Below are 118,857 nucleotides of genomic sequence, written 5' to 3'. Positions count from 1 at the left end.
CTCCTTGGTATTTTGGCAGGAATCACTGAGATAATCACACCAGACAGATATTAACTGTTTTCTTCCAAAAAAACCCACCTCTAAACCCTGGAGTAACACAATGAGGACACAGAATACAGAAAAGCACAGGGGGGAAAAAGTTCCAGATAATTGCACTAATCTAGAAAAGTATATGAAATTTGAATTCTTTAACCAGTATGAAAACTTCCTTTGGCTTTCAGTTAAAGTAGAAAACACTCCTGACTTCATACCATCCCACAGCAATCCACAGAAAAAGCTAATGGTGCATTATTGCTACATTATTACCATATGAAGTTATTCCAGTATGAATGCCAGCTTGATGTATGTCAGAGAACAGGCAACAGTTTTTGAGGTAACCTGTGCTGTTAGGCAGGGGTTCAGTCCCTCCCTTTATATTTTTTTAAAATAAGACAAAAATACCAATATCAGTATTTGAGAGAAAAAGAAAAATCAGTATCTCAGATTTTACTTGATAGTCTAGAGACTGTGTGTGCAGCTACCAACAATCCAAAGGTAGAGGAACTAGCTTCTGGCATTTAAAGCATTTTCATTTCTAAAACCAAAAAACTATAAAGATACCCTTTGACAGCAGAAATTATCCGTGTCCTTTGCTCGAGTCTTACAGTTTTGTGGCTACCGTGAAATTTAGGGAACTTTAGTATCTCAAAGTAGCCCTAGAAACTGTAGATAAGAAAGATCCAGGGGTGCCTCGCACTGACAACATGCCTATGTTACAAGTTAAACTGGTTACACGACTACACTTGTTTCAAGAAGAGATTATCCAGCTGCTTAAAGGCTGTGGTTGGTATGCCCACAGAATCCAGGAGACAGATTTATCATGCCAAACCTGCTTCAAACCAGTCCCGGGGGTGGAGGGGTGGGGGAGGGGTGGGGTTAAAAAAAAAAAAGGAAAAAAAGAAGCACGTTACTACCTGTGGACACACACAATTACTACCTGCTGTTACGGGCCCAAAACGCTGGCCAATCCCACCACATGGCCACACCCGTATGGATAAAAAAACCTGGAAGGAGCTGCTTAAAAACATACGCTTTTGCCTTATCTATGTTTTGTAAATTAAGTGCAGCTCTGCTAGCATTGTGGTCAAGAGTGTTCCTACATTGGCTATGGTGCACCAAGAAAATCACTGTGTTGGTTTCTGAGTTTGGACCTCTTCTGGAAAACTGTCACTGCAAACAGAGGAGATTTATAACAAACTGTATTTTCTTCTTATTCACCCCAGTAGCAAATTTCACCACAATCACCAGATAAGTCAAAACAATCTTATTAGCTCAGATGCAGTCTAGTTCCACAGAAGGAATAGTTTTTGAACCTGTGCAAAAGAAGCAGACGATTTTATTAAATTCTGCTGGAGAAAGAGAATATTTTAAATTTATTATTCAGCAACCTGAACAAAGCTTTGAATGTGCATGAGTTCGCATACTGCTAGCACCCAGAGAACCAGTCAAAACCGGCATTTGTCATTAGTTCAGACAGTATTTGAGCATAAAATGGTTCGTATACTAAACAGTATCAGTAAGATTAAACTAAGACTAAACTAAACCCTTCTATAAACAAATGTCACAGGACTCTTACAGACTTCCAGATCTGCTGAAGGTATATATAAAGTAGGTGCAAAGAATAACATAAAGGTAACTTGGTATGTACACATCTTAAAATAAGAGTCAATTGCCTAATGCATAAGTTTAGCAATATTTCAACAGCACCTCTTTTCTGATCTCTTCTACGTACTCCTGTTGCAGCCGCGCCTGCTCCTTTTAGTCTTCTCACCTTTCTAAAGTTGTGCAAGTCTTGAGCAGCCTGGCAACCCGCCTCCCTTTTTCAATCAGCAATCATTTAGGTGTTTTTTCTGTAGCCTGACATATAGGTAGAAATGTAGATAATGAAACCGTAGGGCTCACTTTTTTCCTGATGCTAGTTTGTGCATTAAAAAAAACAACTCTTAAAGCACAGTATACATTTTACTTCAACGAATTTTAATACCCTTCTGCAATCAGTACAATTAACTGTAAGTTCAATAACTTACTTCATTGCCTCAGAGCCTTCTTTTCCCATTAAATTAATCACAAGATGGAAAGGGTCAATATTCTCATCAAGATTCAGCAGATAGTTATGACAGGTAGCGATTGGTAGACTCAGTCAAACCACTATAAAGATGACTGTTATTAATAACCTATAATAACCTAAAAGAATTGTTTTCAAAATAGTATGACCTGAAAGAGAAATTAAACTAATCTTTCTAAATATTAATAAGATTTAAAGATTCTGACAAACATCATGGCACTGTTTCCCAACTTGTTCTGAGCAGGAAAACAGAAGTCTGCTTGAGTGGGTACTCTGCAAAAAGTTTGGGGTTTATTTATTCATTTATTTAAAAGTCCCTTCCTTTGATTGAAATCTTTCACTGACACAAGAGAGGCTGACAGTCCATTAATTAAATCTCACAACAGTATATTAATCCCTTCCATGAATACACACCCTAAGCAGAACTGTACACTTGATACCCTCCCCCTGCGTTTTTCCTCTATATTTTTTATATTTCACGATTGTTTGCTATTTTTATTTCAACAAAAGACATCATTTCCAAAAATAGATATTTTTCTTCAATGCCCTGATACACAGGGAAATATCTCAGGAACATGTTCTGTTTTAAACCTAGTAAACCTAGTGTCAAGTTTCTCATTTGCCCTTTAACTACTCTTTGCTTTTCCTCTGCACTTGAAGATCTAAGTCTAGTAAAAATGATTCTTCACACCATCTCCCAATACCTGAGCACAACCACTTAAATCCTTGCTCTAATTATCAACAACAGGCATTCAGAGATTACTTTAAAATCCAAGGTTCCAGTGTAATACCCGTCTTTTCAACTGCTCTACCTCAATAAAACTGTGCTCACTTCAATTTTTCCTCATCGTAGTTTTGTTGTAGTGAACAGAATTCTAAGAACTCAAGGTCAGCAAACGTAATTGAAGTATAAATACTGAAAGCTTTGCTAACACATAATGGGTTTTCAAGATTTCTGTAGAAACAGCCAAACTGAAACTACTGGATCAACTAAGCAAAGGCACATGCCCTACTAATACTTTCGAGTACTTTTAAAATAAAAAAGAAAAGCTATTTTAATGATTAAGACAAGATTTCACTATTTTATCCATTGCTCTAACCTTCAGAAGCTCAACATGTTATACATATATACTACAAGGAAAAAACTTTTAATTATCTCTGCTTCAATAAAAAAAAAACCCAACCCAAACCAACTTATTTCAACACAGAATTCTCAAACACCAATATGAAGAAAATACGAAATACTTTGAATAGTCACGTTGTTTTTATGGCTTTTGATAAACCAAAGCCCCCAAATTTTATAGGCAGATGCAAAATCTACCACCTGAAAGGCAGCATAAAGAGCTAACGCCAAGACCTTAGCTAACTGAGACAATTAAGCGAGAAACTTTACTTTTTCTTTGCCACTCAAATTACATTAAACTTCCCTCAAACCAATGCTTCCCTACTGCACTAAAAGGTAGGATAGATATTTTGATATTTGTATAAACCCAATAAAGAAGAGAAATAAGTTGAGATGCAGGTGGCAGTTGATACAGACTATTGATAGGCAGTTAAAAGGCTACAACACAAAACGGCTAGGAGGGATGCCAAGTTTACCACAGAAGGGAATGACAATTAATAAGTGCGCTGGAAAGTGCCTGACTGCAGGATACCGTTTATTCTCATGTTCTTTTAATAAACAAAAGAGAACTGGTTAGAACTACTGCCAGAGCCTCACTGCTCTTCCTGGTAAACTGTATTTCTCCCCCCTGCCTCACAAGTCCCTTTTTAGTAAGAGCCAAGGTCTTTATGACAGAAGCCCTACTTCTTATGAAAAGCAAGCAACTTAGAACTTCTAATGATTGAATTGCGTCACCTAAATCTCTTACAATTCTCCCTCCTTTCAGGGGGAAACAATACATTATTACTACTGTGTCGTTTTGGAGGACATCTCACAGAAATCTACCTTCCTTTTGCGCATCTATTGAAGAGGCCTCTTGTCAAGCCGACATTCTAATGAAGACTGGACATTAATCTCAGACATCACCAAGAGTTTGTCTCCTTAACAAGACTAGGCCAGCATACCCTATTTTTTTCTTTTTGTTTGCTTTGTTATAAATGCCTCAATTCTCCTTGTCTCAAGGTCTTAGAGTTGCTGCCAGGGGCTTGGGTAGAATCACTAATATACAGCCTTAGGTGAGTCAAAAATAAATACGACAAATTTAAGCAATCATTTCGCCATCCCTTCATAAATCAGCAGCAGCAGTAACTGGTACAGACCCATCAGAGTCCCACTACAATACAGATTTTCAACAAACCTTAAGTTTTATCAATAAAGCACAGTTCAGTTGCTTTGTTGATCAAAGTGCATTAGAGTTCCTGTTTCTTTCCACTAACCACAGTGGAGTCAGACGCAACAGGAACTTTATTACTTCCAGCAAAAACAGAATCAAAAGCAGCTTCCTGCTCCTCTAGAGTCACAGCAGCAGTGGATCCTCTAACAGCTGACCTGGTAAAGGCTGGCCGTTTCTCTTTAATCCTTTCCAGGTCCACTGTTTTCCTACCTCTTCTTTTGCCCAGGATTTTGATGTAATTAGCTGGCACAAGTCCTGTTGTTTGGCCATCAAAGCTAGCCAAAAGCCAACCACGGATCTTGGGTTGTTGTTCTGAAGAAGAAAATGCAAATGCCTTAAGTTACAAAAGAATTCAAAACATACCGCAGCTGAGGCACAAATATACCAGAAGGTAGACAACACAACAGTCACCCAGAGAAAATAACTCTGTGATAAAAGGCAAATACAAACTACTTCACAAGAGAAATGACCAGGATCTGCACTGGTGAGGTGAGCTGAGGAGTACTGTGAAGTACAAGTTGTTTTGAAATCAATGACACCACCATATTGCAAATGCCTAGGGATCTTCACAGTGTGAGGAAAAGGTAACCACAAGGGTAACCACAAAGCACACCCTGAATAAGTTTAGGCTGTGTCATATCTTAGGGAAATTGAATAAAACTACTCAGTAAGTTTTATTACAATGCAAGTAATAACTTATGGAAAAAAAAAATCAGTGTGGATGAGGAGTTTGGTCAAGTAAGGTGGGGTTTCTTTTTGTTTTCATTTTCAGACTCTAACAATATGACTTACTTCATGTGTGATTAGAAAATAGATACAAAAGTAGAAGTTTACCTTTGGGTGCTAATCTTAGCATGTCACCAGCACGGAAAGAAATTTCTTCGTCTGAGAGAGCGCTGAAATCATATTCTGCCCTTCCAACTACATGATCATCTTCTCCACTCGCCCAGTTACTAGATACTGTTTCCAAAAAGAAATTAAAACTGTATCTGCTTAGAATTTAAAGCTTGGTGTTTTTTTTAAAAGGAAAATTAAGAAAACACCTTAACTTCCTTGCTAAAACTTCTCCAACAGAGAACTGACAGGAGTTACACAAACAAAGCACCATTTGTTGAGACAATCCAACCAATACTTTTCCTCCCACCCCAGCTGCCACATCTAATACAAAGGAAACAGAAATAGAAAGGAACCATGACTTTGGAATCACACAAAGCTTACTAAACTGCATCCTGACTGAACAACAAGCTACTTAAACAGGTGCTACTTGTATCACACGCATGAAATTGCACCCTTGTATCTATTAACTTGTTACTTCAGTGTAAGATTAATCACTCTACATTTGATAACAAAAGCAACAATATATACTTCTCTTGTGCTGCAGATCATCTTTACCTGTTTCTTCGTCACTGTATGTAGAAAGCAGTTTCCAGATCAGATAGGGACCTCCCATTACAACAGCAAAGAACAAGAAAATGGGCCAAGATTTCGCAGAGTTAGCCACCTTGTCTTCAAGGCCAACACGAGATACTGTCCCCTCACTTTCAGCCCACAAATCCTCATTCTCAGAGCTCTTCCGCAGACCTAGTAATCGTTGTAGACGTAGGTAGAGATATCTTATAGTTCTCACTAAAGCAAAAGCTGAAAACACCTTTGTGAAGTGTACTTTGAGGCGGGAGAAGTGGTTGGCTACATCCAACACAGCTCTGAAACTGTTGTACACAGCTGAAAAGGTAGCATCCATCATCATGCTGACCGAGGCAAATGCATGCACAATACTTTCAATGGACTGAAATGCACCTCTGCTGCTCTCTTCAGCCTGCTGAACAAACCTGCTGGGAGGAATATCATCTGTACGAAAGCGGTTATAACCCAAACCACCATATCCATAGCTGTAAGGACTATAGCTTCCATAAAAAGAGGTTCCATGTGAACCATAGCCTGGAGAAAAAGAGCTACTATATGCTGGCCTAAAAGTGCTCAGACTGCTGCTTCCTGTTTGGTGTGATGGTCTTGGCAAAATAGGTGGAGGTATTCGTGCAACTGTGGGTGGTCCAGGCCTGGTCAGCAGGTTGTCCCCCAAGTCAGCAGACCTAAACAAATGCAAACAGACAAGATCAATACTCATAACAAGCTTATATTTTCATTTCCCCAGAGTTCTTGGTTAACTTTATAAACATGAGGGCGTGTTTCAGTAGGGCTAGGATAGGGAACCTGGCAGACAAACACTCACTACGTTGCACAACGTTTGTGGGAAGTAAAAATTTTCGTCAGAAAGTACATGTCTTTCAGGGGAAAAAACCATAATGAGATATTCAGTGTAAATGTGGAACTGCAGCATATCTGAAACAGAATGAAACTTTTTCCATGTGTTTGTTTATTTTATTGACTGAGAAAGCATGACATGGTACATTTAGATCCATCAAATCTGATGCTGTAACACCTAAGTAATTTTTCTGCACACAAAAGCCTCTCATACACACTATCAGGAATATTTATGAACTTCACAGTTTGAAAGCTGCAATGAGCCAATGATACAGAAGGAAGGAATTTTGAGAGCTCCTTTCAATCCACCCTTAGAGAAAAGGGTGATGTGATCTAATTGGGAGCCAAGGAATTATCAACAACACATGCAAGAGCTTTGGGCCCCCCGTTTTCCCTCTCTCCCCAAACTATCTAATTACCTTTATGTAGCACGTGTATGCCTACAAATTTAAGTCATTTTACCTATGCCATTCACAAGTACTAGACTGGTATTTGAATCCTGTCAAGCAGTTGTCCAACTTCCACTGCTTCATTAAAAAGTTAATCACTTTTATTATCCTAAAAGTCAAACATTTTGGTCATTTCCCATGTTTACTGCCTCATCCCATGACTTCCCACTTCTGTAGTCCATTAAATTAAAAAAAAAAAAAAAAAGGAGAAAAGCCAAGTTTGAATTGCTACGGAACTGCTTCCTTCTGCACTGCTTTCACTGTGAAGCATGCTTGCCATTCTATTTCCGTATAAGGTAGGGAACAGATTCCTCTCAGCAAAACTTCCAGGTTTCCACAGCAAAGGATAATATTTATATCTTTACACTGTTTGGCTTTTCCATTATAGGCTTTAACTCTCTTAGCAGTTAAAAACAGAAGCAAAAATAAGTTGTCATTATCACAGAAAACAGAGGTACTGTAATTTATTAAATCACAGTACAACCCCCTCCCCCATAGTCAACTTTGGACACCTCACTTTAAAGCTGCTCGAAGCATTTTAAAATAAGCTAGATAACACTACCAAAAAAAATTAACATCAAACTTCTTGCTCAGCAAGCTTCAGCTTGCAACGAAAGCAGAGAAGTCTGTTGAATGTTTAGTTTTGAGGTAACCTTTTGCCCAGTTTCAGCTTGCTGCAATTGCAATCGCTAGTATCAAATGAGAAACAAGACTGATCTTCAACGGCCAAGCTTTCCTACACTTCTGGTAAAAGGGAAGGAGTTTACAAACACCAGCTGTACAACATCCTTCTCCACGAGCAGGTTGGATTTCCTGGAAAAACTCAGACTCCCGGGTGAACACAGACATGCATCCTTCCCAACTCCTGGGGACGACGGCACCCTGCAGCTCCGCTCCCAGAGAGGCAGGCACAGATATATAACTCCCAGGAACGGGCACCCGCACTTGGCCCACCGATGGCCATACGTACAGCTTTACCTCCACCGCATTAACCGCGCAGCGTGCTACAGACACTCTCCTCACTTAGAAGGGGGATCCACCAGAGACCCCACCCCAAACAAGCCCTCGGCAACCCCCCCCAGCGGATAACCCGCCCCCTTGGGCCACCCAAACCGACAAACCCCCCGCAAGCTCGGCTCGGCTCAGCCACAGCCCGGCTGGGCCCAGCCTTTGAGCCCGACTCGGGGGAGAAGGCCAAGGCGGGAGGCCTGAAGGAGAGGGGGACTCAGCCGCCCTGAGGGAGGAACCCCCAACCCCGCCACAGGCAGGGGAGCCCGGGGGCCCGGCGCACGCACTCACTGGAAGGCCGGCGCCACCGTGCCCACCAGCCGCCGGTTCTCCCAGGGCTTGGGAGGCGGCGGCGGCGACGCCATCTCCGCCTGGCTGCGGGACCCGCTCTGCCCCCGCCCCGCTCCTCCACCCGCCCACTACCAGACGCGGGAGCGCCGAGCTATTCACCAGCCGGCGTTCTGAGAGGGCTTCCCGCCTCGATGGGCCATCGACGCGCTCTGCCTTGCCTCTAGGCAAGCCTGTGCCGTGCTCGGCACAGGGAAGGGGCGGGAAGGGAGAGCTCCGCCCGGCGCGGAGCTGAGGGGCGCTGGGAGGTGATCGCGTTTCCCTGGGGAGCGGGGCGGTTGACGGGGCGGCGGCAGCCCCGGAACCCATCTGCGGCTCCACCGGCCTTCTGGGAGAGGGCGGGCCCTCGCTTAAGCGATTCCCATTTCTGCCGGTTCAGCCCGCGCGAGGCGCCTGGGGGGGCCTGTAACGGTTCTAACGGTCGGGGCGCGCGCGCGCTCTCGTGCGTGTGCGTGTGCGTGTGCGTGTGAGGGGGTGGTTATGAGATTCCTTCCCCGACACCTGAGGTGTTGAGCTTCCCTTGGGGCCGCCGGGCCGGTCAGGGCTGGCCTCGCCGCGATTGTGACCCGCCGGTGGCCGTGGGAAGGACGTTGGGTCCCGGGTGTCGGCGGGGGAAGCGGGTCTCTGGAGAGCGTTGCCTGCCACGGTGGCCGGGCTGAGGGCTGCCGGCCTTCGGTCCCGCTTTACATCCGCCTCTGGAAGCGGGAGGTTTCTTACAGAGCTGCTCAGTGATTTTCTTAAATCCCTTGGTTCAGACTATGGTAATGTGAAACGTTATTGTGGCAATAGTCAAGTCTCATGAAGCTGAATTGAGCTAATAGTTGCTTAAAAGTATGTTCGTTTGTTTTTTTCTCTTTAAAAGCAGGTTTGAAGTTTTCTAGATAGTCCTTGGTTTTTACAGCTTACCATAAAGACTCCAAATCTAGGGGAAAAACTAAATTGATCAAATTAATAAATTCTCCCATTTTGTAAGGTTTTCCACAGCTGAGATACTAATGTGCAAGGTGCTCCTGAGTAGGATAGGACACTAGAGGTGTAGCAGATTGTGGCTTACAGAACACCATTATATCCTGCCTCTACACCATCCCATGCAATATAAAAACTAGGTGGATATAAAATGTTGCTTACAGGAGCTAAGGCCAAAACAATATCAGGTGGTTCATCTGTCAGTAGGTACTGTGGAACTCCTTGCCAAAGGATCTAGAGGCAAAAGAATTTCAAAGAGACACTGGAGAAGGATTAGAGGAAAGATCTGTTAAGGTTAACCATTAGGAAAACCATGCTAGGTCAAAGGAATCCTCCAAACCATAAATAAGTGGAGGCAGAGAGCACTTGGCACAGGTATATGCCCTGCACACACATATTTTCCTGTGGCATTTGTTTTTCCCCGCTTTGGGTGACAGCAGACTAATTGGTCTGACCAACTGTGATTATTCTTATGAGCCTCCTAAATTTTCCTAGATACCCAGTAAGGGTGAGCCTCTCACTGGGAATCTTGTGTTTTAATATTTTTCTAAAAATGCAAGAACTTCAGTTTGTTGAGAGTTCTGTCTATCCCATTATTAATTTTTGGCCAAAGAAATTAGTCTGCTCTAAAGTTCTGGGCAGACAGAGCAATGGGAAACCAAGTTAGCCATAATCTTTTAGGGGGAAAAAAAGCATTATGAGATCTCTCACAAAAACAGTAGTCCTATATTTGAGATAGGAAGTAGGAAATCTCAAAAAATTGGAGGGGCTAATGGGTAGAAAAGACTTCTTTTGCCTTTAGGGCTTTGTATGACAAAAGAGGATGGTATCTGGTTTTTTGGTTGTTTGGGGCTTTTTTTTCCCCCCCATGATTTTAACAGAATGATTCTTCAGTTGCTACAATTTTAGAAGGAATTTCCATTTTACATGTGGCTTAATATCTTAGCTCCACCCACCTTCTCTATTCAGTAAAGAATAATGTGTCATGTTATGCACTTTGTCAAAGATAAAACTGGGCAAAAGCTCAGGATACCTTTGTCAGAACTCTTGACTTCAGATTTTTCTAGAAAGTACAGAAGCTTTTCCCCGAATCAGTGGTATTTTTGGGTTGGTCTTCCAATTCTGTTGTGCCTTTGATGTAAGACAAACGCATATCCTAAACTTTAGAGGATGAAAAAAAAAATCCAGTGACTCTAAATATGGTGTAGTTAACTGAGACCTTTTATTGTTGAATTGCTGAATTATGTTTATTCTAAACTTTTTTTCTTTTCTGTTTCTAATTTTAGCATTATCCAGGATGTCTTCACTAACAGAAAAGGACAGACCAGTTGTTCAGCTGTTACTGAACACTGGCACTTGCCCACGATGTATTTTGAGGTTTTGCTGCGTGGGATCACAGACACTTTATAGATGTCCATACAAGGTTTGTTCTTTGTATTCCTAATTAGAACATGTAAACATAGGAACACAGTGTTCTTTGCACTACCTCGAAGGAGAAGGCTGTTGTATTCTTAGGCTTTTGCCTGAGAGGAAAATGCTTTGCAAAATGAGTTATGAAAAATGACTGCTGCTACACTGTGCAATTTTGAGAGGTTACAAGAATCATAGAATATGACAATTGTTGTGGGTTAAATGTTAAGTTTGCCATGAAAGTTGCTATGTGTTCCCTGAAAGCACCAGAAAACAGGGCATGTTAGCTTCTGCACAGCATGGCTCTGTCACTTTTCAAGCAGACCAGCTATGACTGTTCCCTCTGTTCTTTTGCCTTTAATGTAGTAAGTAGTAAAGGGGTAGTGGGCAGTGCAGCTGATGCAGAGGAGGAACTGTCTATACTACAAAGTTTTTTGCCTCATCTTTCCTTCTTCTTTCAGTAGAATTGCTAGGGGGATGTAACGGAAGAACTGGAGAGCGCAGGTTAAGGATGAATCTTCCTTTTTCAGTCAGTCGAACATGCTGTTATTAGGCATCCTTTTTAGCTGACCTTAGTGCTGAAATTCAGCATTCTTCAAATTTTTCCTAGTTGTGCACAATCACTCCTCCCTTTGTCCTTGTATTTGATACTCCTCAACTTGGTTTTGGCTATTTGCTCTTCCTCCATATTGGTTCTTTGAGACCTCTCTCATTGTGTGGGCCAAACAAACATCTCCATTTACCTGGTCGAATCCCTTGTCTTTATGCTTGCATCTTCTGGTGTCTGTCTTGATTGTTTCACCTTTGTTCACGTTTAATCTCTCTGGAATTCATTTTTAACATCTTTCTTCCTTATCCTTTTCCATTTTCTTTCAATCATTTGAGAACTGTTCATTCTGTATGCCATTTTTTACTCGATCGCATCTCTACCTGATTTTCCTCTGAGCTGCAACAACAGAGTAAGTGCTGTCTTTGTACTGAACACCTTATAATAAATCTTCCTTTCTGAACTATGTCTTACCTCTGTCTCTTATCCTTCCTAAAATTCAGACACATGCAGGTGATTCTTCTCTCTCCTCATGAGCACATCCTTTAATTTTTGTAGGCTTCTCTCTTTATATGAAGTTCTTCCTCTATGTATTTAATTTCACCCTCACCTGTATCTGCTCTCATTTCCTTCTCATACTGTACTAGCCAACTGTCTTCCTAGTCATCTGGGCTAATGGAGTTGGAGGACTTAAATTCTAACATAATCTAAATGACAAAAAAGCAATAAACATCTATTTTCATTGAACAGCGATGGGACCAAAGATAAATGCATTTCTGCAAGTCAGGTCTGTAAAATGTTTTACACTCTTCTTGGATGATAAAGAAGTCTATTCAGGAAAATTCAGTTTTCCTGAATTACATTTTGAGAGGAATACAGCTTGGAGGGTTTTAATTGTGTACGTGTCTTTTGGTATAAATCAAGTTATTAATTACATACACCAAGGCTAAACCGGAATGGTTAGTACTACTTTTTAGAATTTGTAGATGTTTGTAAGTGCTTGTTACAGCATTGGAGAAAAGAGGAAACGACAACAACTATACATTTCCTCTGTTTGTGTTAGGATTTGATGAAGGATTTAAAAGAATTTCTGAAAAATAATCAAGAAAGAGAAGGTACTGTTTGTTTTGATGTAGCTGATCCGCCTTGTAAGAGAATCAGACTTGAACATGCAGAAGAAGGGCCTGATCTCAACCACAATGGAGCACTCCAGCAGATTCCTTCGGTTAATGATGGAAATACTGCAATGGAGAACTCGACTGTGAAGGTTTGCAATGTGTGTTTGGGAATCCTTCAGGAGTTCTGCGAGGCCGACTTTGTTAAAAAGGTAAATAACCAGTTCTTAATCTTTGTGTGTACTTTTATTGGAGTTTGTGTTTGTTGGGATTAAATCACAATGCAGTTAAACAACTGAGAGAAAGATACCGGAAAACAAACTGAAACATTTACCTATTCTGAATATTTGAAATGTAGATGGCGCCATTCAACTATGTACTGCTCACTGACAGTGTTGGCATACCTCCTGTGCAGCTGGGAAATAAAATTTGTCGGTGTGACCGTATTTTACCCAGGCCATGTCATAATGTAACTTCAAAAAAAAGAATATCAGTGCAGGTGCAATGGAATGAATGCTAGGAGCACATTTTCCTAAAACAAGGACTAACAGATATGTGCTGGCATGAGTTTAGGAGGTAATCTGATGTTCTGCTGCTTAGATTGCAAGGAAAACCTCACTGGAAGTGGTGACCTCTCTCACTTTTCTTATGTGAAGGGAAAATGAGGCATCAAATTCTGTGCTCTTCAGCTTAACTAAATGTTCCTAATACAGCATGATTCTGTCTTTACAATGTACTACTGTTTAGAAAGCCACAGAGGAAGAAAATATTTTGGTGATACAACAGATTGTAGGTAATGAAGAAAATATGAATTAGGAGAGAATATGGGCATAATGAGTGTTGCAAACATCATCTCTGAGCAATAAAATTGCTTACGTGACAAACTGAAATATCAGTGAGAAAAATCACACTTGCATTTGAGAAGTTTAACAGAGTTTTAATAGAAAAGAATTTGGTTTAATAGCATGACTATATCTAAAAATGAGACTAAACAGAAGGTGTAGTGTATAGTTTCTGTCGTTGCAGTGCGTGATGTTTCTTTTTTGTTTCCATTGGCAGAGTATATATATTTATGCAGAATCCACTTCTAAGACTTATTTCAGAGTTACTCTCTTAAGTAACGGAAAACAGCAACGGAAAATCTGACAGCATTTGTTATGGCACCACAAAACCTGATTATTTTATAAGGAAATTTCTGAGATGTTGATTTCACCTTAAAAGCTCAGAATTGGTCTTTAACATTTATTAAAGTCACTGACATTTTGGATAACTTCTCCATGTGTGTTTAAGCTTACTTCCAGTAAAGACATCTAGCCATCAGCTCTCACTAGCCTGCTTTAAAACGTTTGATCTGTGTTTGGTTTCTTACTTTATCCAGTGAGGAACATGATTTTTTACAATGAAGAATGATTGTGAATTAATACTGTGGGTACCTGTTTGTTCCTGTTTTATCCCAGGATCTTAAACATTTTTATTGTCACAGAATTGTATCACTGCTGTGAAGAAGGACATTCTGAGTCAGCTGTTCTAGCCTTTGGTCACTGCAGTGTAATTCATTGTGCTAAGATTTCGGTATACTATTGGTCTTAGCCTTAAAATGGCAAGTTAGGTTGTTTCATAGCAATAAGGATACAGTTTATTAGTAACCTCTTTTTTTAACAGAACAAAAAAGCTTATATTTCAATAAGTCGTTAGGGATTCCTCTGGTTTATATATTTGGCATCTATCGGAATGTGCATTAACATGGATTTACAGTGATTACACTAGCATAAAGAATATCCTAAAAAATTACCAACTTGCTTCCACTGCTATGGTTTAATATTAAAGTCCTTCTCTTACAGGTGTGCCAAAAGGTTAATTCCGCTGGTTACCAGTTCACTAGTTTTGTATTTTCTGTGTCGCTACCCCCACAGCTGTCTGTTAGGGAGGTAAGTGTTTACAGATATTTCTTCATAACTTAAATGCATATTAAAGAAAGTAACTGTGGAATGTACAAGCTGGAGGTGGTTTCATTTTTAATTGCCATTGTTTAAAAAACCAAAAACACATGCTAGAAGCAAAGTCTGCTCTCCCCTTCTTTGTTGGTATTAGTTTAATTAATAAAGTGTCTGAGTCATCCAGTTTTCAGTTAGCCCAGGAGTTACTTTATATCTGAAAATCTAAAAGGAGTTTCTTTAAACCCTTGGTGTATTGTTCCCTTTGGTACAGATGCCAGCTCTGCTTTGTGGATCTTCTCGGAGAAGGAACTGTACAGCTGGTGCCTTCCCTGAAATAAATGATAATTGGTAGTGCAGAATACAAATGAAGGAATTTGAAGATGAACTCTTTAACTGTTCAGCATTTAAAATGATGTGAAAATACCCATTTTAATAGTCACCTGTCTTGGGCATTGTTGAAGGTCTAGATTTGTAAAACTACAGTTTATAGGAGTTGTAAAACTACTGATTTTGTTGGCAATTTTAATCAAACTTAAATTGTTTGTATTTCAGTCATTTAATTACAGAATATAATGAGAACATGGAGAGATGTATAACCCTGGTAATTATTTGTTTTTAATTGAGGGAAAACACTAAGGATAATATAGCTTGATCAATAAAACACCAATTTTTGCTTAGTTCTGAGATGTTTTACGATATTTCCCTGCTTTCTGACAAAAAAAAAAGATGCAACAATACTATTCTAAAGGGCAACATGTAGATCTTTATGATAGATATCTGCTGGGGTAAGATGTAGTAGAAGCTTCAGTGAACATGGCAGAAAGAAGTGTGGGCCTTCTTGGATTTACATGTAAACCTATGGTGAGGTCTGTTCTCATCCCACACCGTTTGACTGTTAAATAATCTACTACGCTTCTAGTGTTCATTTGTACTGTTAGTTCTCACATGTCGGGCCAATGCCAGTGCAATAGCTGTGCTGTGCTAACGTATATGCTACTTCCAAGTCTTCTTGAATGTAAGATTCTCTAATAATTAAGCACAGTTGGTGTGCTTGCTTCAGCTGTCATGGTGTCTGGTAAAATAAAACCATAACAAATTGCTTTGTTCTTTCTGAATGGATGAACTTTCCATACTCCCATTTGATTTTATGGTCATCCAAAAAATGAGATATGTCAAAAAGCCACTTTCAGGCTAGGTGAGTATAAGAATGAATGCATGTGTGCCTGTGGTACTCTGTAAAACTCCAAATGTAGGTCAGACTCACTCTAGCTTTATGCCTGGTATAAGCTTAGGTGTTTAAAAGAAGAGGAGCCTGATTATTTTTAGGGTACTATTGATCATGTCTTTTCCGTTTCCAGCCTACCTTTGCAAGTCATTACTGAGACCTCCTTTACTCTATTCATTATAGCCTCAAAGAGCAAAAACAGAGTGATGCACAGAATCTTTTGGCTAAAGTCCCAACTGCAATTCCCACTTTACCAATTTCTTAATACGTTTCCGTTATGCATCTTCAGCTTGACAGCTGTAGTTTATCTAGCTTAAAAATAACTACTTTTTTTTTTTTTATAGCATAGCTATATAATGATGGAGGCGAGGAAATTAAAATTCGACACCACTGTTCTTCCTTGCCCTCCTTGTGGGTCTTTGCCAGAATGCCTCGGTAGAGGGTGTTATTGCATTGCAGTTCTAGCTCAGTGATGTTGTCACACTAACCTGAACAAGCAGGGCAAGGATTTCTGTCTGGGTTTGAGGCAGCCTTGGATGTAAATGGAAGCAAAAAAAATAATAGTTTGCTTCAGAGAGTTCCTCTTGCTGATTGAGGTATTGATGATACACTAAGACTGCATTGACTGGGAAAACTGACTGGGCAAATGCAGTTGGTAGAAACTCAGATTTATTACTTTATAGTAACTTTGTTTTCTAAGTGCAATAAGTTATTAGTTTGAAAAAAGGGATGAGGTGTCATTTTTTAACCTGTCCGTCTGCTTCATTCAAAGTATCTTGTCCTTATGTTCAAACAAACAAACAATACTACAGTGCTTGGTACAACCAGGGGAATAAAAGTTGTGGTGTGGGTCCAGAAATGAATAGGTGGAGTGAGATGAATGAGTAGGAAGCTCCAAAACCGGATCTGTTCTCTTTGGAAACAGTTTTGGTTCGTGTGGGAGCAGGTCTACATTAGGAAGTTCCCGCTGTCCCTTCTGTTCCCTCCCTTCACTCTTGCCAAATGCTAAGCCAGCTGTTTGTGTAGCTGTGCTCTAACGGAAGGGGTGAAAATGGGTGACGGTGGAGAAAGAAGCACTTTAAAATCATGGGGGTTTATTTACCACCCTCTCCATTTGTCGCTTCAAAAAATAATTGGTAAAAACAGTTCCTGTTTTACAGTTACAGAAAAGCAGCAAGTAATGCAATATGTCAAAATATCTCAAAATGCTTTGTGTTGAAAAGAGGTCTTTTGTTAAATTCTTTTTTTAATTCTTTGAATTGCACTGTACAAGAACATATGTAATTTTATCATAAAAGGACACTTCAATGACAGCCTCCCTCCCATTGACCTTTTGCATGACACACAGGTTTTCTCTGACTTCCTTTTAACAAAAAATCAGAAAGTGCCTTTTAATATTACCTTCAACTAATTTAATTATGACAGTTGTCATCCTTCCAAGTCTAAAATGTACGATAGGAGTTGAAGAAGAGTGGGATATAAAATTTACATTTGCATAGTATTTGTATCTGTAATGCAAAGAAGCTATCACCTCTTTCCACAAGTAGGATATTTGATTAAAATAAATCATAAATGCAGGAGTCCCAAGTTTATGTCAGACTGCTATGTTAGAATATGAAGTGAGTCATGCCCTTCAAAAGGGTGACTGTTAGCTATGTCTGTAATCTCAGTTGTGATCCATCATCCTGGTACTTGCTACAAGGACACTGATGCAAATAGCATCTGTAGTCATTACTCCCTCTAGGACCGTGTATACCTCATTGTGGAATTCCCCATCTCGAAGCTCTTTTCTAATACAGTGAAAAAATGCTGTGGCTGGGATTGCACATGGTATTTCAACTGTTGCCACTGTGATCCCTCAGATAGCATTAGAATAATATCCTGCAGCTTGTAATCAATATAGTGCCTGAGCTACTGTATTTCAGAAATGTATTTGCTGTTAAGCATTGCCCTGCAGGCTTGAGCTCTGTAATGAGCATTTTTCATTTTGAAACCACTTCACAAACATAAAGTAATTACGAAGTAGAGGGCTCTGATCCCCTGCTTCACAGACAGCTGGGAGAGAGTAGAGGGGTTTGGCTGCCTTGGTCGTTGAATGGGATTTGGAATTTGGGATCTTTTGGCTTCTGTGCTCACAGTACCCTAATCTATTGTTTCCCCTTAATTGAAGGGGAAAAGTAATTTCTTAAATTCTCTTTCAATTTTGAAGTCAAGAGAGAGGAGATGAAATTTGACCTGTGGTCTCATTTTAGCGTAGCTACTAACATCCAGAAGTTTTCTTTATTTTGTAATTGTACCCCTGTAAAACCGGAAAGGAGTGAGACTAGCCACCCGACTGAGTCCCAAAACTGCATGTGCTTTAAATCAAGGCATATGAGATTTTTTTTAATTGGTATTCATCAAACAGATTTCTAGACCACATTGTATGGTTGTCATATTCTCTAGTTCAGAATGACATTCAAGGAATTTCAACTGGAAACTATTTTTATGTATGATTTTATCTGGGTTATTATACAAACAAGATTACAATATACTTCATGGTGTTTTGTCTTACAGCAGTCTTACTCATACTCTCTACATATGCAGGATAATGAATCACAGTGAATTTGAATAAACAGTACTCCATCAATACAACTATGTTTATTTTGTTCAGTAGTGTGCTGTTTTGTGTATCGTGTATTAACAAAGTTTGTGTTCTCTCTCTGCCATTGCTCTTTCCCCTTAGTATTTCTAGCACTGTTTTTAGGCTTCCCTCATTCTTCTCAATGAACTAACAGAAGGATAAGAGACATTTTTTAAATTGAGTTCCTCTATTAGCATGTAAAAGAGATCTGTGATGTGGTTACTTCTGATATCAGTGAAAAGATGATGTGATCCTGGCTCTGCTCCTTTAAGTTTGATGCATGTTTTCAAGCCTCTTCATTAAAATTATTTCCTTGACAATAGACGGTAATTCTTTCGACAGAGTTTGGGGGAGTTTATTCTCAAAGCACCATATACGAAGAATGAAAGACAGGGAAGGGATTTAAAATTCTGAAGAACTTAAACCAGTGACGTTCATTGCTTTTGAGATGCCATCTTTTTTGGACATTGCATATGTATATATATGGTTGTATGACAAGCATATGGAGTCATCTTTCTCTGACACTTTATCAGTAGTCTGCAGATTGAAAATTACTAGTTTCGGTATTTTTTCATTATAGTTGTTTCAAGCTGTGCGATAAATAATTGTTAGTGAACTTGAGTGTTTGTATGAAAAGCTCCCTCTGATTTCTAGAATTATTTCTTCTGTTCCTCAGCTATCGCATATTCAGCCTAAGTCTCCTAAACTAAGTGATGTGCTTTAAATAAAGGGGCAGTCTTCAGGGAAGGGGTTCGTGATTACTGTAAGGCCAAGTGTGTCTTTTATTTCATGTTTATTATAATGGATGATAACAATTTTATTTTTTTTAACTTATATGTGAAATCAGTTTTCATATATCATCCATTTAGACACTCCCCCCTGCCCCCCCTCCTATTTCTCTGTATGGTGGGTAACTGTTGTCAGTTAACTGTTGACTTAGGCTGTCAGAGTCTTTTTCTAGTTACAGTGTTAATAGCAAGTTTCAAAGTGTGTTTAATACATCCTAATTTTTTTTAAAGCCAGATAGGACTTGAGGTGACTTGCAAAATGACATCTTACAAAGAAAAACAAACACCACTTCTGTCTTTCAGCTTCTAAAGCAAAAACTAAATTAAAATCCTAATACTTCCTTTTTGTCCTGAGTTTTTAAAACATTTTACCTTCTGCTAACAGTCTTTCAAATTGTTGGGCATTTTGACCCTTAATTTCATTTAAATTCTTTTTCTCTTTCTTCTTCCTGGGCATGGCTGGTGACCTATAGCGTGCTGCTTGGCTGCTGGTAAAACAGGAAATGGGGTGAGTAATTTCTTTTGGCAACCCTCATACCACTTCTGTTAGAGAGTTCTCCAGATTTAGAGAAAGGAGAGACACTCTTACTATAACTTTTTTCCAGCATAGTAGAAATGAGAAACCACTTATGCAGTGGCCCTGCTGAGACATGTATGTTAAGAGAAAATTTTAACCAAGTGATTAATGCTATATTTTCGAGGTCAAGATTGTTGTTTTCATATAAAGGTACTTCTGCTAACAGTTGTGGAATATGTAGACTCACTTCCTATGTCCTTGGCCAAGATTTTAACTTTGTACCTTCAAAACTAATCATAAGGAAATTCATAACTGGGATGTGCTGTCATTCTATTTGGGTTTTTTTTAAATTATTTTTTTATTATCCATAGCTTTTGCTCTATGTCTGACGAACTCTTTTTATATAGACACCATTTGTCTATATAAATGTTGAGCAGACAAGAAGTTGATTTTTTTAGTCTTGTTATGATCCTATTGTCCAGTTTACTTGACGATTATGAAGGATAAGATGGCAGCTGGTTTGGTTTTTGGTTTTTTTTTTTTTTTGTTTTTTTTTCTTTCTTTTTTTTACCTGGTTTGACCTTAATTTGTGTTTCTTATATCTTTTGCCTCATAGTGTGATTATAGCTAGGATGTGGCATTTCAGCTTGGAGTGCAGGCTTTCTGTCCAACTGGACAGCTCTGACTTAGCTTAATGGTCCTGAGAGGTTGCCATGATACCATCTGTAAGCCAAAATATTATTGTATGTAGAAGACATAATGAAATGTCAACCTTTTCAGGTTTAGTTTACGTTAACAAGGACTGAAAATTGCTAGTCAGATAATGGTGAAAAGTCAGTAGTGTAGCCTGATTCTTTGTCTGCTCCAGGATACTCCCATTTCTGGCCAAATATGAACATATTAGAGCCATTTTGAACAGATAAATTGTCTCTGTGGGCTAAAGGAAAGAAACCACTTGTCTCAAAGCTAGTTGAGGATTTTGAACTAGTCTTTGGTGGAAGCCATCTTGGCTGGAAGTAGCATTTCAAGATATTAATAGAAAGCTAGACTAAAAGCTGCTGAATTGCTTCCTACTTTGACACTAATTTAAAAGCAATTGTTTCATCAAATTGCTTGATCTCTCAAGATGAGACCCTGTAGGGCAAATATTGCCCACATAGCCTACCATTGGTGCCATTTGTATAGAAGGACACGTCCTTTGCTCTGTAAGTTCCAACTGAGTGGTTTGAAATCATATGCTGCTCACCTCACAGACCTCTGCTCCGTTTAATTTCCATAGGCAAAGACATAGGAGTCAAGGCCTGGTCTTGTACTTGCAGAGGTAGTTGAGCCTGACCCAGCAAGGTCAACTAAGGTTGTCATCTTGGCTTTTCCTTTTAGGAATTTGTGCCCACTGGAGTTCATGCTCTCCTTCTATGAAGGACTGGGTCACCCTTTTAACAATAAGTCTAATGTTCGGGGTGGATTGTTTTGTTTTGTTTTTAACAAAGGATTTTTGTGCATACCTCTTCCTCAGCTCTTCTCCAGGTAGACTCTGGAAAGACTTCTGTAACTTTTGATCAGCATGGAGCTATGGCATGCGTTCCCTCAGTGCATAATCTTTTACACAGGAAAAAAAGATTCTATTTTTAAATGTTAGTGAAAAAAACACTGGCAAATAGAAACAGGGCAAAACAAGATATTATTTAGGGTGGAAGCTGGACAGGAGGCTCCCTAGCAAGTAGCACAGCTGCACAAGCTGCCCTGCAGGATCCAGATACTCAGTTTACTTAGGCTGAACTAGGATCTTGTCTCCATCTGCGTGTACCTTCTGTCTTTCTTGTGTTAACATAAGTGCTTTTGTGACCCAGAGTGCTGATCATCTCACTGATCTGGCTGAAAAACAAAACTTTTTTTGGTGGATTAGGGTTTGCTATAAATGGGGTCGATGGACTGGTATTACTTACCAGGCTGTGTAGTGTCAGCATGCAACTGCTGGCAGGAATGCATGGCCAGAGGCAGGGTGGAGGCAACACAGTCCTAAATTGGCTTGAGCTGACTGTAGCTCAGGTAGCTACACCTTTAGCTACTCCCTGCCAAACCCTTATGTGTTCATTGGGAAGCATCTTACCTGGAATCCCGATCTGGCCTTAATGTTTCCTCAACACTTTGTTAATTCAATACAAAGATTCAGTGCCATTATAAGAGGTCTTGGAACAGCCTTTCATTCTTTCATGCCATGGTCTGTATGCTTTTGTCCATTTTTTATTCGTGCATTGTTTGTTTACCTGGGACTAGTTACTTATGTTTGTCTTGAAACGCTATATGTGATGTAACTATCTTTGACAGACTCCTGTGCAAGTTATTAATTCTTTGTGTATGTGATTCAGAAAACTGGGCCTTTCCTTGGCAAAGGATGACATTGTTCAGCTGAAAGAAGCTTATAAGTGGATTTTTCATCCCCAGTTGTCAGAAGAGTTGGGTGTTCCTGCTGATGGAAAGGTGTTGTATAAATAAGAACACACTTTTTTTCTCTCTGTCTGGGGTTTGTTTTTTTTTTTTTACATGTGTTTGTGCATGCATATATACATTTACACACTTACATATATGAGGGGCAAAAAAGAAAAAGATATACTTTTTTCCCTCATTAACCGATAAACAAGTTGCACTCTTCGTATATTGACTGTAGGGGAGAAGTTTTTTTAACCAGAGATCTCCAAGTCTCAATACTGAGGGACCAATCTTCATTTTTGTACACATAGATCATTGCATGTTATGGAACCATCGTAGTGGTTTGCTGTCTCTTGCTCTTGGGCTGCCAGTTTCGTTTTATCAATGATACTTTTTCAGTTTCCTCATTTTCTAGGATCTTTCATTTCCAGAGGCTAAGGAATGCTCATACATTCCTCTTTTGCTCTCCTGTTACTGCCAGCACCATTGCTGTTCTGTGAGATAAATTGTTTGGGTTGTTAGCGTGTTAAATTCTGTGGATAAAATATATTTCTGAAACATACTGAAAGAGGAAAGACTGGTCCTTGTTCACTTCAATGAATGCTAGAGGTAGGCATGTTGGAACCTGCAATACCTCTAAGTAGGCAACAGAAATGTTTTTTCAAATCCTTTTTTCAACTTTCAGATTCTGACTAACATTCTTAAAATGTTTCTGAAATGCATTGACTGAACATGACATTCAGATGTTGCCAGATAAATTGAGAAACACCATCATCTTGAATGTAAAATTTCTGCAAACATGGCTAAAATTCCCGCTGAGGACAAGGCAGCCTGCAGGTTTTACTTGTCATCAGCCATAGGACTGACCCCAGGACTAGACTCGCTTAGTCTGTAGGTTGGTTTGTTGGCTTCCATAATAATTACAGATTGTCTTTTCCCAGGGGTGCTAACTGAAAATATCCCTTTTATCTTAGTGAAGAAAGAAACGCTCAGTTACCCTGAAGATGATTCAAGAAGAAACAAACTTCTTACATACCAAGTTAGAAAAAGCTCTACAACAGGCATGAAGACACTCCAGACATCATTGTACCATAAAAGTTACTTGTCTAGTGCTCTTTATCTACAAGGCACTTGAATATTAGCCAATCTTTTCAATAGCCCTCTTGAGGTATTCTGGTATCTGAATAACAGAAGTAATGAGTGTTGTTTGCCCAAGGCCAAAGAGGGAATTGGGGGTAGAACTGAGATTACACTAGAGTTTCTGGTCTAGCTGTCAATCCACTAGGATGTGTTGCCTTTCTTTGCCCCAAGGCCATCCAGTCATTGCAAATGAAGCCCCTGACAAAATTTTACAGTGGTGACTACTACAGGGTTTTTATCTTTATCCCACGCTATGCCCTGCTCTCCCAGCAGGTTTGTCAAGTTTAGTGACCGTAATAGGCTTTGAGCATACCCAGTCTCTGACTCGGTTCCCCCTGTGCAAAATGGGGCCGGTATCTATGATGCGTAGGTCACTCACATTTTTGAAGTGCTCTCAGATTGTCTTTGGTTACTTCAGAAATGCAAATGCCTTTATGGCACACGTTTTTAATGTCTTTAGATGATTTGTAGAACAAACGGGTTACTTTCTCTTTTGTCTACCTCGTTACTGTTTTCCTAATATTACAATAAGGATACTTGAGAATATCCTCCCTGTTTGTTTAATAAAGTATTACCTTCCTTTTTTCTTTCTTTTTTTTTTTTTAATTTAGAGTTTGTTTGAAGTTAGCGTGGTCTTTGCTCACCCAGAAACAGAAGAAGAGTGCCATTTCCTGTAAGTTTTTATATAAATAACAAAAGATCTTTATCTAAATATTGTGCAACATTGTTGGTTTGGATTTGCTACAGATGAGAATATGCAGTGTTTATAAACTAGAATGGGGCCTGCATCTAAGCTTCCTCATATTCAGAGTTGCAGAGCTTAAAGTTACGCCATCTCTCTCTGATTAGTTCTGTGCTTTAAAGCCGATAAACAAAATAATCCAGAATTTTGATTTGAAATGGAAGGAGAACATTCATATAAGTTGTTCAATTTCAGCTCTTTTCAAAGTCACTACCCTCTTCAATGTAGCCATATTGTTTTAAAAAATAAATTCAAACCACGTAGTTGCAGGTGGGGGAATCTTCTGAGGCCATGCCTAGCTTTTCCTGCTCTTATAGGAGACATGGATGGGAGGGAAGGCTTTGAAGTGAGTTAATCCAACTTAGCTGTTGATGAAAACAAACAGAAGTTCCCTGGCCACTATACATAGTTTTTGGTGTGGCCCAGTAGAGCATTTGCTATACACAAAGAAGCAAAATATTTCTGTGAATTTAGCTACCATTGAATCTGATTTCTCAAAACCTAGCAGTAGTATATTCTGGATAATTATGTTCACTCTTCCTGTTTGCTGATGCTTCCTGGAAAACTTAGGTTTCACTCAGTTTCATTACTTGCCCTCCTACTGCAAGTTAAATCTTAGCATAGAAAGAGGTTGGGCATAGAATTTCTGATTTCCCGGTTGCATAGTGACTTCATCTCTTGAGGCTAGAGATTTCCTTCACAGCCTTTATATATTACCCTGATTTTACCCCTTCTGGCAATTTGTGGTCTTTGATTGCCTAAGCTGCCACCTTCTTGGTTTTCAACAGCTGCATCCTTCATTTGTCTTGGGGTGGGTTGTGAGGGAATGCATGCTTGGTGACAGACTGGGTATTAGGAAGAACTGATTACCAGTATTTGCTGAACATCTTTCCTTTCCAGCTTCTTCAAGACTGGGCAAAAGGGTGAGAAAGTAGTAGGGCCAAGCTCCAATTCTAGATAATGTTATCTGCAATCAACTCAAAAAACCTCAAAAGTTTCTGGATCCTGCACTCTTTCTTTCTTATTTATTTAATTTTACTTGATCAGTTCTTGTTTTCTGTAGTGCTCTTCCTTCCTCTGAAACCTCTCAGCTCTTATTTGCAGCTCATCCTTCCATCCTTTTTGTGACGTTTCAAAAATATTGATGTTGAACGTGTTACAGTGCTAATGTTAGCACTCCAAGCAGAATAGTTGTAGAGGTGAAAGCTGTAAAGAAGTTCCATTCCACAGTCCATCTCCTCAGGTTTATTCCATGTGACCTGACAATATCTCTTTATTTGCCTTCTCTTTGTAGCATACTTAAACAGCAATTAAGGTTTTAGACATTTTTCTGAAGTCACAGCATATTACCTAATTTAATTACATAGTAGTTTCTCAGGCGCAAAGCATTCTGCATATGTGAATGGCTGGCTCTGGACATATTCTGAGGCAACGGTTTGATTTCAGTGTAAACACGGTAAATTTGGCAATTGTCACAGCTTTAGTAATGACAGTCATGCTTTTTGTGGAAGCAGAGCAGGACCTTGTCTCAACTTGAAGGAGTCTTCCAGGTATGCTTTTGGGTGGGATTTCCAAGTATGGCATCTAGAATTTCTCATCTCTCAAGCTGCTCTTACACAATTATCTGTAGGTAGATGTACTAAAATGAAGCTTGGTTTGACACAGAAGATTGAATTGACACTTGTTACTTTATACTTGGAGATTTATGTTTAAACGCAAGGTGATATTTAAATTCTGGAAGAGAGAATTTGTGTTTTGTGTTACAAACTGGCCAGGCAAGTTGCTTTTATAGAAACAGCAGAAGGTCAGATCTGCTTCCTTAGAATCTAAAGTAGTTATAGAGGTGTTGAAAAGCACCAGCAAGAAATGATAAATTGAGTTGTAGGCTAGAAATAATCTCTAACTGCATACATAGAAATCCACTAATAGGAACAGCAACTTCCTCTACGGTACTCAGAAAAAGTGTTTCACTGACTTAGCTTTCACTTTCGTGAAACAACCAAGAGTTTCCTTTTGAAGAGGCAAAGCACAAATGGTATCGAACACCTGGGGTTACTTTTTATGTAGTAAATTGGATTTTCCTATCCAGAAGCAGCGATTTGAATCTCTAGTTTACAGTGTACATTGTCTAAGAACAGCAAGTGTAGATTTCAAGACGTCAGCAAACTTTGTACAGAACTTACACGTTAATCATTACCTTTATTGAGAAGGATTGGAAAGGACTGAAAGCTAAACTTCTTGTGTGCTTTTCCATCCCATCTCAAAGCTGAGACACATTTGTGTTGGTCAGAGCAGAAGAGGCTTACACAGCTTTATCCATGATTTCTCTCTAGATCAAGCAATGCACACCTGCCATTTGTGGCTTGGGATAAAGTTAATTTTAAAATCTGCTCTGTGCTAAGCTGTGGAGTGAGATATTGGGCATGTTGGTACAAAGGCCATGTACATGCCATGCTTATATGTCTGTCTGTCTATTTCTTTTTCTGTAAGAGTAGCCGCTAATTTTTGTTTCTGTATTTAGAGCCACAGCCTGTCCAGACTGTTTCAAACCAGCGAAAAACAAACAGGTAGGATCTCAGCATTGTTGTATTTATCTTCTGACATTCAGATTTTCTCAGCAGTAGCTGCAATGAATAATTTATCTGGGTATTCAGTCAATGTTTAATGTCTGGTTTCCCTTCATCAAAAATCTCTCCAGTTTTCAGTTGTCTGAAAATAAAGTTGTCTCCTTTATTCAGTTAACATTTTTCTGCTTAGGAAAATGAAGCACTTAGTGTCTTTCTTTAGGTTGTTCATTTCCAGACTGTCTAAAGGCTATAATTTCAGGAACGTTCTCTGTAAATACCTCCCTTAAGATCTAGGAATTAGATTGTCATGTGTTAAAAGTAGCTTAAAAGATGATCCTCAAGCTCTCTGTGGGTGAAACAGTTCAGATAAGTCACATTGTGAAGATGAGGCTCCACAGCTGAAAGAGAATTATCACACTGCAGTTTTCATGTCCTCTGATCTGAATGAAAGACACAATACTTGCAGGATGGTTTTATCCTGTCTGCCTCTGGAGGGGGGGAAGGAAAGAAAAGGGACCTTGCCACTTGTTGCAGGCCCTGAGCACGCACACAATCATTGACAGAAAAGAGGACATATAAGAATAATAAAAAAAAACAGTTGGAGAGAAACTGATATAAGTAGGACAGTGGATGTGATCAGGAGAATAAGTAACTTCTATCAGAAGCCTATGCAAGGCCTTTTATTCTTTCTTTTTTACCGACATTTGGCTGAGGCAGTCTGACCCAGGAATTCTGCCTACTCTACTCCACCTGACCAATAAATGCAAGTCTTTTTTTAGAAGGATTGTATTGTTATAACTCACCGCTTGCTGCATTGCTTTCCTTTAAAAGGGGGGAAATCCCCCATAAGGAGTTAAACCAGCAGGGCCTGGCTGTTAAAATCATATAGGCAACAAGATGTAGGGGAATCTAAAGGAAAAAATACCAACTCTGAAGAGTCATCAGAGGTTTATCCTGACCAAAAAGCTGTGCTTGAAGCTAGCTTCAAGGGCTGTGTTAATCAGAGAAGCAGTATAAGAATGGGGTTCTGAGTGAAAATTTCTGTGTCATCTGCTGTAGATACTTACTTAAATCTGATGCTAGTTTAAGGGTTTTCCACCTCATCTGTTCAGTGAGGAAAGGAAGTGCTAGTATCTCTAGTTCATGCTTAGAAAGAGCAGCTTTCCTGAAGGCATCCAGGAGCTCTGTGTTAGAGCAAATTGTCCCAACATGTGATCTGGTATTTTTCACTGTTTTTTTTCCTAAATCTCCAATCCAGTTTGCAAAAAAGACATAATTAAACTGGAAATTCAGCAGATGGCCACCAAGACAGTCAAGGGGTTGGAGCATATGCCCTGGGAAGAGAGGCTGAGGAACCTGGGCTTTTGTTGAGCCTGGTGAAGAGAAGTCTTTGTGGAGGACACAACTGAATCTCCCCCTAGTACCAGCAGAAAGGTTACTGAGAGCAGGGAGCCAGGCAGTTCATCACAGTGCATGGTGAAAGGGTGAGAGACAGTGGACATAAGCTGAAATGAGAGGTTCAGAGTAGATTTTTACCATGAGGACAGTCAGACAGTGGAGCAGGCTATGCAGAGAGGGTGTGCAGGCTCCATCCTTGGAGGATTTCAAGACCTGACTGGAGAAAACCCTGGACAACATGGTTTGATGTCTTAGCTGACCATGCTTTGATTAGGATGTTCATTTGGAGACCTTCTACTGTCCACAGTCTTCCTAAAGTAGGATCCCATCTCACCTGTTAAAACACTTGTTTCTCCTGTTCTAGGAACCTAAATTCTGTGTTTTCTGCCTTAGCCCCACTGGAGTTATCAAGAGCAGTACCTGGCTATGCATGGAGGATAGCAGTCGTGGCTCCTGCCACTATTGTACTATTATTACTACTTTGACTCTCGGTTCACCCTGGTGAATTGATGTAGCTCGGGGCACTGAAGTTTCTTGCCTTCCTCAGTTTGGGAACTGCCAAGCCCTACCATTCAGAGCCCTTCTGAGCGTGAATGAACTTTTGAACTTTATAGACTGATAACTGCTCAGTAGTATTATTTTCAGAAGAACTAGCTGCCTACTGTCACTGAGATAAAAGCTGAGGCTTAGGTATACTTAATTCTTGAAAATTGGGAAGCTGGTTTAGGTTTCTGTTCATTGATTCTGTTTTTAATCTATTTTGCAAATTTAGACCTGAGCTCCCAAGCACTACTTTTTTTGTTGTTGCTTTTGCACACTTTCATATATCATCTGAAATAAGATAGTTTCCAAAGATATGCTTAGCATTTCTTTCAGCTAACCAAAGGGCAGACTTAGCAATTGAATACTCCAAGGAGCTGGACTAGGTTTATTTGGAAGTGTGACAGTAACTCGAGACCTGCTGGAAGTCAGTGGCACTTGTTTTTTTTTTCTGTGTAAAAACAGAGTGAGGAAACATACTACTGTTCGTACGTGTCTTCTAGAAAGAAAGGGGCAAGTCTTAGTTCTATGACTAAATAACTGTTATGTTCCAGTCTGTCAACTCTATTAGTTGTATTGCTTTCATATTGTGAGTAAAGTTACCTGAACAGAATTTGGCAAAATTACCTATTGCTCTTTGTTGCCCTATTAAAGATGGGGTTAAGATCACAGTGAGTTCTTGCTGATATAGAGTTGCTTTGAGGTGTAAGACAACACAAAACACAAGTGAAAAAACTATGTTGTGAGAAGCGTACGGTGTGTATGTTATAGGGGTTTTTTTAATTCCTTAGGCATATCCTTTCTTAGCTTCTCTTAGTTCTTGACTCATTTTTTTTATTTCACTCTGCAGTCTGTTTTCACTAGAATGGCAGTTATAAAAGCTCTAGAGAAGATAAAAGAAGAGGATTTTCTCAAGTAAGTATATACTGAAACTAGTTCTTAGTATTGTGCTTTTGTATAGAATTAGGATGGAGAGGAAAATATTAGGTGGGTGAGTAGCGGTTGTTTAAATTCTGCTAGTTTACTGGTTAAAATGTGTTGCGTTTTCCATTCTTCTGGTAATAAAATGTCATTCCAGATCTTTTATTTAAGGAGCAATATTAAAATGCTTGAATTAAGCCACACACAAATGATGGTCTTTTTTCCCATTTGTAAAAGTGCTGCATTGGTTGATTTTCTCAGGAGCTGCACAGAGGAGAAACTGGATTCAGGGAGCTGCAGTTCTGCTCTGTGCTTTTGGCAGTACATCACTGCAGATCTCTGGGCTTGCATGGGATTTGGAATGGTTAGAAGTGAAAACAGTTTGTTACAGTATTGCCAATCATTTCCATTCAAAAATCTCAATCAACATCCCCAAAACCCCAGAAGAGATTTAGAAATCATAGAACTTCCTCCTGTATTTTGAACCTCAGAGTTTGTAAGGCAAGCTTCTCTTTACAAGCAAGACTTTTTTCCATATTTCCAAAATGTTGAGTTGAATTTTAGGAAAACACCAAGTGCTGCAATATGGTAAAAATCACAAGCACTGGGAAGACATCAATAGCCACCTTCTCTGTAGTTCACTGTGCTTAATTGCCCTAAGTCTTTCAAGCTCTTTTCTTTGATTACCAGCAAAGATTTAGCAGTAGATCCTGAAGATACTTTTCATTCAGTATTTAGTTTCATTATTGCTCTAGCTGTAGTATGGTGCATCTTATTAGCACGCTTTGGAGTGTCATACATTGATAATGTTCGATGACAGACTGAAAAAAGTATTTGCAATGCAGAATGCAATGTTGTTGATTTGCTTAATGTTTATCCATTTCTTGGTGTTCCAGCTTTTAATGTGAATATTGAGTTTATACTGTAGCTGTGTTTTGTGTGACTGAAACAATCGTCTTTCAAGCCATTATTGGTATGGTGATGCTCCAGCATGCTCTGGTATTACTAGTGTTTTTTAATCTTTTTTTTATACAGGTATTTTCCATGTCCCCCAAGTTCACCAAAGAACCTCTGTGTTGCTCTGGAAATTCAGTGCAATAATGGTGCACTTTTTGTGGCTGGTAAAATGATCTATTTATTTGCTGCTGTGTTGTCTTAAACATTACTTTATCATACTGCTGCGAGACCTAGGAGATTCTTGCTATTTGTTGATTCCTGCAATTAAGTATAAGCAAAGAAACAAATCTGGCTGTATATAAGAGTGGACTTTGTTTGAAAGGGGAAGAAACTGTACTTGACTTTTCTGAAGACGTGATTTTTGTCAAAAGTTAGAAATTACAAATTAACGTGCTAAAATCAAAACTTTGCCTGCTCTTTCATTGTGAATTTAAACTTGGAGACTGTGTGGTGGAATGTGGTTGAAGGGGAGTGGGAGCTGCAGAGAGCTGTGTCGGGGCCAAGGTTGGGTTCCCGTGTTAGAAGCTGCAGGAGGGGAGCATGTCACTTCTACTGCTCCCAGCATGCACACACCTCCCTTCTGGATATTTGAGAAGATTCTGCTTTTATTTGCTATTGGTTTTGGGTTTTTTTGAGAGGTAGAAGAGTTCTCTCTTCTAGAGACAGCACAGGATAATATGGAGATTTAAAATTACTTTCTTTGTGCCCTTGCTTATTAAGGGGGTTTATCCAGAACCAGTTTATGAAATGAAGAATTTTGCCCTGTTGTCAAAGCTTGGTCTCTCCTTTGGAAAACCTTTATCCCTGCAAATCCTGCAGGTGTAATATGTGCCCTCATAATAAGCACAAGGTTTGGGAAAGGCCCTTCTGCGCCAAATAAGCTCCCAGCAGTGCTGTTCACTTGCTTGGATTTTGATCTGGATTCAGAGGTTTTCACCATCTGGATTTACCTGCATATTGTTCCATCCAAAACTGCCAATCTTAATGGGATTTAATAAAGATTAAATTCTAGAAAGCTTAGCTCTTGCAAGTTCCCCCCTCCAAACCGAGAGATAGCATCTGAAATAATTGGGTGAGACATATAATGCAACAGCTTTCGATGTCCCTGAGTTGAGACGATTCAACTTTTCTGTCACCTGCCTGCAGGAGTTATCTACCCTTCCCCTAGTCCTGTGTATAAACAACCACTTATTTAAATATATGCAACAGATTATTTTTTAAAACCCTGCAATTTTAATCCAATGTACTATGTTTAAAAGGATGGTACGAATCTTGACTAAAGGAAAATGTTAAAAGAGAAAATGCAAAAGTGATCACTCTCATGGCAGGCTGGTTAGTATTCTAAACATACCTGTTTCTTATTTTTAATTCCTGATTAGACAGTTAGATGTACCTTTTCATTAATCCAAGACATACAGTGTCTTTTAGCCTTTTCCAAAAACACTGGGTTTTTTTCAGTTGCTTTGTTGGATGGTTTTAGCGGAATTCATCTGTACAGAGAAAGAGACAGAGGGTCAGCTTTCTGCATGTGATTTAACACTGGTTTTGCAATTTATGGTTTAAAGCTTGTTCCAAACAAAACGCAAAAAACCCTGGCAGGATGACATCTTTAATTTTTGAATAAATAAATCCAGAATAGAAGAATTTATTGAGTACAGTGCAGCTATTGTGTTATTATAGCAGTTTAAATGAGATGGGATCTTAATTTGTAAGCACAGTTTCAGAGCTGGTATTGCCCTCTTGACCTTATCTTTGGCATTCGCCGAACAATTCCCCCCCAACTTATTTTAAAGGTTCAGGAGAAGCTGTCAAACCAAGAAACACCTTCTGTTTTTTTTTAACCCACTCTTGTTCAGATCAAAAGCTAAAACAATTAGAATGGGGAGTTGAGAGAAAAAAATCATTTTCCTTTTTCCACTTTACGGAAAGAGAATTTAGCAGTGTGAAGCTGACTTCTGAATGATTAGTCATAGTACTTTCATTATTTGCCCCAGTGAACGGTATTAGTCAGTTTCCCCATTTGTTTGTGTGAGTTTTTCTGCAGATCAAAATGCAAGAAGGAAACATTGTTAGAAATAGGAAAATATGATAACTGAAAACCAAAAATTTGAGATGGCAGAGGTATAGTATAATATACATAGCTACTTTGAACTCCTTTTTATTTTCTATATGCAAGGTTTCAGACTGAAACTTGTTTGTGCAGGGGGGTAACTTATTATTTATGAATGAGTTCCTTGTTTTGTGCATATTTTCACTTATAAAACCTGTCAATAAGAAAGCTCATCGTGGTCACCTGTGTCAGACTTGTTCTTTGTTTATAGCAGTCGTGTCATGGGAGACAGCATGCTAGTGTGACATAACACGAGACTATGACTGGAATCAGTCAGAGGATGGCAATCTCTTTACATGGCAACTTTTCAAGGTTCTCAAAATTTGTACTAGTTCATTACTGAGACATTTTGCTCACACGGTTTTCCTTGTAATGAGCCAAAGCATTTAAGTTTGGGTTTCTTTTGTTAAATGTTCAGACAATGGCAGAACTTGGATTGAAACCTGAACTAATTGATACAAGGGGGTGTGGGAGCTTCTTCACTTGTGACACGTATACACTGGTGGACAGGCATATGTATAGCCCTTCTCTGGTATATGGGAGGCTGGTTAAAGACCACGGTTTAAAAAAAAAAAAGAAAGAAAATATTCCATTTGGGATGAAGTTGTGTCAAACTAGGCACTTGAACCTCTGGGTTTTCATTCCCAGTCATGTCAGGCTATATAATTTTGTTTCTATGGGTATACCTGAAGCAACTGGCTCTCCAAGTCTACCTTTAAGCTGGCCATCTCGGATACTGAAACTCTCATAGGTGCAGCAACACACATTTCATACTGTTGCTGTAACGCTCTTGCCATAAAACAAGTTTAAGCCTGTAAATTTATTTTCACAAAGTTCTGATGAAAGTTAAATGTGTTGTGCTGTGCAGTACTGGAGCTTTTGTCCATTGCTTTAGCATGATTATGGGTAACGTAGTTGTTTTTTACAGGAAGATACAACAAATATTCAAGGAATTTACCTCAGACTCCCTGGATTATTGATGGGGAGCGGAAGCTGGAATCTTCAGTGGAAGAACTGATTTCAGAGCATCTAATTGCAGAATTCAAAGCAGATAGTAAGTATCTAGGAGATCTTTTACCACAGGTATTTTTCATCATTACTAGAATATTTTTTTGTAGTAGCTACTAACAGAAGAATGTAATAGAAAAAATTGTGTTTCTTTATCCCTCTAATCTTTCCAAGTCCAAACCTGTAAACTTTTTTTAGCTATGATCTGTGAGAAATTAGATGACTGCTTTGTTTTATCCAGTGTCTTTTATCCTTCTAAAATATTTCCTCAGTTGATCTGATGATGCAAATATCATGGTTTTATGTGGCAGTATTTCTGTCTTGCCATACTTAATGGTTAGCAATTCATAAAATGACTTGTAACAAGAAGGTTTTTGCCATCAGTGTTCCACAATATCTGCCTGGCCTTCAACCCCTTCATGTTTCTTACCTTGATTGATTTATTTTCTCCAGTGCATAGACTTCTACAAGCTAAAGGCTTATCCAGATGAAATAATCACTTCCCATCATTTGTCATTATCTAGACATGGTATTAGAGACATAGAAGACCCAAGGAAAAATAGCAGTAAATATTAGTTTGGAAAAAACTCCTCTCCTCCCTCCTCCCAGTGGATATGTTAGTTTGAGGAAAATCCTCAAACCATGTGTTTAGTCCAGGTACTATGTAACACCTGATTCCAGCTTGCAGAATTACCACAGGTGACCACCAGAAGTGCATGTGCAGTAACGTTGAGAAGATATATAAACGAATAGAAAGACTTATTGCTAGTAGATCAAGGGAGGTGATCCTTCCTCTTTACTCAGTATGGGGAAGATATATTTGGAGTACTGGGTCCAGTTGTGGGCTCCCCAGTAGAAGAAAGACCTGTTCGTACCAGAATGAGTCCAGCAAAGGGCTGTGAAGATGATTAAGGGTCTGGAGCATTCCCAACTAAGAAAACTCTGATAGCGTCTGACCAAAATAAAGCTTCATGACTGTGGAAGATGGTTATATAGCTGCCATAATATTAGCAGAGAAATGAGAGATAACAAAAACTGAGGAAATATTTATGCACTCTATATGTTCCCTATGGAGGAAAAATTTTGAAACCATCAGTTTCGCAGAGATGCTTTGGAGTAGAACTGCAAAATTACCTCTAGTGCAGGGTTTGGTCCCCAGTTCCTCCATCAGGCAAAGCTTAAAGGCGGAAGGGCTATGATGAAGGAAACTAAATACCCAATAGTGCATTTTTGTAGCTTGAAAGATGAGAAAACCAAATACACGGAGATTACTTTTCAGTTTGGACTTGAATTTTCTTCCTCTTTTGTCCAGGTGTGTGTGACTTGCAGAAATTTCTTTGAAATCTTTGGAAACCATTGGATGTATTTAGGATAAAAAGTTCTGTTTTGGAGGAGGACAGCTCAGTTTGATTTTATTCATAGACTTGAATTAGCTGGGTAAGAAATGAACAAAATTAATAAGTGGAATTCCTTTAGGATGGTACTGCTTTTTTCCAGCCATTTCCAGGGTTGTCGCAGTCACGTTAAAGCCAAGGAACTAGGAGTGCTCTTCAAGAAACTTGTGAACCTGATACAATGAACCATAACTATCCCGGATTTTTTTCAAAATCAGTGCAGGCTTCATTTTATAAAGATAGCTCTTCAAAGTATATTTGCAAACAAGTTTAGAAATAAAATATTTCCCTCTTTAAAAGCTGTAGAGAGTATTGAAAATGCAAAATAAAATCTCACCTCCCTTGTTCAAATCTCTTACAGGCTTTAATTTTTCTTCTTCTGGAAGAGAAGATGTGGATGTAAGAACACTAGGCAATGGTAAGGCTTGGAACATCCCATGTGAAACACAGAAACAAACAAAATGGTTAACTGAAGCTACCCTAATAGCTCTTGCTGAGTGCTAAGTGCATAAGTGTGTGATTAGGCATGCTTTGAAATTTTATCTCGGAAACGTTTTAGTGATATTTATGTATTTATTCCCAAAGACCGAACAGTTTCATCAAACCAGCTGAAAGAGGAGCCCTTTTTCAGTGTCTTTGGCTGCACAGATGCATGGAAATGCATAGCTTGTTAGGAGTATTTTATTTTATTCACTTCCTATTTTTAAGCTATTTCTGTCAGACTAATTCCTGTCTTGTTTTCTGTTGGGTCCTTCTACTTTGCCTCACTGTCATTTGGGAGTGGAAAAGCTTTATTTTCTTTTTGAACTTGGGTCCTTTAAAAGTCAGTTGCTTTCCAATATGCTGAAGCTACTACAGCCAAAGAAAGAAGGGAAAGAAAAAGTCAAAATGAACAACGATGTGTTCCAGTTGCTGTCTGATTTGTAGTGTAGTTCTTGGCATTGCTTATACTGGGGATCATCCCTGGCCCTGAGCGCAGAAAGTGCAGCTATTGCAACAGATGTTTAGCTTAGGGAGCGGGATTTAACATCATCTTGCACCTGGGCATTGCTGTAGGTGACAGAAAATAAGCTAATTAACTTTTTTCTTATTTTATTTTTTAATTAGCACAGACTTGTACAAGATGTCTTCTGGGAAGTCGTAATTTGCACTTATTGCTGATACTGGGGTTTAGTAGCCAAAAAAAGTCCCTTGTTTCTTTCCTTCCATCTGATGCTACATCGCTAAACCCGCAAGTCCTATCCCTGTTTGCATAACGGCAAACAATCTTCACACCTTCCAACCTTACTGCATAAATTCAAACGTTAATTTAGAACAACATGTTTTTATGTTTTATGACTGTGCATGTTGCCAGGAAGGCCCTTTGCAATTGAGCTTGTGAATCCTCGTAGAATACATTTTACTGCTGAGGAAATGAAGGGACTTCAGCAGGTAAATTATTTGCACCTCATGGAACTCATAAAGCATGCGTTTCTTCTCTAACTGAGCAGTTTTGCTAACTGATTTTTTTTTTCTAAATATCACAGACAATTAATAACTCTTCAGACAAAATACAGGTTCGAGATTTACAGCTTGTCACCAGGTCAGTATTTATCATCACTGGCAAGGGATTTCAAAGGGATGCTTTGGGAGTTTTGCAAACATTCTTGCTCACAGCATTATATGATTATGCTTATGTTATGTGAGTAATTAATTTCTTTTGTTTAGAGAGGCAATTGGTCGTATGAAGGAAGGTGAAGAGGAAAAGACAAAGACCTATAGTGCCTTAATATGGACAGACAAAGCAATACAGAAGGAAGATATTGCATTTCTAGATGATATCAAGGTATCTGTAGGTGTTTTCGCTGATTTATATAGTACCTGGCCTGGTGTCTTAGGGGAGAGTTTATATACATTCACCCACTTTGCCATTGTTGTGCTAGCAATATAGCTGGCTGGCTGTTAGCCAAGACAACTAATTATTGTATAACGTTGACCTTCCCATGGACCAAATAATAAAAAGTAGTGAATGTGAGAGGAGGAAATCTGGCACCCCCACCCCTTTCTTTACCTTAGTGTTTTGCAAAAGTGAAAAGAGCAGAGGAGGTCTTTTGTTTCTGCAAGCTCTCAAGCAATTCTTCCACAGCTGCAGCAATTAAGAGTTTGAAATATCCATGGAAAATAATGCAAAGAGGCCTTATAAAGTGCTCGATGTAACAAGCACGCAGTGTTAACGAGAACTTTCTCCAAATGCTGGCTGGAGAAATACTGTTGCTGGAGAAGTGTGGTCAGTTTTTGTCGTGTTGCACCATTTCCTTTGGGTCTTGGCCATGAAATCATTCTCAAAGTGAGGGCTTGAGCCATTATGCTTCAGGGAGATGACTGTTGTGAAGCTTTTTTATTTGAGCGTGCCCACTCACTTCCTGAAAAGTTGCTTTCAGACTGCTGCATCTCATTTGGGAAAGGGGGTGGGGAATGAACTTTTTAAAAGACTGTTACAAGATCTAGTCTCATTTGGGTTTTTTTTTTTCTCACTTTTATTTCTAGGGGGATGGCTGTAGTTTAGACAAAGCATATTGTGGGTGGGATATTTTTTTTTTATTGCCCTGAGGCTCTCCATGAGCTTCTAAATCCTGGAGTCATTCCAGGAAAGGACTATGGAGATTTCAAGGTTATTCCTCCGTATTTGTGATTCCATTACTTTGTGTTCATATGAGGCCTTCTCATTTAGCCTGTGAGATGGCTGTCCTTTTTTCCGTTAATAAACATGGAAAAAATTGGTCTTGCCTCAAGAAGATTACTCAACTACCATAATACAATACAAAAAAGATGCAATTGGTTGACAATACATACAACTCTCAAAATCTATGCAGTATGTTGCACATTTCCTTCCTCATTTATTTTGTTACCTCTTGTAACAGGAATTAAAACTTGACCAGAAGACACCTCTGCGGGTTCTTCACAGAAGGCCTCTTGCTGTAAGATGTCGGATTATTCATACAATGAAATCTCAGTACATAGATGAGCATCATTTTCGCCTGCATCTGAAGACTCAAGCAGGAACGTATCCTTAGATGCCGTTAGACAATGCATTTATGAAACAGGTTGCTGATTAGACTACTTTGGGGAATGGGAAGTTTCCTGCTTTTTACCACTGCGGTGTTTCTAAATCCTTGCTCTTTAGCAGTCATATGTTGCTGCATAATGTTGGCTTTTATGTCAGAATTTCACATTCAGGCTTTCATTCAAAGATGCTTCCTGTGTGTGTATTTTTGTGATCACCAGTCTGATAGTTTTGAAGTATGTGATAGCTATAAAAGTGTACTAGTTAAAGACACATTTAAGCTTTTTCTAAATTAACTGAAAACTTTTCATTTTAGAAAATAAGCTTTTCTGCAATATTTAATGCACTGCAGTGCATACTGTAGATTGCTGCTACTTGAAAGTTAACAGTCTGGTCATAAAGTCAGTGCTCACTTCGGAATAAAACAGAAAATGTAGGTCGATAGTGCAGGCTTTAGCATTAGAATCAAAAGCCAAGAATTAGGATGTCTTCTAAAGGTGGGTATGGGCTTAACAGGATGTTCACTGTAAATTGGCTTAGGAGTAGAAAGTGATGCAATTTTTGCTTTGAGTGTTTTTCCCTGTGCTCTTTTTTTTTCTTTTGATTTCTTTGTGGTAAAATACACCTTTCCTTAGCCAGTATTTCTAGTTACATTAAAGAATTTGTGCATGGAGACTTTGGAAGAACGAAGCCCAATATTGGCTCCCTCCTGAACAGAACTGCCGACATTCTGGAGCTGGATGTAGAAGTAAGTTGTTTGCTATTTATCTTTCTTGGAAATTAGTAACATAGTTGCATTTGTGAGATGGTTTCAGTGGAATTGCTCTAAACGAATCAACGTTCCTTACCACAGTTAATAGAAAAATTGTGTTAATGCACAAATAGCAGTTTGTACCATGCTGCTACATGTGACAGGCTTCCTCTGCTGAATTCATGTCAGGGAGGGACAGGAGGGCATGCCATGAATTGATGACACTTACTATTAGCGCCCACCAGAACAGAGCTTAGCAATGTTACATGTACCACATCACTTCTTCTCAAAACAGGGTTGGACGACAAATATGAGAGATGTGACAACTTCTCTCAGTGCTGGTTCAAACACAGCAAGAAGTTGTATCTGTTCACTTGCTGGAGTCAGAGGAAAAAACCAAATTTGTTTTGGTTATAAGAATGCATGTGAGGATATGGATTTAATATTAAATCTTGTCAAACCATGAAGGTTATTTAAAACATGTTTTAATTTCAAGTAGCCATTGATCAGCATACTTGTTCTCATGTATTTCTCGAAAACTGCCCATGTGTAACATTTTGCAGAACAGACTTGCAGGTTTTTGCATGTCTTGTAGGATAATACAGGAAGAGAGCTTGCAAAGGGCACTTCAGTTACCTCTGAAAACAGCAGCAGCTGACTTGGGGGTCAGGCTGATAAGCATTACTCTCATACAGATAGGTGTCACTACAGTTATTGGACATAACTGTTAAAGATCTCTAGGGACCTGACAATAATTAGTCATCTTGCTAATAAATCTTGCTAATAGGCTCAGCCCAAGAGCCTAATCCTTTGATGAAGTTGTGGATTAGGCAAGGAGTGGGTATGATTAACGCAGGCAGCCTTGAAGCCAAGGCGTTTAACAAGCTTTGTGGCGATGCCTGTGTTGTGATTGCAAATGGCGATACTCTGGTAGCGTAGGGTGTTGTGCTTATGGAAGAGGGTGAGCAAGTTCATGCCCAAAGGGAACTGGAGATGTGGCCTTAGGGAGGCCGGTGAAGAAAGACATAATCCAAGTTGTAGTAATTACAACGTTGCTTCTAATAGCATCAGGCAGGTTTTGTCCCTTTTGACTAACAGTCAGGATGACTGTTCATGATGTTGCCTAGGTAATTCTTGCACATCATGCTTGACAGCTTATTCTTTTAGTCTAGTTTTCTTTGCTCAGGAGGCAGGTTTGGGGACAGGTGATAGTTTTCTACTCTCCTTGCCTGCACTGCCCAATACCTTAATATTTCCCAATACCCAGAGAAGGGCCACCAAGATGATCAAAGGACTGAGAAGCTGCCATACCAGGATAGGCTGGGAGAACTGGGTTTGTTCAGCCTTGAGAAAAGGAGGCTCAGAGGGGATCTCATCCCCATGTACCAGTACTTAAGGGGTAGTTACAAAGATGATGGGACTCCCTCTTTACAAGGAGTCACATGGAGAGGACAAGGGGGAATGGACATAAGTTGCTCTTGGGGAGATTCTGATTGGACATCAGAGGGAAATTTTTCACAGTGAGGACAGTCAACCATTGGACTAATCTCCCCAGGGAAGTGGTTGACTCGGTCACGTTGGACACTTCCAAGAGTTGTTTGGACAGGGTGCTGGGCCATCTTTTCTAGACTGCGCTCTTCCTAGAAAGGTTGGACTAGATGATCCCTGAGGTCCCTTCCAACCTGGGATTCTGTGATTTCTGTAGCATCAATCAACAGGTTGATTGTTTTCATGTCGTAACGGCCCATCTGCAGGATGGGTAGAGGATGAAGACTATTCATGTTTTTAATGGCTCTGGACATGCTGTAAATGCAGCACAACATCAGATGTTGCTGGGAAGTAGTAGTACAAGGACCTGTGCTTCTGCTTTATGGAGAAAGCCCAGCTCCCAGAGAGCTCTCACCAGGCACTCACAGAGCCCCTAGAACAAGGTGGCTGTTTCATGCCACTGACTCCTGCTTGTCTTGTCCCATGTCTCTTATTTTAGTGTCCTTTATTTACCATTTCTTTCCACTGTTAGCCTATAGCTGCCAAGCATAGAGTTCTGAGAGTGAGTTTCTTTACATAGGTAAAATACCAAGTCTGGGGTTTTTTTTTGTTTTTTTTTTTCTCTCTTTCCCTGCCTGCTCTTCTAGTCTGTTGATGTTGACTGGCCTCCAACCCTGGATAATTAACTTTTCAAGTTGGGACGAGGAAGAAGCAGCAACTCTGTCAGCAGCCAGTTACTGAACACCATACAGTATTACAGCTCAGTTGCGAAGTATTTCTGTTGAACATTTGGATCATGTTGATCTGCCCAAGGATACTGTTACTTAGAATCAACCTTAAACACTCTGGACCAGGTAGTGTTCATTCAATCTCTAGCCTTACTTCAGTTTCTTCTGTGCATAAAAAGATTTTGGTAAGCTAGTGTACTGATAAGAAGTCTTTTCAACGAACAATTAAGATAAACGGTGTAACCTATGCAAATGGTATACTGAGCCAGTACATCAAATGCTTTCTGCAGTAGTTGAAAATGTTTTAATTAAAAATAACCCTCCCTCAGCCAGATTTGTTTTTAAACTCTCTTTATATTGGATGGTGCAGTTTTTCTTGTCTGGATGCAGGTAGCACTGAGTTACCTGCAACCCAGTCCTAACTTGTTCTGAGTGCTATTTGTGCAGGAGTATTTCCCAGAAGTCAGAGAGACTCTGAAACCAGTCGGCTAGTGCCTGGAATGAGGGAGGCAGCTCTCTGCTGACTGCTTTTTGGTGTCAGTTTTAGAGATGGGGAAATCTGTCTCCCAGACATCATACTTTTCAAAGGGAAAAACAGTTTTCAGAGGAAAACGTTCCAGTTAAACCCAAATTTTTCTCATTTAAAGCCATCAGCGATGCTTCCTAGAAACAGCAGTTGAGGTACTTGAAGCCTCAACAGCGCTCTGGCCTGGTTACAGTCCTCTTCAGGCCTAGGATTTCCCCAGCTGAGTCACCATATATAAAAAGATTGGGAACTCCTGGCAGTGGTGCACAATGGAAATCTAATGAAAAATAGGAATACAAAGAACCACGAAGCCAAGGCAAATAAAAGATATACTGAAGAATGTTGGTATTGAGAGAACAAGTCAGAGAGAGAAAGCTTTCGTTTTCTTTCTAGCGTCCAGCCTTGGATGGATGCCTGGAAGAGTTGAACATTGTATAGGCACTTGCCTGGAACAGGGAAGAGCTGAGGTATTCTTTGTGTTATTTTAAATGTTTTGCACAAAGCAGGAGCTGCGCTGCAGGATTACTATGTTTATTAGCCAGATCCCACCACCTACATCTTTAGGAAAAAGCACTTTTAGGCCTCTGTCATGTTAATCCATTAGGAAGATGCTTCTTACCTGAAGTACAGAAGAGAGTTATTGACAAGAAATTGGGGTTTGGAATGTAATTTGTTAATTAACATTTGAAAAATAAAGAGGGTAATATTTGCCAAGACAAACCACTGTTTGAAGAGGGGGAGGATTACTGCTATGTCTTGCCTTCAATTCAGTGGTGCCAGGACCCCATAATAGAACAGCTGCATGATAACCTTAGCTGAAGGCTCAAAAAAGCATTAATAAATTCATCTTTCAAGGAGGTCCTAAAAACTGATCTTGAAAAATTGTCTCTGCCTGTGATGGGCTGTCAAAACTTGTCTCTCATTACTTGTTTTCCTAGTCCACTGTAATGTAAGTACAGCGGTAGTTCAGAAGCTCCTGTTTTTCTAACACAAAAAATAGGAACATGATTCAGACAGCAATATTTTTTTCTTTTTAATCTTAAAGCTGTTATGAGCAACAGATTCCAGGAGTAGTTGTCTCAGATAATCATCTGTACCCAGAAAGGAAGTTTCATGAATGATGGAAAACTTAAACTGAATTCAGAAAACAAATAAAAGAGAATTTCAGTCTCATATCGATGTGATTTCTTGAAACTCAAAGTAAGCTTAAATTCCATAAACTACTAGGGTGGGGGGGAGGAATAAACAAGCCTGCACTGTGGACATGTCAGACATGAGAAGAGCTGTTCCAAGTGGGAAACAGTACTAACAGAGCAGAAGCACAAGGGGCTCCTGCCTGTCACACTGCAAGGATACTTGAGGCACTCCCTGCTGCAGCTCTGTCTGCAATACACTGTGCCTTATCATGGCGACAGGGAGATCACACGAAGAATCAAAGTCCAGATAAACAAGGCTATAAAGATTACGCTAAACATGCTGAGTGTAATTGCTTCTCCGTACAATGTAGAGGTCCGCCAAAAATTCCCAAATCACTTTTTTTTTAAATGGTAAATGTGAAGTATCCAAATTGGGGGGGGGGGAGAGCTGATGATGCAAATATCTCTGCAGCTCTCTAGAGAGTTATTGTTCAGTGATCATGTGAAAATAGGAAAGTGAGAGATGTAGTTTGGGTTTTTTGAACTTTAAAGCCTGCAGTTTCTAACACAAGGTAAACACTTGGAACTATCATAATCTGTAGTGAATATTGCAGCAATAATATTTGTTACAGCAAATGCAAGCAGCAAATACTCTATAGGTTGCTTATCCTGGGGCTTTATAACCTACCTTCTCCCATTTCTCTGGCTTTCCTGTGGTCAGGGATGTCATGAATCTGAGAATGTTGCAGAAGCTGAGTACTTAGTATAACCAGTTTTTTAATTACCAAACCAACTCGTTTACAAAGGAAAACAGAACTTTGAAAAATATTTAATTATACAGTAAAAACAAATTGTACCATAAAGAGCTTTCTATGAAGTAAAATGTTTATATTTAATATATTTAAAATTGAGAACTTCAAAAAAAGAACTGAATAAACAACACATTTCAAGGTTTCCTTGTTATTTCTTTGGCCTTTCTATTACTTAACGACTACAGAGGACCTATCCACAAGTGAGGCAAAACTGCTTTAAAACGTGGCAAGCCAATTAATTGCATCATGCACCTAGAGTCAGGGGAAGCAGTTTTCCCAACTTCACGTATTCTATGCGTTGTCTAAGGAGCGTATTCTTTCCAACCTGTGTAACTGGTGTAATGCATTACAGCAGCAGCACCTGATTGCTTTGAATGCAAGGAATTACTGCATTTAAAGAGTTATTGCCTCACTAGAAACCACAGAGGACTTCTGGAGTCCCCTTCTGCCTTACGTACAACTATACATCTCAAGTGGCTTTTTTGATTTAGAATTGTGTTGTTTGTTCTTTATCTATCAGAATGTGGGTTTTTTCCATTTCTTCTTTCCTTGGTGCAGTTTTACACTTCCAAATAGCAACAATTAGATTCTTAAGCCTTATATCTGCTGTACAAAGCAACTGTATAACTTAAGAAATAACTCATATAGTTCATGCTGTGTTGCTTCTTAAAAAAACCCAAAAATAATAAAATAGCAAAGCCCTATAACGCAGAGTAGAGTGTCTTATCTAAGCCAGTTACATCCACAAGTTGCCACTGACCATCGCGCAACTCAGGCTAAGAAGGAAGAGTGGGAAGGAAGCAGAAGGGAGGAAGTGCTGGTTTCTGATACAGGGGATAGAGGAGTGTTATTAGTACTGATTGAAACGGTCTTACATTGTTAACAGTGTATCTAGGTGAGGCTGCACTAAGACCACCTCCCGCTTTGCCCCAAAGCTTTCTTGGGGGGGAAGGCAGGATCTGCGCCTTTGTTTAAGCAGTCACTTGCATAGCAGGAAACTGCTGGGATACCTGAGGAAAGAATAGATAGATGCTTTGGCTCAATGTATTTATGCAGTTCAAAGTAGCATACACACCCACAGCTACACACACACAGAGAAAAATAATAAGAGTGTCCCATTCCTAAAGCAACGGGGGTTTGTAATTTAAAATAGTGCACTTTGGATGAAGTGCAGAAATCCTTACTTCCTGTTCATTCTTTTGTACAGCGATTCATTTACAACAGAACTGCACTATTTAAAAACTAAAACCTTCCGGTCTTTTAAAATATATCTAACAATGACATAGTCATTAAAAAATTTTAGAGTCAATTTGCCTTCAAAGCAAATGGAGTGTGGTGAAAATGTGAAAATTCAATGTACGGCCTTGTTTTAGGAGAAGACTATTTTATATGAAAGAGGGTAAGAAAGCTAAACCTTTCAAGTAAGCTAAGTAGAACTTTAACATCCTTAGGCGAGTCTGAACTAGAGTGCCCACATGCAGGTTTTTTTCCCCCAATTTTTGTCCTTTTGAAATTTTAATTTAACTTACCTAGTTATTTTTCTACCAATTTTAACCTAGTAAAGTACAAAAAAGTTTATCCCTTCTGAAGATGCCAGCTTTTACAGTCCCCAAATGTAAGGAAGATTTAAGTGTTAACACTTCCCTTTTCCAACAGCATTAAAAATATGTATACAAGGTACTTTTATGGTACAGAACCCCAAACCCTACTCCCACCTCTCTTCTTTACGGGCACCAGTCTTTGGGCTGTAACATACAACCTTAAGTTATATATAATGAAACTTGCACAATAACATTCTGAAAGAGAAAGCAGGGACTCCAAGCAGGTAAGTTACTCCTCTTCACACAGCTAGCCATCTGAAAAAGCTCTACGTACCCACTTCCAGCACAACGCTGCTGCCTCAATGGTTATAGCTCTGTAATATGTTATCAAATGGGAAAGACTGATAAAGCTCGTCATTGTGGACAGTGTCGGTGTCATAGTACTGGTTATCTGCAATGCTATTCTGCTGGTTTGGGAGCGGGTTGGTGGATAGTCTTGATTCGCTTAAAACTTCTTGGTCTATGAAACTGTAAACTGCTGGATCAGCTAAGTTAGACTGCAGCACTCCCGTGCTGCCCGGGGCTGCTACAGACAGGCAAGCCGGAGGCACCTGATGGAGCTGCTGCCTGTGATTGCTTGCATTTAACACTGGATTATATTTTTTGAAGTTTATACTAGTGCAGTTCATGTCATCGGTCTCCATGTTCACAACGCTGGCAGCAGAGGCGCCGGCAGGGTGCGTCTGGTGCACGATGCTGTTACTAGAAACACTCTGCATGTCTGCAGTCGACGACGACGCTGCTCCCATCCCGTTTGTGCTGCCAAAATTCCGGTAGAAGCCTGAATCCTTCTCATCAGGCCAGTTCAGAGAGTTGTCATGGAAAGCTGGGAGAGAGCTGCTGCCCTGAGTGGCGGGCTGAGGCACGTCTGCCGCGAAGTTGTTCTGTGGGTGCGCGTTGAGCAGGCTGCCAGCTGAAGAGGGGGTGCCGTACAGCTGCTGCCAGCATGAGGAGAGCGTGTCTTGCTTCCCTGGCCCCACCTGTGCAGTGCCCTGATGGGGAATCTGGTTGCAGACGGGGTATATCTGACTAGTGTTGGGCAGGTTGCCTAGCCCTGGCATCATCAGTGTGGATGGAAACATGTTTGGTTCTATGAAAAGGAAAGACGTGACTGCATTTTAATGCCGTTTTTTATAGCTTTTTTAAAATTACTACTGGTAAAAAGCAAAGCAAAACCACTGCTTCCGTAGTAAGGTTATATCTGCAGATGTGCTTTTGTACTTGCTTAACTGCTTTTCAGGGTGGACCCTACCTAGATTTCTGGACAGCAGCAAGGCAAGACAGTTATCCCCTCACCCTGCTACAGCAAATACTGAAGGTGACGGCTACATTTTAAGTAAAGAACTGATGGTTTTAGTTTGTACAGTCAACAGCAGCAGTATCTTAAAGAAAAAACCCTCCAGAGAGTATTAGAATTTCAAGCAAAAAGGAGGGAAGGCCAGGAACTGAGCATATGCTTGAAGGGCTGTGTATCTGAGCGCAGAGTCAGTAGTTATCAAAATCAAGGCTGAAAGATGAAGGCGTAGCCCTCTCCTGTGCGAAGAGGAAGCTGCAGCATGGCTGGGGCTTTGGAGGAGGAAGAGGAGGAGGACAAGTAAGAGACAGGTACTACTGCTGCCTTGGGAACTTCAGCGCTCCCCCCGAAAAATGCCCTTCCCCCCAGCAATCGGGCACTATTTCAAACCGCTGTTGGATGGGGACATGCATGCAAAAACCTACCTTTCTTAATCAGCTTCCCTTCGGGCGTGACAGCGGGGAATGGAGCTACTTTGGGCCTCTCTGTCGCATTGGATCCTGCGATGGGAGAAAGCATGAGTCTACACTGAACGTTTGCTTTTATGAGAGATAACGCCATCTAAATGTAACTTCACTCAAACAAGAAAAAGCCAAGTATTTTCCTTACCACAGTCCTGTATGAGCTTTTGCCAAGCTAACGTTGATCTTTGCCTTTTTGCCTTGTTGCCATACGGATCTATGGAGGAAGGAGGAGAAGGAAAAAGTGTTAAGTTTCCCTTTGGTATAATTAGTAAAGGAACTTTCTAACACTTATCCTAGTGGCCCCTAATTGTAGTAAAATATATTTAAAGAAAAACATTACAGATGTGACAGCACTAACCAAGACAATGTTACAAACAGCGTTTCCTGATATTTTCCTTGAAAGAGGGAGCAAACTGGCTATTGTTACTTTTAAAAACAAAAAATCTACTTTGTAGAAGTAGCATGGTAGAATTTTTGCTAATTAAGCTACTCTCTATTATCAAAATGAGTTCTACACTGATACTGGCTTTTCAGAAACTCAACTAACTGGAACCATACCCTTCTCATCTGGTAGGTATCTGAAATCCATAGGTTCGCTGACTTCCTGGTCTGAAGGTCTTCGCAGCTGCATCTTCACCGTGACAGGCTCGGTGATGTCTTTGAGAAACGGTGGCGTTCTGAACACAATTGCAACTTGACGGTGAACGTCAGCTTGTGAGAAGGAACCTTTGGCCTCCCAGTTGTCCAAGACAAATCTGACTTCTATATCATCTAGTCCGTTAGAAACAGAAGATGCTTGTTAAGCTGAAAACTGAAAACTTGCAGCAGGAAAGGGGGGGAACAATGAATTGAGTCTGACTCAGAATTCAGATGCAAAGTAAGTGGCTCAACTTTAAAGGCACTGAGTATCTTTCAGAGGTGCTGAGAGCCCTTGAACCTGAAAGCTATTCTGCCCAGCTCAAAAACCAGACCACTTACAGGGGAGGGTGGTGAAGGGCTTTAGTTCCCCAGCTAGAGGGTGGCAGCATCAGCCATTTGGAACAAAGGCAGGGAAAGAAAAACCTAGTCAAGGTTACCTTTTTGAACTTTGTCACACAGTAGAAATATTTCATCTCCTCCTTTTACACTTCCGCAGTTCTTGTTCACACGACAAATTCTTAATTCTGCTGTGTTTGGAGCTCCTGGAAACGAACAGGCAAATTTGATGATAAAGAATTACTGTAACTTTGTCACTACTGATGATGAGGTGCTGGGAGTTAAGGCATGTGAAGGGAAGGCAATGGCTGGAGGAGCGTGATGCTTCCTGAAATCCACATTAAACAAGTTGCTCCATATGATTCCGAAGCAGGGTTTGATGTTCTGTGGTCCTACTGCTTTTGGCCACTCACCTCCAAACACAAGATACCAGTGCAGCTGTGCCACTGACTCCCTAACTATTCTAGACTAGTCTCAAAATACTTCCCCAAAAGATGTTACTGTGCTCAATGCTGCTGCCCTTCAAGCTGTAGAATTCAAAGCAGTTCCCTGAGGGACCGATTACCTGTTACAGTCATCCTTCTCTAGAAAAAGCTCGGCTAGCAGGTCAAGAAAATTCCCCTCTCTGAGTATCATGTGCTTGGCCATCAAACCTCTCCTCTGTTACCCTCTCTAAGTGTTTGAGAACAGGTCGGGGAGTCTAACTTTCATGCCTTTGCTCAGGGTAGCAGATTTCACCCAAAAATGCTTAAAATTCAACTCCAAGCTGTGGCTGTATGGGGACAGCACTCAGGATAGTTGCGGATGGAGAGCTGCCCTGTGCACAATCTCTGGCAGCATCGCCTTCATTTAGCATAGTCTTCATTTAACGTATGAAGTAATGGATGCTCGTTTTTCTGCTACTGTGACCTTAGTCATAGTTTATTGACCCTCTTCAACCCCTCTGATCCCAACAGAGCAAAACTACACTGTGCCATGATGTCTTGACATAAGCAGATGAAAGAACATCAACTCCAAGTGTACTTAAAACGCCTAGGAGGATCCGTCTGGTGCCGCTTTGCGACCCAGAAACCGATCCTCCCACTGCCACAGCAACATGAGGCTTCACCACCCCAGGCTCCCCGTTCCAGGCACAGACATGAAATACAAAACCTGAGCTCATGGTGTCACCCTCAAAAAAAGAAGAAAAAAAAAAAGTACTTTACACTCTCAGTTTGAGTCAATTCCTGCCCAATCTCTCATGGTACTGTACAGGTACACAGCACAACACAGACTACGCTTAAAACAGAGCTCCTGGTAACCTCAGGCCAGACCCCAATTATGTAGTTACTATCTGCAGCTACTATTATTATTGGAAGCAGCAGGTGCTTCAGCCTTATTTACTACATGACCCATGCTGCTTCATTAGCTGAATGAATCAGAAACTTTGAGGGGAGGGGAAACAAAATAAACCCTGAAACAGCACAGGATCACATGATAAACAATGTCATTGTGCGTTTTTCACAGGAAGGGTAAATTAAGAATTGCAAGGAGAAGCCTAATTTTACCTTTGTTTCACTTCTGTATGCTTGAATGGCACTCAGTGTCCTTTTAAAAGGTTTTGGGGAAGGTGTCCTAGGCTGGAGTTTGCTGTTTTGTCTTTATTTTAAGGGGAGTTTAGAAGGGAGGATAGAGGAAAGAAGCACAAATGCCAGCAGAGAGTGGATGCACCACACACTGTCATCAGCCCCAGTGCTGGGCAGGAACACCAAGTTGGGCAGCAGCCTCAGAGGGAGACATCCTCCGTGGCCTCTGTCATGCCATGCTGCTTCCCATCTCTCTTACCCCATACATGCCCTCACCTCCCCGTCGCCTCGATTCCTGCCCGATTCCTCTTCCTCGCTCCCCAAAAGCACATCCCTAGATGTAACAAATCCCTAGAAGAACAAGCTTCTCACCAAAAATCACATCACTTTCAAAAAAGGCAGAACAACATGTTGTCCCTAACCTCATTTCTCAGAAATGGTAAGCTGCTTTATCTGACTCCTCCCCAGAGTCTTCAGCATGGTAAGATAACGCAACTTGGGAAATTTCTGTTCAAAACCAGTTAACATTATAAGCAACTGAAAACAGAAGCTGCCTGTAATACTGAATTTTATAAACTTGCAGCCTCTGCTAATGTGTTTGCCTCTGTATTATGTTTGTATTATTCTTGGGTATCTCTTCAAAGCAGGTGGAGACTACAAAGTATTAGAAAGTGAAGAAAATGCTGGGTTTAAAACACATCTGCAAAAGCTTGGAATCTAACAACCTAGGATTTCCAAGCCCTTTGTACCGTACAATTTTATCTTTCATCTAAAGTTATGACCTCAGCTTACCCAGCGTCCTGTATGACAGAGCAGGTTTTAAAAGGCTAACATTTTAAAAAGAAATTCAGATCTGAAACTGCTGGTCTGGACGAGAACAGCATAATTTTTATGATTTGTGGTTGCACTGTTTTATTTACACTGCTGCTACGTTACGTGGAGGATTTTAGGTACCTATAGTATATCAGAACCTGCCCACATACACCCACGCTACAAAACCAAGCTTCCCCCACCACACAGCTATCTGTCACTTCAGCAGCTTAGCAGTGACTGACGTCAATCACTGTAGACGAGTAATCATGATTTGGCACATTTCTAAATGGCATCTGAGACATAGCTGCAAATCTTGTACATCAATTTTATCTCAACCCTAATTACTTTAGTACTACAAAGGTTCTCAATAACACAATGCACACAGTTCCAACTTCTAGATAATTCTAGAAGAGACTCTAAAAATAAGAAAACCACCCGAGTTCATATTCAATATTTTCATAATGGTTATGCCCACATCAACACAATTCTAACATCAACTATATAAAAAGCAGACCTCATTTTATTCAGTAGTTTCTGCTAAAGTAACAACCTTAAATATTTAGCTTGGAAATCCTTTCACTGCAGAAATAAAAACCACTGCCAAAACAGTTTCCAGTGATTAAAAGCTCTTCTGCTGTTCTTCTCCAGGCAAGAAGTCCAGCACACCTTGAGGGGTAAAATCCTTAACTGCAATGACCTGCCAAAGATGTATGGAAGTCTAGTTTTGTGGGATGTGGAAAACTTGCCGAGAAGGGGTGTTTCATGTACTCCTGCACCCTCTCAGAGCATGATCAATTCTCCTGCTACCTACGAATACACTGAAAGTAGCAACTGACTGGGATACTAAAGGGATATGGAAAAGCATGAAGCCAGTTTCCCACTGGGATAAATCTCTCTCTCAAGTCCTGTTCCAGAGCCCTCACAAAGCGAAGGCAAGACTCCTCACGGGTACAAACAGGCTATAGAGGACACCCTTGGAAAAAAGATCAGTCTTACAGCAGCCACCCATCTCACTACTATTTATTTTAATCGCTTGGCACATCAGGAGCAGGCCTCTCCTTGCAGTCATTGCTGCAATATGTGATCAAGGGCTGGAAAAGCACCCGTGCGTGAGTCCACGGATGTGACGGACAATTGTTAACTCTGGTTGGCCAACACATCACCCTGGGATCATCTTTTGAGTATATGCTTGCTGCTTTGATGTGCATCTAGCAGTCCCAAGCCACAGAAGTGACCCAGGAGACTGGCACAGACCTCAGAAACTGGCCTGGCATTTTTCATCCCAAGCAAAAGAGAAGAACAAAGGCAAAAAGAAAAAATACACATTGGACTGAGTGGGTACTTACTGTTGTCATAGATGGGGTTCGAAATCAAAGGAGGAAGCGCTATGGTGTAGTTGCCATGTTCATCGGGGAGGAAAGCTTGGAAGCAGAGGCGGACGACATTGAGATCGTACTCATCGATGTTGTGTAGCTGTTCTTCAGGCACTGAACAGCGATAGGAAAGACAAGACTGAGGATTAGTCATCAAAACCAGCAGTAATTCTTTAACAAACTGGGGATGCATGTCCACCGGTAAAAGAGACAGTGTTGCCAAGGCAGACAAAAGACAGGTGCCCAGAGTCCCTGCTAGCTTTACAGGGGCTGCACGAATAAATTCCTTGTACCATAAACGATACAGAAGCCTTTAACTCTTTCCCCTTCATCAAACAAGGCTAAGCTGTCCTAATTCTCCAGCTGTTTCTTGCACCTGATTTCCTCAAACTTGCCTTCCAGACCAGTTTCATGTATCTGTAGCTTAAAAGTCATTCCCTGAACACGTTCCTCTCTTGTTTGTGCATAATAAAATTTACAAAGGGAACACCGCTGCTGAAATCTTTCAATACGAGTAAGTCCTAGGGCGAAGCTGAAGACTTTCAGCAGCACTGAGACTTCTGCTACCTGCCATCATTATTTTCCTCTAGAAACTGAGACAGAAAAATAATCAGAAGGCAGTTCTTGGGGCACGAATGAAGCCGAAACCACACAAACCATCTCTCCCCCCTCCCACCAACATCTGTGTTGCTTAGGTACCTTTGAGAATAGTGCTTAGTGGTGTCATTATGATATAATTTCATAATACAAGCAGCGAACCCTTGCTGGAAAGGATCTGTTCCCTTACATATTCCTCCCAGTGTAAAATACAGTAATGCATAAGCCAAGCTCAGCATTTCAGTTTTGGTCACTTTCTCACTTTAATTTCAAGCCCTAGGACCTGGGATATCATTACTGAATGTTTCACGTACTCCTAGTTTAATGGGCGATTCTGGGAAAAGCAGCCCTCTCTGAATTTGATGCTTTCCTTTAAGGTCTGACATCAGCTATTATGCCGACATTCAATGCTAGTGAGATGAGAAACCAATTTAATTTAATTTAAGTAGAAGTACTGGTAATTAAAATCATTTAAAGTGGCTCTCTTTTCTAAAATCATTCAAAGCACCAGTTCAGCATAAGTTCAATACTCCTCACGATTACCTAAAGTGAACGTGAGCCAAGTCAACAGATCACCACCTCTCAAGTTCACTCCCTCCCCTGCCCTTTCAAAGGCCTGGTGCAAGAATAAAAGATTAAATGTGCCTGCGATAAGAAGCTTGGGCATCACACCATACTGATTAGACTGCAACACTCTGACCTTTAACATTTATCACTGGGCTGGTCTCCACCCTGCCACGAGTGGGATTCCACAATGCCCACTTGAATGATTTCTTCCTTTCACCTTTTGATAGTGTGAAATAATAAATGCACTGAGCTCAGAATACTTTCCACTGGCATTTTTAGTCTTTCTTGTGCTCTGACTATCTCAGTTTCTCCTCATCTCTATCATAAGAAGAGATCAAGTCACCTTTCCCTTTTAAAAGTCCATGATCTGCAATATTGCAAGACAAACGTATCAGCGAGTACAAAACTAGGCAGCAGCTACATATGTAACTTCAGAAATGTTGGTGGCCAGGGGAGCTCTGCCGGTCTGCACTTTGCAGGTGGGGGGCTGGCTGTATTACCAGATATACACAGCAAAGTTTTATAATTTAGCGTACTTCATTAGCTGACCTGTTAACTTAATAAAATCTTTAGAAAATAGGTTTGGAACATACAGCTGTTCAGCCTAACTCAGCTTTGGCAGACTCCGCAGCCCAACTACCTCTTGATACAGCCTAATTTCAAGAATTTTTATTTAAAAAGTGCATTCTCTAGATTGCACCTTGGAGAAGGGATAATCAGGAGTGCAATGCTACTTTGCTCCCGGCAGCTCAGGTGATTCTAATTCACGCTCTGACATCACGGCCAGCAGGCACTTAGCTCCCAAGGACACTCCGGCACCAAGGCTTACGTTCGTGTGTTGTATTAGCCATTGGGCACCGTGTGGACCCGGCCAGAGAGCCGAAGTGGCAGTCAAATTTCAAACCTCTTGAACATTATTAAGGTGAGCATAGAGATTCAATACCATTGTCGGAGTCAACTCGCTGTAGACAGAATCCAAGCACAAAATCTGGATCTGGCTTTTGATTCTGAATCAGAAGTAGAGGACTTTGCGGTTGCACAACCAAGTCTGCCTCCCACAAAAGCAGCACCAGTCCTGCACCGTGCTTTCCACAGGCACGGCAGCCGCTTCCTCAGAAGCAAATAATAGCTGACTTACAGTTTAAGAAAACTCTATAAATGCAAAAATACACTAGATAGGGAGAAAATTAGTAATGCTAATGCTCAAATTACATCATTTCCTATACTACGAACTTTCACAAATTCCCAATAAATCTGTTTAACCGCTTGATAGAGGAAAGGTATGCTGTGCCGATAATTGCGAGAAACAGAATCGCTGTATACAGCTCATTGTATTACAGCAAAAAACACTGCTCCTAATTTGCATGTTCTTATAAATGATTTAATACAATTAAAAAATCTGTAGTTTGAAAGAGGAAGTGCTCAGTCAAGACTGATTCCTCTTGGGTTATTTTTAACCAGATGAGAAGAACATAAGAGAGCAAAAAAGGAGAACAAGACAGCTGCAACTCCATCTTGTGAGGACATGCTTAAAAAATAGAGAGGCTAGACTCCATCTTCATAAAAAGAAGCCCATAGCTTTCATCAATTTCAGAACATATTTCATTCCCACCAAAAAGACAATCACCCAAACAAAATAAAACTTTGTTATTTTTAAGAAACGTCTAATTCTGCTCCCTCTGAAGTCAATTTGAGAGTAGCCACTAACTTGAACGGATGCTGCCTTACACCTTAAGAATATTAAAAACAAACAAAACCAAGGCAGACAAACACACTGACTAATGCCTGCAGTATGGCTGTACAGAGGACGGTCGTGTCATTCAGTGTTATTTCACCGACTTCTCTACAGAAGGACAACAGACAGGGTTAAACCTGACAAACCTGAAGTTATTAAAGTTAAGAAACACTGTTAAAGATTTTGGGAACAGAAAGGACTGGAAAAGAGGAGTAGCTACTCCATCAACCTGTACAAGCTGCACACAAGCAGCTCTACTGAAACCAGTGATATTACACGTGTGAAGTAACAAACGTCGCACAATGTGGCGTGTCAGGAGCAGATACGGTAAAAAAAAAAGGCTCAAACACAACACATGAATAAAAGGAAGAAGCACTCTGCTTTTGGCAAGAGTTCAACTTCCTCTTCTGACTCCTTCTCGCTGTGTGGCACCACACCTTACTGTCTTCATTTGAATCAAGTCAAAAGAGCTGGAATCCAACCAACAATCTTGGTATGTTCCTGTGATGGCCCAATCTAATAAAAAACCCTAGGCTTAACCTGGCAGAAATTCATTTTCCGTAGTTATCTATGCACCCAGGAGTATACGAAGGAATGTTTGTAAGTACAGCTCCTATACAAGGGGAAGGAGAGCTTTCAAAAGTAACACTTAATAACTCAAACACATAGAAATGACAATAACATTGAAAAAGAATTAAAATTCTAAGTTAATTAAGGGACAAGCTGCCAAAAAAAAAGAAAAAAATCCATAAAAACACTCCCAGCACGACAGAAAAAGAAAACTAACCCCACTCACCAAGATTCTGGTAATAGGATTTAAAATATGGTATCTAGAGTTACAATCAAACCTGAGGAACATTAGCTGTTCAACCTGAAGGAGGCTAAAATAAGTAGTAAATCCTTTCTTTATAAATCTGTCTACAACTCTTCTGAAAGAAATGCTGGTTCCCCAACTTAAAAAATAATTACCTTTGAAATAATTCTCTAATCCATTATCCACTATCATGGGTAGAGACTGATACAGTCCCTGTGTGGGCACAAAAATTCCCCACGCAAGCTAAGCCATGAAGTCCTTCCAACCTGAGCAGCTCACGTGACACAGGTGTTGGGTTTGGGTTGTCCCTGTCTCAGAGATTTATGTCACTGAAATCCAGAGATGTCCCTGCTGCGCTTCTACGGAACAAGAGAACTTCTTGGATTTGCTTCTGTAACACAAAATTGGAGACTTTCTGGGTCCAACCCAGCAACATGCAATTCCAAGTTAGGGTGCAAAATTAAGGATGCCAGTAAGTTCAGGCCTCCCATTTGTTCCAGTTTATTAATTTTGAATGTTTTTTACTATTTTAGCCATCTTCAACATCCAGAAAGGCTAATAAAATACCATTTATCTGATGAAATTACTGGGGGATTAAGGGCTCTGATGTTTACTCATAAGGTGATGCTACAGGGAAAGTGAAAGTTTATTCTGAACACTGAAAAGAAATGATGAAGTGTTTGTTTTTTTGACTGGTAATGCAATACCTGATTAAGTAGCAGAACCCTCACAGCCCTCCACCCAACTTCTAGACTAATAATGTCAGAAACTTCAGGAGTGGGTGGAGTTGGAGGTACTTTAGCATCTAAACTTAACCTGCATGGAAACTTCCAGGGCAAATGATGTGGTGTGACATATTCAGCGAAGGCTATGCTGAGAACACCAGTTTACCCTGCAAAGGGACATCTTGTGACCTTCCCTTCCCAAGAAGGGGCTGTGGGGGCATATGAGCCACGCTAGATCTCAAACAAAGAGAACGACCTCCTGCAAACAAAAACACTTCACCAAGGATACTGACTGCTCAGGAACACGCATCATTAATCATGATGAGCTGTATTCTGCCTTTTCTCTTACGCAGATGATGGTTTTTAATTTAGGGATATGCTGGGAGCTCAGTTTAATTTAAGTGATGACACAGAGGTGGTTTGCCTTGAGGGTTTTGCTCCTGGAGCACAAAGATACCCCCTTATCCCTGATACCAAGTGATCAGTTTAACCCAGCCTATGCCAGAGGTTTTGCTACAAAAGGCTGGCTCTGGCAACCTTCTTTTCCAGCACTACTCTTAAACACTGGGACTAGCTCTCATGTGGTAAATTAGACCAAGGAACTGGTCCAGCTCAGAACTAACTTGCCAGAAGAAAGAGGAAAAGGCTTGTTTTCAGGCAGTCAGTTCCTGTGACAGCTAACCCTGGGGCAAGGGAAATGGCAGAAACAGATGGACACAGCGAAAGGCAGGACTGCCTCTTCCCAGTGCTGGTGCTGATTTATGACATGTTCAACCAGTCAGGGAAATCGGGTGCAAGTCACAGGTCCCTCTCAGCATCTGGGAAGTACATTTCAGATTCGATTTACTCCCCCCAGCCTACATCTGCACTGCAGCTGCAGTGGTGACTGTCTCTCATGTAGCTATATGGCAGGTAGCCTTAGACAGGGCTACAGCAGGGACACTACCTTGTGTGTAGCACGCTACCTAGTGTGTGCTGTGTAGCACACTACCTTGCCCAAGTACTTGACTGGTGTCTCCTGTAGCTGAACTCTACACAGCTAAAAAGCATCTCACCAACTAGTTTAATGCTACATTTGCTGTTTCTAAGTGAACCACAGCCATACTGGTACAAAGCAAAGAGCAGAGGTCCTGGTGTGCTATTTGTCCCTTGCTGTCAAAAGGAAAATATTGTGCTCTCTCTGTACTGGGGTTCAGCAACTGGACACGTGGTACTGCAACAGGTCAGGCTGTTCAGCTACACATCCAGAGGCCTAACACCATCTTCTAGCAATTGCCGAGAGGTAGAAGCTGGGAACGAGGGGAGGGAAGGACCATGGCAGCACTGTTTCTTCTCCCGATACACCCATGCCTGGTTTATACCTCTGTGATCCATGAAGAGGGAAGTTTTCAATCAATTCTGCAGAAAAAACCCCAAACCTTTGCATGTATCTATAAATAGAACATGCATCAGCAACACTCAGTAATTTTAAAAAAAGCAAAAACTCAGGGTTGATTAGTGCAAATGACCGTAAAATTCAGATGCTAACCCACAGTCAATAAATGCCGAAACTGCTACGGTTACGTTTCCCTGTTTTACAGGGGAAAGAAGCACAGGAAAGGTAAATGGCCTGGCCTGATACAAAAGCCAAGGGATGAACTGGCAATACAAATGAAAACGTTCAAAACTCAGCCCTTGCTTTGTCTAGACAAAACTTCTCTGAATCTGGATTCTTTTCCTATTTTAATTTCAACCTGAAAAAGGTAAAATTGGAATACATCCATCAGCCACCGTATGTTTCAAACACATTATTTAGCAGCTTGTTTATAGTAAAAAAAAAACCCAGAAGTCAGCATTTTTTGTGTCTCTACTTGGTAATTATCCTTTTCATATTTAAACAATTTTAAAAGCGGCTGTTCTTTAGGTTAATATAAAAGTTTCAGCATAAACAGCATTTGCATAAGGAACGAAAGAACAAAAAGGGCTTTCCTACGTTAAAAGCTGAAGTCACATTATGATCAGAACATTTAGCTCTCCTCAGGTGGATTTGCCCTGTGCCTTTTAAAAAGCTGATAACACTCAGCAAGATTTTCAGCTTGAGGATTTAGTTGGGGAGGGTTACAAGTTTGCTTCCATTTAAGGACCGAAGTTTAAAGTTTATTTTAACATCTGAGGCATTCATTACAGAGGACTCTGATGCTTTCCACTTTCAGACCATTCCCAACTCTCGAATTCTTGCTAAGAGTCTTCTTTTGGTTCATAATATTTTGCTTACCTGCTCAAGTAATCCATGGCCCGATAAGCCCCCCCAAAGCAGGTGCTCCCCTGCAGAAAGTGGGCTGGAGAGGGAGGACCCTGGCAAACTCGGCTGATGGGGGCGAGTGGCGTCAGAGGAGAGGGGGGGTCTTACGAGCACAGCTGCCTGCAAGGGAAGCTGCGGAGAGGGTGACTGCATGCGTGGGCAGGAAGCGAGTGTGACTGGTGTGGGGACGAGCCCGGGTGCAGCGCGGAGGCGTGCAAGGGGTGTCGTGGAGACTGTGACGAGTGCGAAGCCAACGCGGGGTCAGCTGCTCGCGGGCGGAAAGGGGAAACGGCAAAGGAAAGACCGCGGAGGCAAACGGAGCCGAATTAGTTGTGGGGTACAGAGGAGAGACTAAAAACTAATTAAATGCCTATTAGCAAGAGCTGTTACAAAGGAACAAGAGCCTTAAGCATATGTCAAGCTCCAGGGAAAGCCTATTCATACCCTCTTGACCAACGGCCTGAAATTTGGCAATTCTCTGGGTTTCTCACTTTGAGACAAGCCTGAAGTTCTCATGTTGTCCTCTATTTGGCTAGAAAAAGGTCAGTCCTCTGCAATACTTTGCTAAGTACAGTTTTCCCCTAAATTTAAAGAACACGCTTAGGGCTTTTCCTCATTGATAATTAACTTGAGTTCTTATTAACTCAACTGTTGTCTCTACGTCAAGTCACACCCACACACAAAAGCTCTTAACTCAAGACTGGCTCTTCTTTTAATTTGAGTTGGCTGTACATCAGACAGTACATGGGAAGACAAGGATATGGCACAACTCAACAGCTACTAAAGGAAAACAAACACCCTAGAAAGCAGACATGGACCAGCTCCACTGGAGGAGTAACTCTGCTCCTTGGATGCTGTGCTATTTACGTCATCATCATGCCAAGGAGTCCTAGTTACACGTTAGGCTGCCACTGTGCACCATTTCCCTGTTGTCCTCAGGAGAACGAGGCAAGAGAGACCGAGAATTGTTTAGCTTATTAAAGGATAAAAATACATGGGATGTACCTTGTGAAAACAGATCATGAACACCTCCAGAGATGGTGTGGGAACAGCAGTGCTCTCAAACAAGGCTAACGCAAGAGGAGCAACCTGGGTGCAAGTCAACTGATTTCCATCCTAGTGGACGCACACCATTTGCACAGCCTGTGCTGAACCTCCCAAGGGATAAACGCTGCCAGCCAGCAGTGGGGAGTTCATACGGAAACAGCCTTACAGGTACACTTGCAAAATGACTCGGATGCGGACAGCTCCAGCTAGGCACATGGCATGACCTGCAAACACTGCCTTCTAATTGTCCAGAGGTAGAATTCAGTTGCTTCTACAGGGTAGGCAATAGTGCTGCAGAAAATGATCTTAAACCCCATGCATCCTGACCAAGCAACCTCCTACTGTTGCTGATTATGACTCTTCTTCAGTTAAGTGTCCATACCGTATGCTGGAAGGTGTAGAGGAGGGATGACATCACCAGAGAATGTGTGTTAGGGCTCACTGTCCTTTTGCCATCCCAATTATCTGTGGCACCTGGCATTCCCTGGAAGACGATGGCCCCTTTACACAAGAAAAGTTTGGAACGCAACTTTGTGAACCCACACTTGCCATTACTTCATCCCTTACTGACAAGACAAATAATTTTTATGATGGCAGGCTGAAGGCATTCTGCATCTGTTAATAGCGTCAATACTGAACCTCTGCCCCGAAAGAAGACTCAGGACAGACTCTATTTGTTCCAGAAGAAGGTGGGAAAGAAAAAGAAAAAACAACCAACACGCAAACACCCTGAAGGCTAGTTTTCAGCTCCGTGAAATTTCTTTTATGATGCTCATACGTGAACTGAGTAACACTAACTTGCAACCTGCTTAGAGGATGTACCTAACTCCAAAACTTCCCTAAACAGAACAGTTGGATGCCTTTCTGAAGACGCATAAATAAAGCACAATTGAGGACGGATACAATACAGCGTGTGCAATCTTGGAGAATGTAGTGATACTCTTCTGACCTTAAAAAACAAACAAACTAAAGCCATACATAAAACTTTCAATCTTATCAAGCAGCAAACATTATGGTGACTGTTGCTAATGAAACCCTGTTTTGATGAACTAAGTACACATATAAAAATATTTCTGTCACTAATCCTGGTTTTTTAGACCTTGGTCCTATGCCTTTCTGGGCTCTACTTTGCAAGGGACTGGCCTGGAGCAGTTGGAGGCCATTCTCAAGCAGCTCTGCTTTGTGCTGACACATTAATAACTGCTGAAAGGCAATTATGCAGGCTGGGGATTGCCAGCGGCCCCTTCTCAGCACAACCCCTGCCAAGAGCAGGGTGCTGCCCTGTGTGTCACCCAAGCAAGGCTCTCTTCTGCTTCTGGACTGGTGGAAAGCAGCCCAGGATCTGACCTGATGCTACCAAGCGCAACCTGCTGTGATTGCCCCAAACTAAGTAGTGAATTTGGAGTTATGCGCCAACCACTGTAAAAATCTACTGTCAGATGATTTTAGTTAAACATGTCTTCACTATTACACTCAGCAGCACCAGGAACAGAGCTAACTATGTGGTTGCTGAAGTTTTTTTGGTGAAACACAGGTACAGAATGGGATTTTATCATGTCCTTTCACTGAAAGATATCAAGATAAAATGTCAACTCATTTTTTATTTATGGAGCAAAAGAAAGCCAAGAGGGCTGAACAGAAGAGTTCCGCTGTTTTGTCTGCAATCAAGGTAGAGCTGGCTAAGTCAAGGTAACATAATTAGAACACTTGAACTGTTTAAATTGTGCTGATGGACAAAACCAGATGCTATTGTGTGCATACATTATCACAGGATACGTTATCAACGAGGATAATTGTTTAGATGGATGACCATTAGGACCATCAGCCTGACTCCAAATGGGTGTTCTAAAAATTAAGTGGTCTAAAACATTTCTCATTCCATAGTAAGTACAACATGCTTCTTTTTGTCCTAGTTCAGGACAAAGTATGTATTTTGAAGCTAGCAAGAAATACAGCTCTGAACTCTAAGAACGGTCTTACCTGAATTTAGCAAGACTCTTGCCACACTTAAGCAAATACCTAAGTGCATTCTTAACAGCTCTTAGCTAATAGTTCAGGAGGTTTTATGCTTTTCATCTGATTCCCCCCAAGTTGCGCCTTCATGCTTTCAGCGTTGGTCCCACTCCAGTTGGCCCTACACTTTGCTGTGCGTTCCCCACTCCCTCTCTGCATTGAACTTAGCAATTATGTAGTTGTGAGATGAAATGGTTTAGCAAATTGATCTGAGGGGAAACCACTTTTTTTTCTTGCAAGTTGGTTTTCCACTGGAGCAACTTGCTGAGTCTGTTCACTGTGTAGCCACACAGCCTCTGTATCTGGTGTGAGGAAAGTGGTAGGAGTGTGTAACCAGGGACAGAGGGAAGAGTAGAATGACTCTTTGAGAGCAGCCTACAGATCAGCTCTCATGTAAAACTGCAGCCTGTGGGTAGGCCCTTACAGGTGTGGTTCTGTGGCAGCACAGCTTGCCTCAGACTTGACTGAGACCAATACTGCTGTGGACTTCCTGAGTGCCTGTACCAGCTCCCATGCTGTAAAACTGAGCAAAAGGCAGCTTCAAGGTGTCTGTTAGCTCCCTGAACTGGCTAGATGAGAGGTCACAAACACCAGAGTCCCAACAGGAGACGAGATGGGATGGTGGCAAGTTAGATTTATATTGGTTTAAGTTGCTGCAGAGTTATGCTAATTCAGTCTTTCATTCTCATAGCTGCTAAAACTGGGGAACCTCATTCCTGAGACACTTGTAGAAGTTTCCAGGGAAGGTTGCTGCTGCTATCCCATTGCCTCTGTCCAAGCAGGAACTCACATTGCTGCAGGGGATTTTAAAAAATAAAATAAAAAAAAAAAAAAAAAGGGGCAACTACCCAAATAGATTCATCATGTGATGACAGGAAAGACTAGGAGGGACAGAGAAGGGGAAGAGTGTTTCTCAAAAAAACAAAGATATTTTGGAAAAAATAAAGCTCTACCATAAGAGCAAAGGCAGGATAAAAAAAACCCTACTACCCTGTAAAGTAAACCTGCTAAGTTCTACTCACCATTGAAAGGGTTAATCTTCTTCAAGATTCGTGAAGAGATTGATTCCTTCAGGTCTTTCTTCTTCACACACTGAATGCCCAGATTCTGAAAACTGAAGCACATGTGGCAGGATTTCAGCAACTAATAGAGTTTTCAGTGTAGAATATTAAATAAATTATTTGATGTTAACTAGTGTGATAACATACAGAGTAAGAAAGGAAAAAAAAGGTTTATTTTGAGCAGGATGTAAAAGATCTGAAAAGCAGTGATGCAGTTTTTTCTAAAATAAGAGCAGAAACAGAAGTGAAAAATACTAAAATAAAATTCCAAAGAGTTTATATTCTTTATTAAGAATATATATTTCTATATTAAAAGTTGTTACCCTGCAGTAAACCTGCAGTGACTAAAAGTTAAATACTCAGTTTCAGGTAATTTAAAGTGACAATTATTTTTGTTATCAATAAAGCTGCTGACTTGCACTAGCTAAGGATTTGCCCTCCTGCTTTTATCAGGGAATGTAAATTTCAAACACTATTTTAAAGGGGTTTTTTTTGAAACAAGTCAAAACAGGTTTTTAAATCTCATGCAGTTATGGAAAAGTTCTAAAGAGCTGTAGCTCTTCCTTATTTGCATAAAAGTGCAGGTCACCCTGATGCAGGGGGTGGGGGGAGTCCCAGGCGAGCTGACTTTCCCACATGGAAAACCCATGACATCAAAGCTGAGTGGATGTAAAGCAGGAAGTAAAAAAGAAAAAAAACAACACAACAAAAAAAAACCAATTCGTATTTCACGATCATACAATAAGTTCAGAATATAAGATGCCTGCTGGCATGACCTTCTCCAGAACTACCAGCAATTTCCCTTCCTTTGAAACTCCACAAAAGTTCTTTGCTTTAGCTATGCCTAAAAACACACCTTAATGCACCTAAAGATATTCCTTTTTCCTGCCAACACTCTCAAGAATAGTTCTACATTTCCCTGCTCTGAACAAGACTATCATAGCATTACAAACATTAAGTTTAATTTCCTTAAACCCCCTTGCCTGCTCCCAATATACTCTGTTCAGAGGCTCCCAAATCCCCTGCAAACAGGCTCCACCCTCCAGAACCTTTATTCACTAGAGAAACACATAAGCTGCCTTTTCAACCTGAACTTGATACAGTGATCTAGAAGAAAATAGAACTCAGTAGCATCTCGTAATTTGTTAAAGCACTTTGGCTTCATATTGTGGCTACTGACATTCAAAATTCATACCGTACCTTGATGAGCAATCCTATTTCTATCTTCTCTTGTAGGTAGCACTTTTTTTTGATCACAGCACATATTACTTTTCCCACCTCCCAGAATACCCACTGTATTCCACATATTCAGTCTGAAGCACACTTCAAGTCTGTGTACAGGCCTGCTTCCGCATCATACCCCCAAATTGCCATCTGGCAGTCCCAGGCTCTCCAGCCACCCACCATCAGTCACAGATACCAAGCAAGCACATAACACGGAACCAGACTTGAACAAAAGCTCTACCCAGCTATGCAAGGACTGATGGCCATTACTCTGCACCTTGCATGCATTGTGGATGAAGCCTCTCTTGGAGAGAAACTAGGCTTTTAAGCACCCTGTAATTCTCGGGTGATAAACATTTTCTTAAACATGTGTTGTCACAGTGAAAGTGTGTATTTAACTATCGCTAAACAGAGAGCCATATCAGAGGAGAAACTGTTGAGAACCTCAACAGGCTGTGGGGTTTCACAACAACACTAGCTAACAGGAAGCAAGCAAACTAACGAGAAGAGAGAGGGAGAAGTAGGAAGAGAGAAAAAAATGAAAAACATTTTTAAAAACTATGATATCATCCGTGTAGAGAGACAGCAAACTAGGAAGTAAAAATCTGAGTATAAAGGCAGTCACACAAACTCCAACGTTCATGCTTTTTGCCTGGATGTTATGGCCAGGGAGGGCTCTGATCAAGTTTAGGCAGCAGTACAGAGATCATTATACCACAGGCAGAACAAAACACTTTGTTCAACCAAACTACATGGGGAACTTTAAACAAGCGGAAAGCAGAGTAATTACTCAGACCAGCCCAAAATCTGGGAGTAATAATTCCAGTTGGGGGAGGGGGGGGAAGGATTTTTGCCCAGGGATGCTCAGTAAGAGTCAACAGCCGGAACCACCACTAAGAGAGGATATCTCCTGCTTGCTGGTATTGTTATGAGGCTTTTCTCCAACACAGACTTGAAGAGAAGAATGTGACGACTGAGTCACCAGCCACAAAAAGGAAAATTACTTTAAACATCCAGATTCAATTATGGATCATACAGTCCTTTCATCTTAAAGCAACCAATGATTTGTTAAAAAAAGAAAAAAAAGGTGAGTGTACCAATGCTGGAAACATTTCAAAGAAAATATTTCTACCCTACTCCCATCCAATGTCAAGCTCAATTGGAGCTTACAGTTTTGCATTATCAGTAAAGTTATCAGTAAAGTGAAAGTGGCCCACTTACTATTTTGTAAGAAACTGAGAGGCTTATTACCTAACATTATTGAGGAGAATTGATGGATATAGCAAACAATCGCAAGTGCCTTAAGTGAAATGGAAACATAGCATTATGGCAAAGAATTTGATGCACGCATACAATGGAGATGAAATAAAAATTTGCAAATAAATTTTTGCAGAGCGTCCCAATGCTTTTTGGCATTACATCCTATAATGGCCTCTCTACAGGCTTGCCTCGCACTTACACACTTAACCTTGTGCAACAACACACCAAGAGGAAAAACAATCAGTGTCTTTCTGCACAGGTGTTAATCAATCAGGCTTCTTTGCTTTGGATAAGAAGGCACAGAACTGAGAGCAGAAAATGGGATGGCAGACATCCTTTGACGTTGGGCGAAGAAGCTTGATTTGAGAAGACAAAGGAGAAGCAGGTGAATAGATGGTCAGAGGAAGGTGCAAGGTCCCTTAATGGTTTAGGATATTTGCAACTGTGTTTTAGACAAGGTGAAGGGGAGCTCTATTTGCGGGAAAGCCGACGAGGATGAGGTTATCACAACAAGATGGAAGGTAAGTGCCTGAAGGGACAGCCCGACCTTTCTAGAGAGGTATGACAGTGGGGGGAAAAGTGATATGAATTATATTTACTAATCCTTTTCTACCATTTGCCATTTAGGACAGCATTGTGAAGAGAACTAAACCCAATAAACTAACAAAATTGTTAGTATCTGTAACAGCAGAAGACAGTATAGTCAACGTGCTACAGGCTACCTGAATACACTGCAGCACATTCATGATCACTAGAGCCCAGGCTGTGTGTTGAAGAAGTATCTCCACTATTACAAGTGTTTATTTCACCATCAGGCAATCATCATCTTCAAACAGACTGTGTCTTCAGTTCTCTCCTTTAATAGTGTTCTGCTGACTAAACCCACATAAATACGGAGTAATTTCACTAGCATCAACAGAATCACATCAGCCTGAGAGCAGTGCGTAAGAGCTACTTATACACTGAAATATTTACCTTATTTTCTTCCCAGCTCAGTTATGTTTACTCCAAAGCAATATCCTACTTCCAAATTTACTACATCGCAAACTGAACCACAAACAGCTTGTCAATTCTAAATTCCCCTCTCCGGCAATCATCACTCAACATTTGTTGCAGTTTACTCTGCTTTTACTTTATTGCATAAAACTTGGTAAGCGTACAGCAAATGCCAACAAATACAACTGCATTTTAAATACTCCTCACATCTCTCTGAACAGCACCAAGAAACCCATCTCATACAAAGCCTCAGTTTCCCTTACTACATCCACATGTAGATCCTTCTCCGGCATGCCTGCTCTACAGAGCTGGTCCTGAGCAGAATCTGTATTTTTACACAAAAACAACCCAAACAAACATCAACAACAGTGACAGCTACTAACAGGTTTCTAGATGTGTTATGGCCATTACCTCGAAATAAATGTGACACTCAGCCAGTGTAAACTTTCTCCACCAGTTTCCAGAAAGTCCCAATCTAATGCCCATGGAAGACATGAACTTCCCTAAACCTCTTATCATTGTGAAGTACTAATTCTAATGTTGTTGCCACCCATTCTATTACTCAGCATTTTCACATGTAGGAGAGTCATGCTCAAGAGTAAGAAGAGTTACTGAACAAAACTTAAAAAAGCAAACAGGTGGGAGAAAGGAAAAGGAGATGGCCACGGGGAGAATGAACAAAGGAGAGGAAAGGGTAGTCAGAAAAAACCAGGACCAAAGATGAGTGTATGAAGCATTGAAAAAAAAGAGGGAAATACTTCAAAGAGAAGTTGCCCTCTCTCTGAGATGGATTAGCAATCTTCCGCAAAGACAGCATACTAATTGCCCTTTTAATCACTAGTCAAGAGTTTTAAAACTTAAGATCTGCTAATCACATGCATAATTAATCAAAATCCCAAGCAACACCAATACTCACGACAGGACTCGCCGTTCTGGCCCAAACTCTGCTTCGTAGTAGCCATCTCTGCAGTCTTTTCCAACTAGATCATGAGGGTGTGGCTTGTAGGGTTCATTCTTCGTTACCAAGGTAGTTCTTATTTTGACTTTTCCAAAATAGTTCAAAATCTACAAAAAAAAAAAAGTGGTATGTTGTAGGTTTCAGATACCAGGGCTAGTAAAGTCCCCACATAGAAAATACATTTTATCCTAAACTACTAAATGGATGAAATCCCACAGCTAAGAAAATACCATTATTGCTTCAGGACCATTCAGAAGTTTTGTTCATTCCATTTCAGTTCTGTTCATTTTACGCTAAAAAAACCCAACTGCTTGGCAAAATATTTGAAAAGTGACATTTTTTTCAAAAGTATCTCATCTATTTCAGAAAGTAAAACATGCTTCACCTGCGAGTTTTGCCAAAGAAGCTGGTTATTTGTAACGATAAAATTTCGCTGGTGCCAGTATTTGACATTCAACCCATTCAGTTCTCTTAAACTACCCTACTGCATGAATAGGAAGGAAGTCTGAAAGGCTCTAAAGAATGTTTTCTTCCTTTCCCTTTTTTTTTTTTTTTTTCTGTTGAGGCTGGAGATCTCTTGCTTCACCATCTTACCAGGGTACTTTATACAAGTTGAATTCATCCCTGTGCAAAAGGCCAGAGGTAATACAGAAGCTTAGACCCAAGAGTAAAACAGCTTGTAGTGCTCTAAGACCAAATGTAACGGGACATATTGCATTATTTTATCTAGCCTTACAATGAAAGACACAAAACTCTACATAGGTGACCACATACAAATGCTTACTGAAGGACAGGTCTAGCTCCAAAGAACTTGGGGAATAAATCCTAAAGCCTCAGGGATAAGGGTATTACCTGTGCATGGAACACTACGTAGTGAAAGAGGATCTTAACAGATACAGCATGACATAATCCCCTATGAAGTATGTTTTTTGTTTTGTTTTAATTAATTCTCAGGTGAATATTCGATCTTTGATTCAAGAAGGGGGGCACTAAATTCTGAAGCTCCGACTAGAGCCTTCACAACAGTCATCAGCCTAACTCAATGCACGTTTCACAGGTACATAAAACTCTTCCCTCATGCTGATGGCTACCAGTGAAGTCACTGAGGGTTGTGTGGGTGAGTGTATATATAAAAAAAAAAAAGAGGCAGTTTGGCCTAAATTGTTTGAAGCATAACAACTTGAAAGCAAATACAAGACTTGCTCAGGCACATATTTGTGCAGAGGCGAGCTCTCCTCCTCCACTTCCCGTGCCCTAAAAGTAACTGTTCCTCTCATCCTTCAGCCCTGTCTTTCCACCTCCTGAGACTCCAAGGATCCATCATATATCCTTTTCAGCCAACATCTCAAACCTTTGACTTGACCTCTGCTCTTCTAGCTTCCATCATCTGTTAGCTTTTTCAGCCTCCAGTTTGGCCTTCATACAAGCCACCGTTACTTTTTACCCTCAAAGTAAAACTTCTATGGCTCCTTCAACTTCTTCAACTATTACATCATTTCTCCCTCATTTCATGCCCAGTCCCTTGAACTTGAAGCCTGACCTAGCCACTTTTGATTCTCCAGTTCCTCCTTGATGTTCTTCATCTCAACCGCATCACGAAATGTAATCTCCTCCTGGCCTCTCTGTTCTCATCCTCATTGATGTTTCCATCTCTAGAGGGGACTCCCCTAGAAACTAATCAGCACTAAAGCCTCCTACAGGCTTCAGGGAGGCAGGAATTCACCTAGAAATCACCTGCTATCATTAATAATCAGCTCTGTCATCAACAGTCACCTTTAAAAAAAGAACAAACTATGCCAGGATTGCACAGTCACCTACCATGTCCCATCTTCCCTTTTGGGTTCTGGCTGGCCTTCATATGCAGCACTGTCCAGGCTAAGAGGAATCAAGGGTTTATACTGCCTGTTCAACTTGTGCCCTGACACAGCCTTAGGCTGAGAGTCTGGAAGCATTTACTCTTGCCAGCAGCCTACATAGTTCCTTGTTCAATTGGTAGAGTGCTGACAAAAAAAAAAGTCTGGCAAGATCTCCATTTCCTGCATTCCTTAACCAAATCTAGCACTGTGATAGTCAAGGGTGGACCCTTCTTGTTTGCTTCTTTCCTTGGGTAATTCTGGCTTCAGGGCTAGACCAGCTTCTACAGTAGAGGCTCACTCTGCTATTCCACATGACTGCCAATACTATCTGTCTCAAACTCTCCCTCTCCTTACTTAGAGCTAAATAGAGTAAAAATACAAATTTTATGCCTCAGCCTAAAACATCCCATATTTTTCAGAGTTCATGTCCTCTGTATCTGTTCTTTTTCTGCTGTGATTCCAGAGACTCCACCTTCGGCTCCACTTTTTTTTTTTTTAATGTATTTGCACACATTGCAAACACAGATACACAGCTTCTGTTCCTGGGCACTGTAATGCACTTCAAGATGGCAAGTCCTCATAAATTCCCATTTATATTTGGCTTTCTCTTCTAACCTCATCTCTGAAAGATCTTCTCCAAATCGAAGAGATCAAGGAAAACTAGCAACTTAAACTTCAAATAGGAGACGGGAAATTCTTCTACCTTACCCTGCCTGACTAGGGTCTCTCACACATTCCATTGTCCCACATAGGAAAGCTACTGCCAAAGTGCTTCCATTCCACCTCTGCTGTCTCTATCTTTGTCCCTGCTTTGATCATAGCTGCTAGGGCTGCTCTGAATCCCTTTATTCTGGATTTCCCAACCCATTCCTAATGCAACCACCTGAATTGTCTTCATTGCAGGTGCTCTGACCACATAATTCTCCTCTCTCAGCCCATTTTTAAATTCTGTATCCCCTTCTGACTTCACACACTTCATGGTAGTTTCTTTTGCAGAGCCTAATCACTGAATCACTGGCTGCAAGTTACTTTCTTACTTTGCTCACTTGTACAAGGTGCCTGCTTTCATGTTGCGCCCAGCAGCTTTTCAAAGCCTTTTCAAATTTTGTACGCAAACTCCTTCAAAGCTCTCCCAAAATTTATACTGCAGTCCAAATAGTAAAAACAAACCCTAGTCACATAACTAAGAAACCAGAACAAATGTGCATATAGAAAAAGCTAATAATGAATGATTCCCAGACAATGAGTAACTTTACTGAATTCCCTCTCTACCAGCTCTTTGTTAACTGCCTCTACGCCTTCTCTTCTTCTTGTAAATTTGAAACAAAGTCTTTAATGACTAGGAGCAAAGAACTCTTTTTTTCCACTCTGTTGCAACTACATTTGCATGCCAAGGAAAGAATAACAGAACATGACATGAAAAGCATTTTATTTACTGCACTGAGTCCAATGCATAGCCACAGCACAATGTTAATGCAGGCAATGGTAATTCATGGATATAAGCGGTATTTACCTGTATGGACGGGAACGTCTTATTGTTTTCGGTACTGTGTTCTCCTGGAATGCTGCCTGCTGACCTTCCCTCACATTTGTATCTGAAACGCATGCCCCTTTGCCTGGGTTGTTCAAACATTTCAATGTAGGGCTCAGGGCCACCTTAAAAACAAGACATTTGCAATGTTAGCACACAGCAGAGCTTAACAAGCAGCAGAAGCTGTAAGAATTAGAAAATCTAGACTCTTTGATATTACCATCTTTGTACTTGGTCTACCTTCTCACACAATCTACTCTTCTTTTTATGTACATGCACACACTGAAGGTGGGGGGTGAGGGGAAAGAACAGATTTTAAATGAAGCCTCAGGTACCAATGCCATCTAACTAATTAGCAAAGGACGCCCTCCCCTCCATCTCAACTAGAACTTAGCTTCTTTTAGCTATTAGAGAGCATGCATCTAATAAAAGAGGATTTTATACAACAGGAAACAAATCATTATTCTGGGGAATGGTTGATATTTTTAATTATAATACACTTTTAGGAATGGTTGTCCTTTCAAAAGTACAGGTACTGTCAGTCCTATGATCTCTTAAATGTCCTCTGAAAGTGAAGATATTTCCTCAGAATCGATTGATTTAGTTCCCATTATAGTGAAGCAGAAACTATGCAAAATATGAAAAAAAAACCCACAACACCCCTACTGGGTTGAATACTATCATGTGGGCTCAGAAAATACTTGATCGCTGGTACTGAATCTACATCTTGAGCTGCCCACCTGCCACAGGGACAGCTTCTAGCCACAGTGTCTCCCCAGACAATGAGACCTCAGTAAAAGCATTGGGCAGTTGTCAAAAAGAGGTTTTCAGGAAACTTGAGTGACAGGCAGGAGTAAGAGAGCAGAACTCTTAAATGGGGGGGTGGGGGGTGGGTTAGAAAGACATTAACTTAGCAAGAGCGTAAATACTTTTCAAGTGATGTTTTATTGCCAGACAGTAAGAAGCTATTTAATATATCTTACTGAGAACATCAAACAGGATCATGAATCGAACAGTGACAACAGCGGGATGACATGTGAAAAACAAATAACAGAGAGTAGGTAAATATTGTAGAGGTTGAATCATCATGCTGCATGGTCAGAAGAACATAGCTTATGGAAATGTCTACTGAGCTCTCTGTCATCTTCATGTAATAGCATCCTACTCAAGCAAGGTTGAGCATCACAAACAAACATGACAGGCAACATCCTGTGGCACAGCACTGAAAAACATGCTTGGACTTCCACGTAAAAAGCAAAATAGTTATTAAATATATTGGAAATGCTAAAAGGGTAAAAGATCCCCTACTTCCTTTTGCCCAAGGTCTATACAGCCTAAGGTCCGTAGCATATGAGTTTTTGCACAGAGATGGATTCCAATCTTGACTCCATAATAAAAGCTTCTCTTTTGTTGCACCTACAATGATTTAGGCATACTTGCCAACACAAAGCTTGAACTTTATGCCTAGGATTTGTTGATCGCACAACATTCCCAGTGTTACAGCGGTTCATACTCAAAGCAGGAAATCATTAGAACCTAAAAGATGAAGTCATTAAGAGAAGCAGAGAAGGGATGTCATCTTGGTCTTACCTGAACGCACATTTCAACTGTAACACACCTACAGACAACTGTGGAATGGCGGTACATGAAAGCAGCTCTGATGCTGGAATTGTCTCCAACCACACGTGCTTTTTCAAATCTTGAATGTCTTTTAAAAAGGCAAAATACGTTCCGGGCTGTATTTGGTGCCAAACGTTTGAGAACTACAGTTTAGGACTCTCCTATGTTCCTTTTTAACAGTTTATCAAAATGCAACATCTAAACTGATTGCCTCCTGTCAAGATTCTAAATGATTTTCTAAAAATAGACCATGGTCCCTTTTCTAGACACTTCCCAGGTTTTATCTAACCCTCGTTTAGATAAGCTTTGCATATTTTCTCCTTCTGGAAAATAAGGAAGTCCAACAAAGGGTGGGGGGCACGGGCACTGATAACAAAAAAGCCTAGAAACGATGCCAAGTTGGTTTCAAAGAAAGAGCAGAAGTCTGAGCTTCTCACAAAACCAAGCTCACACACCAGTGTCTGGCTATTTAACCTTCATACTTAAATTTACTTATGCTATTGTATTTATCAGCACAGTCCAGTGGACCAGACAAGAGACAACTTCTGCCAGCAGTGAGGAGCATCTGCTGCGAATTAGTCCGCCTCCCATTTCCATGGTGCAATTGAGGAGAGAAAAGAATCTCACCTTTCTGTTCCTACGTAACGCACACACAGACACATATCCATATACTAAATTAAAAATCTATTTTAGAAGTTTTAATGACAAAATTGCAGCAAAGTGCCTACTAATCATCTTACTTCGGAGATGCACGTGCTTACATAGCTGCTAACCAGACACACAGTACACCCACGTATATTATGTATTTGTCAAAACTAGCTAGAGCCTTGCTGTTTGAAACTACTCTAGAACACAATCACTTCAAGTCTTTAACTCTCTCTGCTTTAACCAATAATTTCCCTTCATGCTCTATTAATACTTGGCTCAAGAGGACTTTTTTCTCACCTATTAAGAGCACTTTATTTTAAAACCCTGGGCTCAGTGATCTTTACAGGGCTGTGGTTGAAACAAATGTCATTGAAGGCAAACGCACTACTGAACAGCAGGTGTGTTTGTGGGAAAGTAAAGTTCAATGATGCAGCAGCCTCCAGGGATTAAACATTAAACTTCACTTTATCTTGGTTCTCTCTCACTCTATTTAAGAATCACATTATCATCTCTACCATGATAATCGGTGTCATCATGGTTTGTGCAGAGAGGAAACACATAAAAGCATTTGTGTGAACTAAAGGTATTATCAGCGCGCTGCAGCGACGTGGAGGTCTGTTCGGTGTTCCCTATTTCTGTAAATCAGCAATGTGCCTGTGAAGTGGCACGGCTTAACTATTTCACCATCTACAGTCACACACAAAGGTCTGTTAGTTCCCACACAAGTCGCTAAAGACCCATCCTCTTTATGTCTCGCTGTGTTTGTCAAACAAATATAAGCTAAGTCAAAACACAAACTCTCTTTTGCAGATTCTGGAAAAGAAACACATGGCTACTCGTATTACCTGCCTGCCCCCAACTACTCAGAAAAGCATTTGAAATGGAAGAAATGCAAAAATCTAGCTAATCCTTCACCTGAGTGCTTAAGAGTTTAATTTGCATTCGTAATTAATTATAATTGCCTATACACATGCTAGCAATAGAAACATTACCTTATGTATTACAACCTGCCTCTTGTTCTTTTTTGTTGTAAAATTGTTTGTCGTCCCCCCCCCAATGTCCTGAATACTACGCTAAATTTAAAAAAGAATATAGGAGATCAAGTGTCCTGATTACATATGCAAGGAAAACAGACAAAAGCACTAACAGCTCCAAGAGTTCAGCCAGTTCATAGTCATGCAAGAACTGAGGGTTGGTTTATTTTAAACTGTTTTGAGCAATGCAAAAAAGAACAAAAGGACAACCCCAAAAACTCAGAACAACACTGCCATCAGGCCTCTCCACGATGAGCAACCCGGGCCGGTTTAAAGTTTAACATGGGCTGTGCCATCAGGGAGGAAGTGTGACATGCTGCCACCAGGCAGAGCGACAGCAGGATTGAGGTTTCATACATTTCGTCTTGTTCCTTTGCTCAAAGGAAGCAGGCTCTGGAGGGACTGCACAGTTTGTAGTTTTCTTGCACAACTCGGAGCACCCTGTGAACAGGCTCTCCAGCAACATCTGCGTCTGAAAGCAAAGCAGCTGCGGGTCTTTGTGGAAGATGTGAAAGTATCATCCGAAACCCTATGATCTGAGGTGACTGCAGTGAGACACAGACGGTAGAGGTGTTGCCCATCAACTTTGATGTCACTGCTCCTTACAGATCACTGGTGACCCTACCTCCACCACAGCAAAAGCCATTTCTGAAAAGCAAGAGCAGACAACCTATATGCTCCTAATGTTCTGCAAAAAGAACCTCAGGCAAAAGGAGACGATGTTTTTGAGCTTTGCTTGTCTCTCAAATTTCGAGATTTGTTACAGCACATTCTAGCTCAATCGAAAATAACTGAAAGTGTAAACACGTTTTTATTTTAGAAAGCAGTAATCTACCTAGGATTCCATAAACTGTAAGGATTCTAACAGAGAGACAAAACTGCTCACAAACTTCCTCTTTACTATTGCATTACATTACAGAAGAGCTACCAAAAGAAAAAAAACTACAAAAGCTAGCTAGTACTAGGAAGTTATGAACTTCCCCTACTAAAAAATTCCTTATCTGGTTCCTAATTATGCTGAAAAATATATTAATCCATGGAAAAAAAAAAAAAGCGCTCTCCTGCTTTGGTTTTGCCACTCTGGAATATAATGTGACATTTAAAAGGAGCCTCCGTACAAATTCAGTGGTTTTGTCTCTCTGTTGATAGTTAGGACACATATATATTTGGCAGAAGTGAAAGTTCACACTTTGGGAAGGGGTAACAGAACACACACCCCAAAGTTTTCAGGCTGGAAAGCGTCTTTCCTTAGAAATGCTATTCTTATTCATGCTGCCAAGTCAAGTCTTCAGTTTTGGGTTGGTTTTTTTTTAAACCCTAAGATAGATACCAGAAAACCACTTTCTGAAAGGATGACAAATTTGGTTTAATTTAGCCTAAAGAAACTTAATTGTGCTTTTTGTTGTAATTACTCAACGCACCATCCCTTATCTACGTTACTTTGCATTATGCCATCTCTCTTTCTTATTCATTTGCATTCTCATAGGCAAGTTCCTACGTGAAGAGGATCTCACTGAGCATCACGGAGCCTGTGCTCTATTCATGCCTCTAGCCCAGATACGAGATCCATGTGCTTATTTAGCGCCTTCATGTTTCAATGACAGAGTTTCAAGACTTAAAAAGATACCTTCTGAAACATAACAGCCTTATGCGATCTTGTCACAACTCATCCCAACAACCCTGCGATATTTCTTCGTTACCTTTTTCCGTAAGCCTGCTTCACGAGCTACGCGGACGCGGATTTCATGCCTAAAGCAGATGCTGGGGTGACGGGTAAAAGCCCGTGGTGTTGCTCCCCCAGCCCTGGCTGCCATGGGGCTTCGGCCAAGAGGGCGATAGTGGAAGGGCAGAAGCAAACCACCCCTCGCAGCGCTTGCCCCAACGCAGCGACCGCTACTTCAGCGACGCGTTTGAAAAACGAAAGGGACCGACGCCGGGAGGAAAGGGCCGAGGGGGTTTCGCCTTCCCCATCGCGCCGGGAGCAGGCCCGGGGCTACCCAGGGCCGCCTCCCCCCCCGCCCCCCGTGGGGCCCGTCCCGCCGCTTACCGGCCATGCTGACAGCTCCGCGCAGCCGCTCAGGCCCTCTCGCCGCCGCCGCGGCGCACACCTCTGAGGGGAAGGAGGAACGCCGCTTCGGAGGGACGACGGGGCCCCGACTCCCCTCCCGGCCCCGGCTGGCTGCGCTGCCGCGCCGCGCCCCGCAGGCCGCCCCTTTTCAGGGGGAATTTCCCGGGCGGCGGACGTGCGTGTAGTCGCCCCCCGGCCCCGGTTCCCGCCCCCGCGGCGCCCCGCCCGCAGCCCGGCCCCGCCCGCAGCCCGGCGGCGGCCCAAATCCGCGTCCCGCCCCCCGTCCCGGTGAGGAGGAGGGAAACTGCAGGGGAGGCAGGATGCTCCCCCCTGAGGGGAAAAGCCACCCCCTCCCCGCCGCGAAGGAGCGTAGCCTCCGCCACCCCCCCCCACCCCCCGGTAGCCAGACGTAAAAACAAAAACAAAAGGTTAAATTCGATTAGTATTTCAGAGCACAGGAGAGGTTAGGCTAGCCCATACCCCTCACCCTCCTCTTCAGGATCTTTCAGCATCCAGAAGGCATCTGCCTTTGCAGCACCCCTACATCACCCCAACACCCCCCTCTCCTTCTCTGCAAACCCCTAGAGACCAAGCTCTCCTGTTAACCCTGGGTTACTCTGTTGCGTGGGGCCTGGTGGGCACACACAGCCAACAATGACAGAAAACTATACGTACTAGGGCTAGACTGATATTGAAGGTAATGAAAAACGCATCACAAGCTGATTCAGTCACAACAGTCAAAACCTACCTAACTTTCAGAGCATTCCAAGTCTAAATCAGAGACCCAGCTCACATCCTGGCCCTGACGCAGCTAGATAAAGTCCTGTCAGGGACAGAGCTAAATCAGGTGGGGAACAACCCCACAGGCCCAAACTTGGATTAGGGGGAATGTTCCATAAGGAACAACCGTATCTAGGCAGGGGTTAAAAACAGCTGTATGGGAAAAGAACACAAAGGAACATCAAGCCCAGACCTCGCTGTGGTACAAGACTGCATTAGTTATCAACAAGACTTAAATTGTTTTCCTTAAATCTTTACTCTGGTAATGCAACACACTGTCACATGTGAAAATGCACTTAAATGAGTTAGTATTCTTGAAAAGGAAATATTAATAAAACAACAAGAGCGGCCTCAAAGAGCACTTAAGCAATGTACATAACTGTTAGTTTTGTGTTACTTTTTCTCACTATCCTTTTTTAAAGCAAAGGTTAGTGGAGTGCGTAGATATGAACCATGGCAGAAAACGCTGTTCTATAATCTGCAAACCCATATGCTAGCCCAGGTAGTTAAGCAGAAGAGACTGCCCAATGCTTGTTATTCTTCCTGCTCTGTAGTTCATCTCAACTAAACAGGACTTTTCTTTATAACCTCAATTTTGTCCATCGTCGTATTTCCTATAAATGGAAATCATCTTTCTCCATCCCAGCAAGCAAAACTTCCCTTATTTAAGATTCACAGTTCATCATACAGTCAGATCGTTGCACCCCTGTCAAATGCATAACTGAAATCAGAACAGAAGAATCCTAGGGGGCTAGGGGGCACACAGGATAATCAAAGTGTTCACGACATTAGCTCTAGAAGATCAAAGGGAAGAACAGCTATGTTATTATATTTAGATATTATGCTGAAATAATTCCATGCTTGTGGGTTAGTTTCTTGCCAGAAGAACATGCTTTCTCATTTCGTTTCCCGCAAAAAAAAAAAAAACAAACCATGAAAGGTACAAAGCAGTAGTGCCCTAAAACTATGAGAAATTAGGACTAGATCTTCATGTCTTCAGGGATTTCTTGGATTCCCTATAATTGGTGATGTAAAATAAAGCAGGAAAGCAGTTCTAATATTCTAAACCAAACTTAGGCTTTACCTACACATTCACACACAACCCCAAAAAAGCACGCACCGACAAAGAGACCTCATACAAAACCATTCTTCAAGGTGGTAGATGAGGGTTGAGGTGAGGGTGGATGCTCTTCTCTTGCATTTTCAGCAATGGTGTTCGGAGAGGCCAACAGGATGGCACGGAGGGTGCTCAGAGCTCAGCATCTCGTTGCTTGTGCTGCTCTATGGTGAAAGAGGCATCAAGGTATCAAATAGGAAAACACACAACCCAGGCGTCTCTATCCCAGCCACCTGCATCCAAACACATTTAGCTCATGAACATCTAATATTAGAAGCTACTTCAGTTCTTTAATTGATCACCTGGCTGTGGCACAACAGTTTTGGCCAGCCTTCATTCACCAAGATTGAACAACCAGAGAAATGCTCCCAATTTGAAGGCAACTCTGTAGGTCACAGGAGTGATCTGGACAGGACTATAAAAGGGAAAGGGGTTGTTATGCCTCTCAGCTAGCTGAAGCTGGAAAGGTCCTGGGAGGTTATTACCCATGAGCTGGAGTGTACATATGAGGCTTGGTTTTTGGATGTAAAGCAAGCTGTCGGTACCAGCATATGAAGCGACTAAACACTTTTCCTTTCTTATCTTCAGGCTGGTTTGCAAAATCTCAGATAGTGAACTGCAGCCTTTCAGGAAGAATGAATTCAGGTGCTTCCCTAAATACAGGTTATATCCCTGGTTCCCACATACTTCTCTAGCACATGATGCTACAGAATACACACAGACCAAGGCACCTGGGAAACTCTGTGGCTCAAAACAGAAGTCTCTACTAATTTCTTCAGAAGGAAAGTGTTATTGTAGGGTATACAGTCTAAACTGATGTGAAATTAAAGGCAATATTCCAGGCAATACAAATATCATGTTGTGACTAAAACATCAATAAACTTTCCCTAGTTTTCCCTGGCTCTTTTGAACTCTAACTCTTAGGGCTTGCAGGAACAGGCTACTCAAAGATAATCCTTAAGGCTGTGGGCTAGAAATTGAGGCAGTATCTCACATACATGCCAGTGCCCATGATACAGACTGCTTTTTTATATAATTTTTAAGACACAGATAAGTGGGTTGCACTTCTTATAGCATCCCAAAAAGCTTTAACTCTATCCCTACCCTTTCCCTAAAATGAAAACAACCTATCATAAAATTAGAAGAAAACTAACCATATGAAGTGTTTCAGTGTACAAGATCTATACACTCCCATCATCTGAATACATGGAGACTAGAGCTAGAAGTCCTTGAACAAAGGTCCTGAAACAGGGACAGTGTGTGCGGAGACATTTTCTTGACAGTTTTTCCTCTCCCCAACAGGAGCCATAAGCTGATGTCCACAGAAGACCACAATAGTGGGCCAAAACGATCATTTAGTCTCAGCCCAGCATTGCTGTTTTATAATACATTCATGTTCCTAAACTTGGGGAAAATTCTACAGAAACTGAGAAGCCTTCCCAAGTAAAGGACAAAAACCTAAACAAATTAAAGGGGCCTTACTCAAAGTCATGCAAGCATATAGATAGATCCCTCTATTCCTGCGACTACCCTGTGTGCAATTTTCTTCTGCTGTGATACAAATCTATGGCAAAGGGATTATCCCATGAGAGTGATGCAAGCTAGAGAATTGCAGTATAGCACTGCAAGTTACAGAAACCCGGTCAACTGACATGAAGTGTAAGAACATGTCATAACTTCGGGCATATGCAGATCTTGGCAAAAAGCAGGACGGAATTCCCCTCCTCTAGCATTGCATAACAAAAGCCAGGTGCATCACTTATTTTTGTCAGCTGACTTTGGCTACAGCCAGAGGCGAGATACTAGAATTCTTAGACCAGTTTGATCCAGCGCTTCACTTCCTATCTTCCAGTTCAAGCCACTCATTTAAGATCCCATTTTTCTCCACTTAACAAGGTCAAAGACAGGTCCTCCCTTCTGCTCTTCACTGGCCACCGCACTAACACAGTTAACACCTAGGTTGCTATAAGGAATTAAGCTTCCTGCTCTGGCAGAGAATGCCATGGGGCAAGCAAGAGGAGAAAAGGGTAAAGAGTGTGTGTGGGGGGGGGAAAACCACCACCTAAACTTCCTACAGCAAAGGATTGAACGTTTGACGTGATATTTGTCAAGCCTATGATGATGGCTCTTTAGTGGTGCTTAGCACAGGCATTGCCCAATAAAGTCTGCTGAAGCCTGCTGTGATGCAAAAGCTGCATTGGCAAGCTGTTAAGTCTTTATTTCCTGTTCCCAGCTATCTGACTTAGATCAAAGATGAGCCACTTGTCACTGGCCTGGTTAAGCAGCCAAGAGGGCACTAAAGTAGCTTTTTTTTTTAAAAAAAAAAAAAAGAAAAAAGAGTATGGCACTCCTAATAAGGTACATCATACTGGGAATAAATAAAAATAAAATAATCATTCCCTTCTCTCTTTATGGAAAAAAGTTAGAAGCCCTGTTTTCTTGCTCACTGTATCTGAAGCCTCACACACTCCCAATTAGTTATTTTCAATCCTCTCTGCCTTAAGAAACCTTTTGTTGTTTGAAGTATGGTTTGGTTTGGTTTTTTTTAAATCTCAAAGGCCTCTTATTTAAACGGTGTCAGGCCTTTTGAGAATTATTGGTTGTAAGGAAGGGTCTAATGCAGAAGCCATTCCAAGAAAAGTCATGGCTTCCAGATTAATGATAAACTCAAAGGTTGTTCAAGCCATTCTGCTCAAACTTTCCTGTATCATGTTTTGAGCCTGTTTGCCATAGAACAATGCTACTGTGCTTCCTCTCAAAACAGGGTGGAGGGAAAGGAAATACTAATACAGAAGGTTGGTCTTGTGGATAAGGCACAAGGCTATGATTCAGGAGACTGGAATTTGGCTCTTGGCAAGTCAGCCTTTCTACTCTTAGGCAACTGTTTAATTCTCTGAGCCTCAACTTCCCCAAGAGAAATCAGGGAAGATACTTCTTTGCTCCCACACTTCTACCTCATTTATTCACGATGCAACTTCTTCAGAGGATGAGCTGCTTATTATGTGAAAGTGCCGAGCACAATGAAATGTCAGTTCCATGAACACTTTAGACAGTGGCAGTGTCAGTAGAAGGCAGTCTCCCTTCTTTCTGTCCTTACCTCCAGGCAACTCACGTGTGTTCTTACACTATTGCAAGCACTCCTTTGGCAAGACGGGAGCTTGCTTAGAAGTAACCTGGGTGAAACAAAAAAAGATTGTTTTTCTGCTGGTTCAGTTTTTACTGAGCCAGTTCTGTGTACAATCACAGAAATGACTGTGCCAGCAGCAAGAAATATGGCAGCACCAAGGCTGGAACAAGTTTCTGGAAGACAGATTTGGGCAGAAGTACCTGCTTCCTCAGAGTGCCAGCTTCATGGAATTATATAGCATAACACTGTATTTTTATCTTGGGAAATCGATAAATCTATCTGAAATTTCTAATTCACAGCCATACCCTCCCAGAGTTAGTTTTCAGAGCAGAAGTTCTCAGGCACCTTCTCCCCCAGCGCTCTCAAGTGTTTCCTATTCCCTTCTCCTCATCCCAGTGCTACAAACACATACCACAGTTCAGAAGTTGCTGCATTATTTTAATAGAGGAAAAAAAAAAATCACATTTGTTGGCAGGCAAAGGAAAACAAAATTGAGGAGTGTTTTCTTTTTCCCTTGCACTACATAAAAGCCTCATATTACAGTGAAGCTGATCTAGTGACTTCTGAAATGGACAAACTGCAAACTACTTTATACCACAGTCGAGATTCATCTGATAGTAGTCCTGTAGTGAGAGTAGTGCTGAGTGCCAGTAATGCTGTAGTGAGAGGACTCAGGGAAGAGATGAGCTCAGGCTGGCCCTAAGGAGTTAAATACACAGGAAACAACTTTCTTCTGCCCGGAAAAATTTTTCTAATAAATTCATCCTCCAAGCCAGATCACTATTTCTGGTACAAAAGGAAGCAATAGAATTGCTTTAGCTACAGCCACAAAAAAAAAATAGGGAGGCAGAAGGAAGGATGGGAATCATCCCTTTGGCAAGAGCAAGCTATTAGAGTACCTCAGTTGTAACACAAAAACTACATACTGAGGAAAATAGGCAACGCATGCTCATATTAATTCTCCCGCTCCCCAAAACCCCAGCACATACCAGACAGCCATTATGCACTGGATCCACCTACAGAGGATAACAATCGCTCATCCAGGTTTTTATTACAAGACTTCCCCTTTTTCCTCAGGGCTTGCAAGGAGTTTAGGCTACTTAACATCACCTTGAGCTTTAAGAGTCTCCTAAGACCATATCTGCAGCCAATAATAAAGAGCAAAAAAAGTACATTCTTTCAGCACTAGCCCACCAGATATATCTCCTTTTCATTTGAAGTCTTATACCTTATTTTTAAGTCTCTAGTGCAATGACTTTTACAATTGTAGTTCTGACTTGTATGGTTAAAGGATTACACCCAGGAATCACACCAAGATTACACCACTCTTCAGGCTGAACATAAACACGTAACACCTTTGGAACCAGTTTATGCATAAAGTCCTCCTACATATGCAAAGCATACCTACAACTTGTAAACTGGCCAGCTACTCATCTTATCTGGAGCTGCATTAGCCCTTCATACAGATTGCCTGGGGCTGCATGTCATAGTGCCACCTCACCATGCGAAGTCTTACATCAATAGTTGCGAGTAAGCCACAATCAACACACCGCTGCTTTACCCTGCTTGAACAGTTAGTCTCTACAGTGTCTGTTTGGACTTTGTGTGTGCATATACATCCAATTTACTAGTATGCTGCAATAAAATAAGTTAGATTTAGTAAAAAGGCCAACATTCTAGTAATGTTACAATCATTAGTCTCAGCTTCTTTAATTACAAGGTTGAAACCCCTTGCCTTCTCACACATAAGAGTGATGGGGTTTGCTATTTCATAGTCTTGTTCATTTGTCAGTCACTGTGTGACTTGTCAGTTTTGCTTTTAGGACATTTGGGGAAAGTTTGACACCCTTTTTGTAATCAATGTTTTGTTATATGAGAGGTTAACCACTACACATTTGATGAATTATGAACTTATATTGCTGAAAATAGATAAAATCCAAATGACATCCTGTGGGTTCTCAGGCTGAAATATTGTGCCTTAGGTATAAGTAAGTGTGTCACCCACCATGAGACTCAGAACATTTTCAGATGCCTGGAAAAAGTACTTTCCTCTATGCAAGTAAAGAACATAAATATCATTCTTCTGACTTTTATTTTTTATTAAAAGGAACAATGGGCCAGGAAAAAGAATTCTTCAGGACATCTGTTGCACTGAGAAAGGAGCTGATTGGATTCTTTGTCCTGTGCAGCGGAGGAAACAGATCTAGACACATAGCCTGTTGAATGGAGACAACACAGACACAAAGGGAGAATTGCCACCACAAGCTGCTTCTGGCAAGTAAATGCAGGAACTAGAGGAAGGAGAAGGTCTAACCCAAGAAAGAAGTTACAGAAATGAGTCAGTGGCAAGACGGATTAATTAGACCAAGGCATAGAGTTGGCTAGAAGGGCAATGTCATATAGTTGAATATAAAAAAAGATAAGGAACCTTTCCAGTTTTCAGTTAAGATGCAGATATAGAAAAGATGAGTAGTATATAGTAAAGCCACCAATGTCCTAGCTCCACTTGTCATTAGTATCCAGTGAGACCCCGGGGTGCAAACAAAGTCAGCCATGCTAAGAATCAACCAGTTGAATTACCTGTTTCAAAGGCTAAGACCAATAACTGCTATCTAAAATTTTCAATTGCACTAGCCTCAGCAATTAGCAAATAAGCATTACAGGTTCCAGTATCAGAACAGTAAAAGCTCGGGGGGGGGGGGGGGGGGGCGGAATTTGGAACGGAGTGCCTTATTACTGTTCTACTAGCCTTTCTCCTGGCTGTCACAACAGTTTGTCTGTCCTTTAAGGGCCTCGATGCCACTCCCCCACTGATCACGAGTAATACAGTTGGTTTTGCGGTGTCTTGATAAAATGCCCCCTCGTGGTCACTACAATGACTTCTTAAAAGGGCATGCAAACTACTGCCTTCCCAGTAAAACTCACTACATCTGCTCCTAACTGCTTGTCATACTTGTGCGGTTTTGTGCTGCTTCTAGCACAAGAGGGCAAAGATCTTCATGCATAAAGCTGACAGCTTTAGTCTCTGAAGTATCTTGAGCTCTCATCTCCAAGAAAAAGTAGGCAAAGATAGATGACTGTGCCTTTTCCAGGAGTTTCCATTAAAAGGAAACTGCATACTGATCTGCATAACAGAAAGTAAACTGAGACCTAAGTTCCCACTTGAGTTTGCAAAGTATTTCTGCGAATCTACCTAATAATTTGCTTTAAAAAAAAAAAGAATCCAACAAAAAAGACAGACCTATAGGTCTACATAAAGTTTGTTATTTTTAAAAAAAAAAATTAACACAGCTGTTTCAGTTTGGTACCAGCTTCTCTTACCCTGTAAGAGCAAAAACCAATGAGTAAACAGATTTAATACCACTTCAAGGCTTTTGAGAGAGTGGAGACTCATGGTTCAATAAGCAAGCTACCAAATCTGTTTTCCCAGTAGTATGGATGCTGTGTAGTCTGGTAAGAAGCGCATTCTTTAACTGGCTGATTCCAGGGGACAAACACAGTAGAGAGACTTGCCTAAAGTACAACTACTACATTTAATTAATATTCATTATGTTTATAGATGAGTGTAGACCAATCTCAAGAGACTGTCGCAATTCAGAAATTGGTACTGAGACCTGATTCACTTCTGGACACTTTTACTGATGCAAGTCTTTCAAACTTATTTGGCCTACCAAGTGAGACCGTAGGTCCCAAGAGGAAGCTCTTACTGCAAGAAAAGCTTTAATTCCAGCTTTCTTTACAGACAGGATCTGTCAGCAAACTTATCACTGTCTTTTAAATTACTGGTGCTACCCTGTTGTGCCACCTTCACCTGTTCTCTTACTCTATTTTTAGACTGCTAGGGCTTTGGGGCCATTTTGGGGGATTGATCATCCTGCTTCCACAGCACAACAGGGTGGTCTAAGACTACAGCTCCTTGGCTGCATAGCAACTCCATGGTTTTACATATTTAGGCAACTACATGCAACACTGTCTACATATTGTTATACAGCCTCTCTACTTCACAAGTATATATTGTGTTTACTCTGTCATGTACTTAGCAATTGGTTCTACAGGCCAGGAACTATTCTTTTGTTTCACAGCGATTCAGCCAGTGGTACATTGATTTCTTTTTGGGGTTATGCTGCTGCTGCTACTTCTCTTTCTCCAAGAGCAGGCAGCTCTCAGGGTACAAAAATTAAGAAGTAAACCTGAAAGAATTGCAATGTTTCTTCAACAATCCATGTCTTTTAGTGGCTGGATTTTTTAAAACTAGACTTTCCGTTCCTCTCACATATCTTAGTTACACATGGTATTGTTTCTGCTTCCTGAATACACATCTTTAAGCTCCAATGTCAACATAAATACTGGTACAGCTATGCAACTATAGCACTTTTGCTTCTCCAAATATTCCCATGACCAACGTCACAAAACACTCTGGCAGGTGACCCAGTTACTCCAGACTTGGTCAGTTCAGGACTTCACACTTACAACACAGTTAAAACCTTATTTGCAAAACAGCACTGCTGTAACTCGTCAAGTGAAAACCATGTGACCTAGCATGTTTTTAATTGTAATGTAGACAGAACTTTTCATTTATGCAGCCTAGGACTAACATATACTTCTGTTCTGATGCCAGAGGACACCAGAAATGTAGGAAGCGAAAAAAAGAAGGCCGCTTGGATAATTTACTCAGACAATTACTGTCTCATCATTACTATCCCTACTTGGAATAATGCTTACTAGTGCCCCTAGAAGAAGAATGGAAAAATTAAATTAAATATATAGCTGAATGGAACCACAGAATAAATTATCTTTAGCATAGCAATTACAGTTTCTCCCAGACTATATGTATTATGAACAACTTATATTTGTGTGGTCAACAACCCTGCCTCATAAGCATCCCTGTAATTAATTTGAAATAACAAAAACCAGGAGTAAATAAATGTAATGCTGTTTTTGCTCCCTTTAACAGAGCATTTGGCTCCTTAGCTATATACAGACAGTTGATTCACCATTCAACTGATGAAGCACAAGTCTCCAGCCAGAAAAGGAGGACTCAAGCGTGCCGGGGATGAAGGTGGCGGGAAGAACCTCCTAAAGTGATTTAAAAGAAAAAAATCAAACCAATTATGGTATATGAAAACAAACAGCAAAGTAGCTACTGCTTAACAGACTAAAGTGGGTTTGTTTTTTCCCCTCCCCTTGATAGTGACTGTAGCCTCTTTATTCTCCAGCAGTCCTGTCCAGTTCTTTCTTCTGCAACATTCTCCCCCTCATAAGCCTCTAACCCACAATTCTTAACTTTTGCAAAAGATACTGGCTGCCTTCCAACCCAGAGCTTTCTAACGCAGTGTGCATATCAGCGCTTTATGAACAGAAGTTTGGTATCTTCATAAATTCCTGTTCTGTCTCGGTAAGATGGAAGGGAGCCAGAATTCTCTGTGGCGCCCTTTACAAGAGCGTCTCCATCTTTCCTCATAACATGCTCAAGCTGCAGACACTGATCAACAGCTCTATTCAGGAAATCGAGGAAGATTCACACTCCTAAAGCTGGAAAGGAGGAATATGTCAACTTCCATTAACTGAAGGTTTCTTCCACCTTTATTTGAGGGGCTTTAAGCAACTCACTAAGCAATAGCACATTCTTAGGTGCTGGAGGCATGCTCATTGTGCTTGTTCACTGCACTGAACCAGCTTTGATTACAGGAATAAGTTTATTAAATTTGGGGCCATGCAATATTACATTCATATCAATACAGTACAGTTAAGAGTCAAGAACGCAATCATGTACCTCTCTTACAGGCAAAGCTTCCACTTGGGTTTACAGGAATTTTGTCTGAGTGATAAAAAGACACAGCCCTGCAAACATAACATTCATTTAAGTATTGTAAGGGAGATGGCTACCAGCAACTTGCTGTAAACTCTATCATTCATTCAGAAAGATATAGCAATATAACAGTTCACATATGTAACATTCGTAATTCAACCGACTTGACTCAGTAGCTACACACTTTCCTAAATAAAAGGATTTGGCTTCTGCCCAAACCAAGAGTACTTTTTAACAGTGAATCTAAAGGGGGATGACTTTGGACCTAAAATGCACGATAATAGAAGTCTGATACCATGACTGGGAGTTGGAAGCAAACCCATGGCAACGTCAAGGTCCTGTGCTGCTCAGTCTTGCAGTACTTACACATCTGAGGGAGTCACATTTCACTGAGAGACAGAGCCTCTGCAATTCATGCATTTCAACATTATTCTGTGATACTTAAGGCCATTATGCCTTTAACGCACAACCTTAAGCATGAAGCTTCCTACGCTGAAATGGTATCATGGGCTATCCGATTTTTCATAACAGTTGGCATAGTACTTCTGCAAAGATTTACTCAATCATTTAAGATCTACATTCATCTTTCACATAGAAGCTCTGGTTAGATGCTGCAGCAACTGCTCAGCAGCAGAAAAAGGCATCTCTAGCTGAGTGTCTAATCAAGAATCTTGATGAAGATTACGTAAAAAGCCACCTACAGTTTGGACAGTTAGAACTGGTATTTTTGCCTTTTTCCTTTTTTTTTTTTTTAATGTTTTTAAAGGACATACACTTAGTATCCACTCATTTTCTGTAGCAACTAGTAGTAACTCCATAGAAAATATATCACTATTTTCTTTCCACAATTCTACTATCAGGAATTACTGGGATTCCCCCTTACCAACCTCACCCACCCCTTCAATGGTAAAAATATAAGAACTTACCCATCAGCACTTAGTAAGGTGTTAACTTGGATCTGACAGTCCTGTGGTACTGCGCATTGGGCTAGAATTCTTTGCGAGGCTTTTTTGTGGAGAACCAGAAACAAGCAGGAAATAAATTTGTGATTAATTTTTTTCCTTCTTAAGAAGGTAATCAAGGTCTGAAAGAAAACATTTAATCTACAAGCTTATAAAAAAAAGCAACATGAAAGATAGCTGGCTATCACACATGCAGTGGATTAAAAATCAGCAGTTGGTTTTACTTATAGTCTCTAGAGATAGTTACAACAGTCCTTAGGCAGATGCAGTAACAAATATATACTGGGAATCCCCGTTACAAGCTTGGACAACATAACTGAAGAAAAAGGGTCAAACAACACAATCTCACACCTTCAGGGAAGTTGGCTTCAGTTTCTGGTATTGCCACAGAATTTCTCTCTGACCCTTCATAAATTGTTAATCTCTGTGCCTTTAATTCCTCATCTGTTAAAGCAGAGATTTTAAAGAGCTTCTTGGAAGTGTTGTAAAGAATTATTAAGTGTTGAAAAAATTTTACACAGTGTCAGGGAAAGCCTTGAAAGAAAAGTACACAATAGTACCAAAACTCAATACAAATAAGGAACTTTTTGGTGGACACCCTGGTTCATCCTCTGTCCCATTATTTCAGATAAGAATTCATCTTAAACAGTGGTGTTAGGGGCATCTATTACTTAAATACAAGATCATCCCATGTTTCTCAACAAAAGCTCTCATTAATAAGTAGTTAAAAAACAAAACAATATAAACAAAAGAAATAGTGACCAAGACACCCAAGTTCACATACAAGCAGGAACTCATGAAATAATGCAGTCTTACTTAGGAGTCACTAAGAACCTGTGGTTCATTTCTATACTGAAGCCTTAAACTTTAGAGTAGCTGCTTTGCTTTTATTTGACGTTTTTAGACCTTCACACACGGCCAAACAAAAGTGCAGCAGGGTTTCCCCACTGACATCACAGCCACTGAAATCAGGGATGACCTTTAAGGTGGAACACATTCAAGATTTGAGTCTGAACACACGAACCTCTATCTGAGCTCCATAGTTGGGCTTCTGGCCAATCCATCTCAGCTTGCTTGTTACTGAAAGGTGAACTGAAAACAACTTTAAATAAGCACACTCTGAAGAAAATTGAGATATCACCCTTACTGAATTTTCCCCACTTGAAGTCACAACGCCTAAGGATGGGAGAGAAAATTAACAACACTGTTCATGACTTATTTCTGTAAGAGGAATACAATTTAGTAAACATTTATAATTTTACAGGCACATACCAAATATTTGCCCTGATTACAGAAAAGTAAACATCTCTGCACTTACGCAACTTACCATTTGGTGTAACCCAGTGATTTATTTAGTGGGCGAACAGGGGAAGAGAAACAGGGGATTCCCTTGCCTTCTCATCACTAGTGCTTAGCTGTTTGCAACATAGTCATTTTCCTCAAAATGCGACTCCCAGAGGTATATTTTCGGCCCATTTGATTTTCTTAAGTAAATTACTGCAGAGAATTGCTATACAGAAAATACTGCATCCATGATCTTCCTATTGCTCATGATTTGACAGATCAGATTTTTTTTTTTCTAAATGCAATGAACAAAACCTACACTGGGTTGCTTTACAGACTCTACTAACAGCTGTAATCCTACATAGCAGAAAAGGTACAGTATTGGTAAAGACATGTAAAAACACTCAAAATGAGTGGTGAAACTTAACATATGCTAGGCCATCTAGACAAAAACAGAAGTGAATGTAATGACCAGCTACAAATCTTGCAAGAAATAAAGACTTCTAGTTTCGTATATACAATTCAGAAGCAGGACCAACTTTCAGTTTCCTGACAGTCTAACACATGCCTCTTTTAGGAGAACAGAAAATGTATAACTTAAACCAGCTATTGATTCTTTCACTTAGTTATTAGAAACCTCTGTTGCATTCCTCACAACAGGTTTTTGCCCTTCTGCTTGAGTAGCAGAAAAGGCCGTACATAAAACATAAATTGGGTATCAAAGAAATAAGAGGAAAAACAAGCCGACAAAAATCACAACAAAAACATACTAAAGCAGCGCTGAAAGCAAACAGCCAAGCACTTATACATCAAGTGATTCACAAAACCTCAGCTTTTCTTCGTGTGCATGCACTTGAATATAGCCCTTATGATAACTTTTTGTTCTTGCCAAGTGACAACACAGGGAAAAGATAATTAGAACTGTAGGGACAAAATACAATCTAGCATTTTCTAGCTTTAGTTAATGCTGTAGCAAGTAGGTACTATGTTTTATTTTTGTCATATTACCATCAACACTCTTTGTTGGTGACAGCTATTCAACACTTCCTATTTTAAAGTCACATTTTCAGTTACTCCAAGTTTGCCAAAAACTTTTCTTTGGAGTATGATTACATACACTGTGTCCCCAGATGATTTTTAGGAAAAACAGAACAAAAAATGACTCAGTCATTTCTAAGAACGATCATGGGGAACATATGCTGTTTTAATTATATTCAAAGAATTCTTAAAACTTTTATTAAGAAACTCTTAACTTCTTCACATTTCAGAAACAGGGACGTGAAATTTAGCACAGAGGCTGTGCTGGTGTCACTATTGGACTTTTTGCTCTTCCTTTGAAAACACACACATATCTGGGCATGTGTTGAACCTTTGAAGAGATTGAACTTACACGTGCTTCCCAGACTTGCTTAGTAGCCAAAGTTTTCAGCTTTCTCTCCATTGCACATACTGCAGAGAGTGAGCTAGATGGTGCCGCAGTAGGCAGCTTATTGCCAGGCTGCCACACACTAAAACTGAAACAGGGTAGGTTATTCCTCTTCTGGTTTCAGGACTTCTGGGATTTTTCACTCCATCGGCACAGATTAAAGTATCACCCAGTTCAAATGCAGAGGAAGCAAAGATGGATTTGGGTGAGAAAGGAAGGTACAAGTTATCAGAGAGAAAGGAAGACAGGCAAGAGTCTGAGATGAAATGAAAAGAGACAGGTGTGAATAACCAACAAAGTTGGGTGAAGAGAGCAGGATGATTCAGACAGGGTCTTCTCAGCAAAGAGGAACTGCCCAAGGACAAGCAGTCCCAGTTTGATTTTCTTGATTTGTATCAATTTCTTGAAGGTCAGACAGCAGAGATGTCAACAGGCTGTATCTTCTGGAACAAGAGAAAAATCAGACCCCAGGCTACTGTTCTGCTAAGATCACCCCTGAAAAAACACACAAGACCGAGCAGCCTTGAGCCCTGAGCCCTTGAGGTCATGCTCAGAGCTTGGCATCCCAGGGGTAGATGATGGCTTAAGAAACCCTCAGCCAGAGAAGGGAAGTCCATGCTGACCAGCATGCTAGGAGGCAGCAAGGAGTGCTCAACAGCCCACCACTCCCCTCTTGCCCAGCTCTGGGCTGGAAAACACCCTGCCGTACTCTGCTCAGTCCAGTCTGGCCCAGCCAGATTTGAGGAAAGGCAGAGCAACAGCAGAGCTGGCCAGGAAGCAGAGGGCTGCAGCTGGTCCTCCCAGCTCCTCAGGGATGGTGAGCAGAGCACAGGGCTGCCGCGGTGTTTCCCAGCCGCCTGCCCTCAGAGTGCTGCAGCGGTGCAGTCACATGCCAGCACCGTCACAGCACACGCAGCTCTCTGCCCCCAACCCGCCCCCACCACCAGCCTTACGGCAGGAAACCCGCCCCAGCGTGGGAAGCCTGGGCCACAGCTCCCCTTCACCCCAGCGGCTCTCCCCATCAGGGAAAGGGCACACAGCCCCCACAGCCACTTTGCAGCAGGCAGACAGAGGGACAAGGCTGCAGCCTACTGGGGTGATTTTGTGCAAGGGGAAGGTGCCCGTTTTCACAGGAGAGGGTTACTGCTCAGACCAAGGTGCCCTCTAAGGCCGTTCGATGTCTTTAGGGAGCCATGGTGGTTATTAGCCCCTCAGCTGCACAGAGATACATAGCACGCTACAACCACAGCTTTTCATTTACTGGAATAATGCATAGGGCCAGACTCTTTATAAGAAGTAGGATGAGGTCATTAGAAAGATACAGCTAGGAATTTTTGCTTGTGTTTTTAGGCTAAACAGCTTATGTCACTAAATATTACATAAAGGCAGTATTCATAAAAACCCCTCCCTCCCAAAGTCAAGATTAAGAATTTCAAAATACTTCCCCCACCCCCCCTTGCTTTTTACTCATTAAGGCAAACCATAAGTATTCTATTACTTTCTTAGTTTCTACAGGGACATCTATTGCAACAGCAGAAGTGTAGGTGACTTCACATCAACTGTTTCTTTGTTTATTTCCTTGTTAGATATAAGCAAGAGACATCAACTCCTGCAGTGGAATTTCTTGCTCAAAGTTATAAACATACACAGTTTCAATACAGAGCTGCTCCTCTTTAAGGAGTTGATCATGAATCCCTCACCCCTTCCATCTAGACCTCCAAGCCACAGGAGGCATAGCTACCAGCTAAGAAAGCAGATAGAAAACAGCAAAGTTTGCAGGAAGCCTGATATCAAAAAGCCTTCCTCACTGAGTCTTTATGCATGAGTAACTTTCCTTTTAATCACTTTAAACAGAGTAATTCCTCCATAAACAAAGGAAAAGCATTTAGGTAGAATTGTTGCAGTTTGAACTTTATTTAAAACAGCTGAAATCTAATCTGCATAGTCCTGGGGCAGTAGCGAACTTCTGCAACATCCAGGTAAACTCCAGAACAGTGATGTCACTCTGCACTGGGCAAAGCATTGAGTCTGAGTATATTAAGATAAAGCATGTAATCTCACCTATGTTGGATCAAGTCCAAGAAACTAGTAACCTAAATTCTTCCTAAACATTCTTCTTTAAAACCCTAAGAGTGAGGAAAAGGAAAAAGTAAGAACAATTAGAAGATAACTACAAAGCAGGAATAAAAAAAAAAATCTGAGTAAAGGCATATGCTTTGGTATCCATTAGCTAGGTTAGTTTGAGACTAGTTGCATAAATGCAGGTGTGGATGTAGAAGTTAAGGGCAAACCAGCCCTTAACGTTCTTGGAACAGTCAAGTGGAAGAATTTGTTTAAAGGCATGGTAATATTACAGGGTTGTAGACTATTAGAAAACACTTACTTTTCATATTTGCTTTACTGTTTCTTATCTACTTCAGCTTTAATTCCTTGAAACTCATGATGGATTTTTATTTACACAGGTGCTGAAGTTGTATATATACACTGTAACTAGTACACAGACTTGACAATATTTAAATACCATGGTTTCAACACATGTCACAAAACTGAGGTAGACATTTTATAAATTCAAGGTGTAGTTCTGCTAAAAGCCACTTAAGTAACATGGGTTCTGTTTCTTAATTTTAACCTGTGACTAAACCTAAGCCTTGCAGTCTAAATTTTGGGGGCTTTTTTGGAAGGGAGAAGGAAGAATAAGACCTATCAAACCCACTAAGGCCAATCTTCTAAGAGATAAATTGCACTTGAAGCAAGCTGGAAGACAGAGGTAATACAGAAAAAAAATATCTTATGATAAATATAGTAATGCTTTCTCCACAAGTCTGGAATACTAGCAGTAGGGGGAATGCTAGACAATGAAGACCTTACAAGATATACACCACCTCTTACTCCTTTTACAGTCCTTCGGTCTTGTCACTACGGTTTCAGGTGGATACTTAAGATGATCAGAGCTCAGAATTGCATTTAGGCCAAGCAACATATTTTAAAAGAACTCAGGGGTATCTGTCGTCCATGTGGCAAACTGGGACTTCAGCTGTGAATGCAGTTTGCAAACTGCACTATTCAGAGGGCATTAATTCAAAACCTGTAAGTACTAGAAGCAGGAAAGCAGTGTTCCTAGTCTCCTCAAATTTGCTCTAGCATGATATTATCATTTTGTAGTACATGTTTTTTTTGTGGCACTGCCCCCCGCCTTACATTTGATTTAGTTTGCCTTTTTTTTAAGCAGATCCCATCTGCATTAAAAAAAGAGACTGAAGATTTTAAGTTTCTCTTTGGAAGATAGTATTTTACAGTCCATACAAAAATACTCTGGAAAAAACATACAACTTCATTTACAAAAACACCAAATCATAAAGAAATTACAATAGCGAGATAGCATAACATTTGTTTCATATGATCAGAATTTCTCCCCACCCCTCAAAAAACCCTAATGCACTTAACTGGGTAAGCAGTGTTACCAGTTTACAGAACCAGACTTAAGACTACAAGTTTTCATGTAACCATTTAGAACACCTTTCAGCATTTATCTGAAACCACTTTCTGCATGCCAGTTGCTTTCAAGACTGCAGCTTGCAGGTGGGTAGTAGTGTCACAACAGCCTCAGTTGTCGCAATGTTTAAGTACATCTTTACCCGTGTGTTGTGAGTTTAGCTTTACTATCCAGTGACAACAACAGAAACCTGAAGTCTCATGCCAGAGCAGTCTTAAGACAGAAATCAGATAACATGGCATGGGACATATCTATTATCTCCATACCTTGGTAGCATCCTCTGCTGCATTTTCTTCAATATTTAAATTATTTATGAGCCTCCATGGGAGGCAGTACTTGTGTAATGCATGGCTGTGCTAGACAGTGGAAAGCTACTCACTGAGGAAGCTGAGCAGCACTGTGATAGATGCACAGGAGCATGTGTGCCAAATGGGAAAATAATTTAAGATAAGAACAATATATGCACATGAACTAGGAAAGCACAAATGAATACAAGCATGTTCATACACACTTGAAACCAGAATGTGGTTGTAGTGACTAGTTAACCCTGTTTACATACATTCTGAATCCAAGCCACAGGACAGGTTGTTTTTTGTGGCTTTTTTCCAAAAGCTGTTTCAGCTAGTAACAGTTAAGACTTAAAAAAGACTAATAAGGGTAACTGTTACAAGAACATGCAAAGAGTAGTTCAAAAGGAAGCAGGCATTTAACATCATAAAATAAGACCATAACTTCAACTAGCCAGTTGCAGTATGGCAACAGTAATCTTCCATACTTTGTTAGTGACTACAATACATGTTGATAACATGGACCACTAAACAATTATCATCTTTACCTGAAGAGATCCTGGTTACCCGTTAAGGGTAAGCTTGATGGATCTTTTAATAATACGAATACTATTTGTTGGAACAGGAGATGAAGAATCTGGTAGTTCTTTACTGGAAAGCCTCTACAACACAGAAAAAGATGCCACAGGAAAAAAAAGTTTTAAATTCATTAATTCAGAAGTAGCAGTAGATAAACCCCTATCTAGCTGAATATAACAACATTCTTGGTCTTGGGCCATACTCTTTTGGTACACAAAGTATTTACAGATAAGGATTTTTTCACTACACCACTTTTTTAGTTAGCACCAGTTTACAGAGGAAGAGCATTTTCCCCTCTGTACATTTCTTTCCTGGCATCGAGATAAATTATATTCCTGGGGTGGGAATAAGTTGGAAGGTGCTCAACAGCATAATAGAGGAAGCTACTGTTCTCCTCAGATCCGTGGATCAGGAAAAGAGTGTCTCTAGTCTCCAGATTACTTCCAGTCTTATAACCCTCAATTTCACAACAGTTTACATGACACTGAAGAGTTAAAGCCACTTATACATTTCAAAGCTTTCAAATCTTGTCACAGAAATCAGTATACAAGCATTTAAGATAGTAAGAGCTCAGATTGCCTTACAGAAGATCCGCAAAGCATACAGATTTTTGCTTAAGGAAAAAAGCAAATTAGGAAACAAACTGTGTGAGTGTTTGAGTGCACAGAAATATGTTTGTTCAAGTTCAATAACTGGGAAGCTTTGGCTTCACTTTTGTGAGTAAAAGCAGGAAGGTCATTGTTCAGTTATTCAATTTGGTGAAAGCATGATAGGCAAAAGCTTACCAACTACTTAGAACCATCAAGTTTACAGGGATTAATAGCACATAAGTCTTGTACATAAAATGAAAATTCTAGTTTTGCTTTACCTACTAACACAAAGGCAAAATAAATAATACCTGTGATCTTGATGTGTTGACAACTGGAATCAGCAAGGATTTTCCTCCAAGAACACCCTAAAAAAAGCCAGAAGGAATTTATTAGGCAGTATTGTCAAATTCGTGGCTTGAGACACAGCAAGGTCTGGCAGCTAGGATATTTAAAAAACTAAAATACATACATGCATAGAAAATCTCTGCCTCTTTTTTTTAAGGCTTATAAGCACACATGCAGCATTTCAGGCATTTCAACCTTCACTAACAAGAGCATATCTTGATTTGAGGGTGTGCCCTCAAGAGTTTAACCTCAGTAGCAAGCTACACTAAATATCAATGTCTTTATCCTCCCTTTGAGAGGCCAAATGTTTTGATCTTTACAGTAGTTTTAGTTTACATCAGTGAATCAAGTGGTTTAATAAAATCCGATTCTAAGCACGGCAATAAGCTAGATACTACCAAGTCATCCAGTGGCAACATCTAAAAGATAGGTCATACAGGCATATTATTTAGGAAATGAAGACTGAACTAAAAAAGCATATTTTTCTTTACATCAATAAGTGCATAGAGTAATTATGTGAGGTAGTCTAGGCACTAGAATAGTCCATTCAGCTTTTCAGTTAGTCCACTGAGTAAAATCCAACTCAAAATTACATTTTCTGTAGGTCTTCTCCTGACATCTTCTGGATTGCTACCATCTTTGAATGCTGAATCCTGGCCAGTTAACTAGAAGAACAGAATGCACAGACTTAAAATAATTGCTATACTAAAGTTACCTTTGTATTTGGGTACAGTATCCAGTCAACACATTTAATGTATTAGTGGCCATTCTTAAAACAATGTTTAGACAAGAGTACCGTTACCACACAGGCGTCTCAAGTCTTTCAAAAAGTCTACTACCCAAACCTTGAAATATTCAATACTAGATAACAGTTCTGCAAGTCGATTCTTCACAAGTTTTTTCCAACTGTTGTTTGCCTTTGCCTCTCCCTCAAATCAGAGTCCAAGCCACAAGAACAACTGTTTAAGGACATTTATATATAGCAATAAACCAAATCAAGCATTAATCTAAAGCTTTGACAAGCAACCCCACACTGTCATTTCAGCGATGGACAACCTATTGACTAGGCTGCTGATTCCTAAAGCAGCACAACTATCAACAGGCATTCAAAAATCTGCCAGAATAGGATTAGCTCATACTTTTACATTTGCAAGACTCATATCCTCTTCATTTTGAGATAGTTTTCCAAATTGTTTTAAGAACTGCTTCCAAATAGGCCAGCTCATCCAGCAATTGGTCAGTACAGTAATAAGTATAGTATGTAGAGACCCTGCCACCAGACCAAAAGCAGTCACTAGTGCCATATCTTGGAAAAAACCTGTTTAATAGCTATATATTATATCCAAGACAATTTTTCATATCTACATCCTAGTAAAACTATCATTATGCTTGAATTTAGATTCCTGAATCCATTGGGGATATATGTATATGCTTCTCAGTTGTTTCATTCATTCTACACCAATAATTAATACTACTTCAAACCCTCCCTGGCCTAGCCCCCTTTCCTTACCTTTTCTCCGTCTATTGATTTTTTGGGGCATTCTTCTGAGGTAGGTGAACGAGGCCCTTTAGAGGTCGGTGAATAAGGTCGTTTAGGCGCAACATTCTTCGGATCTGTTATTGGAGTCCCACTTAATTCATGCTGTCCTTGGACAAAGTGTGCTCTGAGTTGAGAAATTGTGTTACGTCCTGGAATGGTACAACCGATTGGAGGTCCTGATGTTCTTATTGCAATCGTAGCCTCCATTTCTGTAGAAAACACTAAGCTTTTAGAGTTTGGCCATGAAATTGAAGTCTGCATTCCACCCACTACTTCAATACATACTTGAATCAATAACAGGAATGGAAAGTCCCTTGGACACTGATGGCACAGGTACACGAGGTATCTTGTCCTTATTGTTAGCACCATTAGATCTCTGATATACAGCATTTCTGTAAAAGTCAGGTGCTAGGGTTATAAAATGCTAGTTTGTAAAATACTATAATACCACTGCAAACTTAAGCATTTTCTTTAGTGAGTCTTTATGTACAGGAACTGTTTTCCAGTTTTGTATATCCAGCACTCTGTGCTGCTTTTAATGTATCTGCTCTACCCATATGTCCACCTTTTTTTTTTTGCATCCTACTCCTACAGTACCAAATGGCCTGAACACAGCAGTCATTACATGTTTGGTAGCATTGGGCTATTACTCTCAAGATTACATATTCCTCCTGTGCTGAAGTAGCTTAAGGACAAACCTCCCAGGAAGCAACAGACATTTTTACTGCCCATGTTCTCATACTACTCCACTAAGTCAGCAGGAGCTCTAGCATTTCTGTGATCAAGATCAGCGCTTCATTAGAACTTAATACATTTAGCATTAACCATACTTGTTAGAACAGTTACCTACACATGAAACTCTGGCTTCAATTCACTTACGAACCTAAGGGGATTTATATTCAAGACCAAATAATTTCTCTGGTATCAAGTTGTTCTTCATTCCTGTGTGTTCATGTACATTAATTTTTGCAATTATTTCCTTAACCCCTCTTCCCCCACGTGCCCAAACGAGATGCCAACTTTGTTTCTGAAGCCATTAGAGCCCTCCACATGCTTATGATCCATGCTTATAGATTCAGGCAAGGAATTCTAGACCTCGTTCACATTGTGAGTCAGCTAAAAGGAGCTCTTTCACAGTTCTAAGGTTATGGTGCTAACCTTTCTGTCTCTGCTCTAGAGGTGTCCAATTTAGATATCTTATTTAACAAAGAGGAATTATATGATGTTCTGGAGTCCTTGTCTCTGGAACTGTCCAGACAGCTTCCTTCTGAAGAAGTCCTTTTGCACTGAAGCCCACCAGCATTTTGGCTAATATCCGGCATGCTTTGCTGAAACAACAGATAAAAAAATGAAGTCTTCAAGTAATTATTAAAGCAAAAAAAGTTATGGGAAGAGACAACTTGTTATTATACCTTCTTTCTTTTCTGTAAGGTTTCTGCAGGCAAAAAATAGTGGAGATGCTTTCTCTTCACATGAGCTGCCTCAATCTTCATACCTTCCTTTAGCATATTGAGGTTGCTAGCCTGCCTGTAAACTAACATGAAATTTAGTGTTGTAGCTTAGTGGGGACATTTGCATTAGATATTTGTCAAGGTTTAGAAACAGCAAGCTTTTAAGTCCCAAATGAAGAGCAAGAGGTTTCCAGCCTAACTGAACACAAAATGCTACCCAAGCACTCCACATACAGTCTCGAGAAGATGAATGTGACCTAGATACCCATTTCACATCCAGTACAGAGCACATACATAACAGCTATGTGCTCAGTTACATCTGTGGTTTGCTAATCATGCAGCTCACATCTGAGCTGATTTTAACCTGAAGGAGATAATATTCCTTAACCATTAGCTTTCTGGTTGAGAACAGATCTAGAGGACTTTCTGAATCAACCCAATTGTGCACAGCTAGTGAGAGACTGAACAACTTAAGATTCAGAATAATTTTTTTTTTTGGTATTTATGGTGGTGATTGTGGTTTTTTGTAACAGTTCTGTAACATCATATAACTTCTCAGTAGTTTAGATGTTAAAATTCTGTCTGTCCAAGGAAATAAGACTGGATTTTAGGGACACCTGACTTATCAGAATCACTGCAATTTAAACAGCTGCTTCTTAACTGCCTGCAAACAGCCTTTTAGGCACCTTTAAAATGCTATAGTAGCACAGCAGTTACTAAGTCACATTTAGATAAGCTTATCTAACAGGCCTATCATGAGCATAACCGGAAAGTCGGCTTACTAACATACCGAGTGGCGATCAAAGCAAGGACATGCAACAAAAAGGCTTATAAGTCTTTCTAAAGCAGACCTACAACTTAAATAAAAGCCCAGATATGAACATTCACACCAATATGAACTGTTGCTTCTAAGTAAGTTTAATAATGCTTTTACAAAGGAGTTAGAGCTCACTTAACAAAAACCTTCCAAACTAAAACATTCTCTCAAAGAGTTAAGGCACATAATAAAAGCTATCTTGCACACGACTACTGGTCACTTCTACATTTGCCAAAGGATTTCATGCCTCTCAAGAAATACCTTTTATGTTCAGTCTCTCTGGATTCAAACCCTGTATCTGAAACATACTTCACTAAACTAAGAGCACACAGCTATACTAATAAAGTATGTGCATAGAAGTAAAGGATTTAACATTAGTTCTAGCCTCTAAGCAGTAAAACCTTGTTGACATAATTTACATTTGCTAAAACATTGAAGCACAGCACCACTGGATGTAATGTGCAAGACAGTAACAGTTCAAGTGTGAGGAAGTCACCCCACCTGGCCTGAAACTCAGACAAGAGTTTTGATGCATTTTACTGTACTTTTTTATATCCTAAAAAATGAGCTAAAACAGAGGTCAGGTTTTATTGCATTTCCTCATTTTGTCTGAGCAAGACAACACAGCTCACGCTGCTACTACAGATAAAGTCTTCATCCATGCAAACAAATATTTAAATGAGTCCACTGCTTAGAACTCTGTCTGAACACACTTGCCACTTCAGAGGAGTTACCCCATTTCCTTAGTCCTTCATTATGGTAGCTAGGCATGAGCCTGACAGCACACATATGCTTCTGAAAGGCACAAGGGCACTTGGCTTGGGAAGAAGTAAACAGATTATGCAGAAGACCTAAACTTTCAAACAACTCCTCACCCCAAGCCCCCTTTATTCTAGCACCATCTAACAACACTTACAATATTACTTCAGTTCTACATCTATCAAAAATAATAATGGAAGGTGAACACGAAGGTTTACATGCAGGACTGCATGTAATTACAATGTGACCACTCAGACTTTCAAAGTCCTGGGATCATATCATACACATACTTATTTTGGAAAGATACTGTCAGCTGGCACTAACAACTTATTTTAGAGCCTGATACAGTTAATTCCCACTTTCAAAGTTCAGCAACTGACAACTGTTTTTGACAAGTGTAGCTACACCCTGTAAATGGATGTCTCCTGGCTTCACATCTGACTGTCCACTTCATGAAATGCAGTTTGTGACCATGTTTGCTATGATCTGCAGAACTGTTATTCACATATGGTATATGGTGTATGACTGTAGCACACACCTTTTGTTTCAAGATGGACTTACTTTGCCAAACGGTCAAAATAGTACATTTTTAAAGTTAATCTTCTATATGCTGCTCTGTATAGAAATATCTAATATCAGAAGGAAGCACAATTCACTTAGTGAAGCAACTTCCACTAGAATAAAAAAAATGAAACCCTACAAGACTAGAGCAAAGTATAAACTTACCTGTATCTGTGAATGACTGTATAACGTATGTTAAATCAATGTGAACACTTTCTGCATTTTCCACTTTCCTAAATACGATTCCAAGAAACCACATTGACACATATCCATTCCTAAACAGACAGATTCACAAGTTATCATTTATGCACAGTTATTTGGACACGAGCAGCTACTCTCAAGGAGGGATTAAGCAAAACAGTTTAGTTGTACACAGCAGTTAAAGATTAGAGTCAGCCCATACTTAAGTTCTTAGAGCACTTCTCTCAATTTCTCCCTTCTTTAAAAAGATCTTACATGCTCAGAACCTTGCCTGTCACAGCTTGTACCTACAAAACAGTAGGTGCGTAACTGAACATCTCTCACAGATGATCTGAGGTGAATGAATATAAACAAGTTACAATACATTGGCTAAACTATTTCAGAAAAATAAAGAAACTTACCGTTTACAGAGTTCTTGGTTGCCAGGGAAAGACTGTGGCTTTACATGTGCAATAGTTATAAATTCATTCTTCTCCAAGTTTGCCACCAGCACACGAATTTTAGATTCCACAAGGCCAATCCTAATAAGAATAAGTTATGTTTACTCATTTGTTACTGTATCCAGCACAGTAGTTATATGCCTTTTTATAATACAATGCTAATACAAAAATGCTAACCAGTCAATAAGTAGTAAGTTTCATTCAGCTGAACAGGCACTGGATTTTTATATCACACATACCGTAGTTTGAGATGTTTCCAGTGACATTTGAACTTTAAAGTTTCCAAAGACAGAGGTAAATAAGTTTAACTAGTTCTCTTAACAGTTCAGATACAACATTTCAACCTATAACCTATGCTGAAATATCAACAAGAAGCAGATCCCAGCACCTCCAGCTGGGAGTGCAGCAAAACTCCTTTTTACCCCAAAGATCAAGGGAAGAGCAGTTTAGAACAGGCTTAAGCACAAGAGGTTCAATTACACCTGGGTAAAGATGCATTTCTTCCCGCAGATTGATCAGTGAAAAGAGTTTACCCTCTTCTAGCCAAATTGAAAAATAGAGTTCCTTTAATAAATAAATGATCTAGTCAAGACAGTCTCATCAGAAACTCATGATAAATTAATCATCACCATGAAGGCTTTCATTTAAATGGAGTACTGGCATTTTACCCTTTTACCTAAACACACTGCTAAATTTGAAAGACATCAGAAATCTGTATATTCTTCAAAATTATCTTGTGCTGATGAACAGAGATGTGCTATCTGTTCCAAAATCCGTTCAAGAGTTGGTGAACTAGACTTATTCTGAAGCAAGTTTATCTTCTGCTTTTTAGTTTTCCCAGATGCAAAACTATGCCCCATTTGCCTCCATTTCTGTCACTGCAAAAGCATCAGTTTTTACTAGAGCCAGAACTTTCCTCATCTTTACTGCAAGACTTAATAAGCTTTGTTCACTTAAACATTTCACATTAAAAATTATTTGGCTCTAAGCCCTCTGGCCCATAACTCCTTGTTGTATACCTAACTGTGACTGACATCAAGCTGTAGCTGATACAATTGTGAACATGTTAGAAAGTTCAGGTAAAAGGTATTACCTATTAGACTTATTTTAATGATTAAGTAAGCTGTCTTTTAGAGGTAGCACAAGAATTAAATTATTTGCCTTAAAGCACAAGCCAAACTTTGAAGTATAACCAAGGCACCCTCAGAACAGAGGGCTGTTACACAGAGCTATTTTGCTTGCTTACTTAAGCAATTCAGGCTTAAGTACTTAAGTAAGTACTAATTTCTTAACAAAGAACAACATTGCGAAGTTAAGAACACCACACACATTACAGTACCTTAGTTCTTCGTCGTTTCGCCTTATTTCAAGATTCACAATTAGTCAGCTCATTCACATAGGTTAAACAAGTTATTATTGGCATTACGTCCCTTGAGACAGTGACAAATATCAGGTCATAAGCAGTCATTTCCTCTAACTACAGTTGAGGTGGTTCTCACATTAAGTTTCACAAGTTAGATCCTGCAATTTACCTATCCGCTAGCAGGAGCGGCAAAGTGATCATTTTCAGCACTAAACACATTCAAAAATTTTTTGCTGATAGGAGTGTGTAATCAAAAACGTTTGGAGACCACTGCTCTAGGTCAATAAAAGATGTAGCTCTGCAATGTCCTTTACACATCTGATTACATCAAGTAATCCCTGTTTGCTTCAGTCTCTGCAACAGGAACATCTTTCCAACTGAAGTAGCACTGGGTAAGCAGTCTCAGACTTCTTGCATCTGCCTCTCCAGATGACGCAGAGCATCTGACCTTTGGGCACACTAACCTTCTTTGTTCCTCCTCATCATGACTTGAATCTTTAGGTTAACTTCTTAAACAGCAAGATTTATGTTAACTTCCCTTCACAAGAAAGCTTTTAATTTCGCTGATAAACTGGCTACTTGGTACTGTATTCCATGCCTAGTTGCACAGTTTAATACTTCATTTCTTAATACAGTTAACAAATTAAGTGCACCATTTAATTGAGTTTCAATTATGTATGGAACCCACATTTAAAGCAAGACTTACCACTCTAAGTGATGCTCTTCACTAAGGGCACTAGCAGTCAGCACAATATAATGTCTAGAAGAAAAGGAAAGTGAATATACTGGCTCAGGACTTTATAATCCTTCAAGTGAAACCAAAACTGCCTTAAGTATATACAATATGACTTCCAGACAAGACAGATTATATCCTAATTTCAGCACAGTTTAATTGAAGAAAAACCAATTACATCTTTTAGAATTGTATTGATTTTTTTCTAAGAAAAACAGTGGCAGTGGCACAACACAGTTTCTTATCTGCACTTATCCTTACCAAAATTCATATATCCAGATTCAGATACCTCCAGTATCTGAAGATCAAACATTAACACCATCTTCTATTTAGACTGCAAGTTAAAACTCACTATGCTAACAAGCAAATACATCATTTCAAGCTCAGACAACAGATTTCATACATACTTGTACTTCTGAAAGAAGTTCAGTGGTTCAAAAAGCTTTGACCAGTCTGATTTTCCTTGGAGAATCTCATTTGTAACTGCAAGACCTACAATTAGGGTGGAAAACCTTATTATCATTTTGTTTAAGACTAGCAGAGCATGATATAAACTTTACAAGATAAAGGTTTTGAACAGTAGCTGACAGATCAAAAAGCAGGAATTCCCTTGACACAATGCAAGTCTACTACAACAGTTCACTGTAAATCTGGTCCCTTATTGCCTGCCACAGGCATACCTCCCAGGGACCTATGCTACATAAAGGGGCAAAACACCTTGCAGAACATAACCAATTCTAGATAATGTAGTTTCATATAGCAAGATCTACACTTTTCAAGCAGTTAATAAGCATGGGATGAACTTTACCGTGTTTGAACTCCTCTACCATTACTGCTCGCGTTGATGTAGATACATTGTATGTGGAGTTCTGCTGCGGATAGGCTGGGGTGATGATAGGCATTACATGATATCGGTCTGATGGGTTCACCTGTAATGGTAAAACAATTTTGCTTAGCATCAGTTTAGGTTAGAAGAAAGTTTAAAGGCTTCTAATTTCAATTTCTACATACCCTAGGGTCCCATACTGGTAAATTAAGATTGCTCTCTTCAGGTTGTTTCAGCAACACAGGATTTGGCCATTCCCTATATAAGAAAAGCCAGTAACTAACTGTCCATTTAAAAGCCTGCCGCGTAATTCAGGGTAGGATTAAATGTTGCCGATGTAAGACATATCAACAAACTACCTCTAGGAGGGTTACTTCTTTAAGCAAATTAAAATAAACAGCAGCTCTTACCATTTTGAGAAAACCAAGAAGAACTTATTAACAAGAGTAGAAGCCAACGCATTTGGGTAGAGTTGACATGTTCTTGCTACTAGCATTGCCCAGGAAACCCCACCAAGAAATCCCAGCATGTTGGAGTAAATGCCACGTCCTAGAACAGATACATTGTAGTTAGCCTGTAGTCTTTCATACCCAAGGATATTCCTTCAAATTTACAGCACCAACTTCAAAATCTATAGGATACTTCATATACTTCAGCCTCAAAGTCAGTTACTTTTGCAGTGCAGTGAGGCCAAAACTGTTGGTCCTTACAGTGATGAGAAAAAGTGTCATTACCACACCACTTGCCAAAATACTGCTACTCTGAAATTTGCTTGCACTGCTACAGCTACTGGTTCACTCATTTTCCTTAACAACCAAGTTCTGCCATTCTGCTAGCACTTGCTCTAGCCACAGGTGCAAACAGTATTTTCTTATCCCTTCTGTATCAAGTTTTTATACTTCACTTGGCATTTTTATAATTTGTAGTCAGGTTCCTGATAGGCAATGCAGCACCTTGTGTTGTAGGCACTCTCCTCTCCTCCCCAGTCTACCCCCATTGAAAACCACATAGAATCTACACACACACAGACCTTGAATCTAAACTGAAAACAGTTTTTAGTTTTTAAACTGTAATTTAAACAGCTATCCAAAGCTGAAGTACTTCTAATAGTTTTTTCTAGCATGAGATGCCTCTGAAAAGTTTAAAGATCACAAACAATCACATTACTCACGTTTTGCCCACAGTTTAATTGCACGGAGCGTGAGCCGGAAGTTCTCTTTATTTGGCACTAAATGTAGTATTTCATCAGTAACTCTGCAGCCTGTAAGAAAAAAAGTACAGAAGTTTCTATTAATAGGTGCAAGTCATTCTTATGCTATACTGGAACCATAGCTAACAGTTTAACCTTCAAGTCAGTGAAAAATTGGATTATTTGCTTTATATTACTTAGAAATTATAGATTACATACAACATTCAGTATCAGTGCCCTCAACAGCTTTTTTTTTTAATATATATAGTTTAGACTAGAGACAACAATTTTTAATAAGGTCTTTCTACAGGATTCCAAAAGCTAAGTTTCTTTCAACGGCCAGGAATAATTAAATCAGTGTTAAACAGGGCACAAGTTAGGCTTCAGGTATTTAAAATATCTTTTTTTTTTTTATGAACTACAACACATTCTTTATCAAGTGCTTTACTTATTAATTGGAAGCAGTTTCTTTGGCAAACTGGAACAATGCACACACCCTGATCAAAGAAACATGAAATACAGGTTTATCTACACACACAACTCCGTGAGACATCTAAATTTAAGCCCACCTGCCACCTCCTCACATCTGAAGTATACAGGATATCAGTTTCTGCATCTTGTACAGAAACTTGGGTTGTGTAATGCACATTCTATGCCAATTTCAATAACACTTTCCTTTTAAAGATGTACAAATATGCTTACCATTTAAGCTCCGTATACATCTTATATCCAGGCTTCTCAGACGCGAGTCATCTCCAAGATCAAGATTATCAGAAACAGTTTGCAAAGACAGTCTAGCAAACACAAGATCAATCTTAAGAGGGAAAAAGAAGTGCCAACCATGAGTTAGAATGCCGCACTGCAAAGAGCACACTAGTGGGAAACAGTTAGTCAAGTCTAAAAAGAGTATTTAACATTTGTATTTAGAATTATGTGACTATAGATCCATCTCCCAAGGAATTTATCTGCCAGAACACTCAGGAAAGTTGCTAGAAGTTCCATATTTTATTTACAGAACCTTCATGGCATCCCCCCTTTCTTTTTAAGGTAGAAAAAGGAAGGGTGTTTTTTTTTAAGTTGAGAAGGTACTATGAACTTAGAATTTTCCATTAAAAGGGAACTTAAAATTAATCATAAAATTAAGACATAAGTTCAATCACCTCAACTATACTTCAGCAAAGGAGAGAGCATTTTCTTTATGCAGTAAGCCCTTTTGATCCTGAAGTATCCGGCTTTTAGTACAGTCTGGGCCAAGAAAATTAGTCTGTGAATATCTGTACCAGATAAAGACCACAAAAAGGTCATTGAATAAGTGTCTTCATGATACTGATACCAAGCAGTAATTTGCTTAGGTACAACGGCATGCAGGTCTTTATTCACTGTATAAGATGTATTCAAGATGCAAGGATTCCTGCAGCTGACAAACCTAGGCAGGAGCCAAACGAGTACTTTTACTTTTCATTTTCCAGATTGCTTGCCTCATAACCGCTTCATTTCTGATTTGTGACAAAACATTTAGTCCACTCACATGATTCACACAGTGAACTACACTATATGCAGCCCTTTGTAGAAAGCTAGCTTGTCAGAGCTAGGGAGAGTTAGCAAGGACACTGCCTGTACTCCCCTTCCACACAAGCCTTGTGAGACAAATACTGTTCAAGTAGGGTACCCTGGCAGGTTTAGAAAGAGATTCCTATACCTGCCAGGCTTCCTGGGGGCTTATTTTCCTATAAGCTCCCATTCTACCACAATGTCTTCTCCTGGGATAGGTTGTGGTCAGGCTGTTCAACTGGTTTCCTAAATATACTTTAAGATACGAATAACCTTCCAAGACAGCACTGTCACAGGCCCCTGGAAAAGTTACCCTATTCCAAAGCAAGAAAAAAATTTACTCACTTAAAGAAAATATTGAAATGCTTACCTCAATGCCATCAAACTCAAACTTGACAACTGGTACATATGCATCTTCAACTGCCTGTAAAGGAGAGGATAACTGTGTAAGAAAATAACTTTGGTCATTTTAATGTTTTTCCTAAACTATGATACAATACAGAATTTACACTGCTGAACTACCCGGTATAAAAACAGAGTTGCTTCTGAACCACAAGAATTGTTAATAAGCTGCAAGCAGTATAGCACTAATATGGTACTAATACTAGCTTTAAAAAGCTACTTAGCCAAGAAATTCAGAGGCTGATCATGTATTGTAAAGAACAAAGTACACAATAAGCCGTCAGTATCAGTGCTTGTAAGGTATTTACCTTGGCAGTAAGGAAGAAAATTAAGAGATTTCTGTAGCCATCTTACTACTGGTTAACATCCAGAGAAATCTAAACAATTCTGTCCACATTTGACAGTGAGCACTAGTCTCTTGTATTTTTGGTTTTCCACCATGCCTGAGATGCCATCAGCTACTTTATGGGACAGTTTTCAATTCTGTGGACTACTTGTTAGAACTGTGCCGCAGCCCACCGTGAGTGTGTTCTCAGGCGACAGTCATCTAAACAAAAGCTTATTAGCTACACATATGAAGTCTTTCAAAATGTCTGCATAAGGAAGACTAGGCACACAGCTCCTATTCATTTCATGTAAAGCTGACAGCGTGCATCCCTTCCGCCAAGTCTCAGGCTGAGTAGCCAGAGAGAAACATGACTAGAGAATAATGAATTAGGGGTCCCAAAGTACATCCAGGGGAACTCCATGGCAGCAGTGCTGACAGAAGCCCTTCCATATCACATTCAACTTCCTTAGTTTTCAGGCTGCTCCCTCCTCTTCCTGCATACCTTATTTCCACGCCTAAGATTAAAGCAAGGCTCCTAGGGACAACCTTGCTTTTTGATACAACTGACTCATTCCCAAACCATGGGTAGGGGAGAAGTGTACCACCACAAAGATTCGTGTGTGATTTACAGTCATTGGGGAAAGGAACCAAAAGCTCAACTTCAACATTTTCATGCTACATATAATAGTATTTTAGAAGGTGGTCAGAATATTTTCTTTTTGCTTGTAAGACATTCACTGTCAATAAGAGTCTTTAGCATTAATATCCTTACTTTAGAAGTTGCACACTTATCAAGGAGAGAGCTTACTCACTCTTAGATTTTTTATTTCCTCCTGATGTTTTAGTTTTTCAAAGAAAGACTGAAAAAAATCCGATCTTTCCACATGTCTAGGAGCAACACAAACAGCATCTATGTCAGCACCTGCAAAGATATTCCATTTCTTCTGTTACTGTTGGAAGTCGCTTACAAACATTAGAACTATGACCAGACAACAAAAGTTCTACCTTTAGTGTGTACTCCAAGCCTGTAAGAACCAAACGTAAATATTTTTCCACCAACATTTGCTACTGCTGAAGGGGGAAGATTCTGTGGGTAGAAGAGAAGAGTTTGCTTTAGAAAGTAAGATACACATTGACCTATGTGCAAGTTTAACTAGCACACAAGTTCTTTAGAAAAACTACAACAGCCTCCATAAACAATCTCTTCTCACTCCCATACCAAGTTGTTAGTCTAATAGACTCACTTTTTTTTTCTGAAGTGCTTGCAACTCAAAAAACCCAAAGATGATGAGTAATGTAACAGTCCTTTCATTCATTTACACAAATTAAGATCTATTATTAGCCTTCCCTGCAACAGACACACATAAATTAACACAATCTAAGAGCTATATAAAAAGCAGTTTGGGGCAAGATTAGTGTCCATGTACCATCTATCTTGCCCCACAACACATTGTTTCAGCTTTTTTAACTGCTACAAGTCAACTGACAGAGCAAATTCACAAGTTTATTCAGTGCTGCAAAGATTCAAGGCCTTCATCTGAAGTATCTTTTATACCTTAATTTCAATGGCAGTTACTACAGCTCTACTCAATACTTAAGAAAGCTAAAAGTTGAACTTCAGCATGAATCCTAGTAGTATGGCCTTTAAAAGAAATAAAAAGGCTTCAGCTGTTTTGATAAGAACATATAAAAGAAGTCCTTACCTTGCTCTCACCAAGTTCTGAAATCCACTCTTTGACCAAGTTATTCAGTTTACCAAGAACAACCAGCCTGTAAAGAAAACTCATGTTAAGTTTGCCCTAAGAAACCCAAGAAATTAACAGATTTTATAGTCGCCTTGTACCTGTGATTCAGTTCTTCCTCATCTTCAAATACCCCAAATGGCTTCATTGCTTCAACTAGCTTCTGAGTATGAATGCGATCTATATCCTTCGGAGGAGCCAAGCTAATCGGAGAGGTAATTCCATAGTGCCTTTGAGGCTGGTTCTGCAGCCTAGAAGTACTGTGGGAAAAAATAAAATACTGGAGACTTCACAAAAGCAAAAAAAAACCTCACTGGAAAACACCCTTCAGCTTACAGGCTTTCAGATCAACTTCTGCTCTTTTACCCAGCATTAAAATAAATGAGAAAAAAGAATCATGCCTATGATTTTTAGATAACCTGACCTAACTTCTACCACAACTGCTATTTAAAAAAAACATTTGGGGATATAAGAAGAGATCTAAGTTGCTACCATCTTAATACAACTTATTTGCAGTGCTCTAGACCATTAGAACTGATCAGCAGAAAACAAAAAGGTTTGAAATCCAGTAAAGGTGACACTACATGTAGCATAAGTTTTGGACACATTTCAGTTTCAGATCAGTTTTGATTTAAGGATATTCCCATTAACTTCCTGCTAACACTGAACAAGACAATTTATCACCAGCTTCTTTTAGTTAAATGCACTTGCTGTGCTTCTACTGATTCTGGAAGGGCATTATACTTGATTGTAGAGGAAGGATGTATAATGAAGTGATCCGTTAAGCAGAGTTGATACAGTAAATTGAGTATTATCTTGTTTTTGTTTATGGAAGAGTAAGAATCAAAACATCAACCAACCTGCAGCTAATGTTGCTAGGAAAGCCTTGCGCTCTTAACAGAGTGTTTGATTTTTATGGTTTGGAGGCTTAGCTGTACATACCTCTGTTTTATCTAAACCCCAAAGATGTATGTCAGCACATAAAGCAGCACAAGGTAAGCTCTGTTTGTAGAAGGTACTCAAATCTGGCTTTGCTAGCTCACTGTCCAGTTAGGCTGAGCAGGACACCAGGGACCTGGGTTTGGAGGCCCACAAGGTTACTACCACTGGAACTCCCATTACAGCAAGGCATAATTTTAACCTCCAACCCTCCGCTTGTTCTGTGTGTTTAGACTTACTTGCAATTAGAAGCAGCACAGAACTGACATGGCAGGGCAATATTATATTAAAGGCAGCATTAGCACTTTCTTATACCATAGAACCCTTGCTTTAGAAAGGGAAAAATGGAGGAAAAACCCTACTTTGCATTACCAGTTGAAACCAGGAGAGAGAAAGGAGTAGGACAGGAGGCAAGAACTATACTTAACAGATCAAGGGTCTCTACAAAAACACTAGTAGTGAAAGGAGGACGCACATTAAAAGATCTTTACAACTCATGATGCTTGTCAAGGAGCCCATATCCAGACCCCAAGGCTAAAGGGATTAATGATGCCATTATTCAAACTGGATATTTTTCTACTCCACATAAGGACAATGTCCAATATTAGCTGGGTTAGTCAAGAGATGCTTTTAACTACTGAACAAATCTGACCCATTTCAGCTGGAATGGGATTAGGAAACACTCAAGGACAGCTTCAACAATTGATTTAACAAAATAACTTAAAAGCTGAGGAAAATTATGTTTGTAAAGTTTTATTGAAAGAGTGACTTATGCCCAATAGAATACGTTCCCATTTTAGAATTAAAATATATTTTACTTCTCTCTCTCAAGTGTACCAGACTGCCAGTCACATACAAAGAAGGCATCTTAAGAGATAAAGCAGCATACGTGGCATACTACCTATTCACCCATCAGCCTTCTCTTTAAATGAGAAGTCTGCTGCAGTTTAGTATTTTGCCAGCTCTTGCTACGATTTGCCCACCACAGTGAACAGCTCCAACATATTTCTGTTCTGATAGATTTTAATTTTATACAAGAAGTTAACTTAAATGGATATGTTCCAGGCTTTGCACTCATCTACAGGTTTACAAAGCTGCGAGCTGTTCCTCCTGCGTATTCCGAGAGACAACAGATAAGCCGACACTATTACAGTTCGGGGAGTTGCCTTCAGCCATCAGCGCTGTGTACAAGTGTTCGCTGTAAGTGCATTTTTCTGACCTCCAAGGTCAGCTCGCCTTGAGCCGGGTAGGAATTTATCATTCCGACCTCACCGCTTAGGAGGAGGAATGACTGGAAATCAGCACCTGAACCACTAAAATTGATAGCACAAGACAAAAAAAAAAATCCACAACAAACAAGAAAACAACAAAAGAAAAAACCCCAACCCTGTGACCTTCACTGAAATAACATCAGCTACACCTTTCATTGCTATCACACAAAATGACGCTAAAAAACCGCAAAAAGCCTGCAAACGCCTGCTGGCAAGTTAAAGCACCTTGCCCTTGACGCCAACATTCAGAGAAAGCCACTTGTTTTTTTGCTGTTTAAGGCAGACCGGCAGCCTCAGAGCAGGGCAAGGCTCAGCGGTGGCAGCCTGCAACCCGCCCAGCCGTTACTAGGTTACGGCGACAACACAATGCGGAGACGGGCACAGCGTTACCCACGACGACTCCGAACCCCGCAGAGGCTTTAACTCCTACCCGCACACGGAGAAGGCTTAGCTTTTATTTTAAAGTGGAGTTTTCCCCTGACGGGAGGCGGGTTCCACACCCACCCACACCCCGCCCCAAACACCCCAGGGCCCACAGCCTCCCGCCCCGCCAGGCCCCTCACAGGGCTACGGGGGCGGGTGGGGAAGGGCCTCTCACGGAAAGGCGAAGGAAGGAGGGTGCCGCCACCTCACCCGCACGTCTCCTTCATGGCGCAGGCCGCGCACTACACCACACCGCCCGACCCGCAGCACCACCGGCTGACTAAAGCCTCCCGCCCCTTGTACCCGACGAGCCTCCACCGCCTCCTTCCCGACGGCCACTGCGGCGCTCACCCAATCGGACGAGGGAGCGCACCCGGAGGGGCGGGGCTTGGTGGGGAGGCCACGCCCTGCCCTGCCGCCGTCGCCCCCTGGCGGCGGCTATGGCGAACCGCCCCCACTCCCGCCGCCCCTCTCCCCCCAAGGGCCTCGCTGGCCAGGCAGGGCATAGAACGGGCCAAGGGGCACTCGCAGCCGGGCGAATATTCCCCAAACCGGGACATGCACAACACTGAGCTCGGTACCACGGAAGATTGTGAAGCGGTTCACCTCAAGTGCGCTCAACAGGCATGTGTGGGACAACCAGGGGATCCCCCCAGGCAGCACAGCTTCATGAAAGGCAGGTCCTGCCTGAGCAACCTGGTGTCCTTCTATGACCAGATGACCCACCTGGTGGGTGAGGGAAGGGCTGTGGATGTTGTCTACCTGGACGTTAGCAAAGCCTTTGACACCACTTCCCACAGCATCCTCCTGGAGAAGCTGGTGGCTCATGGTTTGGACAGGTGTACTCTTCCCTGGGTAAAAAACTGGCTGGATGGCTGAGCCCAGAGAGTTGTGGTAAACAGAGCTAAAACCTGTTGGCACCTGGTCACGTGCAGTGTTGCCCAGCGCTCAGTTTTGGGGCCAGTTCTGTCTAATATCTTTATCAGTGATCTGGATAAGGAGATTGAATGCACCCTCATTAAGTATGCAGATTACACCAAGTTGGGCGGGATTGTTGATCTGCCTGAGGGCAGGAAGGCTCTGCAGAGGGACCTGGGCAGGCCTGATTGATGGGCTGAGGCCAACTGCATGAGGTTTAAGAAGGCCAAGTGCTGGGTCCTGCACTTGGGTCACAACAAGCCTGTGCAACACTACAGGCTTGGGGAAGAGTGGCTGGAAAGCTGGCCAGCAGAAAAAGACCTGGGGGTGCTGGTCAACAGCCAGCTGAACGCAACCCAGCAGCATGCCCAGGTGGCCAAGGTGGCCAACAACATCCTGGCTTGTATCAGGAATAGTGTGGCCAGCAGGAGCAGGGCAGTGATGGTGCCCCAGTACTCGGCACTAGTGAGGCCGCGCCTCAAATACTGTGTTCAGTTTTGGGCCCCTCAGGACAAGACAGACATTGAGGTGCTGGAGCGTGTAAAGAGAAGGACAATGAAGCTGGGGAAGGGTCTAGAGCACAAGGCTTATGAGGAATGGCTGAAGGATCTGGGGTGGTTTATGCTGGAGAAAAGGAGGCTGAAGGGAGACCTTATCGCTCTCTACAACTACCTGAAGGGAGGTTGTAGTGAGGTGGGTGTTGGTCTCTTCTCCCAAGTAACAAACAGCAGGACAAGAAGAAATGGCCTCAGGTTGTGCCAGGAGAGGTTTACATTGGATGTTAGGAAAAAATTCCTCACCAAAAGGGTTGCCAAGCACTGGAACAGGCTGCCCAGGGAAGGGGTTGAATCACCATCCCTGGAGGTATTTGAAAGATGTGTAGATGTGGTGCTTAGGGACATGGTTTAGTAGTGGCCTTGGTAGTACTGGGTTAATCGTTGGACTTGATGATCCTGGAGGTCTTTTCCATCCTTAATGAGTCTGTGATTCTATGCTCTTCTCCTCGCAGGTGGGAGGAGGTGGGCGGGTGAGGATGGGATGCTGTGGGAGGTGGGGGGATCACCCTTGAGGAGAGGTTATGTTGAGAGGGAAAGGTTCCTTCTGGCTCACAGCCTGGTGCAGGGAGAGGGGGTGTAATTTCTTTCAGGACATCGTGCAGGTGCACCTTGACATTTCTGCCACCCGCCATCCCATTTGGAGGCTGAGGGAAACTCTTCTCGGTCATCCAGTGCCCTACCGGCGCCTTTTGGTGGGAAGAAAGTGGCTGACAGACCCCCTGCTGGGGGGTTGAGCTGTGCTGCCCATGGTGCAGGACCCACTGCTGAGCGGGCTGGTGTACTCCATGAAAGGCAGGCCCACAGGCACACCTTGGCCCCAGAAGCTCAGGGACATTCCCATTCCCCTGCCATCTTCTTGACACCCCCTTTCAAAGAGAGGAGTGATGAAAAGGCAGAACTCAATAGCATTCTATTAGTTTATTCTCATCCTGTAAGTGTTGAAGAGAGAGCTAAGGCTGGTATCAGGAGGATTTAATACACATTGTTAATGACAGCAGATAGTTTTGAGGACTCATTATAACTTATTGCCACCTCTCATTTTGGGTCAGCATAGCCTGTTACATTGCCTATTAAAGCTGGGTATTAAAGCAACCAAAATACCCTGAGAATATTCTCCTGCACTATGGCATTTAGATGGCATTTCCCCACTCACATTTGAGCCTGCAAGAAGTTAAAAGTAAAACCATAATGTTTTTGTAAAGTGGAATAAATCTTTGGAAAAAAGTTTGCTTCCTAACTGCCTTGATGCCTTGCCATGTTGGAGGCTTTCTGTGAGATTAGCACATGCACCATTTCTGCACTTTCCTGGGTTGTCTGTAGTGCCTTTATTGAAGTGCAATACATTTTATCTTGCAAGATACTTTGCGAAAAACACAAACCTAACTTTTGTCCCAAAGTTTCAACAAACTAACAAAACAAACGTTTGGTGTTCTAACGCAAAGCTGCTTTTACCAGAATAGCCCTACCTGCTTAAATAACTTCATGCTATGGAGAGTTAAAAATTACTTTATTTATTTATTGAATATTTGCATGGCACTACCTGTGTTAATATTTTAGAGTCCTGGAAAGATCAGATACTTCTGTCAGAACTTATACTGGTAAAGCCAAAAGAAAAAGGTTTTCAAGCAAATTTTTTGAGACTTTTTTTAAAAACCCTAGTCATGCCCTTTTTATTCTCAGAAGTTTATCCTGGTTTTCTTTAACATTATATATTCATCACTATACTACTGTAGTCCTAGAATCAGGAAACCTGTCATTTGTATACTGCTTCCTCTTCTTTTAGCTCAGTTTGCTACCATCTATTTTGTGTGAGGAAAACACCTGCCTTAATTTTTTCCAAGGTAGATGGCTAATTAGCCAATGGTGGTTTCAATATGTTCTGCTGCCTGCTTTAGTATTGCAATGGTAGCTGCATTTGCCTACAGAAGTAAGTAATGGAAGGTTTTGAATGGAAAGATTATACCTTTCTTTGAACCACCTGCAAAATTTGGGAAAAAAATAATGGGTCTTTAAGCACACAAATTTTTCCTTAGGTGTAACTCTAATGTTAAATGCAAATGAAGAGTAGACAAGCTTAACTTCATTGTTTACATTATATCAACTGTTAAGGAGAAAAGGCAGGGGGTGTCTGAGGAAAAAAAGGGCACTAAGGATGGGTGAAGTGGAATGGTCAGGTTGTAAGTTCTTATAACAGCCAGAGCTTGAATTAAAAAAAATAATTTTTTTTTAATGGAAAAGTATAGTTATGAAGTGTTATGAGAGCAGTAGTGTTTCTGTTATTTTGTTTGGGTCTGTGAATTTTAGTTTCCAGTATTGTCTTTTGAAGATACTTGAGAGTCTTTCTTGAAGGACAGAGCCGAGGAGACTGATCAGGTTGGCTACTCTGTGAGTAATAATTTTTCACAGAAAGTAAGGTTCTTTCTCTTGTTTATCAGCTATTTATGTAAAACTTTTTCTAACACATAACTGTTTCATTCTATCTATGCAGTTTCCACAATGTTATGTGCAGCAGTGGCTAAAACATATGATGTTCTAGAATGTGTAGAGTTTAGGGAGAGTTTGTTTCAAGGTGGTCTTTTCTTCCACTGTGTGTATTATAATAACTTTAAAACATTCTCGTATAGCACCTGGGTTATAGAAATGGCTGATAACTAATTAGATATTGTTAGTTTGGGCTTTTTGTGCGCACGTGTGTGTGTACCTGTTATCCAGATAACATATTGAAAAAATGAAATCTGTTTTCTTAAAGTGATATAAGGTGGCTAGGATTGTTTTGGGTTGTTCAAATTGCTGGTGTGCTCTGAAAGAGTAAATATTCTCTGTAGCATAAATGATGTGATATCTGTGAGTACTTTTAGTCTGTTAGAGGGCGTTACTGACTTTATAGAGATGCGCTTTATACTTATTAATATATAAGCTATGTGTTTTCATATGTTATGGTCTGTATATCTTGTATTGTAATCTTATCTGTGAAGTTAATGGTAGTGTGATGTGTTTTGGAAACCACTTGTGGGAGACCATGTGTTTGATAGACTTCTAAAATTCACCAGCTAAAAGAAGCTGTCCATGTACTTCCTATAGATTTTACTGTTGTTGTTTTTTATCTCTCTTCCACTCTGGAATATTCAGCTGCTGGTCCTGTATTCCAAGGGATATTTGCTTGTAAATGCCTGTCCCTTTGCAGTAGAAGGTGGCAATCTTATTCTTTTCCCTTACAAACTGTTTTTGTGTGTTCAAAATAGGCTAACTAGATTTTTGCTGGGTGCACAATTCCTGTAAGTTGTTTAGGCTAATCTTTTAAGTTTAAGTCTGTGCTGTGTCAATTTTTGTCTAGATAAGTCAGGTCAGGCATCTGATCATGTAGCTATCTGGTCACAAATATTGACTCAAGAGAAGGAGAGAGAATATGTTGAGAGGAGGAGGAGGTGGTTTCTTTCAATATCCCTAAGTTAAATCCTGTATGTTATATAGATGAGATCCTTCTCTTTTACTCAGACTGTAGTCAGAGAGTATCTCTGTGATAACTGAAGCTGGTTTAACCCAGACTGATGTGATTTTGTTTTTTTGAAATTTTCCCCCCCCTCCTCTCCCTCAAAGGGTCTGTGCTAAATTGGTGTTTCCTAACTGTCAGAGTATGTGCAGGCTCCTGAACCCTACTGATCATGCAAGGGAGAAGTAGAACCACAAAAAATAATTGTGGAAGTGAAGAGGTGGGATAACAGCAGTCTGGATTTAGTGTGCTTTATAGTGTACGCCAAAACTTGCATCCTTTTCCAGTATATCAGATGACTTAAGAAAAGTTATAATTTCTATTTACAGTTCCTCTGCTTTTATTCTCCTTCTGCAATTCTGTGCATTGTGACATGTATGAAGTTAGGTGTGTGTATCTGTCCATTGTACACGAGCACACCTGTAAATGCATAGATAAATGAATTCTCGTGAAATACTTAAATGTTCCTATATTAGCAAGATAGCTTGGAGGTTTTCTTGTGGCAGGGAGAATACAATTACTAACTTTATAGGATCAATTATACAGGGATGCATGTTAATATTACCCAGTCAAATACTTTAGTGGTGTGTGTGTGTGTGTGATGGACTGAACTCTCTATCTTATGGGTATGTGAAAGATTACATGCTCAGATTGGTGCTTTTAACATGTGTGCCATTTATCAGCTGACCTTCTGGCACAGTTGGTTGTCTATGTTTGGAGTTAGTTCTTTTACTAAGTGGGATGTCTCTGAGGAGCTAATATTTATAAGGGACTATGTAGCTGGAGTCATGTAATGATGGTAACAATAAGCAATGTGCCTACATGAATGGAAAAGGTGTGATATTTTACTCTGGCTTCTTAATTTTGTAGCTTTTTCTCAGATGAGTTGTGTTGCAACCCACAAAAAAGGACATATTTTCTAGAACGATTTGTACTGTGTTTTATTTGGCAAAGTGCTTCACAACTCTTATTCATTTTCATGGTCTAACATTTTAAAGATTAAAGGACAATGAAACTTCAAACAGATTTTGGAGGCAGTTTTGGAGGCATTTTATGTACATGCGTAAGAAGTTATGTACCATCTACTGTACCTGAACCTGTCTGCTTCACTATACAAAATCTGACTGAAAGGTGAAACAGCTACAGAGAAAATATTTGTGTGATATTAAAATATTATCCACAGAACAGAAAAACTTACTGGAAAAAGATTTTATTCAAACTTTGGATTTTTCTTACAAGTGAAGGGGATCTTATCTCTGTAATGTACTATATTTCACTAGAGAGAGACTTTTGTCAGCAATAGTGTGTTATATACATTAAGGGCCTGATGACTATCAGCTAGAAATAACGTGAAACTCAGTTCTGGAAAGCTCCATTTTGTAATAAATGTTCTGAAGGTTTACTAATCTATCACATTATGTGGGAGGATATATGGTAAGAGATAATGGTGAACAGTAGAAAGTAGGGTTGCTGAAGACACACTTCAGATGGATGGATTTAAACAAGTGGTGGTTGAAGGCTTTTTGTTGTTTGTTTGGGGGGTTTTATTTATCTTTGCAATTCATCAATTTACTTAAGGGACATAATTCTATGAAATGTTGGTATTAGTAACCTAGTAAGCTACTTGGAAATGTAAATGAATAAAACATTCATGTTTTAGGTCAGTTCTAACTGTTGCTGCTGAAATATTAAGCTTGTGTTGGAGGGCATGATTTGGGGACTGTGTTATTACACTGCTTGTATGTCTTTCTAGCCTGGCTTGCTGCTAATGACTATTAGCTCCTCATACTGACTGTTATAGCAGATTCCTGGCTTAACTGCAATCACTTGCTAGGATTTCAACTTGCCACTGCATGTTGAGCCAGCAAAACAGTACCTCTGCTTTCCCAGGGAAGTCTTGAATGCTCGTGACCCTTAGTGTGAAATTAGTTACAACTCTTCACCTGGTCAGCAACAGCAAAAGATCATACATAAACTTGTGCTGGATTGTAGGGCAGGTGCAGTGTGATCAGGCAATGGATGGGTCACTCCCTTGTTTAGCTTCAAATTGAAGCTGAGGTTAATTACAGTGTTACCAGCTTCTAAAACAGGTTAGTTAATGGGAACTAACT

General features: G+C 40.5%; 4 protein-coding genes across 11 annotated transcripts; 1 reads left to right on the top strand and 3 right to left on the bottom strand.

The window, feature by feature from the left end:
* Nucleotides 1–1,355: 1,355 nt before the first annotated feature.
* On the bottom strand, nucleotides 1,356–8,576 carry PEX13 (peroxisomal biogenesis factor 13). Of its 2 annotated transcripts, none has more exons than XM_075088172.1 (4): nucleotides 8,451–8,576; nucleotides 5,806–6,530; nucleotides 5,275–5,400; nucleotides 1,356–4,752 (listed from the first exon to the last, which is right to left on the bottom strand). In XM_075088172.1, the coding sequence occupies exons 1-4, from the start codon at nucleotides 8,522–8,524 to the stop codon at nucleotides 4,457–4,459; spliced, it is 1,221 nt and encodes a 406-aa protein (XP_074944273.1). In that variant the 5' UTR covers nucleotides 8,525–8,576; the 3' UTR covers nucleotides 1,356–4,456. The 2 variants fall into 2 exon arrangements, with proteins under 2 accessions (XP_074944273.1, XP_074944274.1); XM_075088173.1 differs by having other exon boundaries at nucleotides 5,833–6,530.
* A 112-nt stretch (nucleotides 8,577–8,688) lies between these two features.
* Nucleotides 8,689–51,390, top strand: PUS10 (pseudouridine synthase 10). Of its 5 annotated transcripts, none has more exons than XM_075088167.1 (18): nucleotides 8,689–8,755; nucleotides 10,760–10,896; nucleotides 12,494–12,757; nucleotides 14,387–14,473; nucleotides 19,592–19,626; nucleotides 22,005–22,116; nucleotides 23,817–23,878; nucleotides 26,469–26,514; nucleotides 29,303–29,367; nucleotides 30,409–30,494; nucleotides 33,369–33,494; nucleotides 35,204–35,260; nucleotides 36,197–36,273; nucleotides 36,369–36,424; nucleotides 36,550–36,667; nucleotides 37,743–37,885; nucleotides 38,534–38,633; nucleotides 40,772–42,551. In XM_075088167.1, exons 2-18 carry the CDS (start codon nucleotides 10,771–10,773, stop codon nucleotides 40,808–40,810), a joined length of 1,599 nt encoding a protein of 532 aa, XP_074944268.1. In that variant the 5' UTR covers nucleotides 8,689–8,755; nucleotides 10,760–10,770; the 3' UTR covers nucleotides 40,811–42,551. The 5 variants fall into 5 exon arrangements, with proteins under 5 accessions (XP_074944268.1, XP_074944269.1, XP_074944267.1 ...); XM_075088168.1 differs by lacking the exon at nucleotides 40,772–42,551 and adding an exon at nucleotides 50,687–51,390 and having other exon boundaries at nucleotides 8,721–9,268; XM_075088166.1 differs by having other exon boundaries at nucleotides 8,721–9,268.
* On the bottom strand, nucleotides 43,393–75,661 carry REL (REL proto-oncogene, NF-kB subunit). The gene is made up of 10 exons (XM_075088165.1): nucleotides 75,426–75,661; nucleotides 70,059–70,201; nucleotides 66,648–66,796; nucleotides 62,213–62,304; nucleotides 51,385–51,525; nucleotides 47,762–47,866; nucleotides 47,244–47,456; nucleotides 46,831–46,899; nucleotides 46,647–46,721; nucleotides 43,393–46,017 (listed from the first exon to the last, which is right to left on the bottom strand). The coding sequence occupies exons 1-10, from the start codon at nucleotides 75,430–75,432 to the stop codon at nucleotides 45,227–45,229; spliced, it is 1,785 nt and encodes a 594-aa protein (XP_074944266.1). The 5' UTR covers nucleotides 75,433–75,661; the 3' UTR covers nucleotides 43,393–45,226.
* A 15,529-nt stretch (nucleotides 75,662–91,190) lies between these two features.
* PAPOLG (poly(A) polymerase gamma) lies at nucleotides 91,191–112,105 on the bottom strand. 3 transcript variants are annotated; one of them, XM_075088159.1, is made up of 23 exons: nucleotides 111,992–112,105; nucleotides 109,250–109,408; nucleotides 109,110–109,176; nucleotides 108,412–108,493; nucleotides 108,219–108,328; nucleotides 107,047–107,100; nucleotides 105,828–105,939; nucleotides 105,108–105,197; nucleotides 104,347–104,485; nucleotides 104,122–104,194; nucleotides 103,919–104,039; nucleotides 103,518–103,602; nucleotides 103,084–103,137; nucleotides 100,976–101,095; nucleotides 100,539–100,648; nucleotides 98,198–98,319; nucleotides 97,944–98,113; nucleotides 97,071–97,177; nucleotides 96,756–96,994; nucleotides 95,839–95,910; nucleotides 95,209–95,265; nucleotides 94,280–94,393; nucleotides 91,191–92,077 (listed from the first exon to the last, which is right to left on the bottom strand). In XM_075088159.1, exons 1-22 carry the CDS (start codon nucleotides 112,006–112,008, stop codon nucleotides 94,295–94,297), a joined length of 2,259 nt encoding a protein of 752 aa, XP_074944260.1. In that variant the 5' UTR covers nucleotides 112,009–112,105; the 3' UTR covers nucleotides 91,191–92,077; nucleotides 94,280–94,294. The 3 variants fall into 3 exon arrangements, with proteins under 3 accessions (XP_074944260.1, XP_074944259.1, XP_074944262.1); XM_075088158.1 differs by lacking the exon at nucleotides 91,191–92,077 and having other exon boundaries at nucleotides 93,207–94,393; XM_075088161.1 differs by lacking the exons at nucleotides 91,191–92,077; nucleotides 95,839–95,910 and having other exon boundaries at nucleotides 93,207–94,393.
* Between the last annotated feature and the right edge of the window lie 6,752 nt (nucleotides 112,106–118,857).

Source organism: Phalacrocorax aristotelis, chromosome 3 (genome assembly GCF_949628215.1).
Source record: "Phalacrocorax aristotelis chromosome 3, bGulAri2.1, whole genome shotgun sequence".
Lineage (NCBI taxonomy): Eukaryota > Metazoa > Chordata > Aves > Suliformes > Phalacrocoracidae > Phalacrocorax > Phalacrocorax aristotelis.
This window is presented reverse-complemented; position numbering and strand designations above follow the sequence as displayed.

Excerpts from the sequence above, each read along its gene's own strand:
- PEX13 (XM_075088172.1), bottom strand. The coding sequence starts at position 8,524 with ATGGCGTCGCCGCCGCCGCCTCCCAAGCCCTGGGAGAACCGGCGGCTG. Across the intron at positions 5,401-5,805 it reads TGATCTGCAGCACAAGAGAA|TATCTAGTAACTGGGCGAGT; the intron begins GTATATATTGTT and ends TTTTGGAAACAG. Across the intron at positions 4,753-5,274 it reads GCTAAGATTAGCACCCAAAG|AACAACAACCCAAGATCCGT; the intron begins GTAAACTTCTAC and ends TTTCTTCTTCAG.
- PUS10 (XM_075088167.1), top strand. The coding sequence starts at position 10,771 with ATGTCTTCACTAACAGAAAAGGACAGACCAGTTGTTCAGCTGTTACTG. Across the intron at positions 35,261-36,196 it reads TGTAAGAACACTAGGCAATG|GAAGGCCCTTTGCAATTGAG; the intron begins GTAAGGCTTGGA and ends GCATGTTGCCAG. Across the intron at positions 38,634-40,771 it reads TTCTGGAGCTGGATGTAGAA|TCTGTTGATGTTGACTGGCC; the intron begins GTAAGTTGTTTG and ends CTGCTCTTCTAG.
- REL (XM_075088165.1), bottom strand. Across the intron at positions 66,797-70,058 it reads AGACGTTCCCGTCCATACAG|ATTTTGAACTATTTTGGAAA; the intron begins GTAAATACCGCT and ends TTTTTTTTGTAG. Across the intron at positions 62,305-66,647 it reads CCAGAACGGCGAGTCCTGTC|TTTTCAGAATCTGGGCATTC; the intron begins GTGAGTATTGGT and ends CATGTGCTTCAG.
- PAPOLG (XM_075088159.1), bottom strand. Across the intron at positions 105,940-107,046 it reads TTGAGTTTGATGGCATTGAG|ATTGATCTTGTGTTTGCTAG; the intron begins GTAAGCATTTCA and ends TTCCCTCTTAAG. Across the intron at positions 98,114-98,197 it reads CCTTACAGAAAAGAAAGAAG|CAAAGCATGCCGGATATTAG; the intron begins GTATAATAACAA and ends CTGTTGTTTCAG.